At 46.2% G+C, this 144,179-nt stretch overlaps 2 protein-coding genes and 1 pseudogene across 7 annotated transcripts; all 3 read left to right on the plus strand.

The window, feature by feature from the left end:
* The first annotated feature begins 19,188 nt into the window (after positions 1-19,188).
* On the plus strand, positions 19,189-104,157 carry LOC135899686 (radical S-adenosyl methionine domain-containing protein 1, mitochondrial-like). 6 transcript variants are annotated; one of them, XM_065429012.2, is made up of 15 exons: positions 19,189-19,477; positions 19,654-19,709; positions 19,784-19,836; positions 19,900-20,006; positions 20,216-20,345; positions 24,907-24,952; positions 32,309-32,479; positions 37,070-37,162; positions 38,746-38,835; positions 43,857-43,907; positions 49,218-49,271; positions 63,397-63,460; positions 64,814-64,952; positions 77,913-77,967; positions 100,804-104,157. In XM_065429012.2, the coding sequence occupies exons 2-15, from the start codon at positions 19,656-19,658 to the stop codon at positions 101,062-101,064; spliced, it is 1,368 nt and encodes a 455-aa protein (XP_065285084.1). In that variant the 5' UTR covers positions 19,189-19,477; positions 19,654-19,655; the 3' UTR covers positions 101,065-104,157. The 6 variants fall into 6 exon arrangements, with proteins under 6 accessions (XP_065285084.1, XP_065285083.1, XP_065285082.1 ...); XM_065429011.1 differs by having other exon boundaries at positions 19,190-19,569; XM_065429013.1 differs by adding an exon at positions 79,714-79,817 and having other exon boundaries at positions 19,196-19,709; positions 100,804-101,041.
* Positions 80,462-81,402, plus strand: LOC135899621 (uncharacterized; annotated as a pseudogene).
* A 21,082-nt stretch (positions 104,158-125,239) lies between the features above and the next one.
* On the plus strand, positions 125,240-126,394 carry LOC135899633 (uncharacterized). The gene has a single exon (XM_065428935.1). It carries the CDS (start codon positions 125,240-125,242, stop codon positions 126,392-126,394), a length of 1,155 nt encoding a protein of 384 aa, XP_065285007.1.
* Positions 126,395-144,179: the final 17,785 nt, after the last annotated feature.

Here is a 144,179-nt window from a genome sequence, read left to right on the forward strand (position 1 = left end):
CGTAGATAAATGTTTATGTGTTAAATGCATAAGCATTTCTATGTCTACCCAACAAGAAATGTCTCCATCCCTCATGTAAGACGAACAATGGCTCACAACCCCCGAAACAATGGCTCATACCCCTACGCTAGGGTTCTTGTGATCGGACCATCTAGGCATATACAGCTTCACTCTAAAAAGAATGAACACCTTTCTGCTAGATACCAAGATAATCTTGTGAGGTGTACTAACAAATGAAAGTTTATTGACCATGCCGAGTAAATGCAGGTCGACAAGCAATAAATCGAATTCACACAAAAAGCAGAAGCAAGATCTGATGCGTGTCCATACAAATCCCAACAGCAAACGCATCCATCTCTGAAAGTGTAACAGCGGCCATGCTGACACAAGATTCTCCCAGTGTATTTGCATCTACAGCATCCATAATTTCTCTAGGCAGCCGATCTCCACAGAATGCTAGCTTCTTCCTCTACAATGCACTCTCCACATCTGAGCGTGCATTGTAGAGGAAGAAGCTAGCATTCTGTGCAGATCGGCTGCCTAGAGAAGTTACGGAAGCTGTAGATCTAAAAATTCTGGGTTAATCTTGTCATCACGGCCTCCGTTAGAAATGGATGCATTTCCCATCAGGAAATGCACATGAGCTTTTGCTTCTCCTTTTTGTGTATGTTCAGTCTATTGCTTGTCAGCGAGCATTTACTCGGTGTGTACATTAAACTTTTGATTCTTAGATCATCACGGTTTTCTTGTTTGTCCTATGTGCTCTTTGGTGCCATTTGCAGCCAGGCTATTTGTTCTTTTTTTTTTAGACTGCAGCAAGTCACTTTAATGGCCCTCATGATACCTTATAAAATCTTTTATTTCGCCAATGTAGCAAGAATGTACAGTGTGAAGCAGTAAGAACAGGGTATGCTAACTTCTAATTAAAAGGTTTATTGTGAAAATGCAGTGATCTATAAAGGTTACCACAAAGTAGTACAGCAATAAAACCTGATAAGGACTAGTGCTTGATGAAACCAAACATAAAAGCAGGAAAGGGGGAAAATACATATAGATATACAAGTCCAGGGAAAAAAAAACAGTGATCACTAAGTGTGCAAGTGGCTACCTTCCAGGAAACTCATTTTTTTCCCAATGGCATGGAACTGGAAGAATGTGCTTGCATTGCATAAGCAAGCTGTCAGTCTGTCTACTGGAATAACAACAGTGTTTCTTGAAAGGTGCTGGCATGCAGGATTGGCAATTGTAATTATTTTTTCCTGCACTTGGAATTTTTCTCTATTTTCTTTCTGTAGCCTTTTTATTTATGTTTGGCTGCATCAAGCACCAATTTTTATCTATCCTTCAAAGATGTCTTTCTTTTTCTGGGAAAAACTGGGGAAAGGCAGGAGATGGAAATTCAAGACGATGAGCAACATGAGAAAAAGGTGGAAGTAGGAGCCAACGTTTCCACACGTGGACCTTGAAGAAGACAAGTCCACTTGTCGAAACGTTGGCTCCTGCTTTCACCTTGTTCTCGTTTTGCTCATCACCCTTTTACAACTCGCCACATTTTTACAAATGAACCTCAGTTGAAAGTTAGTCCTCATCCATATCTAGTGTCATCCTGTTGATACTGCTTCATGCTATGCACTCTTGCAACATTTGTGTGTGTGTGTGTGTTTGTGTGTGTGCACACGCGTGGATTTGGATGCGAGATCGGGCCCTTGGGCAGAGGTATCTTTCATCTCCTGTGCAGCCTTATGAATTCATTAACTATACTGCAACAGAAATGCGATGGACAGGAACGAAGTGAACACACAGAGCGCTTCGTTCTTGTGTGTTGTCTATCTGTTGCACTTTAGTTAATAATGAATACACACAAACTCATCTAGTTTTCAGTTATTACGTCAGGCTTATAAGCCCACTTGTGTCCTGGAATATCTGCATGGCTATGTATCCTGTAATTCAATTTCTGGCCATGTGCTGGCAAGTCGCATGTTAATCTCCTGATTTTCCTGTCAATCTTGTGTGATGTGCAGGCCCAGACAGTTTCTGGTGAATCCATGCAGGGTGTTGTGCAGGGTGTAATCTGCATTACAAGTGCTGCTTTGATTGCTTTCCGTTCAGCTTTTCTAGGTGTAGGTTGACCTGGAATGGTACTCACTTATATGGGGTTTAGTTTTATGTAGTGTCATACTACCGTTACACTGCTATTGCTATTGCCAGATCAGTGTACTATATGTGCCTTATGTTTGCTTGTATCTTCATGACTAGCAACCTCCTCTGTGTGTTTGGCAGTTGCATATAGTCTCCTGGCCTAATTGTTTGCCCCCATGTTCCATGGTATGGGCCTGTTGTGTTTCAAGTTCTGGTACTCCCGAGGTTGTGTTTCTGAAGGGAGGGGTAGTCGTCTTTGCATCTCATATGCTAGCTGGCATAGTATCTTGGGATGAGGTTCTGAGCTCTTGAGACAAAGAATTTGTGCTGCAGGCTGCAACTCTACTCTGTCTAGGTGCTTGTTCGTTAGCTCTTTGAGGTCTTCAAGCATGGTACAGTTGGAAAGACCTGTTATTACTACCCGATGCCTGTATTCGATGAGTTGTCTTTTTTATGTGCTGCTGGTAATTCATACCGTACTATACCTTGGACACAAGCACAGCATCTGCGATTTTCTATAGTATCCGCTCGCCCACTGCCGTTATTTCGAGATTATTCTTTTCACCAGGTGTGGAAGTCGCGTCCAGGCATTGCATAATTGTTTCACCCACATGCTGGCTCTGCCGTCATGGGCTTACACTAGCTGAGGATTTGTGGATGTTGACTTGCGGGCATATTTGTCCAGCTATGTGGATCACAATGTGCAATCTGGGGTAGTTCTTGATTATAGTCTTTCTTTTTTTTCTGACGTCGATATGAGCTGACTTATCAGAAAGCGAGAGGCCAGACTAGCCAAGAAAGTCTGCAGTGTTGTCGAGGGCTTGTTGCATCATTCTTGATTTCTGTATAAGATAGCTTTCCCACAGACTGTAATACACCATAGGCTGTAGTGTTTCTTGTAGTATGCCCGTGTTGTTGGTGTGTGTGGGCTAAACGTACCTCCAACTCTCACCTGGAATTTTCTGTCTTTCAGAAAGTTAGTTTAAGTGCTCTACCAGAAATGTTTTTGCTCATCATTCCTCTCATTAGTGCAGCATGAGGTACTGCTGTTAACCCTTTAATGACGAGACATATAAATACCAGGAAAACATGTTTATTGTTCTATCTAAATATGCAAACCACATCAAGAGTAAACATAATCAACAAAAAGAAAAAATATTGTGCAGAAGCTTTTCAGCAATAGAGGGAAAACTCCAGGCAGGAAACTGGAAGTGGGCTTCACCCCAATGAAGCCACCTAGCTTTATTTTCAATTTGTATAGACAGCTCTTATCATATGTGAACCATAGGTGCCCATTTCATTTGCTTTACATCAGATGTGCGACACCACTGCAGCTGCATACGTTGCATTGGCCTGTCTCCTCCGAACTTGCTTGCACAAGACAGTGAGTCGCGTGCCAAACTTCTTCCTCGTCCAGTGTTCCTGCTCTAAACCAACAAATGACGCTTGCTGCCTGTCATTCACTGTTGGCCGAAGACATTTAGCTAGAAACTTCGTGCTCAATACTTAAACTCGACAACAAAAAAAATTTTCTTTTGGTGTGTTGCCTGTAGGCAACACTCGTCAATAAAGGGTTAAAAGCCTCTTCACTCTGTTCATTCTTTCATAAGCGGTATTACACAATGTCCTGCAATAAAGCTTCTGCTGCTTATGGCCCACTCATATCTGCCAGAAGGGACAACTCTTGAAAAAGGTTTTCTTTGTGCTATGTGTGCGACGTAGTATGAGCATTCATGCCTTGACATTTATACATCTGCAGAACCAGCTTCTTGACAGAGTACTTGCTATACCTGATCATGCTTACTTGTACAGTGCTGTTGAACAATACATATTGATGCAATAAATATTTACACACTTGAATTATCACGAAAGATGATTGTTTTACAATTCTGCACTTTGCTTTCTATTGGTGTTAGATTTTGCATAAGCATGCCCCCCGTGCAATAGCATTTTGAAGTGTAAGGGTTCAATAAAAGGTGATGAACTAAATCTAAGTGCAAGAGCGTTTTTTGACACCTATGACTCCCATCGAAATGCGACTTCCATGGCTGGCAAATCAATCCCTCGCCTTGTGTTAGCAGCAGAATGCTATAGCCATAGTGGCAGGTGAACAAATTGCAGAACAATATTTCTCTCTATAATTTTTTTTCTTGCCTGTATGTAAGTAAAGTTTGGAATAAGTTTGTCAGTGCAAAAAAGCCCAGTTTGTGTTCTTTTATTGAATAAACCACATATTGTGTATTGTTGAAATGCAGAAATTTGTTCTAGAATCCTCAGGTGATATATGTTCTTGCAAGTAGCATGGTATTTCATTACTTATAAAGATAGTAATCGCAGCGGATATCGTTATATGGGTTCACACACTAATATATGTGACCACAAACTTATTAGAAACTTACTAGAAACGTGTTAGGCATGAATGTTTCTGCACACTTGATCAGCTGTGAACGTGCAAGAACTGCTTGTACTGGCTGACTTCACTGCACAGTGTTGATTTACTTTTCTTCGGCGTGTCGTTTTATACTGTTTTATCCCCACAAGAACAGGCCGTTTGCCTGCTTTTCGCATTGTTGCACGAGTTCTACATAACTGCGCAGGAGGGTACGTTGTCACTGTACTTAATTAATCTACTAGCTGTACAGTTAATTACCTTGCAGAGCAAGTGTTCATACAGATGCAGTAAGGATACAAAGTCCGCAACATAGTCAATGTTTATTGGTTTCTGTGCAAGAAAAAAAAATTCTCCAGAGAAGATGTGCAACTAAACGTGCATGTAATATTTTATTCAAGCCACGGATTTAATGCTATCGCAGCAAACTCATTACGATAGCCTACACTTTTGCTCTGTCAAATTTAATAAGAGGCAAGATAAGCTTTCAAGATGCATCGGGAAATTCGTGCTTGAAAACCGACAAGAAAATGCAACTGAACGGTACCGCGTTCAGCGCAACGTTGAAACTTCGGGTACTTTGCTGTCTTGTCATTTGCCCTTGCCGAGGTTGAAATAATTCAAGCTGCTCCGTAAGCGCGATTTTTGCATGCTACCCAACAAAAGAAAATTGTGACGACCTCGTCGTCTGCTGGGGATCGAACACCTCCTAGCACTGACAACTCGCAAAGGCGTACGAAGCAAACGTGAAAATGCACTTCATTTGCTGTGTAGCGTGTCAACGAACGCATAGCAATCGGAGAATGCAATGTGCGGTACAAGTTTTTTATTCTCCCTTCGCGTACGTACCGAATTCGACGATCCACGTCTCCGCGCATTGCACTTGTCGTGCGAGGCGCCTTTTTTCCAAAACAAACCGGCGAAATAGCTCTGTTGACAGCTCTCCGCGCAATTTCGACGGAAAATCGCAGCGATCGGTGCGACGGTGCGACTGTGCGACCAACCGGTTGGTCGCAGCCGAAAATCGGGGGGTCGGCACTGCGACTGCGATTTTCATCGCAAACGACGGAAATCGCACTTCCGGTGCGACGAAAATCGCATCATGTGAAACAGGCATAGCGCGCGCGCTTCTCGTTCCGCGCGCTGTTTGTGCGCTAAAATGAAAACTTTTGCGGGATGGTGTTAACTTGTCCTGACAGCTAGAAAAAAAAAACAAGGTTTTACGTGCGAAAACCACTTTCTTTCTGACCTGGGCTTCTTTAACGTGTACCTAAATCTAAGCACACGGGTGTTTTTCGCATTTCGCCCCCATCGAAATGCGGCCGCCGCGCCTGACAACCAGAACATCGCACTCATATTGCTAGTACTTCGGCTACGTCAAAAACGGAAGCGGACCATGTATGTACATGCGAAAGCTATTCGACAAGCGCCCTCAACTCGGCGACTACCACCAGCTAGTACAGGAGCTGCGAAATGCAGCTTACCTGTGGCGAGACCACACTGCTTTCGTATAGCTTCCCACGCGTTGTTCTTGCGCTCTGTGTCGCGGTGGTCCATGCGTTTCACATCGTATACACATGGAAGGTTGCAAATCGCTTCAAGCAGGCGTCCTCACTCGCGCTGTCATCCCACACGGATGTTCAAAAAACCACAGCCGCACTGTCAGTACGCGCACCGCAGGCCGCCATTCTGCCTTCTGCTCGCTGCCGCTGCAGCGCGCAGTGCATTCTGGTCTAGCGGCAGCCGCGTGAAATAGAACACGCTCTATGTCCACTATGTCCGCGCCGGCGGCGTTGTGCTCGCCAAGCGCGCCTAAGCACGCCGGCTACGCCGGGACGCCGGACTGTAGAGTGCGCGCTTTTCACCGACGTCGCTTAACCGTGCCGCGCGTGGCCGCGCGCGCGCGTTACGCCGGACTATATCTTGCCCTTTAGGCGCGCTTGGCGAGCACAACGCCGCCGGCGCGGACATAGAGCGTGTTCTATTTCACGCGGCTGCCGCTAGACCAGAATGCACTGCGCGCTGCAGCGGCAGCGAGCAGAAGGCAGAATGGCGGCCTGCGGTGCGCGTACTGACAGTGCGGGTGGTTTTTTGAACATCCGTGTGGGATGACAGCGCGAGTGAGGACGCCTGCTTGAAGCGATTTGCAACCTTCCATGTGTATACGATGTGAAACGCATGGACCACCGCGACACAGAGCGCAAGAACAACGCGTGGGAAGCTATACGAAAGCAGTGTGGTCTCGCCACAGGTAAGCTGCATTTCGCAGCTCCTGTACTAGCTGGTGGTAGTCGCCGAGTTGAGGGCGCTTGTCGAATAGCTTTCGCATGTACATACATGGTCCGCTTCCGTTTTTGACGTAGCCGAAGTACTAGCAATATGAGTGCGATGTTCTGGCTGTCAGGCACGGCGGCCGCATTTCGATGGGGGCGAAACGCGAAAAACACCCGTGTGCTTAGATTTAGGTACACGTTAAAGAAGCCCAGGTCAGAAAGAAAGTGGTTTTCGCACGTAAAAGCTTATGTTTTTTTTTTTTCTGGCTGTCAGGACAAGTTAACGCCATCCCGCGAAAGTTTTCATTTTAGCGCACAAACAGCGCGCGGAACGAGAAGCGCGCGCGCTACCCGAACGACGCGCATGCGCCATGTAAACAGCTGTTCGCCGCGCCGAAGTTGCGCTCGCGGACGCACAGATGGCGCCAGCCTCGAGCTGCGCGCGCACACCGAACTCTAGAGGAAGCAAATTTCTTGCACCCCTGGCGTCGCTAGCGCAGCGTATCCGACTTCGCCTGCCGCGGCCTGGCGCGCCGAGAACGCCGGACTATTATCTTGGCCTTGAGTGCGACGACGACGCCAATCAGCCCGGAACATCGGCGGCGCCGCAGCCTGGCACGCCGAACTGTAGCGCTCGCAGTTAAATTTTTGCGGCGGAATACCTGATCAATAAATATTCTTTTTTTCGTAGGCAGTGCCTATTACACGGGAATCCATTTTGTATGTCTCCTAATTTTTGTTACATATTTTTTCGTAGTAGACACAATTGTGTTTTTACAAACTTTGTTAAATCTTAGCCCACAATTTATCTTGATTCTGGCAATTTATATCGTGAATGCCATAACGAATGCCATAAAATTATACATTGAAAGTGCATTCATTCTGCTTTTGTTTATGTATTACATAAAATATTCACTGCAGTAGTTTTTTTTAGTAAAGAAGATCTGGCGTAAACTACAAAAAACACCTTTATTCCCCACCGTAGGGAAAGAGTTAATGCATACTTTCGCTTTATTTCTGCAGATGCTGTCAATATGAGGACAAGCCCATTAGAAACAGCAGCGGCGGCTGCCGTATCCGTATTTTCTCACTTCGACATTGTTTTAAATTTACACTGTAAGCACTGTGCACATACACAATATATTTAAATATATACACAGCTAAAATTTCATTATATTTTTGCAAGGAAGTAGCTAGCGAATTAACAATTATTTCTAAAGATATAGATATCCTATGCCTAGATAATGATTATGTTGCGGTATGTCCATTTCGCTTTAAATTGCTTTGGTGCTTTTTTGACCCTGAAAAAAAGCCCACAGACTTCAGTGACCCCTTCGACAGAGTCTTTTATAAACGGCGTGTGAAATGCACGTGAATGATGTGTCTCAGTATTCAGTATTACTTCTCATTGCAGTAAACAATGCTAACGACTCATCAAAAAAAACATTTCTAATAATTTATAATATTTATTAGTGATGGAAACATCGTCATTCATGCAGAGGTCATAAATATATACAGGGTGTCCCAATAAAATTGAAATTGAGTTATTCATTAGAGATTACAGGCTATAAAAAATAATAATATACAGAAGGAGGTCCCTTAGTCAATGACTGTATCGGCACCTCCTGTTATTTATAAGTATGCTTTTTCTAGAGCAACGAGGAGCACCACAGTAAAATCATATATAAGTAAACATGGAAGAAAGTAAGTAATGGAGACTATAAAACAAGATATACTAGTGCAGCTAGAGTTACAATAAGTCTAACGAAAGAAACTATACAATCGCAAGGAGCAAATGCAGTAAAAGTAAATGAACTAAACCAGGCACGTACCCAGGAATTTTTTTCGGGGGGGGGGGGCCCACCACCTTCTTCATCATCATCATCGTCGTCATCATCATCAGCAGCAGCAGCAGCAGCAGCAGCAGCAGCAGCCTGTTTTAAGTCCACTGCAGAACGAAGGCCTCTCCCTGCGATCTCCAATTACCGCTGTCCTGCGCCAACCGATTCCAACTAGCGCCCGCGAATTTCCTAATTTCATCGCTCCACCTAGCCTTTTGTCATCCTCGATTGCGTTTTCCTTCTCTTGGTACCCATTCTGCAACCCTAATGGTCCTACGGTTATCTAACCAGCGCATTAAATGACCTGCCCAGCTCCATTTTTTCCTCTTGATGTCAATTAGAATATCGTCTATACCCGTTTGCTCTCTGATCCAAACTACTGTCTTTCTGTATCTTAATGTTATGCCTAGCAATCTTCGTTGCATCGCTCTTTGCGTGGTCCTTGCTCTCAAACATCTTTGTCAGTCTCCGACTCTCTGCCCCATATGTCAGCATTGACAAAATGCACTGATTGCACATCTTACTTTTCAATGATAATGGCAAGCTTCCAGTCAAGAGCTGGCAATGTCTGCCGTATGCGATCCAACCCATTTTTATTCTGTGAATTTCCTTCTCATAATCAGGGTTACCTGTGATTAATTGACCTAGGTAAGCGTGCTCCTTCACAGTCTCTAGAGGCCCACTGGTGATTCTGATCTCTTGTTCCTTTGCCCGGCTATTAATCATTATTTTTATATTCTGCATAATAATATTCAACCCCACTCTTACACTCTCTCTGTTAAGGTCTCCAATGATTTGTTGTAACTCGTCTGCATTGTTGTTGAATAGAACAATGTCATCGGCAAACCGAAGGTTGCTGAGATATTCGCCGTCGATCTTTACTCCTAAGCCTTCCCAGCTTAATAGCTTGAATTCTTCTAAGCAAGCAGTGAATAGCTTTGGAGAAATTGTGTCTCCCTGTCTGACCTCTTTCTCTATAGGTATCTCCGTGCTTTCTTGTGTAGAATTAAGGCAGCTGCAGAACCTCTGTAGATATTGTTACGCGAAAGACGAGTCAGTAAGACGAGAAACTATTTATAGGTTATATTTACGCTTGCAGTGCTGACCGGTTAGATTCACAGCGCGAGCCCAGTTCGTTCTTTCTCCTCTTTTCTGGAGTGATGGCACCCACGCGCCTCGTTTAAACAAATACCACACGCATGTAGCAATATTACTCCGCCAGTTAATCACAGAAGCAAACAAAATCATCGTCATGTGGCCTTATCAAAATGGCGTCGTGCTTGATAGCTCCGGATCGTCCGCTGTTCTTGAAGAGTTTTTCCATCGGCGGAACCAATGAGGTATGCAACAGACATGGACAAAGTGTACGGAGTCTGAGTATATTTCACTCTTCAAAAGTCTGCGGTACAGTTCTTTTCACTGCTGAGCCGGTTTACTCATGAAACTTCACTGCCAACTGAAGTGAAGCTTGACAATAAATAGTTGCAGCGAAGCAAGCATTTCAGTTCAATAAAGAATTAGGCTTCCGTCATTCCACTGTAATAGGCGAGGGAAAACGTGTAAAATTAAGCGCTAATAATTTTACTTTTTTCTGGTTACCGCCTTATTTGGGTAACAGGAAAAGTTTGAAGTACGGATTATTTGCAGCCTCGTGGAGGAACAGTGGCTGGTTGTAATGAGGGCGTGGGCGAGGCTTCATTGTAGACTTAAGTTGTCTCCGACTATAGTAGCATTTTTTGTATTAGCTCTGGAAGAATTACAGCGAAATATATATTTGCGGAACAATCACAATTCTTTTGGATTTCTCGTTTACTGCTCCAAGTGCGAAAACGACTCGTGTTGTTATTTGGGAAGTTGCGTACCGCTGTGTGGCCGCCAGACCCATACAACCGCGTAGAGCGCAGGATACTGCGATTGTAGACGTACTGCGCCCACCGCGAAAGGTTAGAAAAGCACCCACATATATAAGCGCAATAGAGAAGTGGCTACGTGAGGCGGCTTGACCGATAACTGTAGAAGCGTCATTCAAAACACGTAATTGTTCTCCGCTTCCGACGGCGCGTTTTCTCTTCTTCCTATTTAAATAAAAAGATGTTGATCCGTAAATATTTTATGAAGCAACGGTTGTATTTGTTAGATTTGTTGTTAAATTCGCTTTTCCTTGCAGTTTGGTTGTTGCCTTGGCTTTCTCCCTTAGTAGATCGCTATATTTCTGAACTCCTTGCGATTTTTGTTTCCAGTTACCAATTTTGCACGAAAAGTGCTATACAATTAAGGAAAAACCAGACGAGGTAACGGGCGACAGTCATCTTGATTATGGGTTTGAGGGTTATTGCAGGTTTTCGTGATGGACGCTGTTTCACATTATTTTATTCCCACCTTATCTAACCAATACCACGTGTATATGATTTCGGGCATCTGCCAGCGTCGCGACGAGCTGTCATTCAAGGAAATAATGAAGCAAAAGGACAAGTTAAACGCAATTGGCGTTTTCTCCGCCCGCAACTCGTTCCACGAGAGTACAGACCAGCTGACTAACAGCCGCATCCCTTTCCTGGTCCCAGGATGAGCCTAAACAAAAACGGTTGAACTAACAAAAGCAACAGCTATGCGCGTGACAGTTGAATGGATGGTGACAAATGAACGCATCTCGAGTTAATCTCGCGGGCGCCGAATCTATGAGAAAACTGGCCTTCACATCCCAAGAGATGCTGATAACTACCGCCATCCAAAAGGAGTGAAAAAGGCAGCATAATGCTGACCGATGAATAGCTGCCAAGTCTCAACATTGATCTGGTAGCGCTTTAGGAATGTGTGAGGAGTGGTGGCGAGGGTGGGGGGGGAGGGTATGACATCTGATTTCGGAGGGGGGGGGGGCCCGGGCCCCCCCGGCCCCCCCCCCCCCCTGGGTACGTGCCTGAACTAAACGGAATTGACAGTAACGGACAAAAAATTTCCCCCAAACATGCAACAATACAAACAACAAAAAAACTTTAATATAGACATGACCATTAATTCAACAATACAAACAACAAAAAACTTCAAAATATACATGACCATTAATAAAAAATAAGGGTTCAGGAACAGTCGAATATTTGAAGTAATAAGGGTGAAAAAAAGAAAAAAAGTTAATGTTAAATATTTTCTGTTAGCAGAAAATTCTTCATATGTTTTTTTTTTTAATATGTTGAGCGCGAAGACCTGGCGCGAAGCGGTATGGAATTCCAAAATGAAAAAGCTGAAAAATGAACTGATCATTTGCCACAGTTGGTGCGCACCTGAGGTGAAATGAGATTATGGTTTAAAGCAAATCTAGTAACATTAGCGTTTATCAGGCATGTTTTAGGAATTATACATGCAGGAACTGTATTATTCAATAACTTCAAAATAAGTATACCCAAATTATACAACAGCGTTTCTATGACAGAGAGAATGTCATTAGAGTGTAGCAGTGGGAGAACGATAGTATTATAGGGACTAGAGGTGACTATTCTAATGAATAAACCATCATTCATCAAGATTTTAAACAATAGCAATGTGTTACTCTAAAACATTTGGTGCATATTGTTTCCAGTACAGTGAAGCAGCTGCCAGTAATCTTTTTCGTTACTGAGATTTAACTAGGTCATTGTAATTATCTAACTCTAGACATAGTATCCTAATTACCAAAGCATTAATCAGGCATTTGTAGGCACAGCCAAGGGACATCTAACTGCGGTATCTTCAGCGACGTACTAATTGAGTACAATCTTTTTAGGACTGATAAATAAGCCCTGCGAAATATGAGGAATACCACGTGACTGCGCTCCCACCTGCATCATAATACAGTGCCCTCGAACATGCTCCCTCCGAGTTAGCCAGGAAATAAAGAAAAACATCGTGATGGTGAGGTAAATAAACATGGTCCTTGCCTTGGGAGCTACAAATGGCAACAAGAGGAAGGCCGCAAATATATATCAGTCATGGAATTGTGGTAGTAGACCAAACGCATCGACTATCACCAGAAATGATGAAAACTTGAGACAAACCGGTAGCTTCACGAAACAGCGGCAGGTGATTCCATCTTTGAGTCCTAGCCTAGGCACGGATGATGCACCATTTATGGCCTCAAACCCTCATGCTAGCGTGCGGGACGTGACCGCCAAGGTACCAATATCCAAGTCATCAGTTTGGAGGATTCTAAATGACAGCCTTTCACCCGTACCACCTTAACCAGCACCAATGCTTGGAAGACAGGGACCTGTAGAGTCACCTAGATTTCTCGAACTGGTTCGTCACAAAAGCCGATGCGTCACCGGACTTTTTGTTTTGAGCAACATCCGACTTCTGCGGCGCTCGTTCGAAATTTGTCGGACGTTCTAAACTGTGGTTTTAAGGCAATCGAAGACATCGAGGCGCATTTTGGACCACCGACGCTTGAGAAAGGACGTCAGATTTACCACTACAACCATGTATATCGTGTCAAAGAAGTAAACATCACGGACATCACAGCGATGGAGGTGCTTAAATTAAATTAGAGTGTTTCAGGTGCCAAAACCACGGTGTGATTAGGAGGCACGCCGTGGTGGGGGACTCCGGAATAATTTGGACCACCTGGGGCTCTTTAATGTGGACCTAAATCTAATTACACAGATGTTTTGGTATTTCGACCCCATCGAAATTCGGCCGCCGTGGCCGAGATTTAATACCGCGACCTCGTGCTTAGCAGCCCAACACCATAGCCACTAAGCAACCACCGCAGGTCGCGAAGTATTTGTCTCAACATAGCAAGTATGCTTACGACGTCGAACTCAAAGATAGTTAACAAATAATTGTTTTATGTCATTTAAGTGAGCAAATACGGCCGTGGACGTCTCTGAATTGTCAATTGTCGCTTCATTACTTGGAGCGTGCCTTGCACCTCACAACTGTAGAGGTTTTGGCGAATTGGCAGGTAAGTGCTTTTTTCTCCGTTGGCAAAATGCCTCGAGCATATTCTGGTATTGTCGCTCGGGCTCGAACGTGAGAGGGCATTACCGCTGAAGCATCATAGAGAGCAATCAGCTAAGACTGAACAAATATGCGCTAGCGTGCGCGAGAGAAATACTAATTTTCGAATGCTCGACGTGTGCTGCAGGGTACTCCTACCTTAGTTCTGTTGTTTTAAGCGCGAGAAAATGTCGGCACGAATGAGCTCGGTTCCAGAATTCGCCTCTGGATCTTGGCGCCGGAAGAAACACAGCGCGTATAAAGCTCCAACGCGGAGTGCTTACGAAGCTAGATTTGACACGTAACAACCACTTAGCGTTTGTTTTGGAGTAAGACGAGCTAATTAAACAACTACCTAAACTAATTTACAAGAGCGGGAATCAGTTCACGCGTTTTTATGCAGTTGACGCTTTATTGTGTGTTTTTACGGATGCCGCTGCTGGTTGTTTATTTTTCTTGTTTTTGCATTTACGTCTTAGTTCGTTTAACAGAAATTCGCAAGACCGACACGAATTGCGACGATCCACTTCAGCCGCCGGGTTGCTTCCCCCGGTTTTGAAGGGAAGCGGTACAATTTGATTCCGACATTCCCTTCGCGGTTGTTACAATCCTTAAAGGGACACTAAAGCGAAACAATAAATCAGTTTTTACTAATGAAGGATTGTTTGAGAACCCTGCAGGCAGTCATTTCAAAACAAATAGTTTGATTATTAGATGAGAAAATTAAGGTCCAAGTATCAGTATTTGAATTTCGCGCCGAAACCCCAGCGACGGTACGTCAGCGTGACGTCAGGGATTCCAAAGTATGTTTTGGCTGAGTAAAGGTTTCCGAAACTTGCCATGTTCAATATTTGCTTCCTTTAGAATACAATGTAGTCAATCTGTACCACTATATATAATTAGTAGGCCCTAGAAGTTGCCATCAAAATCCAAGACCTCACAGCCACGAGGTCCTAATGAGGTGCGGAAACTTAAGTAGGCATCGCCACCCGTATTTAGTTCTTGCGCTTCTTCTGGCTTACCAAACGTCTTATCGTTGTAAGAGGGGTGTTTTTGGTGTTGTAGAAAGGTAATTTACTAACGCAGAAGAAATATTTTTCACTTTAGTGTCCCTTTAACGTAGCAGTACCTGCGCTTGTTCTTTTTGTTCATACTTCTCACGAAGGAGCTGCCAAGAGGCCGCGATGAATTCATCGGAAAATTGGGAAAGCAGGCTTTCAGGCCGGCCTGAGCGCACCACGGACCATGGTGAAATGACGGTGAGGGCCTACCCGCGGGTGCTCACCGACGCTGCTAGGTGGCGCGACATGTACAGGCAAACTTCATTGCAGGGTGCCCATTGTCACGCTTATTTATTAACCTTTCCCTGAGACCGTCTTTAACCGGCTCAGATATGTCACCCAGCACAAGGCGCGCCTTTCTGTATCGGAGGCTTCTCGAACGTTATCGGTGGCTTTATTGTTGTTTGTGTTGTCGCGGAGCCTCGGGTAATGAGATAGCGCGCGCCAATGCACATTCTAGAACTTACGAAAGCCCCAGGGATTACGCTGGATATGATACAATGAGTCCTATAAATAGCAGACGCGTCTGATCCGCTTATCAGATTTAGACGATTGACGGGTGTGCTCGCCGCTATCAGTCTGCTGAGTCTTGCTCAGCTCCAGTGCTTCATTGTCTTGCTGGGCACAGGTTCGCGCAACGAGCAGCTAGTTTCGTGACTTGCGCTGTCCTATGGCGGTTTTCACCGTCACTGCAACGTGACACCATAAATGAACCTTTACTTACAGAAATAATACAGGCGGGCTATTTTCAAGCTCCGAAGTCAGAGTACCACTTCGCACTCTCACTAAGCGAAGAAATTGAGCTCTATTTTAATATCTTTGATTGACTGCTGCGTATATCCTCATGCTTTTTTGGATATTACACATTATTATGTCTAAGTTAAGATTGTAGCAATATTTTGACGGATTTGTAAGCAGAAAATTAATTTTTAAGGCGCACCGAAAAATTTATTAAAAATAAATTATGGGGTTTTACCTGCCAAAATCACTTTCTGATTATAAGGCACACCGTAGTGGAGGACTCCGAAAATTTTGACCATCTGGGGTTCTTTAACGTGCACCTAAATCTAAGTACACGGGTGTTCTCGCATTTCGCCTCCATCGAAATGCGGCCGCCGTGGTCGCGATTTGATCCCGCGACCTCGTGCTCAGCAGCTCAACACCATAGCCACTGAGCAACCAGGGCGAGTCACACCGAAAAATTCAAACTGACCTTGTGTGACCTTGCTTAGATCTCCTTAAATTAAATCCTAGACGTCTGGTCCATACTGCCCATATCTGCATATGGCACCTTTGAACAGCAGTGCATCTTAACTGAAATACACGCTTCGGGGTGGCAGAAAACTTGATCCATTGACTACATTTTTCTCACGAGGGCTTTGCATGAGTTCTTGAGACGGTCATGCCTTCGTCTCTATTTAGCTACCTCCAATTTGTGTGTCGATGAATAAGAATTACATCAGTCATAACGTAAATGAAAATTTAGTATTTAGCAAAGAACAATCGAAATAGTTGCGGGAGCAAAAGTTATTATCAAGGAAAGAGAGGTCATAGTCGTTATGGATAATGCACAAAATTTCTCACCAATCGGACGCTCCCCAATCACTTCATTGGATGAATGAACAGGCCCTACCGTCCATACAATGTAATAGACGTACAGGCTGTTTCAGCGAGCACTTACAAAAATTTTAAAGGTCGCCCGTGGCAATTCTAGTCGACGAGCTGGTCTGTTCGAAGAGCCGGAGATTACCTGCACAAAAAAGAAAAATGAAATGCATATTCGACTCATTAACCAAAATTCATTAATTAAGTTTTAACTACTCACCTTATTGCCCATATTACAATTTGCAAATTCTAGTAGTGTTCGCAAGGAGTATCCACTTGGAACGAATTCTCAGGATGTCATTAATTTCGAGATATTAATTCCCGAGCTTTGCGGAGAAATGCACTGGCGTTCCAGTTACTTTCATGCTTCAATGCATAAAACGACGCTTTGTGAAGAGAGTAAATGGAACTCCAATGCATTTCTCTGCAAAGTTCGGGAATTAGTATCTCGAAATTGATGACCTCCTGAGAATTAGTTCTAAGTGGATACGCCTTGCGAACACCACGGTTAGAATTGTCATGATCTAGAATTGTGTTGTCTGCCACAGGCAACCTTTAAAAAGTTTTTGAAAGTGTTTGCTGAAACACCCGGTATGTACTACTTCAGTTCGAATGAAAGCAGCGACGACATACTGTTAAATCATCTGTCATCATTAGAGATTTCTAGAATATGTGACAGAATCTGTTCCAGCGTTCCAAGCAAAATTTCTGAAGATTTTTATAGACAGTAGCTAGTTTCTCGGAATTTTAAATTTACGCTACCCTTCTAGTTTAGTTTCTTCAAGGTACAAAACTCGCGAGAATTTTTCAAACCTCTGCTACAACGGACAGGACTACATTATGTTTGCAGAATGAGATTTTGTACGGTATCCCGCAGTAAAAATGCTTGCAATGACGTTGGCAGCCCTGTGAAGCGTTTAGCGGAGCCTCCAGAGGCCTTACAGAGAAGGGATCACGACCCCTATCACAGCTAACTGCTCTTCGTACGGGCCAAAGAAAAAAAGTTACAGAAATTGGCGTATTGTGTGCGCTCAAAGGCGTTGCCGAAGAAAAGAAATCAAATTTGCGCTATGCTTCCAAGGAGCCGTATCAGTCACAGGTACACGACCATTCCAACACATTCATCCATCGCCTCTATATGCGTGATCTCTGCAGGGCTGGCTCTCTATTCATCCACACAGGTGTTGGAGGTGGCTAAATAAAAGGATTGGGTGAGGGAACAAACGCGAGTTAATGACATCTTAGTTAAAATCAAGAAAAATAAATGGGCATGGGCAGGACATGTAATGAGTAGGGAAGATGAGCGATGGTCATTAAGGGTTACGGATGGATTCCAAAGGAAGGGAAGCGTAGCAGGGGGCGGCAGAAAGTTAGGTGGGCGGATGATATTAAGAAGTTTGCAGGGACAACATGGCCTCAATCAGTACATGACCGGGGTTGTTGGAGAAGTATGGGAGAGGCTTTTGCCCTGCAGTGGGCATAACCATGCTGCTGCTGCTGCTGATGAAATAAAAGGTCGCGAACAGTTTTAAGCACTTCTGCAACGCCCTTCCCAGAAAATACGCCACCAGTACACCAAATTCCCCCACCCCGAAGCGTGTATTGCAGTGAAGCTGCGCGGCTGGTCAACAGCAATGTATGCATTAAGCATGTAGTAGGGGCCAAACTTCCAAAAAAGAAAGAACAGAAAAGTTATTTTCTCTCACAAAACGAAAAAAAAGATGTTGCAGCAACAAATTATTACAAACACGCAATCTTATATTTTTAGATGGAACTCCTCAATGCAGAATTCACAGCTGAAAACGATGACACAAATGTTATTTTAGCAAACTTGGAATATTTTTTTCTCATTATGGTTGTTGCGTGCCAAAATATTTTAGCAGATTATTTGGACCCAAGACTGCCAAGAATAGTTAGCAAAACAACTATGAATATATCGAAAGTTTTTATTAAAAAATCCCGAAAAATGCCATCAATGCGCATTATTGCCCACATAACCAATATATGAAAAATAAGCTGGTGCACATAGGAGAGTGCACAGTAAAGAGAGCACTTTGTAACAAAAAAAGTGTGCAACAGCATTTGAATAAACTTGAACTTGAACAGCTCATTTAGAGATTTGAATAAAACTATTGAAATGACTGCGGTCTAAAAGAAAGAAAGAAAATTGCGACATGTCTAAGACATTGCTTTGATTAACGAAGATTTTTTGTTTATGTGTGTTTTCTCCTTGCTCATCATGTTCTTGCTCAGCACTGGAAAGGCTGACGTTTTTTTTTTTTTCACTGAAAACATTTTGGTAAGCATTTCTTAGACCCAACAAATGTCCACAATAAAAAAAAACAAAAAAACAAACGTGCAGGGTCGAGTTTACGGCTCGTGCGTTTGTCGTAGAATGACCAAAAACTTTTTATTTATTTAGTTAGTTAAAACACCTTCAACATCAAAAGACAATATTGATAGGGGTGGTTACGTTATGGTGCTATTAATGTTTTCTCATTTCTCATTGGGCAGACGAAACCATCCGCCAAGGTGCGATCAGGAAGGCAACAGGCTCGAATCTGGCCGCGCATTGTAGAGGTTGCTTATGCAAACCTGTGTTTGAACATACCGCAATATTGTATAAAAATATGAATACAAGCAACCACGAAATTGCGGAAGCCTGCTTCATGCATGTAAACTAAGGCGCATGCGTTTGCCATACTTTGGTCGCTCTGCGGGATAAAGAAACTGAGTTTTTGAATGGCAAGATAGGCTAACACCCTTTCACCCTTGTAAGCGTCACCTTACTCGTGTTTACATTTTCTGTATATGTTAGTATCTCGGTTGAAAAATAAACGAGTTGTTAGCCTGCGCTTGTATCGTGTACTTTCTTTTGTCTTTCGTCGGGGTTGCGCGGTCCACCCCTAAGAACATGTTCTCATGAAGGCGTGAAACTATTTTTGAATCACGCGGTATATACACCATGGCTGGACGTCATGATATATCAACCAATAAGAGTTGCCCAGCTGATTCGCTGCAGCGGCTGTAGCCGGCTGAAGCGCGGGCTAGTCGGCGGACAACGTGACTGCAATGCAGCTTTGTTTGCATGTCGTTAGGTCCTCTTCATTTGATCGCAGTTGTTGAACATTTACATTACACTTTTGCACGACACTCAAGGAGCGCTGCAACAGTGCGCTCCTCTGTGCTTGCGTGCAACCGGTACGTTTGACATGCCCGTGTGGTTAAACATTTGCATGACACTCGGGGAGCGTGGCTGCAACAGTGCGCTCCGTTGTGCTTACGTGCAACAGGTACTTTTGACATACCCTTGTAGTCTCATTCGTATGTCGTTATGTTTCGAAGTGCTCTGTTAGCTAGCCGATGTCGCCTTCTAGGAATGCCAAGTCGCGCACGGCGCATTCATTCCGACTCCAGTTCATTGTATGTCCATGTGAGTACATTGTGAACTTTCTCTCTTGTACTGGTACGTGATCGGCGCCGTAACACTGTTTTTCTTCTCTGCAGTGGCCGTACTGCGAAAAACGCTGCACGTACTGCAATTTCAACAAGTACATCAGGTAATCAGACCGCGTGGATTGTTCTGCTTGAGCTTCTTAACACAGCGTACATACCGCGCGCAGCCGGAACGTTGACCACGACGTGATGACCGAGTGCCTCGTTCGGGAGCTGACGACGGTCATCCGTAGTAGCAGCATTTCTACGATCACGACGGTATTCTTCGGGGGAGGTACGCTCTGCCTCGGGACTGATGTTTTTCGGCGCTTGTTCCTTATCTCCCAGTAGTGCAAAGCGGGAACACGTACACAAGAATATACAAATTCGTACATCCAGCGTATTTGTGTCTTGCGTCTGTATTCCTGCTTGCGCTACTAGAACACATGCTTTACCAGCAATGTCACATTGCAACTCTTTGCACATTTCCCTGCATTACCTTAGGCACTCCGAGTCTGATGCGGCCTCGCGATGTGGAACGCGTCTTGCAAGCCGTCTCCCGGCTCACGGCGGCACCTGTTGCAGAGGTTACGTTGGAGTGCAACCCGAGTCCTGCTGCGAAAGACAGCCTCAGGTACGTACAAAAGTGCCTGCCCATCAGTAGGGAATGAACTGCGCTGCAGGGTTGATGTCTTACGTGACTGCCTTGCAGCTGCCTTATATGGCCAGCGTTTCACATACGTACTGGGTTATAGGTGACATGCTCTTTTTCTTGTACAAAGTCAAGGGCTTGCAGATTGATGCCGCGTGATTTAAGCCACCCCCCACCCCCCCTCTGTGAATTTATTTCTTGCATTCTGTTCGTGGTGTACACTAAACTGCATTTTTAGTGTAAAATATGCAGTGCCCACCACTCACTGAATTTCCTGAGTCTGGTGCACATGTGTGTGTCGTGTCATGCTTAATTTCTATGGTGAGCAAGGACACATACTTTGCTACCAATAAATCATCCTGCTTTTGTGCCAGGTCATTATCTTCATCTTTGGCTGACAACAAATTCCATCTGCATTGTAATGCATCATCTGTGCTTGCTTGGTAGTCGCCTGTACTGAATGAGGAGGTAGGCCAGATCAGAGCCTGACAGTTTGTGCCATGCTCATGAACTGCAGCACAAAGCGTAGCTGCTTACATCGCGAGTTTGCATGCTTTCTATTGGGGAGCCAACATATTGTGGTTCATGACATTGTGTTGTAGCATGTGAATTGGGCAGTATGGCACGTTACTGAACTTGAAGGAAAGAGCACTACAAATGGGACGGTGATGAGGGTAGACAAACACGGCGCCGTGCCCTGCTCGTCTCCTCTCATCACTGTCCTGTTTTTAGCACTGTGTCCTCCATGTTCAGCCATTGTGTTGTTTGTTTTTGTCAACAACGAGATGTTTCTCATCGCGCTGTTCCTGGACAATGGAGCTGCTTCCATCTGATGGTGTCAACGGTTGTTGCACTATCAGTGAGCAGGCATTGTAAGCAAGCCAGCTCTTGAGCCAGCTTGAGAGAGAAAAGTCTTGTTAACTGAACCTGCGGGGGTCTGGGAGCATTGCCGCACTCTCTAGCTGATGGTTCCGGAACGTTAGGTGCCAGTGTGGCGATGGTCTTGAGCTGAATACTGCTTACATGTGCAGCTTTTGAAACCTGCAGGTAGAGAGCACGACAGCGCTCTGGACTGCACATGTGTGTGTTCACATTTCTGTTTAATTTCCTTTTACAAAGGAGCATGTCACGTTCAATGACAGTCACACAAGTCGGTCAATCTTGAATGCAGTAATATCTTTGGGGCTTTGTGCTCCCATAAATGGCGAGGTCGTGCTCTGGTACTTCGTTCGTTTACAAGTACCAGTTGTCCAGTCGTGCTAATGCTGTCGAGAGTGATTGTTTCTGTGTGTCAAACAGTGACCCAATGCGTAATCAATGGTCTTTAGAGGTACACCAAAGTGAAAGATGACTACTTCTGCATCAAGAAATCACCCTTCTATAGTATGAAAAACACCACTCTTGCCATGATAAGATGCTTGGTGAGCCAGAAAAAAGTACAATAAGAAAAGACAGGTGGCAACTCCACCTTGAAGCTCCTATACCAGCTCTCTGTAATGTCATGGATTATTACAGCGTTTTCCAAGAAGGCCTAGTTATTTCATTAATGGTGAAAATAGACTACATTGCGTTCTAAAGGAGCCAAAGATTGTACATGGCTAGTTCCAAGAACTCTTGCTGAGCCAACATGAGCCAAATACAAAATATACCTTGAAATATGTGACGTGCCGGTGTTGGGGATTTCCTGGTCTGATAATCAACCTATCATTTCAAAATTAGTGACAGCATGTTTTTCAAAGGATGCTTTATCCATCTAAACTGATTTAGTGTGTTACTTTAGTGTCCCTTATAAACGACAGGCAGTGCATGTAACACTCGGCCACTCCGATGAGGGCCGAGTAGACCTCTGTAAACGCAGTTCTGAACCACAGCCTAAACACAGGAGAGTTGCCTCACAGTCTGGCTTGAGGTCAGAGTTGCTAGCAGGTATACAATCAATCAGGCATTCTTTTTTGTTTCTTACAGATACACAACAATATCTCTTTAAACAGGCAGGACCACAGTACCCTTCCAAAGTTTGTAACAGGGACCCATTTGTTAACATACATGGTTGTCAGGAAATACAAGATGAATAAAACACATATGTATTGTCAGCAATTTCTCTTGAACGTGCTTTAAAAGCAGAACAAATTATTTTTAGAGATATTCATCGCTATCATTGGAGTTATTTTTCCAAAGAAAATAGGCGGAAGTGAGCAAGCTGCTTGCACGAATAAAATGATGCGGATGATGCCATGTGGTGAGGTGTTCTGAAACTTCAGAGCAACATACTGAAATGAAAATATAATGTAGGCCGCTTATAACGTAAGTCACCAGAGTCTTGAACATGCACACTGTAAGTGGTACTGCACTATAACCAAAACAATGATTTTCAGGGCAAAACATGTAAACCAAGCAGCCGCACTTATCCGAGAATCGAAACGTGCGTCTGGGAGTTTTGCATGCATTTAAATTTACAAACATTGAAAGGGTAATGACCGAGTACCCGCAGTCTTCGCACCGAGCTGACAACGTAATAATAACTTTTACAAAGACAGAAAAATAAGATGGCGACCAAAATTTCAGGCACAGCACAGCGTCTCATCCGACTTCTCGGACTGATCGGCATATGCATGGTGTCGAAACATGGCAACCGCGGACCAAGTTGCTGCCGTTTGAGTGTTGCCCGCGCCATGACTTTCGCTATCAAGGCGCTTTCTCTGCTTTCCATGTGCCATACAGCCACTGCAATATGTTTTGTTGACTCGGTACCAAACCACAAGTTTGGTCGCTGATGAGGCACACTTGTTAGGCCTAGCCACCGGGGGTGTCAGGTGGCATGCCATCGCGGAAAGCTCGCCCTTGATGTGTTCATACTCGTAGACGCGCACACAGGGACTACGTATGCGATCATGCACATGGGCTGAACTGACAGCAACGCGTACGAAGTGGAGTTTGGTTTCTAGGGCAATCAAGCGCGGCAGCTACTACGAATGCCTACCAAGTTTGTATGTACGCACACTTACAAACGGCGAAAGTTGACAAGTGCACATAAAGCCTAATAGTAGCTCCAAACTAAATTTGCGGAACACTGCTTATTCGTTCGCTCCACGTCTCGTGCTCCTCTGCATTGCCCTCGTTGCTGTCCTCTCCCATCGGTGGGCACTTCCCGTTGAGAAGTGTGATCGTTACTGTGCTTATCAGCGGTATTTTCTCACATGGCTGCACTAAACGGTGTGTATATACGTGCAGCTCTGTGTGAGGGTAAACGGGAGTCAGAGAAGGCCGTGTTGTAGCCAATTCTGCTCTATAAACGGTTACGTTGTAAGTGGTCTAAGCTGTAATGTATAATTAGTACTTACAGGTGTTACGTATTGGGTAGGTTGTGAATATGTGAGCTTTTGATATTAAAATTCAATTGGGAGGTTTTACGTGCCAAAACCACTTTCTGATTACGAGGCGCGCTGTAGTGGAGGACTCCGGAAATTTCGACCACCTGGGGTTCTTTAACGTGCACGGAAATCTAAGTACACAGGTGTTTTCACATTTAGCCCCCATCGAAATGTGGCTGCCATGGCCGGGATTCAATCCCGTGACCTCGTGCCCAGCAGCCGAACACCATAGCCACTGAGCAACCACGGCAGGTGGCGTTTGATATACTGGCACTATTGAAGGGCATTGAATAGCATCATATAAAATTTTGCGAGGAAGTAACAAAGCATGATGATTGATACAAACTGTGATCGGTTGTGTGTTTTATACTCTGTAACCATACATGACTGAATGTTTTACTGCATTCAAAACGAAGAGGACATGCTGCTGTGCTTTGTGCTACTCTAAGGGGTTTCAACATTCTTTAGCAGGCTAAGCTACTAACTGCTAGGCAAATATATATTTGCAAATGTATAAGACTGTAGTATAACGTTGTGTTGTAAACGAATCATGGAATTATAGACACCTCAGCCTGCTGCCCGAAACACTACCAAGAAAAATATTTGACTCCAATCACAGCTGGCTGGCAGTTGTAACCAAATGTAAATTGCAATCTGTACTTTAAATAAAGCAACAAAAAACTAGGAATTCTGTCTTGAAGTGCAGCATCGAGGTATTCCAGATGAAAAGAAAACAGCATTATGAAAAGTGGGAAGATTTGCCACCTGTCTGCTTGTATTCCAGTTTACGACAAACTGCCCTAGTTTAAATTTTACACTGTGTTTGGAGCTCAATCCTCTATAGACCTTATATTTATGAGAGTCCCCAGAAATTCTCATTTAAGAAAATGAGGCTTCAGCTATTAATCATGGTCTATGACCGTCTAGTCCATATTTGTGTCCTGTGGAATTATATAAGAAAACAAAATATTTAAAGTGAAATTCATTGTAGTGGCATTCGGCCCAACTTGGTGAACTGTGAATGGGTGGCAATTTGAGCTTTGTTGTTCTCCTTTGTCATCTGCAAAGCATGTTTATGTTGCGCCAGGAAAAATGCACCAGCCTGGCCCATTTGTCATTGTGCTCTACAGACCGGTGATAGAAATAACACAGATCTTCTCTTTTCACTGCAGTGACTTCAAGGAGGCAGGGGTCACGCGACTGTCGATTGGCATGCAGGTCTGTAAGCTGCTTTATGCTCAGCGGAACTTTTGACCACATTTGTGTTGCCGTCATAGGGCTAATTCGGGAAATCAGGCCTCTTTACGCTTGCAATACATCGAAAGGGCATCAAGTTCTTATGTAAACCTGGCATGTTAAAAACCCTCTCTTTATTAAGTAATATTTCTTTAGTGATGTTTCCCACTGAGACATTTTGTCACAAATCACTAATATACAGTCGACTCTCGGTACAACGGATCCTGATAATCTGTAAAAAAAAATGTCCATTTTATCCGAAGTCCATAACATCCATAATGCCTCATTTCCGAAACTTTCCTCGTGATGTGCAAGTTTATTGCAAAGAGTGAGTGACGAACCTCCAAAGCAAAAAACACAAAAAATGTTGCAGTTTCAGCCGAAAGGCAAAGCATCGATTGCGGTAGCCAATTAAGCAAGATAAGTGGGGCAGCAGCAGTGTGTGAATTGACCTTCATGCTGTCTCTCGCTTCAGCACAAACTAAATGTTGAAATCACAGCGCATACGAAGCTACCAGCATTGGGCATACTTTGTCCACATCGCAGATCGCTTTCAAGATACGGCGCCTGCGTGGGCGACCACTTTGTCCGCATCGCAGATCACTTTCAAGATGCGGCAGCTACGCCGTAAGCAGCAGTCGCCGGAGTAGAACCCCTCTCTCTCGCCTCCCCCTCACCTCCTGTGCATTGCGCGCGAGTGAAGATGACTTGTTCCCACCCCACCTTCCTTCATGATCATCGGCTGACCCTCGTGAGTCAGTTGTCATCTCATGTCGATATAGCAAAGGTACACTTAATACTCCTGATGTGGAAAAAAATTGCCACTATTTTCGTCCGCTGCAGTCGATAGTCCATTGTAGTGCAGTCTGTCAAAGGGCCCTTCACCAAGTCTGGCCATTTTGAGCTGACAAGCACAGAGCATACAATGCGTGCCAACGATCGTGTTTACAAAGAAATCGGTACATCGCTAGGCTCCGCGGAAAGGTCTGAAATGTCAATCTGAACGCTGTTGTTCCTTCTCGCAGCCGCTGCGCTCCAAGCCGGACGGTGACGTACTCGCGTCCCTGCCACTGCGTACTTAGGTCTGCAGTGTGACATCGCTCGTGGTGACACATGACTTCGAGAATTATTCAAGGCACCATCTGTTATTTGCATGATATGTTGCTTGAATTGACGAATTGAAGTTTAGAGAAGTAATCGAACACATACGGCGAATGTCTGCGTGTTTTTTTTTTTTTTCTTCGCACCAAAGCAAAAGAGATTATGATGAGCACAATATTTCTTGTGCGGCAAGGGGAGGGGCATCTTTAGCAATTTATTAGTCTTCACTTTTTACAACAGACCTGCATACAACAGACTTTCGGATATAAAGGACCATATTTCAACCTTAGTTTGTTCTCCCTTTTTTATTAATGCAACAAAGTTAACATTTAACGGAGCGCAATACAACAAACTATCGACTACAGTGGACGAAATTAGCAGCAATTTTCATCAACATCAGGCATATAAAATGTCTTTTTGCCATGTCAACAGGGGCTGACAACATATTTGACCACGCCGGTGTCTGCGCGCTTAAGCCACGGCCAGACTAAATTGCGGCTTTCAACATTGGAAGTCTCTGGCCAAGCCCAACCTCTAGCCAAGCCAGTCTGAGGACACGTTGATTACGCGCTGTGTGTTATTGCTTGTTGATGCCATTTTGTCATTGTGTATCCGTGCTAGTCACTTGTGCCAGATTGCAAGTGGGGAGATAATGACTTCCAAAAAAAGAAAGCAAATTTCACTAAGGGAAAAGATTAAGATTGTGGATGCAGTTGCACTGGGTGGAAAGCAGGCGAACATCGCAAAAATAATAAGGCTATGAAAGCAGACCTTGAGTTTAATTACTAACAAAGCCATCGTCCGTAAGCAACGGTAAGGGGTAATCAATCTGAAGCGCTTCAGGCTCCGTGAGGCAACTCATTTGAATCTTAATTCCGCACTTTTGATGTGGCTTCGTGATGCCCGAGCTCGCGATATTCCACTGGACTACTGTTGAGAAAGCGTGCGGAACAGCTGGCCGTGGTCCTCAGACGTGACTGTGTCACTTTCAGCAACTGATGGCTGGACCGTTTCAAGGCGAGGCATGGCGTGACATTCATGCAAATCTGCGGTGAATGCAACAGAGCAAGTGTGCACGCTATCTCCAAATGGAAAGCAAATAAGCTGCCAATGCTTCTTGCCAGATACGAGAACAAGGTCATACTTAATACAGACGAAAGTAGTATGTTTTATAAGGCATAACTGAACAAAATGTAAGCAGTTTCTGGCAACCACTGTCATGGTGGTAAGCGCTCCAAGGAATGTTTGACCGTGTTGTTTTGTTGCAACGTGGATAGGACAGAAAAAGGAAAACCTCTGTGTATTGGAAAATCAAAGCAGCCTCGCGCCTTGCGGCACGTAAAGAATGTGCCAGTTGATTGGACTGCCACCATGTAGGCACGGATGACAAAAGACCTCTTCAGTGCCTGGCCGCTGCAATTCGATAGGCGAATGATCAAGGAGAAGAGGAAGGTGCTGCGTTTTTTTGGACAACTGCTCAAGCCACATGAATCCACCCAATCTTGAAGCAATTGACCCGTGTTACTTTCCCCCAAATGTTACATTGGTACTACTCCAGCCAATTGATCAAGGTGTGCATTCCGTGAAGGCTGCCTACGGGACATGCCTTGTTGAACGCCTGCTCTTCGACATGTAAAGTATTCGGGAATTGAATATAGACGTCAGATTCCCAGTCGAAGTGTTGGTGAGCATTTGGCAACAGCTGAGAACTGATATCATCAAAAACTGCTTCAGGAAGGCTGGTTTTCAGGGAAACAATGAGACTGCCTGCGAGGAGTCATCTGTCCTAGATGAACCATTGGACCCATCAGTGTGGCCTCAGGTCAGGGAGGCATTCGGAGCAGAGAAGTTGTCTGGCTTTGGTCACATTTCACAATGGTGTTGTTGACAATGAACAACTGACGGACAAGGAGGCGAGAGGCATGATTGAAGGCCATTCTGAGCAGTCATCAGACAACAGCAGCGAGCAAGAAAATGAGCTACATGCAGTCAGGCTGACTTCACAGCAAGTAATTGACTGCATCAAAGAAGTGAGAGAATACTTTCAGCACAAGCAAGACGACTGCTCCGTTCGAGTGTTGGAGCCGACTGAAATGTGGCGCAAAGTAACTGCATCCTCCCTCAAGGGAATCTCTCGTCACAGTTCTTTTTGAGCTAAATGTGAATTTAAAGTTTAGTTTGTTTTCTATTTTGGATATTCGTCACTCACTCTTTACAATAACGTGGTTAGACATTGCGCCCAAAATTTTGGAAGTGAGGTGTTTCGGTGCTCCAACTCCATGTCCCGGTCTATTCCACTGGCAAATTTGAAAAAGTCATTACTGGGAGAAGTGCCTGGTATGAATATATTGTAGCAGGTGAGGGCAGGGGCTTACTCCGAGCAGCAATCTCCGGTAGAGCCCCTCAATGCACTGAACGCAACTTTTTCTGCCGAACATGTGGAAAGTACACAAGCATGAACGGTTTCCTTTGTGGATGGTTCCTTTTTTTATATCTGACGATGTTTCGCGGCATTCCGGCAGTAGTAGAAGCATGCAGCAACTGTTCGATGATGATTTGATGTTTTGGTGGTGGCCTCCTGTTTGGATCTTGCGGACTTCGGATAAAACGGACATTTTTTGTTGGGATTCTCAGGATCCATTGTAATGAGAGTAGGCTGTATTTGGCAACGCGTGACATGTGTAGATGTGGTAACTGTGTTTATGCTATTGTGTGTTTATTGTGGTCTGTTACTGAACCTTTACCTCTATGTACTATCTGTGAGGCCTTTGCCAAGTAATCGTTATAAGTTCTGTGCTAACTCACACAAGACAGAAGTTCACAGAAAGATCGAGGCTTCAAGTGATTAACTGTGGTTGAACAAGTAATTTTACTGGAATAAACATTCGACTCGGGGACTTGTCAAAATGTTGTCTCCAATGACATTCTTTCTTTGACCACTGTTGATTAGTTGAAAACTGTCTGAATGACAGTACCTCATGGCTGTACTTTGGTCAACGTTACCCCCCCCCCCCCCTTTCTTTCTTTAGTACATATATTGCTTGGATTTTTCAGGCATTCCGCAATCCATGTATAGGTGGGGTTTGTAGAAGGTTGTGAAAAAAGTTGTTTTCAGCGCTCACACGGCCAAGCTCCAAATTAAGCCCGAGATGAGGAATGCACGGTGTTGCTTTTCAAGTTGGTGGGCCGGGCATCATTTGCCATGTCCTCACAGTATACTGTATTTACTTGAATCTGGGCTGGTCTAAGCCGATCCCTGAAAGTTGGAATCCAGAAAAAAAAAGTTACCTCAAATGTAGTCCAAACAAGAATGCCAGGACACTGTTCACAAAATGAAAGCATCATTTATTGAATGATGACCATGCTGAGCTCATTCTATGTCATCATTGCTGCTAGCGTCGTCGCTATCTTCCTTATTCCTGTGATCTTCTAACAGTAAATGCCACCCTTGCTGCGGCGCACACAAAAAACATTTCCCATTGCCCTCTACAATGCGGATGTTTTTCTCATCGATGCTGAAGTCCTACCCAGTTTGGAACATTTGACCTACCTCCGTGGCTAGCACAACTTTTCGTTTGAAAGCGGCACTATAGTGGCATCACCTGTTTGGTGCCATTACAATAATGCCACGTCACATGCCGATACCGTAGACTAAAGAACCAGATCCGATGTGGCACTGGTCAAAATGGCAATGTCATACGTGCACTTCAGTTGGACTACTGGTGTAGCTAGTAGCGGCTGCAATACTGACTTTTCTACATGGCGCTAGCTTTGCACCATATTTATCAATTTCAATTAAAAACTGGTGAGTTCTTTAAAAACTTCAAATCAAAGCCGATCCTACAGTTTGGTTGATGATTATTTGAAAAAAAACTATCGGCCTTGATTTTCATAAATACGATAACTTAAAAATGGCTACGCTTGGCTTGTGGAGGCACGGGGATTGATACGTAGTACCTCCACCAGATTTCATGTTGACACAAGTAACACCCAAAGCATAATGACAGCAGCGATCCCAGCCGTCAGTTGAAATCTCATCTTGCAGGGCAAGCCTATCCAATATACCGTATTTACTCGCATAATGATCGCACATTTTTTGTCAGAAAAGTTCACGCGAAATCAGGGGTGTGATCATTACACGGGTTAAATTTCTGGCGAAGAGAGAAAAAAATTTTTTTCGACCCGAGTTTCCTGTGGGACACCAAAACAAAAATGGCGGCCGGCGGAGCAAGCCGAATGCACCAAAAGCGATTTCTTTTTCTTTTCATGAGTACATTATGTGCATTAAAACAGTTTCTTCCGTATCTGTAATGAATAATATCGTTAATATCGGCAAGGTTGCTGTAATAATGTAGCCATGTCCACTTTGAGGGGACAGAAACAGATGGGCGCGCTTAGCTGCCAGTGACATAGAAACACATGGCCTGCATGCTGCGGAAACTGCGGCATCTGTCTTCACTACTATCCTAATACGGAATGTTTTCGCTAAGGGCTATATCTTAGCTGTGTTACAATCGTCGGCGTATGAATAAGGTACACTTTTAACGTATCAGTGTAAACGTGGCTACTATCGTTGCCGCTTGTGATTTGTTGCGTGCCCACGAGTGCAGATGAGAAGAATCGAAAGGCGCCTTTTTTGTTGTTGTTGACCACAACCGTTATAAAGCCTACACATAATAAAGCCAAGTTTGGTTGCAGCTTTCTTTTAGTCATGGAAGTGCGGAAAGTGATGAAAGTAATGAAATGAGGCATCTACTCAAGAATGTTTGGTGCGTGCAGACCGCTTGGTTTGTCTTGAAGAGTTGTTCGCGTAGCATTTGACAGATGGTAAGCGCAATCAATATTAGCTAGACTTGGCACAAGACATATCGCTGCGGCAAGTTTGGGGTGCAATCATTACACGGGAAATTTTAAAAAATTGAATTTTGACGACAAAATTGAGGGGTGCGATCATTACGCGAGTGTGATCATTATGCGAGTAAATACGGTATATATACATGTGTCACCAAACATTCCAGAATACACATTTGTGCTCACTTACACTCCAGAATATACAACAGCATTCGTGTCATGCACACAATTTGATTAGACAAGTTTCTTTCGCTACAGAATTTGCAACATCGAATCATTTTTTCACACGGCGTGCATGTCCTACACCTGGTGGCATATTGATAACAGTGACAATTTTGTGAAAAACAGTCATTATCTGAAAACAAAACAATATGCACGTGTTAACATGGTGCAAAGCACACTGTTAGAGACAGCAGTGATCACAGCCATCAGTCATCGAAATATCGTCTTGCAGGCCAACTCTATCCACTATATATATACATATATAGTGTCAGAGACACTAGACTCGGCAACAACCTAAGAATTCATCGCAAGCTCTGCCCACAAAACAGCACTGCACTTTATTTCCTTAAACACTCCACTTGGAAATATTACATATGGCGTGGCATTAAAGCAGTTGTTTAATAAACGAATATTAGGAAAGCTGCAAGGTGGGTAGGCACTTTTACCCTGAATGACGATGAATGGGTGATGGCAGCCATGTCATAGGGAAAGTGATTCCAGTCTACAGCTATGTGAGGGCAAAAAGACAAAAACTAATTGATACATGCTGCAACACAAGTGACGCTTAGTGAGTTTCCCGTGCAGAGTGATATGCTTGGTGGTGGTGAATTGTACTGTATGCATTCTAGAGCATTGTAAATACATTTGTGAAATATAGTTTGCCAATGCAGCGGCTTGCCACATGTCTAGCAAACATGTGCTCTCAAGAAGAGCAGAGATGAGTAAGCAACATTGTCTGATGCATGTTGTAGGCTACATGCTAATTGCAGTATGGTCCATTCTTAAAAGGAACACCCAGCTTATACTTAACGGTTGTGGCTGAGCTATGATGTGAAGGCTTGCTGGCCTTACTTGATTGCACAGATGTCAATCGAATGCTTTATAGAAGAGCTTCTCTATTGATAAATTTGAAGAAGTGTTGCTGTCAAGTTTGCTTTAGTTCTATTTAGGTGTTGCTTTCAGGAATGGACTATATTGCACATGAAGCTATAGCAGTATGTGTTCTGCAAGGCTTTTGTAAGGTTCATTGGCCATTACAGACAGGTCAGTAACCCACATTTTAATAGGTCAGTGACCTATTGGTGTACTTTGCAAAATTTATATTAAAGAAAGAAGGAAGGCGCCTTGAGCAATAACTCTAAAATTCTGCAATGTTTCAAACAGAGCCTGTGCAATGATGCTGAGCTCTCATCCTTGGGGCGGACACACTCGGTTGAAGAAAGCCTGCACTGTCTGGACCGTGCCATGCACCTATTTCCTGGCCAAGTGTCAGTGGACATTCTTTACGGACGGCCAAGACAGACGCTTGATGGCTGGCTACAAGAAGTGCAACAGGTACGGCTGCATTGTCATGGGTTTCAGGTGACACCACCCTCTCAGTGCCAGGTGTACTTGAAGTGCAGCAAATCTTATTTGTCTATGTACAGCCAAATCTCGGTAATTCGAACTTGAAGGGGCCTGAAAGATTGTTTGAATTAAAGGAAGCTTATTGAATGGAGGACTTTGCTGCAGTGACGCATGCGCACTAGGCTAACACATGAGTAGGAAGCTCCAGAAGATTTATTCACACATATTTACAAATTACAGTCAACGCACAATCTTTTTGACATCTGAAAAACGTCTGAAAAAATTAGGCGGTCCGAAAAAACGAACGCATGCCTTTTACTGCCCATCATCATCATCATCGACCTGGCTACGCCCACTGCAGGGCAAAGGCCTCTCCCATACTTCTCCAACTACTCCAGTCATGTGCTAATTGTGGCCATGTCCCTGCAAACTTCTTGATCTCATTCGTCCACCTAACTTTCTGCCGCCCCCTGCTACGCTTCTCTTCTCTTGAAATCCAGTCCGTAACCATTAATGACCATCATCTTCCCTCCTCATTATATGCCCTGCCCATGCCCATTTCTTTCTCTTGATTTCAACTATGATGTCATTAACTCGCATTTGTTCTCTCACCCAATCTGCTCTCTTCTTATCCCTTAACATTACACCCACCATTCTTCTTTCCATAGCTCGTTGTGACGACCTCAATTTAAGTAGAACCCTTTTCGTGAGCCTCCAGGTTTCTGCCCTGTAGGTGAGTACTGGTAAGACACAGTTGTTGTGCACTTTTCTCTTGAGGGATAATGGCAACCTGCTGTTCATGATCTGAGAATGCCTGGCAAACGCACCCCAGCCCATTCTTATTCTTCCGATTATTTCAGTATCGTGATCCGGATTCGCGGTCACTACCTGCCCTAAGTAGATGTATTCCCTTACCACTTCTAGTGCCTCGCTGCTTATCGTAAACTGGTGTTCTTTTCTGAGACTGTTAAACATTACTTTAGTTTTCTGCAGAATAATTGGGATCTTTATTGGGATTTTGTTGCTTTCCTTATGGATGACTACGGTGGCGGTAGAGCCACTATAGATGTCTTTCAATATTTGTACATACGGCTCGTCTACACCCTGATTCCGTAATGCCTGCATGACTGCTGAGGTATTCACTGAATCAAACGCTTTATCGTAATCAATTAAAGCTACATATAAGGGTTGGTTATATTCCACACATTTCTCTATCACCTGGTAGTGTGGATATGGTCTATTGTTGGGTAGCCTTTACGAAATCCTGCCTGGTCCTTTGGTTGACAGAAGTCTAAGGTGTTTCTGATTCTATTTGTGATTACCTTCGTAAATACTTTGTAGGCAGCGGACAGTAAGCTGATCGGTCTATAATTTTTCAAGTGTTTCGGGTTCCCTTTCTTATGGATTAAGGATTTGGATTTGGATTTTGTATTTCTTATGGTTCCTTCGAAGATACCGGTACGATTGAGGTCGTGAGGCATTGCGTATACAGAATGGCCAGTTTTTCTGGAACAATCTGCCCACCATCCTTCAACAAATCTGCTGTTACCTAATCCTCCCCAGCTGCCTTCCCCCTTTGCATAGCTCCCAAGGCTTTCTTTATTTCTTTGGTGTTAGGCTGCTGAGCACGAGGTCGTGGGATCGAATCCTGGCCACGGCGGCCGCATTTCGATGGGGGCAAAATGCGAAAACACCCGTGTACTTAGATTTAGGTGCACGTTAAAGAACCCCAGGTGGTCAAAATTTCCGGAGTCCCCCACTACGGCGTGCCTCATAATCAGAAAGTGCTTTTGGCACGTGAAACCCCATATATTATTATTTCTTTATTTCTTCTGGCATTATTTGTGGGATATAAATTTCTCTAGACTATGCTATCTTCCGTTATCGTCGTGGGTGCCACTGGTACTGTATAAATCTCTATAGAATTCCTCAGCCACTTGAACTATCTTATCCATATTAGTAATGACATTGCCGGCTTTGTCTCAACGCATACATGATTCTTGCCTATTCCTAGCTTCTTCTTCACAGCTTTTCGGCTTCCTCTATTCCTGAGAGCGTGCTCAATTCTATCCATATTATACTTCTTTATGTCAGCTATCTTACGCTTGTTGATTAACTTGGAACGTTCTGCCAGTTCTATTCTAGCTGTAGCGTTAGAGGCTTTCCTACATTGGCATTTCTTGATCAGATCTTTCGTCTCCTGGGATAGCTTACCGGTATCCTGTCTAACGACGTTGCCACCGACTTCTATTGCATGCTCCATAATGTTGCCTATAAGATTGTCGTTCACTGCTTCAACAATATGGTCCTCTTCCTGAGTCAAAGCCGAATACTTGTTCTGTAGCTTGATCCGAAATTCCTCTATTTTCCCTCTTACCGCTAACTCATTGGTCAGCTTATGTACCAGTTTCTTCCATTCCCTCCTCAAGTCTGGCCTAATTCGACATCTTACCATCCTATAGTCACTGCAGCGCACCTTGCCGAGCACATCCACATCTTGTATGATGACAGGTATGATCCCCTTGGGCTGTCCGAAATATCTCTGAAGGCCTGCCAATACACTAATAAGGCGTATTGGTGCTGTATAATTAAAGAAAATGTGCCATGTCCTGGACAATCGCCCCTTCTAACCTTTGGTATGCTTCACTGCCTAACGTTGCTGTATTGGGGCGAAACTGACTTTCGGCAACTGGCATTATGCAACTTCCACGCTCCCAGGCCATTAGCGAGGATTACAAAGGCTGAGCTGGTGCCATTGCTAACAGCAGCAAATTGTTCGAAGGAAAAACAGGGCACCAAACAGCAAGAAGCTTGATCGCGATTGAAGTAGCTAGGCCTAGCATTGCCACAATGTGGCTATGGCTGCCAGCGAATCTGCATGCGAAAGCGCCGGCTTGAGACGGCGAGCTCATCAAAATGGCGGTAGTGGTGGCCCTTATTGATGCTGTTTTGGACCTGTGGCCATGGCAAAAAGTCCAGAATATCGGATTGCAAAGGTATTTTACATCCGAAATTGCAGATGTTTGTATACATTGACGCTATGACGTACATGGCGGTGCCACGAAGGCATCAGAATTATTGGGTATGTCCAAAAAAATGGGGGTCCGGAAAATCGGCTGTTGACTGTACAGGACGCCTGTCGCTAACAGAAGTAATGGATGACCCGTGCCTGCACATTCCTGCACACAAATTCCTGCCACATTTTTTTTTTTTCATTGCGCACGGCATTGAGAGGTCCTTTCCAAGATCTTCCTTCGTGGCAGGATGAATGGAATGCTGAGAGCACTGCCGGGGCACAGTATGTTCGAATTAACCATCACCATTGCTTGCACGTTCAAATTACTGGGTGTCTTTGCCCACTGGAATACACATAACTTTGATGGGACCACAGTGTTAGTTCAAGTAAACTGAAAGTTCGAATGAATTGTGTTCGAATTCATGATATTGAACTGTAATACCTTACCATGGTTTAAGATTCAAAGTAACAATTTCTCAGTATGAAAATTCAAACAAGCATTAACACTTACACTCATTGGTCATTTTAATTTAGATAACTAGTGTTCTTCAGGCAGCATGGCATCAAAGTCCTCTGAATCAGAGTTCATTAGCAGTTCTTGAACTTCGCCTTACCTTATTATTTCTACATTCCATATACAACAATGAATATTTTCCCCTACGCTTTCTTGGCTTTATTATGCTTCCTTCATACTTCCGTGACTAAAAAAAAAATTATCCCTTGGTTCTGCTCTTCTCGTTCAAAAAAAACTGAAAAGTATCGCAGACGAGCTGAGTTATCCATTGGCCATTAAAACAAAAACACGCAGGCGAACTCACGTCGTCTATGGCACGGGAGGAGTTAGAAAGATAGAAAGTTGGGCGAGTTGGTACGGTAACATGATCATGAATTGGAACGCGAAGTGACACAGACAGAGACTAGAAGCAGACAGGACGAGTGAGTCCTGTCTGCTTCTAGTCTCTGTCTGTGTCACTTCGCGCTACAATTCAAGATTAGTACTGTATTTGAGAGCTATGCATAATGCATTAATTTTGTCTGCTTCAGATGTACTATTAGATGTAGTTTACAGAGTTGTAAATGTAATAGTATTGTTTTCTGAAAATTTACAGTTTTCATCAATTTATATGAAAATACTGCCAGCCTAAGTCTAAATTTCGCTTCCAACGGTCACTAGACTTTAAGGTTCTTTTTTTTTTAATTTAACAAACTGCATGAAACTTCGTGCAGTGCTTGCTGAGGAAAAAAACTTCCCTCTTCCAATGCATTCATATACTAGGCCCTGAGGCAAAGCTTTCTCTTAAGCCTGAATCCTTCACTACTACATTTGTTATAGCGCCTATATTGCTTTGGCATGTTCAGCTCCATCACTCTAACTATCGGGGGCGGTGGGCACATAAAACAGCATGTTGCGCTAATCATTCCTTGTTCTTGCATGTATCACGATAGAATTTTTCTAATTCTCGTGAATATACAGGGTCACAAGGAACATAGGGTTGTGCTCACAAGCATCAACTAGGGTATCAACTGGGAAGGATCACTAAAACCTCGCTTCCACGATGCAGGTGGTGCAGCTTGGCACCGCACATGTGTCCCTCTACGAACTTACCCTGGAGAGGGGTACCCAGCTCTTCAAGGAGGTCCAGGCGGGCTTACAGGTGCGTCCGCTTTTGCATGCCCCCTATATATGCAAAGATGTTAGTATACATTGTAGTCATGGTGGAGAGCCAAACACCACCATAGGTGTGATTAAAAATCTAACTGTTTTTGGGCAAACTTCTACTCAGCAAAGATGAACTACTCTTGAATTGCAACATTAGTGACGGCCATAGTCGTGGGTTGTTAAATCTAATCCCACGGGTTGAGTTCTTCTACTGATGCATGTGTCACTATAGATTCCAGGTTAATTACTGCTGTTCGTGTGTACAGTCAATTCCAGGTATATCAAACTCGGATCTATCGAATTATTATGCACCATATTTATTCGATTGTAAGCTCCCTCGATTGTGACACGCATCCGTTTGATGTGAACTAAAAGATGTGAACTAAAAGAAGATAGGTCCTTCGCAGTACCATGCACCTCATTCTTTTATACAGAAATATCGTATGTACTCAAATCTAGGCCGATAATTTTAAAAAAAATAGTCAGGTACCAAACTCTAGGGTCTGCTTAGATTCGAGGACATTAAAAAGCGTGCCACTTTGTAATTAAAAATGATAAATATGGTGCATAGCTAGCGCCATCTAGAAAAGTCAGTATTTGCAGCTGCTGCTAGCTGCGCCAGTACGACGAGTGATGTCGCCATTTTTACTTGTAAATAATGGCATGTGGCGTGTCGCTATCGTAATAGCACCAAACAGGCAGTGCCACAAACGAAAAGTTGTGCTAGCCGCAGAGGCATCGTCAAGCGTTCAAGACGGGCAGGATTTCAGCATCGATGAGAACATCTGTTGTTGGAGGGGACAACGGAAGACACATTTTGCATGTGCCACAATGAGGAGGTGATAGCAATGAGGAAGATAAGCTCGTGATAACAGAGAGGAGTTTTTCACTAAAATCGTGCCACATTTAGATGCATTTGAGCCGTGCCACACTGTCTGCGCATGCATGGGCACGTGGACACGAGCTTGCAAGCGTCTGCAAGCGTACGAGGCTAGCAGCGATGATGACGTAGAGTGAGCGCGGCATGTTCATATTAAATAGAGACTGTTTTCATTTGGTGAATGTTGTCATCACTTTTTGTACAACTTATATTCGAGGTAAGCTTTTAAAATTTTTTCTGGCTTCGGATATTCAGGGGTCGGCTTAGAATCAGGGCCAGCCTAGATTCAGATAAATATGGCACGTTTTTGTCTCATTTAGAAAAACGGTGATTTACTCCCAATGCACTAACGTTGCGATAAATAAAAGAAGTCACAGTTTCACCCGAAAGGCAATCAGTTGCAATAGCAAATTAGTAGACAGCTGTACTAAGTAAGGATAGTAATTATATCGGCCGTGTAAACTTTTGAACATTCGCTTACTAGCTAGATTAACAAGCATGGTGTCACGAGCGTACGAGCAAACATGAACACATCTCACTCAATGACCGCGGAAACACTTTATCAAAACGCTAGAGCGAGGAAGTGCGGTAGCAGGAGAGAGGGAATTGACCTTTGTACGGCTTCTCACTTCAAGGCTAACTAAGCAACGAGAATACAGCGCGGTGTGCCTAGATGCGCTCTCTTGCCTCCATCGCAGGTCGCTTTCAAGATAGGGGCTGCACTCGGCCGCGCCATACGTAGCAGCCACCGGTGTAGAACGCCTCTCCTGTTTGCGCCAGTCTCGCAAGCAAGTTTCGAGAACTTCGAACGCCCGTGATGCGGCCCAATTTCTGTCCGTCTCCACACACGTGATCGTTTTCCTTTAATTGCGGCATTGTGCTGAACTCGGCCTGTCTTTGCAGTCGGCACTTCCATGCTGGTGGAGCAAACGCAGAAAACAGGAAGACGGACGGTGGACTAACCTAACCACATATAGAGAGTCAAACCTCAATATATCAAACACGGATATATAAAATTATTGCGTATATTGAACACTTTCTATATCACCTGCAAAATAAATGCATTTTGAAATTTTTATTTCGAACGGTGTCGCGCTTAAAATGGATATATTAAACTCCGCCACCTCAGACCACATGCACTCTGTTGACAGGCGGTGAGCTTTCCTGCAACACCCTTGAAGATAGTGGTGGCGCAATGGGGGCTCCCGACTGCTGCGCACTATAGCTGTACAAGTCGATCGCACCGAGAGCGCCATTTGAACGTAACAGCATATGCATGCGGCGGCTTGGTTAGTTCGACAACGTCAACGACGCATTGCATTTGCTGCACTGACTATTCCTCAGGGCTGCCGGCTGCGCCTCGTGAGAACTGGCGGTTTGCATCCACAAAGACGCATGGCAGCGCACGCTCACTGGGCTCACATAGACACCTTGGCAGAAGCCACTTAATACATTGTTATTGACAGTGTTTCAAAATGCTTTGATTTACGGACCTGGAGATCGCAGCAGAAACAGCGGCCAAATGAAGACGCTGCCGAGGTTGATCCTACAAGTGCTGATGTTGCCCCGCTACCGACCTCAACTGAGGCTGTAACTGCTCTGGCCCTTCTACGCCGCTACAGCAGCGCAATAGAGGGCACCAGCCTATCGCTTCTAGATCGTTTAGACTATGTTGAGGAGTCAGTGTTTAAGCATGCAGCTGCCAATAAGAAGCAGGCTACACTGCTGCAGTACTTTCAGCCGAAAAACTTTGTGTTAAGCTTCAAGCGAGTACTTACTGCGCCACGATTAGTGCATGATCCGGGACCTTTCTTTGGAGCGTGCGTTCGGTTGTGCCTCGCGCGATTGGCCTAGGCCACGCCGACTTCACGTGGCCAGCGAAGTCGGTGCTGCCCAGGCTAATTCTGTGCGTTACAATTGACTGCGCGCTCACGGCTGACAAGGTCGGTGAGGTCTAGGCCAATTGTACGTAGCACAACAGAATGTGCGCTCCGAAAAATGATCCCCGATTGCGCCCTTGGTTCATTGAATTATTTGCAGAAGTTTTTGATGCATTTTTGACATGATTTTATATATTGAATTCTGGCTATATCGAACTCTTTCGCGATCTCCACGCTGTTCGATATATCGAGGTTTGACTGTGCTACAGCACATTGAGGAAGCTATGGCAGCTGGGCTCGAAGCTCTTAACAGGCAGCCATATTGAAATACTCATGGCAGTATGGTAACGCAGATTTAGCCTTTCACTCTATTCTAACGCGCACGCATATTCGGACCTGTTTTATTGGAAAGAAAGTGCATGCTAAATTCGAGTGAATATGGTATATAGATCCCCTTGAAAATTCCATGCAAAAATATAGTGCTGCCCTACGCATAGGTCGAAATCCCGTTCATGGCCACATTCGTTGTATCGGACGCTGTGCCACGCCACACTCCAGTTACACTCCAGTTAAGCTACACTCCAGTGCCACGCCATATCTCCAGTTGTACTTATCCCATCACAATAATTTTTTTTTTTCCGCAAGGTAGCGAATTGGCGAGTGAAATAGGCCTAAAATATGAAGAAATATTATCACAGAAAATTTCAAAAAATAATTTTTTCTGGAAGTTACTATCAGGTTTTACATAAAAAATTTTGACATGCTCCAATTTTGGTCCAAATTGGTCAAAACCATTCATTCTTGCCTGGTTGGACCCCTGTATCATCCTTGATCAATTTAGTGTTCAAGCATTTGCCTTAATCGCCATGAACATGTCGTGAAATGCTTTTTGTCGTTTACTCAAAATGACATTTCTGATGGTGATGTAGTTTTGGAGTGACAATACAGGGTCTGTTCTGAAAGTAGTAGGACTCATTCTTTTTAAAATTTAGTCATGAGAATAGTACAGACGATTAGAATTTTTCAAAGTAGCATCCTTCCACATCTACACACTGCTGCCAACGAGTTTTTCACTTTTCGTACGTCTCCAGGAACGCCTGGACCGGAATGCTGTTTAGCGTCCTTGTCACGGCCTGTTGAACCGCGTGTACCGATCTGTGATGCTTCCCCTTGAGCGTCAAGTTTATTCTCGGAAATAGTAAAAAAGTCTGGCAGGGGCAAGTCGGGGCTGTAGGGAGGCTGAGGCAGCGTTGTCACCTTGTGCTGGGCAAGATACTCCACTACGTGCAACGCTGTGTGGCTCGGCGCATTGTCATGGTGCATCCGCCAATTGTTGGCGATGGCTGGGCGGATACGAACAATGCGTTTTCGTAGTCTTTTGAGGACTTCCATATAAAAAACTGCAATAACTGTTTGTCCGGGTGGTACAAACTCTTTGTGGATGACTCCATGTTGATCAAAAAAGCAAATGAGCATGGACTTTTGCTTAAATTTACTCATTCATGCTTTCTTGGGGCATGGGGAAGAAGGGGTGTGCCATTTTGAGCTCCTGGTCATAATCAAACACCCACGTCTCATCACCGGTCACTACATTGTCTAAAAAGTCAAGGTCCTCATTCACATGAAGAAGATCCTGGCAGGTTGCTTTCCGGTTGGCCTTTTGCTGAAACTCGTGGCACAAACTTCGTGCACACTTTCCTCATGGCTAAGTTTTTGTCACAATCTCAAAAACTTGGGTTTGAGGAATGCTCAAGTCATCCGCAATCATTCTGATACTCATCCTATGATCACTGTTCAGTAAATTTATTACTCGCGACACATTTTTGTTGGTCTTGCTGGTCGAAGGGCATCCGGAGTTGTCGTCGTCTTCCACTCTTTCCCTACCTTCTCGGAACAGCTTGTGGCACTCAAGAACACCTGATCTACCCACGTCAGCATCACCGTGGGCCTCCTTAATCATGTCGCGAGTCTCTTTGTCCATTTTACCAAGCTTTACACAAAATTTAAAAACGTATCGCTGATACAGTAGTTTGCTCCATGATTCTCCATGACGACGTGTTTCGACAGGGGTTCACAGTACAAGCAACTTGCTCTTTTGAATGTTCTAGAGCCGACTGCCGATTTTTCCCACCGTTCCCAATATCCCCCTTCACCGACCCTGTGCGTGCAGACCGCCTCTTGTCCGCCCGTTCACCCAGGAAAATACCAGTCCTACTACTTTCAGAACAGACCCTGTATCTCTGTTTTTACTTATCCTATCAAAGTAATGTTTTTTTTTTGTCAGAAAGGTGGACAAATGGGAATTGAAATAGGCCTAAAATATGAACAAATATTATTGAAAAAATGTTCAGAAAGTAATGATTTGTCGAGGCTTTTACTAATGCCTTTTGCTTACAAAAGTTTGGCATGCAGTAACTTATGCCCAAATCAGTCTAGAACATTCATTCTTGTAGCACTGCAACTTGTGATCATTTAACATCATTTTGATATGCTAGTCTCCTTCATAACAACCAGCATTTTAGAGAAAACTTGCCTCTAAATTAGTCTGTACAAAAAATATGAATTGCTTATATTTTGAAAAACACTTCGTGCACAAAAACACCAATTGCGTATTTGAAATCGGCATGTCAGAATACATAAGTGATGGAAGTTTGATCAAATTTTGCTCATAGATAAAGTAAAGTAATCTAATAATAATTGAAGTCGTTTATTCCTAGCATGTAGGCAGAATCCTGTGCATTTTGCCGCACAATATCACCGCTAAGGGTGATTTTCTTGGCCCACAACTCCACAAACCAGGTGTAAACTGCCTTGTCCAAGGCCTCGTGCACAGCCTGAGTCACTTTCTTGTGCTTCGCTGATGTTCCTGAAGCTAGCACTTTGGCTATAGCATCCTTGCTCTTCAATATTTTCAAAGGAAAGCTTGCCAGAATTCCAAAGTTCTCTGCGATGACTGATTTTCTTTCTTTTCAGCTTCAGCCTAGGTGATAACTCTATCCATCTCTTCTAGCGACAAAAACTTGTGTTTCTTTGTCAGCTGCGATGTGCTTCAGCTGATGACCCAACAGCTTCGAGGGACAATGATGAAATGGAGTGCAATTGTTCGCTGTCAAGCGCGTTGCCCGAATGCCTCGTCGCACCCTGCTGGGATTTGACCTCGCAACCGCTACTTTGTATAGTGATTCGTGTTGTACACCATAGCCATTTTCACAAAACTTTGTAGAAAATGAATAATCAGAAATACTATAAAAATAAAATTATTGCATTTGTGTTATTTGTACACACACCATTTTCCTAACTAACATGACCCAAAATGTTTCCTCAGAGCTCGGATGCTCCTCCATAAGAGCGCGTTGCTTCGCCATCACCCATGTGGCATGGCGGCTTTGTTTTATTTAAATACATTGCGTCATGGCCTGAGCAGCTGTAGTTCCTGTTTTTTTTTTTTATGCTATCAATGTCGATGGCTTGTCAAGGCATGAAAAAACAGTTTTAGGGGCTTTTATGAGCAACAGTTTAAATAATTTTGCCCATGTATGCTCTGTAAAAACATTGTTGAAGTGAAAATGTGTAAATACTTCGTTGAAGTGAAAATGTGTCTGCGAAGTTGTTTGTTTTGGAAGGAAATTTTAATGCATTATGTTCTGTGGAATATTGACGGGGAATTTAAGAAATCTTCGTTGAGGCGAACATTTTATTGAAGTAGATTTCATTTTGCCGGGATTTGACTATTCAGTATTCACACACCTTTAATAGAAGCAAAGGTTGACAAAAGTTGAGGCTGGCTTTGAGGACTTGGGCCTCCTTCAGGCTGGCGTTATGCTGGCTTTTCTATGAATGGGTTAACCCACAACCTAGACCTACTCACTAACAGCATATGCTGTTTCCACATCGTCCCCCTCATACGTTGCAAATGTTCTTTGCTGCAGTCCCTGCCAGACAGTGAGACGTGCTCCCAGATGTACCTGGCCGCTGTTGAGGTAAGGAGCCAGCTGCGCAAATAACTCTCACATGCTTGGTGTGTTTGTTAGGGGAATGCAAATATTTGAAGTTTGGCTATGAGTCCAGGGGTTTTTGCTTAGTTCCTGCTGATTCAGTGAACTGGTGTTAAGATGAAAAAGCAACAGCTTCTTGATCTTGCTCATGGCTTGTTCACATTCCGCCATCCATTCTGCATACAGCTTTGAACATTATCCTTGAATGGCTTGTTCAAGGATATTTCCAGAGGTTGCAGCATTGATGTAAGACTGCCTGGGATAATGGCTAGACCAGTCTGCAGCCCCTTTACCTTCGCCCGAACGCAGTCAACAAGCTGTCGACGACGAGCAGCGATGGGTAAAGTGCAATTGACGACTGATCATTCGGACTCCGTGGGAAACGTAAATAAGTCCAAACTATCGAATGTAAAAAAAAACGTCAATGTATCCAAAAAAGAAAATTATCGCTTTATTTAGGTTGTAAAGGCGCTGTGCTAGGAAGAAGTGGTCGATTCATTGCTGCACACACTTTTGCTTACGTGCAACCAGGTGGGCCTGTATTTCTTCTTGTTTTGAGTTGTGCTGTACAGCGATACAAGGTCTGCAAAAACTTGAGTAAGATCTGCTTGTGAAGGCTCAGGAGTACACAGCGCGTCATCTTCGAGTCAGATCGCTGTTTGAGGGTGGGAGTACATGCTCAATTATTATGTGAAGCATATTAACATAGGTTTCGGGCCTTCGCGCGACACCCGGCGGTGGCCACCATTGACCCTGAAGTGGGGTCACGTGACATGACGTCACGTGATGACGTCACACAGGCTGCAGATGGGGCCTCATATCGCGCCGTCGGTCGCCTCCTGGCGGTGGCCACCATTGACCTTCAAGTGACCTTCAAGTAGGTCACGTGACATGATGTCACGTGATGACGTCACACCGGCTGCAGATGGGGCCTCATATCGCGCCGTCGGTCGCCTTCCGGCGGTGGCCACCATTGACCCTGAAGTGAGATCACATGATGTGACGTCACGTGATGACGTCACACCGGCTGCAGATGGGGCCTCATATCGCGCCGTCGGTCGCCTCCCGGCGGTGGCCACCATTGACCCTGAAGTGAGATCACATGATGTGACGTCACGTGATGACGTCACACCGGCTGCAGATGGGGCCTCATATCGCGCCGTCGGACGCCGCCCGGCGGAGGCCTCCACGCTTCGTTTCGCGCCGTCCTGCGCCACGCGGCGGCGGCGCCACCATCGCTGCATCACGTGATATGTGACGTCACGCCAGGGATGAAGCGGCGCGCGCCCGCCGTCGCGTCAGTCTCTGTGCCCGCAACCGCGCCAGCATCTTTGCGCCGGGCGTGTATGCGGTCAAGATGCCTCCAAACGCTAAGGATACGCTAAGGTTACGCCCAGTGGATGCTTCGCATCCACTGGGCTTAACCTTGATAATCCTCCAATTTTTTCGTCATCGTACAGTTCGGCACACGACGAAACCGCTCTGTCGATGTCTGCAAAGTCTTCAAATGTAACGGTGGCAAGAATCTGTACACTGGAGCCTAACAGGTCATCGGTGATGTCCGCATTTGAGCTGGTTGTGGTAGACGGCACAACGGCTGTTCAGTTACAGAGTCGGGTTCATTTGGACTGCGAGGGCACTGTTGGTGCCATTTGATGCAGCCTCACTATAACTTCAGGAGAAAAACGTCTTGAAGCCAGTACAGTGCTGTCTGGAACACAAACTAAACGAACAAGTATAGTATGGCAGAATGCTGTCAGGAAGGCAAACTCAACAAACAGAATCGCAATAGCTGGCCATGTGCGTGGGTGCCGGAATAAGATGTGATGATCGCAATGCTGATGCAACCTCCCAAATTGGGCAAAGCCTCCAAGATTGGCATTAGCATTTAAATCTTTGAGGCGTAGAGCAGCAACCAAGGCTAGGCCTCAAAGACTGCCATCTAGTGTTTAATCTCTGAGGCCCTACTTGATGTCGAGGTTGCCAGAGGAGATAATGGTGGCAGAGTTGGCACAGACTGCAGCCACGGACGGAGTCTAGATGATCAAATGTAGGGCTGGTGGTTATCCAAAATATCGGTTGTCTCTACAAATTAAGTTTGTGGGGCAATTGGTGGTGCCACAAAGCTGTCTGGATTATTGGTGTCCGATTTAGCGGTCGGCGACTGTAGTGCCCCTGGGCGACGTCCCCAAACAGTTCTGACCCAATGAACCATAAGGTCTGCGGTCATCTACCCTTTTTCTTGCACCCGAATGTGAGAAAGCCTGGAGGGAACTTTCTTTTTTGGACGCCCTTTTGCTTGAAAATTACAAAAAGTAGCACTTTTCGTCCGTCCGCTATCACAGCGAGCATGACGGTGCACCTTTGTTTTTCAGCACCTGTAGTCCTAATGTGCATACTCTGCACACCTTTTTGTTAGACTGTTGTGCTACTCAGCATGTCAAAATTTAGCAGCATTTGGTCTGCGTTGCCGATCTGCGAGAGCAGAAAGTTCTTCACCTGCTAGATCCTAATCACAAAGCGATGAAAGTCAGCGATCTTGTCTTTATACGCCGAGGGCAACGTTGTCTTGTCTTTGTCTTTATACGCTGACACAACGTTGTCCATCGCGTAAGTGACAGGCCACTTCTGTGCATAAATCTCTTGGCCCACCCATTGCTCGAGCAGAAATCTTGTGCCGGGATACCTTCCGTCCTTGCAATTATGCAGGCCTGGTTCCTGACAAATTCAATTGAAACGGCACATTCTCCTGCACGGAGGCCCTTGATGTATTCAAGGAGTGCTGCTTCAACCTGTAAATATTTCCCATGAAAGGCCCGGCGTGTCTTGGTGGCTTTTAGCTTTTTGTGCTGCCATCGTCAGTAGCGGACGCAAAACTCGTCAACACGGAAGTGCCTGCTGGCTGCCCTGTTGCCATAGTCCAGAGCATACTCAATCACTTTCAACTTGAAACCAGCCATGTAGCTTCTATATCAGCCCACAGCGAAGCAACATGAACAAAAACAATGCCCATGCCTGCTTCTCACCTGCGACCATTCGTGCTACCAAAATCTGTAGCTGTGATTTTTGGGGGTGCAGTGAATACTCGAGGAAAAAACTTAAATCTTATTTTTGATGGGCAATGTGGGCACTGTGAGCTTTATGCAAGTGCGAGAATTATGCAAGTAAATATGGTAGGGGGAGAAAACAAGTGGTGCTACATGCAAATTTGACAGGAAAAAGACGATAAGCTTCAACTGTATATTTATTTTTGTAGCTGTCCCTAATTTATAGCTGATGCACTACTTAATGTGCATGTCCGTCATCATGCACAAAGGACAAAACAAAAAACAAAAAGAAAGTGCCGTTGTCTTCTGTTATTCAACCCTGACGGGACCTACGAAATCGGTCGCCTTATCTGGTGGGCTGAATTATACAAGAGACATGAAAAAGATGAAAATACACTGTGGAGTCATTTGGGGCAGTAAAGTCGAACCCGACTATGTCAAACCCGTTTACATTGAATTATCCTGTATATAGAACAATTTCTGAACACTGTGTTGTTACAATGAGTATATATAGCCGAAGTTATGCTTACATCGAACAAAAATAGCAGCGAGTCCCGATACATAGAATCTCAAGTGGCGCAAAAGTGCCCCTAGAAGTTGGCTTTCCTTGGTGGCAGCGAGGAAACCCGGCGGCACGGCTCCATCCACCAGCTCTTCCTCCTGACTGTGCGGCGTCGTGCGATTCGTCAACACCTCCCTGCAATAATGGTCCTGGCCCACCTGCAGCGCATGCTCAGATAGCCAATCAGAGGCTCTTGTGCACTCGTAAAAGATGGTGGAAGAGTGGAAGTGCGCGTGCTCTCACTGCTTTTCTGGTTCATTGTGTTTGCGCCTTGTGGGCCTTCTCCTGCAGTGCTGCCGTGATGGCTAGTGCGAAGTGACGAAAGTTGCTTTTTGCCATGAAGCTCGAAATCGTGAATCGATTCGAACACAATGAGAAGTTAGATGTTGCCGTAGCATGTGACATTCGGAAGAGCACTCTCACCACGATCTTGAAGGAAGAATAAGGGAAAGATTAGGGCTAAAGCGGACCAACTCGTGACGTGACGCCCGTGGCGCCCGACGCTTATGCACGTCGACGTCGAGGGGGCTGTGTGCAAGTGGTTCATCCAAAATGGCTTCAGACGCGCCGGCTTCTGCGTGCCGGCTTCCGCGTGCCCAGTGGTGACTGAAAATTCTGATGAGTGCGACGAAGCCGTTGCCGATGTCGCCGAAGTTTGGAGCAAGCTGTCAGAATTTCCGGAAGCCGTTGATGGATCAATGGTTGATGAGGTCGTGAGTGCGGATGACGGTGTCGCGACCACAGGAGAGCCTGAAAATGGAAGACTACGCTGCCGACATCGTACCGAGCACAAGTGATATTGGGCACAACGAGGAAAGCAACGACGATCCTTTGCCGGCATCATCCGAGGTGATTGGTGCACTCGCATTAGTCTGGTGCTTCTGCGCGAATGTGGAAGGTTGCGACCTCAGCTGCTCTGACTCTTTAGACAGTGTGTGCGTCGCAGGCAGCGAAATTTCCCAAGCAGAAGAAAATACAGGACTATTTCATGCGAAACTAAGCTAGTTTCAACAATAAAGTGCTTTTTTAAGCGCTATGTGCTTTTATGATGCCAAATTATTTTGCAGGCTTATATCGAATTATGCCCTATATAGAACTGATAGGCATTTTCTTTTGCGAATTTGATATAACCAGGCTCGACTGTATTTGCCCTTATTTAAACACTTCACTGAATCGAATGTGCACCCACTTGTTTTCAGTTGAATGTAGAAAACTAAAGTGAAAATGGCATTTGAGCTCCTAAACGAAAAAGTCAAACATGCACCCGATATTTAGCAAGAAAAACATAGCATGCCTCTGATTCTGGTAACAAAAAAAAATGTAGCATGCTTGCAGTGCTGTCTACAAGCTGAAGATGAAACCAGCCAGCTTTATTTTTGCAGAATAGAAATATATATTGTTTACTGTAAAAAGTCGTGCATACGTATTAAAAAAAAACGCAAGAAAGAATGTACGATCTGAAGTGACAAAAAAAATTTTGACACACTCAATTGTAGTCGACATCTACATAATGCGAAGCATTGCGTGGATCATGCACATGAGGCATGTGATGTACATCAAGTCTGTACACCTTTAGCTTTGCATTTACTGCTACAGCATAACACAGTATAATGGATACATCTGAGAGTGCCAGACTATGTGCCACTTGACTTTGCCATTTAACTTTGCCGTTGAATCCTCTTTTAGGTCTTGGAGCGTGAAGGACTACTACGCTACGAGGTGTCCAACTTTGCCCACAAGGTACACATTTTTTCGTAGAACATTTGTAAAATGTTTTCTTTTTTTAAATCTTGGCAGCTGCAAACTAATTGCTATCATAGACAAATGAGACCTGAACTTTAACATTCGAATCAGAGTGACAGAAGGGAAGACTACTCTGGGGGAACACAGATGTATTGGTACACATGATTAGAACATCAATGTGCGATACGCCATTCTTCGTACTGGAGAATGGACTTGCTGTTATCACATTTTGTGAGTTAAACTCTTGAATTTTTCAGGTTAGTGTTTCAGTTGCCCTGTTTGTAAATCATTTGTCTATGAGGCTAGTACAATGACCTACATTTCATTCCAACAATTTTAAAAGAAGAGTTCTTCCTCATTGCGGCACTCTTTTTCCTCATATTATGTGGCGAAGTTGCACTTCATCATGCCTGTCATGTTTGCCATGACCAGAGGGTGCGTGCTCGGGCGATATTTGCGAGGAAAGCTCTGGCTGTTTGTTCGCTCAGTCGGGAATCAAGGCCGGCCTCTTTTTCTGCCCGAGTATACTGTAAAGTGCTGTATACATCTCAGTCCCACGTCCTCCTACACTTTTTGTCTCCACATTATTCAGTAAAACAATTGGATTTTGTGCTTGTCCTGTTCGTCCTGAGAGAAGGGATAACCACCATTGTATGGCACATGCACTTCGCCGTCTGAAGCGCGGACTGCCATGGAGACGAACCAGTTTCACTGCCTCTTGGCAACTAAGAAGTCCTACTGAACCAAGCAGACAATGATGCCAAGTACTTTATTGAAGCATACACACCAAGAAGGTCAATCTCCTGTGTTACTGGCAAACGTGACAGACAGAGAGGAGAATACAGAATTGAGAAAGCCAACTTTATTGGAGCATGGCTGCTTGTAGAAGCTACAGTGGTGGAGTGCCATATGGACATGCAGTAGAACCTCCTTATTAAGCACCCAATTAATGTACACAAATGGCTAAAACATAGTTGCAACGAATCCCTGACCTAGCCTCCTTAGAGACTAATGTATTGGCTGACCACTTAAGGGACCCTGAAACAATTTTGACGATTTTCTACAAACGTACTGAGTCGTTAGAGTAGGTCCTTCTGATCATTAATTGACACATCTAAGTGCTATGCGTAAAGCATGTAATTTATTATAAGGTTTTAAAAATGCACATCGCTGCTGATCGCAGCACGCTGCTCGGCGGAATTTTAAGCCGCCCCTACCCATATGACCAAAATCACCCATATGATGTCAGTGGGGTGACCTATCCAATTGGCTGACCAGGGCGCGTGATTGATAATTTTTCCAACTTTATGGTAAACAAATAATCTTCGTAATAGTTGGAATGTTAGTTCATTTGTTTTTATAAAAAGAAAGTAACATAAAGAGAATGCACAAGAACAATTTTTCAGTACACTTCAGCACTTCCGGCACACAGGAAGTGTCGTCTGCTTGTGTTACAACGTACAGTGAAACCTCGTTAAACCGTAGTCGGCCGGAGCTCGGAAAAAGTACGTACTAAACGGTAGTACTGTTTAAGTGATATAGCATGAGATTGCCCACTTACCTGTCGAAAACGGCACTCAGAGAGAGTGCGATGAAAGGGGAAAAAACATGCAGTATTTATTCACTTCGCGGGACGCAAGTGTTATTTTCGTTTGATGTCGTGGCGGCCTAGCACGACGACAGCGGCCTCAAACTTACTGAAGCTGCGTGCCAGCTTCTCAGCCAGCCCCCCTCCTCTCTGCAAACACTCGCACGGCAGATTCCTCGTTGGCGTTACGTATTCTCCGTGCACGCGCGCAGTAGTGCTGCATAAGTCCCGGGGCGCCTTTTTCATTGCCGGGTGCCGGAGTTCGGAAAACTTTTCGTTTGGAATAGTTACGTTATCGCGCCCCTGTTCTCCTTGCGATGATCGCATTCATGAGGCTCACGTAACGCGCAGCTTCTGCCACTGTCGGGCCTGAATAGCCCGTGCTGTTGCTTTCCGTGTCGTCCTCATCACTGTCGCTAGTTGACACTTCGGCAACAACAGCGGCAACGATGGTGAAAAGTCGAACCTCGTAGCCGACATCTCTTCGCGGTCGCAGCAGCGCTGCCGAGCAACTTTGCATTCTAAATGCCACACACTGTAGTCAACAGCAGATCCATGTTGCGGGCCAGCGCCGACTTCTTCGTGTCACCTTCGGTAGCACGGGCGGTGTCTAATTTTTCTTCTATGCTGAACACCCGCCGTCTTTTTTATCCTAGCTTCGGCATGATGCGAGTCGTCGCTCGCACAACGCCACAACGCTCTCTGGCACAGCGTCCATGCGGCGTCGAAATGATGTTGATGTTGATGCGGCTTCACGTGCAAACGCACAGGGCGCTTGGAGGCCGTTGTACCGATCTCCGAGGCTTGTTGTTCTGCCGGGCTGCCCGATGGAGACGACGCACCGCCGTGTTTGCGCGACGAAAAGTGGAAACGCTACGTTTTAACCGATGCGTACGCAGTAAGCTGGTACGGTTTATGCGAATACAAAATACATTATGTTCAGTGGCAGCTGAGTCGGGGAATTGACTTTACTACTTTTAAACCGAAACTACTGTTTAAGCGGGTACGGTTTAACGAGGTTTTACTGTACTCCATTTTGACGAGAGCTCCGCGGTCAGAGTTGGTCTCAGTCTTTTCGCGAGCACTATGATTCGACTTTGTTGGCTTGTGGACTGCAAACCTAGCGACTGGCAATATGTCAAGCTGCGACATCGTGTCCCTCTGCAAGGCAGTATACAAGCGAACTGGCTGCTGCGCATCGGACTGCCGGTATCCGATCGGCGCCAGGATTTGCGCGTTTGTGGCCGTCACTTTACACCGCAAGATTACTAACACAATAGCGTTTCGCGAGTCCGGTATTAGGGCAAATGCAAGCGAAAGGGGACAGGGTCTGGCTTCTTGACTGTGCCGGGATGAGCCACGAGATGAGCAGAAGGGCAAATGTGAATGGTCTGCACGGTGCAGCCACCTGGTGGCACAGAGCTCAACCTTACGCAGTAGCAGCAACGAAGTGTATTCTTCTTTGCTGCTGGTGTGTATTTTTCACAGGAGTGTAATCATCAACACGTTGATTTATAAATGTTTAAAACGTTTTACACTTGGTTAGATCAATATTAGCGCTTTGTTTGACTGGTTAAGCGCTGCGCCAGCAAGTGTCTGGACCGTGCAGACCGATCAGGCTTCTCACATACGTCTACGCTAAAGTTCCTTCATCAGCTTGAGTTTATGCCTCCAGTCATTTGCTGAAATGACCAGCTTGCCTGTGGTTACCGGAATACCGGACACGCTCGGCGCTACGACAGAATGCTCGCAACGCACTCTGCTTCGATAGCTCTCGGTCGACGGCCAAGCGGCTGGCGGAGAGATCTCGCGCGGGAGGGGGCGTGCTCCAAAACAACCGGAAGTGAACGATGTGACGTCGCATCGTGACGCTGAACCAGTGAAGGTGGAGCTTAGCGCCGCTCGCTTGGCAAGCGAGTTGAGGAGGAAAAGCATAGCTAGGGAGGAGGGTAACTTCTAATCGCTTGCAGCTCCATTAATGCGTAACGCTTCACTTAAATTGTGGTGCGAATGTTCTACTTAGGTAAGCTGTACCCTACGCGCCTACAAAATTTGTCCGAACCGTTTCAGGGGCCCTTTAAGCCTTAGCAACTCATCATACGATTACAGGTTGGTGTGTGCCATGATCTCTTTTTGTCGTGTAGAGGCTAACTGCGCTGCTTCGACTTGCGATAAGGCTGACAACGCACTGTGCCACAAAAGTTGTTCTGGCTTTATCTACCACTGATTCTGGCTTTGATGTGGGTGTGACAATGCGCATGCAGATAAGCATAATAAATGCACAGAGGTGTGCTGGCAACCTTGGCCAAAAAACGTGGCCGTCAACAGGCAAGCCTGCATGACTTTTTCAGGATATTGACACGTGTACTTATCTTGATCAGGCGACCACGTTTCGCCGCTTAACAAATGTAATCGCACAGTGCGGGACGCGCCTGTATGTATCCGAAGTTTCTGGAAAGTTATCGATGCTTCTACCCGGCTGTCTGTTGTCGCCGAATCTTGTGTTATCTGATTTCATCGCGTGACGCGAATGGTGTAGAACTTTGTGGAAGGCACGTGGGTCCCGACGATTAGTCTGGAACATTCGACAACTGATCTATAGCCCCGTTTACATGAATGTGACAGTGGCGCATTGCATTTCCAAGCGCATTTGGGAAAGGTGATGCGACGCCGTTTACATGTAGCGCCTTAATTCTCGCGAGAACGTAGCGCCACATGGTGCCGTATAAGGGAAGTGCAACCTACTTCCGGTGCAACTGGTTTCCGGTAGTAGGCCGAGTGCACGTTGGTGGCGGAGTGCCGAGAAACAGACAGCTTTAGTTTAGCGTACGCAACTTATAGCGTACGCTATATGCTATAGTGTAGCGGAGGCAAAGCCGCGCACGTGTTTTGCAGATTTAGTTGGACGGCGAGATCTTCGGATCTCAGAGGCCATATGCCGTCGTTGCGGCTATTTTCCGATTCTAGCGATAGGTAGCGCTGACATCTCGAATGTTTCTTTCATTAGGCTTCGACTCGTTCGAAACGAGAAGCGATCTCGAAAACACCCCAAAGGTATCCATAATACTCCGTCATCGAAGCAGCCTGAGACTAAGCGAAAGCCGTTTACACAATCATTTGCTGCGAACGAAGTGCATTTTACAAAAGCAACGCCAAATTCAATTCGAAGCGGGCAGCCGAGATCGCCGCCATGTTGATGGCTAATTCCTTCCCATCGTTCCTAATGCGACAATCCTGTGTTTACATGCTCCGCGAGAGTCGACTCGCGCCCGTTAATCTACCCTCGCCTGGCACATAATTGCGATGCGCCTTCCTAGCACATTACTGCTGTTTACATGAATGTGATGCGCTAGAAATGCGATGCGATGCGACACTGTCGCATTCATGTAAACGCAGCTTATAAAAGCCGATGCGCTTGATCCGCAGATCAGATTTTCGCCGATCGCCAACTGTGTTCGCTGCTATCGTTGTGCTTTAAGTGTAGCCTGTTTTGTGGGCACAGGTTCGCCTAATAAAAGCTAGTTTTGTCCTTCACAGTACTGCTACTGTGTTCCTTAACGTCACTACCACGTGATATCTGGTGGAGGTGTGGGATACTTGACGGCGGGCTACAGCGGCGTATGTCCTCGCTTGCGGCTGAGGTTGCGGCAATTCAGGGGCTACTCCGAGTTGATGTTGTACCATTTCACGTACGGTGTTGGCAATCAACTCCACTTGAGGCTGTGATGACGGGAACACCTTTTGCAGCTCCTCCCGCACGACCGCTCGGATAGTCGCGCGCAGGTCGTCGGTGGCCAGTGACTGAACTCCGGCGTAGTTTGTCGAGTTAGAGCGGCGGTTGAATTGCCGGTTCCGCATTTCCAGTGTCTTCTCGATGCTGGTGGCTTCGTCAAGAAGAACTTCTCACAAGTCCACGCCAACTACCTTCTTGTTGTCCCGTCAGGACTTCGTCCAGAAGTATTGCACGCCCTACATGACGATCCGACCGCTGGACACCTTGGATTTTCCCGGACACTATCGAGGATACAAGAAAAGTATTATTGGCCGCACCTGACCGCCGACGTCGCCCGTTATGTCAGAACATGCCGAGACTGTCAGCGACGCGAGACACCGCCGACAAGGCCAGCCGGATTACTACAGCCAATCGAGCCTCCTTGCCGACCATTCCAGCAGATCGGGATGGACTTGCTGGGACCCTTTCCAACGTCAACAACCGGAAATAAGTGGATCATCGTGGCGACGGACTACCTCACCCGCTTCGCTGAAACTAAAGCACCGCCGAAAGGTAGCGCAGCCGAAGTGGCGAAATTTTTTGCGAGAACATCCTGCTGCGACATGGTGCTCCAGAGGTCCTCATCATCGACAGAGGAACGGCTTTTACAGCAGAGCTCACGCAAGCCATTCTTCAATACAGCCAGACAAGTCACAGGAGGACAACTGCCTACCATCCGCAGACGAATGGTCTCACGAAGTGGCTGAACAAGACCCTCGCCGACATGCTAGCAATGTACGTCGACGTCGAGCACAAGACGTGGGATTCGGTCCTGCCGTACGTAACATTCGCTTACAACACAGCGGTGCAAGAAACAACACAGACCACGCCATTTAAGCTGGTTTACAGCAGGAACCCGACGACGACGCCATGCTGCCGCACATCACTGACGAGGAAAATCTTGACGTCGCTACCTATCTCCAGCACGCCGAAAAAGCCAGACAGCTCGCTCGCCTGCGAATCAAGAACCAGCAGAGGACCAACAGCCGACACTACAACCTCCGACGACGCTTCGTCGAGTACCAACCCAGTGACCGTGTTTGGGTTTGGACCCCTATACGCCGACGAGGACTGAGTGAGAAACAATGCGACGCTATTTCGGACCCTACAAGGTCATTCGACGTATTTGCGCACTGGACTATGAGGTATTGCCAGACGGCATTTCGCATTCACAGCGGCGCCGCGCACGATTTGAAGTGGTCCACGTGGTGCGCCTTAAACCCTTTTACGGATGCTGACGAACTTTCTTATTTTTTTTTCTGTGCTACAAGTGCTTTTGTTTATTACTTTCGTTTGTTTGCAGCATCGGGTCGATGCTTTTTAAGAGGGGGGTATTGACACGTGTACTTATCTTGATCGGGCGACCACGTTTCGCCGCTTAACAAATGTAATCGCACAGCGCGGGACGCGCCTGTATGTATGCGAAGTTTCTGGAAAGTTATCGATGCTTCTACCTGGCTGTCTGTTGTCACCGAACCTTTTGTTATCTGATTTCATCGCGTGATGTAGAACTTTGTGGAAGGCACGTGGGTCCCGACGATTAGTCTGGAACATTCGACGACTGATCTATAAAAGCTGATGCGCTTGATCCGCAGATCAGATTTTCGACGATCGCCGACTGTGTTCGCCGCTATCGTTGTGCTTTAAGTGTAGCCTGTTTTGTGGGCACAGGTTCGCCCAATAAAAGCTAGTTTTGTCCTTCACAGTACTGCTACTGTGTTCCTTAACGTCACTACCAGGTGACAATATGCACCTTCTCCAATCACTAGGCATAGCATGTAGCATTCTAAGAAGAGTACAGCATGCTTTTAATAGGCGACAAACCAACCATGCTGCTGTTCAGCCTCTTTGAGGGGGACCGATTTGAGTGTGCGTTACTTACAAAAATGAAAGCAGCCTGCAGTCTCCACAAAGGCTTAAAGGGCGACACTGCTATTGAAATAATGCTCACGTTTTTTTTTTTTCAATAATATTAATTAAACTTTCTGGTCTTAAGATTAATGTGCAGATTTCAAATATGTAATTAGTTTTGCTGGTGGGTTATGAGTTCCTATGATAATTAACATTTCACTTCCGTTGTTTAAGACCACAACAGAAAATAAATAGGACAGTTAAATTATTTCTAAGGCACAGTTTAAAAGCATAAAGAGTAAGGAATCAAGGATAGCAAGCACTTTTTTCATGTGACCCTTAACAGATACAGCCCATTGAATACAAGCCCACAAAATGTGGCAACAATTTAGCAGAAAATGAAGCAAAATAATGAATTTTCAAAGTGACATAAAAAAAAGAAAATTCTTTGCTATACTTCATAGAGGATACATTATGCTTCGTTGTGAAAAAAGAATTTCGGATCTCTCCGTTCTTGGTGTTGAGATATAGACACCTGAATATTAGGTGGAGGGCAAAATTTGTATTTTCAGAAAAGTAAAAAAACAAACAGCATTAAATATGAAAGGACATGGCATCCAGAAGAAAAATTTTTATTATTGCTGTAGACACATCAAACTTTCCGGACGCACCCAATCTTGTGTGCTGATTACAAATATGCAATAGAATTTTTTGTAAAGTAAAAAAATATTAGATGCAGTTCTTGTGCTTAAAATTTGAGATGTGACTTGCAAAAAATCTACTGCAACAAGATAAATAAAAGTAACCAGGTATTCCTGGATGTTCAAAGACTACAAATTAGCATTTGGTGTTTGTATCTGTGCTTTAGCCAAGGTTATGGAATTCTAAGGTTGCAGCTTTGCAAATGTGAATTCTTGGTGATTTCTAGAGGATTCCAAGATATGGCTGTGTCCCAAGACACTATATCATAGTTATTGTGTGCTCTCTGACTCACCAGCATTCATGGAAAAAAAAAAGAATCGCGAGAATTGAATGAGTAGAAGGAACACAGTGCCGACCCCAAAATTTGAGACGTTGAAAAAGTTATACAGATGAGGACCGATAATTCTCCACGGGGAACGAAAATAAGTCCAACTATCGAATATCTGGAAAAACAACTGCATCCAAAAAAGACTATTTTATATACGTTTTAAGGCCCGTGTGCAAGGGAAAAGTGGTCCATTCATTGCTGCTCACTTTCACTTACATGCAACCAAGTCCTTTTGTATTTCTGCCAGTTTTGTGTTGTCTCTGTACGTCGATGCAAGGACTACAAAGGCTTGAGTCAGATCAGCATGTGAAGTCTCCGGACACAACCGCCTGGATCAGCGCGCGTGGTGGGCATGCCGATCCGGAGCACACGGCACGTCATCATCCGAGTTACAGTCACAGTAACTTGCTCAATTGTTTCATAATTGCTCAGTTCGGCACACGATGCAACCGTGCTGTCGACATCTGCAAAGTCTTCAAATGTAACGGCAGCAGGAATTGGCACACCACAGCCTAGCAGGTCATCAATGATGTCCGCATTTGAGCTCATTGTGGTAGGTGGCAGTTCAGGCTCTTCAGTTGTAAAGCCCCTTAAACTTCATAATGTAGCGCCACGCTTTGAAGAATGCCACGTCCTCCTCGCGCGCTCTGGCTGAGACCAATGCCGTGCCGCTATTGGCCTAATGGCACCATTTGGGCCCTCGCGCTGGCTTCGTTTGTTTACAGTCGTTTTTCAGTTCCATTTTCGCTTGAGAAGTATCCACGGAGGGGCGAGGAGCGCATGATGTCGCCCTTGCTGTTCCGTGTTGTTTTGGTTTGCGAACGCCTTGAGCTAAGTTTTGTGGCAAGTGCGACGTTGCTTCACAGCATTTTCTATCACCATAACCTGTTGCGCCTTCCATGCCAAAATAGTTTCAGCAAAAACAAGAATTTGTTCTCGATACCGTGCGGTAAGCGCTACGGGTTAAGAAGAAAGACATGAATTCATCGAATTGGGAGGGAGAACTTCAGACCAACATTCTCTGCATGACTATAGAGGTAGCTGCGAGTCTCTCATAGTGTAGTATGTCAGGCTTGCGTAATTTGTTGCGATCATAATGTATTAAATATTGCACAGTTCACTGAGGACGTTGCCATTTGTCTTCACGCTTTAACACGATTCCTATGCGATGTGTACTTCGTTTATTTAAGCAGTACATGGTTGCGTTTGATGCGCTTAATTGTATTGTACGCCAGCAGGCTTGAATTTTCGAGCACGCGAGGCTGAGAGTGAAAACGCGATTACAAAACCTTTAGAATTCAGCATATTCTATTTGATAAAATTTGAGGCTCATCTCAGGAAAGCAACTCTCTGCATTTTGTGATTACACAGTAGCCTTCTTTAGAGCGAATAGCTTTATTCACCTTTTTTGTTCGTGTTCGTCATTGGCGGTCACTCGGTGGATTTGCGATATAAATGAAAAGTGTACGTGCTCTCCCGAAATGCGTTCCTTGCCGAATGACAGTATCATATGCCTTTGAGACGTACATGTTAATTCTTGTCAGCTTTAAAGTGTGTATAGGTTAAAATGTGGCGGTGGAGCACTTGCAGAGAAAACATGTGGTCGCTCATTCATTGGTTTGTTTAGTCGTTCGCTTACTCGTTCGTTCAACTTTTAGCTTGTTCGACCACTATGCCTCTGAGACACACGCAATAAGACAACAAATGGTGCCTCAATATAAACGACTGCATCATTTCACTTACCGCAATTTCGGCTGCGTCACAGAGCAGAAATTTTTTGCCTGGTCATCACTTCACTAAAGTCATATATACCAAATGTTATTTTAGAGTCCTCAATGCATGCAGCTTAGTGCAACTCTGTTCTCAATAAGTATGTCACTTCGTGAATGGACGAGCTAACGCATGATGAAAAGTTATTCGTGATCAGTCACTAACCTGAAAAAGTAATGCACGAGAAACATAATAGCACAAGCGCCCATCTCTGAGCCTTTGCGCATGCTTAGAAGATTGGCAAGCACGCACGTCGGTGGCACGGTAGCATGTAACACTCTTTCCAACATTCAGAGCAGCGTTCGTTTGTGCCCTTTGTCGTCTTTTGTACATCATAGCTGATACGCGCCACAAATTCACACGGTAAGGATTGCACGGATTATTTAGGCTACTGAGGGCTTGCTGGAGGTCAGTATGTTGGCACTGGATCGTACATGTGTTATTTACAACCATTTACAACAAGGTCTTGCGACACGTACTTGGCAAATGTTGCGTACCTAATTGTAGTGCACGCGATACATTCGGAGCCGTCATGGCACAGCGTTAGCACTCGTTCAGATACTTTTTTAAAGAATAGCCATCAAAACAGAAAAAAGCTGCCATCACTGATTTTGCATAACGCTTCGTTTAGAAATTCTGTGTTGTACACGAAGTTACTCGGAGCTAGAAAGTCAACGCGATTGCTTAAAGCTCACTGCCTTGGCATGCATGCATTCACTCTGCGAAAGGTTGGGTGCTATGCTTCAGCAGTGTAGGTGGTGCCACGGTCAAGGAGGGAGCATAAAAGGGTGGAGAAACGAAGAGCAGAGTGTCGCTACTTCACAAACTTTAAGGGGCTTTATTCAGTTGCGGGGCCGGGCTGATCGGGACTGCGAGGGCACCATTGGTATCATTTGGCGTGTACTTTCGATAACTTCACGAGAAAGACTTCTTGGAGCCAGCAGAGTGGTGTCTGGTAAGCATACCAAACAAACAAGCACAGAATGGCGGAAAGCTGTCCAGAAGGCAAATTCAACAAGCATGCGTGGTGGTATTGGAACGAATATGATGATCACGATGTTGATGGGACCTCATAATTCAGGCAAAGCCCCCAAGATCGGCATTTGCAGTTAAATCTTTGAGGTGTAGTGCTGTGGCCAAGGCAAAGCCTCAGGGATTGCCTTTTGGTGTATAATCTCAGGCCAACTTGATGTCTGGTTGAGGTTGCCAAAGGAGATAATGGTGGCAGGGCCGTCGTACGCTACAACCACGGACAGAGTCCGGATAATCGAATGTGGAGCTGGCGGCCATCCGAAATATTGGCCAATAGACATTGTCTGTTGATGGTGCCACAAAGCTGTCCAAATTACTGAGTGTGTCCGGGTTACTGGTGTTTGATTTATCGGTCAGCAACTATACTTGTGAAAAAAGAAAAGTGGGAAAATATAAATTTCTAGCTTCAAAGCCCAGAAATAATAATTATAAAATAATTAGACGCACTAAAATGATTATGTCAATGCTGACATCAGGCCACAGAGCAAGAAACATTTAGGAGTGGAAACTCCGCTGCTTGCGGCGACCAGAAAAGGTCACAAGCCCGCGGAGCCGTTATTCTGCTGGCGGCCTGGAAAGAAATTACCGCCGTTTACAGCGCGCCGGAGCCGCCTGCTCGGGCGCTGCATTTTTTTTTTCTTTCGCTGCGGCTTCTACGACGCGTCGCATGGTGCCGCCACTGTATACGGCCCCGTCGGCGCATACGACAGTTGTGACCTTATCTGGTCGCCCGCACTCGCTCGTGCTGACGGGAGTTTCACCTCCTAAATGTCTTACTCCGTGCATTGTCTGCAGTCTCCCAAGTAAACCTACATGAGAGGATAAAGGGCAATGATTAGCTTTGCTGCTGCATTACTGCCACTGCAATATGAGATTGCACGGCGCAGGGACTTCTTTCCGCCATGATCTTATCATCGGCTCATCTGAACCTTGGAAAAATGGCCTCCTCTTTCTTGCTATAAAAAGCAGATGGCTTGCACTTCGCTTTCCGTGGATGGATGTCCAGTTTCAAACCTTTTTTTTTTAGAGAGGGTCGATTTACTGCTTACATTTACTGCTTACTACAATATTATCGACAAAGAAACAGCGGATAAACAGTTTTTGAAGCAGGCCCACTGGCAGGCCTAGCAGATGAGTGCTGCGCTCACAGCGTTGGGGCACTAGTTGCCATACCAGCAGCCATTCGGGAGGTGCCTCTCAGTGTGCTGGCGCACCGAGTCAATAGGAGGGCCACGTGCATCGTGAGCTTCTTCAGATCGACCCATGATTGTTTTACGTTTGCGCTTTTCCTATGCGGCCATCGTTGGCGATTTTTTGGTGAACTGAAAAGCAGGACTTAAAGCTTTTGAACGGTACCAAGATGGTGGCGCTCGGTGGCAGAAAAGCTGAGAAATAGCTCCGTGAACTCCGGTGCTCCTGCACGATTTTAGGCTCCTTTCTTGCCGTTCACGCTGCCAAAATAATTTTTTGGACACTTAGGGTGCGTTATTGTGCAAATAGTTTTGATACAGTGTAGATTTGGCATTATAGATGCCAAAAGAAAGAGTTACCAAAAATCGGATTTTTTTTTTTTCAGTTGTGCCCCCCCCCCCCTTAACCCATGCCCCCCCCTTAACAAACTACTTGCCAGACCGCCGGCATGGCCAGAAATGGTGGAGGCATGAAGACACTGCACGAACACTCCCATAAAACATGCAAAAGGACAGCGTGTAGGCTCAGTAGGCAACGTGCTGCACCTAAAATACAGGGACATGCACATTTTGCTTAAAATCGATAAAGAAGTTTTTGCTTACTGCTGCCCTGTTCTTGGTAAAATTTTGATCAAAGATTGCATTTTAGGGTCTATGTCATTCATGTAACACTTCAGCTACATTTATGGAGATGCAAGCTGTTGCCAAGGCTGTGCTAGCTTAAACTTGTCACCACTTGGCAGCTGCAGAAAGTAGCTGTTCTATAAGGGTTTCCGTGTGTTTCCCACTCCTCTGGAACACGTGGCAACCCTAACATGAAGGCATCCATAGTGGGGAGGCCAAGCTAGCTGCCACTGTGCTACCTACACAGCAGGCCTAGGAGCTAACATCTGTCGCCACAGTCGCTCCACTGTTAATACAAGATGCAATTTTTTACTATGTTGCCAGTGCACATTTTCTTTTACTCATGAAATAACAAAAAAAAACTTGTATTGGTTGCGCCAGTGTGCATTGTTTTTGCATATATGTCGCGCTATTCTATAGGATGCATTGTGTAATGAAGCTGGTTTTCATTGTGATAGCAGTCGTATGGACACTTAATGACATGCTCATGCCACTGCTGCCAGGCTGTCCTGGTATTGATGGTACATGTACTGCCTGTGCACTCTGTTGTAGGCCACGTGGCCTGCTGTTGGGATTAGAGCAAGAAGTTTATGCAAGAAGGCTGCTGCTTTGTTTGATAAACATGTTAGAAGGTCTCGGGGGATGTGCGCGACATGCGGTACATTTGGCTGCAAAAGTAACAAAGCCAACTTGATGCACCATCACACTCTGCTCATACAGCTCATCAACGGAGTCAGGGTCGCACTCTGCCTTTCGCTGCTGGCAAGAGCGTTGTACGCAAGCACAGTAGTTTTCCTGCAGCTGTGTGCATACACTTGTCTGAGTTAAATGGACAGTGTACATCAAACTTGAACTATTAATCATTGGGTACTGACAGGCACCGACTGTTTTCCATTGGTCTCTTTTTTTGTTGTTGATATGTGATGTCCGTAGTGGTGCTAACCGTGCTCCATATCGTGCAAGCATTGTGAGACGCCTGGTAGCTCCCAGGACACAGTTTCTGTTGTGGAGCAGCAGTTGCTTCATGTGCCACGTCGAGCCAACGTATTGCTTCTGCATATTGTCGGAACACCATCCAAAGAGCTCGAGTGCTACGCTAAACCTTGCCACCGCTCTCAATGCTTCATCCTGCAACCAAAATTGACAAATTTTTCAATACATCGGTATGAGCAATGACTATATGTGCACATTGTACGAGAAGTGTTTGACAGGAATCCTATCATGTGTGTCAACGTGTGGTTTGAAGCCTCCTTTGACCCACGCAGGGCCATGAGTGCAAGCACAACCAGGCATGCTGGAGAGGGTTGCAGTATCTGGGCATAGGGCCAGGTAGGCAGCTTCCACTTCTAATCAGAGCTTTCTGCATCATATATTGGAATGCAATATAATGTTCGTCCGTTCCTGAGAATGATGCTTTGCTGGCTTTTACAGATTGTTTGTAGGGACCCAGCAGCAGTGCTGTTGACAGAGAGAGACTGTTTTGGTGTGGTTGGGGGTAAAGGGAAATTGTTTGAAATGTTAGGAAGCTGGGAAATTTAATTGACTGCAGTATATAGGGAGATACGGGAAATTTCTATATTCGACTTGTGAGAAACTCCCTCCCCCTCCCCCCAGAGGTTGGCAGCATTGCCTTGTGCAAAGCTTATGAACTCCTAGCGGCCTGACATTTTTCTTTTCTTTTGTTCCCCTATACAGGGCTTGAAATGTATTTGATTTATACATATGGCAGCCCACGTGGGCTATAGCAGGAGTGCGGGGAAGGGGGAAACAGATAAAACATAGATACAAGTGCCGCGAACCTAATAAGATGCTGTCATAACATGAAAAAAGTAATCGCAAGAAGTCAAAATGTGCAGAACACTAAGTAAGAGATATTCAATGATAAATGCAATAGTACAGACTGAGAGGTGGAGCATATTGTGCCAGAGCGCTGACTTACCTTATTCAGTAATGAAACAGCTGCGCCAGCTGTGCAAAATTGCTCCAAGAGTAGTCCTTTGTGCCCCCCTGCTCCAAAACGGCATTACAGCAGAGAATTGTGCCAAGCCTGTGCCAAGTCTACCATGAAAACGTAAATGAAAACCTCCTTCCATGGATGCTGCCTCAGTAGTAGAACTGAACTTAAAACCTAAAGCGGGCTGTCATCAGCTGTCGTCATCATCATCTTGTGAGTCAATAGGGGACGCATTCTGGGATGATCACTTTCGGCGATGCTGTCGCCTCGTTCATCAGGCACATGCTGATTGGCTGGTTGAGCACTACGTCACGCACAGGCGATAATATTGCCGAAAGTGATCGTCCAGGAATACATTCCCTGAATGGCTATAGCTGTGTGGATATACCCAATGCTGCTAGTTCTCCATTCACTGTTTTTGCCCTTTTGTCGCATCTCTCTTCGGTGGATGTTTCAATGTACTACTGCTGTGCGGTATCTTTGTGCCATTTGTGCCTCTTGCCAGCGTGATATGGGGCTCGCTGAATGAGGATGCCGCATCACAAAAGAGTGATTTTTCTGACTATGAGTTTTGAGCACTTGCACGCTTTCCCACTGTTTCTCGTTATGGCGAGCTCCCCTTTCTGCTTCAAGTTGGGGCTGGCTGCTTGCTTGCTGTGCTCCTCGGCATCGCGGCAACTTTGACCTTAAATGCAGCTTCGTATGCTCCAACTCTGGTTGCTGTCTAGGTGCGCACAGCCGTGTACTTGTGGGCGACGGTCACTGGGAGGCACGGGTGCAGACCCTGGAGCCCAACCCGTGGATCCGCGAGGTCTCGCAGCGAGGCCACGGGACACGCCTCACACGACCGCTGTCAAGGCAGGATCGGTGAGCCAGCGCCCAAGCCCTTCTCAGAGCTGCTGTCTTGCATGCTGCTTGTGTCCTCGGCATTGAGTACACTTCTTGTAGATGCCCAACTTGGTGATTGTCATGGAGCCAGGAGAGATTGAAATACTTTTGCTTTGTTCATTGGGAACCTGCAGCGGTGGCGCAGTGGCTACGGCGTTGTGATGCTGAGCTCAGCATCACAGGTTTTAACCTGGCCACGGTGACCACATTTCGATTGGGGTGAAGTGCACGAATGCTTGTGTGTTCCAGATTTAGAATCTGGAGCCCTCCAGTACTCACAATACCGTTTCTCTCTACCTCTCTTAGCTGCAATGTTGCTTGGGGACATTGAACCCCATAACTTGATTTGATAGTGAAAACCTGAGGATAAAAAGATTGGCAGTTTAGCCTGAAGGGATGAGCACGGAGAACAATAGCTAGGTTTAGTGTTGCACTTGAACTTCTTGGACGCTGTTTTAATTATGTGTACTAGTTGCGCCTGCACGGATGCGACATACGCGGGTGCGCCAGCATTCCTGTTGGAAGCTTTTAAGACAGGGCCTGTGATCGCACCACGCAGGTGCTACTGTACTGCTCATGGAGACCGGTGCCAGTGAAATTGCAATTGCATCACTTTCAGGTTTTGAGTACAAGAATTGTTTGTCACTTATTAGTAGTCTGAAAAGATAAAGGTGCAGTCCACTTAAAACAATATCAAAAAGAAGGAAAAATACTGTCACTATAACCGACCATCACTATATCTGGATTGTCGTAAAGAAAAAGCTCTCAAAGATACTGTGTAGCTCTGAACACAAGTTCGCCACTGTTGCTGAAGAATGGATGTTGTAGAAAATAGGTTGTGAAAAATAAAACCTTTATTATTTATGCCACTTTTAAATAATTTGTCATGTGCTAGGCCTGCTGAAATACCGTGTTTCACCCGGTATTTCACACCCGATTCAGAGTCATCAATATTGTTAAGTGCATTTGCTCGTACTTCTTTGAGTCTTCCAAAATTTGCAGCTTCGTCTTGATGCAGATTTAGACTTTGTTGGCGCGTTCAGGTGCTTCCGTGGCACATTTCTGCCATAGTCTCAGTGCTCGCTGAGAGAGAAAGAGATTGTAGAAAGGAGGGGCACCACTGTGCCACTTCGCTTTGCACTTCTTGGTTCTTTTCTCTCTCTTTCTCTGGATGCGTAAGGACCACGACTGTAAGTGACATGCAACGCGGACGTGAAGCGGCTGGTGCCACCTTGTGGCGAACTGTGCCAACTTGCGATGTTCTCCATTGCTCTCGCAGTCGGTGCATGGGCAGGACATGCTGCGCTGTAATGACGGCAGATACAAACTCATGTAGGGAAACTTATTGTCCAGTTTTTGCCTCGTTCGTTCAAGGGGTGCTTAGCAACACAAATGTCAAGCTCACTGTGCATGTAAAACACCGTCCAAAGGGCAAAATATTCATCTTTATATGTGAAATGGGTGATAACATATTTTTATACAGTCAAAACCTGCAATAACGAAATCGCCGAGGAAAGCAAAGATTTCACTTTTGCAGGAATTTTGTGAGTGCGAGAATGAGACAGAGAAAATGAGAAATTGGCTTGCAAAAAATCGACAAAAGTCAGTAAGCTTACTTTGCCGAGCCTTGCCTTGCATAAATGTGACAGCTCTTAATTCACACTGCGAAATGTGGTTTTTTGCCACGTTGGCGTCGTGCTTGCCAAAAAATGAACACATTGTGTCGAAGGCGTTTCACACATCCTGCAGATTCGTCGTATTCTCTTAATTAGGTTGTTGTTCATTGGCGTCGTCAGTTTCGCACATCTTGCTTATGATGGCCTCGTCGGACATCTCTTCGTTTCACGACAATGTCATCAGCCATGCAAATGAACTCATTGACACTGAGGCCATCTGGAACTCGCCATGTCACAGCACAAAGCTAACGGCAAGGCACGACATAAGTTTGCCGTGGCACAAAGTTCACCCCATGCGTTAGTCAATGATGGTGGTACTGCACCGTCAGCACTGTCATTGAGTGCACTTCGGGGAAATCTTTCTGCAGTGTTGCCGGAGCAGTGCATGATGCCTGTTGAGAGGAAATGAAGCTGGCATGTTTTCTGGCAATTCGAAGCATGTTTGCATGTTTGAAGCTGGCAATTCGTGATCACGGCTGGACATATTACGATTCCTGCGGCAGCCACTATCTCATGCGCTATGAACATCTCCACGTCGGTGGGATGCTTGAGCTGGAGGATCAGCAGCAGACGCTGAATCAGCCTCTGCACACTTGACACTGTGAATTACCCCTTGATCGAGTGGCTGCAGCACGGAAGTGCAATCTGGTGGGGGAAAAAAAGTGCACATTCCTGAGCTCCATGTCATCAACATGATGGGTGCTGCAATTATAAAAAAAAAAGGCAGACTGACCTGCCTGCCTTCAGCATGTCGGCATTGAAGGCCTCGCGCCAGCCGCCAAATAATTTCCAGGTCTTCCATGACTTTAGGTTCGCGGTGTATTGTATGGGCAGCCTACGATTTTCCTTAAAGCAGTCGGGCTTCTTGCTTCTCCCACATGCATGCAGGGCCCTGTTGTCTGTGCCGCCCATGTTAGTGCAGAGTGAAAGTGTTACATGCCACTTTCTGTGCTTTTCCCATGGCATTTTAGGCCTTTTAAGTCCAAGGTCTTCGATGGAAGCATCTTGTACAATAAGGCTGTCTCATGTGTTGTAAATGTCCGAGGGCTTGTACTAGTCTAGTACTTCTTTGTTCGTCAGTAGCCACGCCGACGTTGCCACAGGGTCCACCGATGCTGTCTCCCCGGAAATGCCTTTGACCACTATGTCGCCTGCCTATGCCGACAAGCCCACCACTGTGTTGTGGCGGCCTTTGAAACGGCTGAACTAGCCAGGGCTTGCCTTAAAATTATTGTGCCCAAGCATGCACGTGAAGTCCAGCGCCTTTTGCTGAAGCACTCTGCAACACAACGGCATCTCATTGGCATGCTGTTCACAAAATCCTGCAAACACCGCCTTGTCGATATCTGGGAATGCTGCAGCCATCATCGTTTTGTTCTTTGCACTCGCACCATATTCAAGCTCACCAAGAATGGAAGCCTTGTTTTTCAAGACTGTAGACATTGAGCTGGACACCATTCCAAATTCATCGGCAATTTTCATTTTCTTCCTGCCCTTTTCAACCTGGGCAATAATTACAGCCTTATCCTGTAGCATCATCAATTTCCTCCTTTTGGCTAAAGACAGCTTCTTAAACAGGCTGGCAAAGCAGACGGTCTGACCACCACAGACACAGTTGGTGCCCCCTAGCACCAATCACACACAGCTACCACACTGCACACTCATGACTGTGTGCAGCATCACACAAAGCATAAAGCGTCATCGGGGTTATCCGAGCCTTCATACAGGTGGGTGTCGATTTGGCTAGTCGGTGATTACGAGTCAGCATGCCATGCAGGCATTCCGTTCCGTGTTAGCACAGGCTGTGATGGTGCACAGGATTACAGTCGAACCTCGATATAACGAAGTCCAATTTGCAGCCGAAAATTTCGTTAAATCGTGAGTTTCATTAAGTCGAGGTTTGCATGTTTCAGCAGTCCAAATAAAGATGCAGGTTCTTGGAACACTCCTGGCATATGGCACCTTGTAGATAGCAAAATTACAAAGATGACCAATAAACCCCGGAACTAATAGCGCAACCAAGATCGCGATGCTTTATAGCCAGCGGGTACGAACGCATTTTTCTCCCATTACGCGTACGGTGAAGAGCAGGTCTGCAGCAAGCGCCGCGCCTAGTGCTCATAGCTGCCACTAGATGTGGCCATCAGTGCCATCATCATGATTTGTCGTCACTAAATAAAAAATTCCTTTCACGAAGACATGGCAACCCGTGGCGCAAAGAAAAAAAATTATGCACATACCAGAGCTATCAACTTGAATATTCTTTCGAAGAAAATTGGAAGTAGTATTAACTTGGTGCATCCATGAGGCCACCACTTACCATTAGAGCGCTTAACGCTCGCAGCCATCGGATACCGCGCTCAGTAAAGCAATGACGACGTTGATTCATGAACGCTGGAATATGTTATTTAACTTCCCGCAGAGCAATTCTATGCAACTCAGGTGGAAGCGAAGGACTCCGTCAGCTTCATCTGCCGCTTTTTAATAAGCGTCGGGGTTATAAGGCGCTCGTAGGTTGAGAGGGCTGTTAAGGCTTGCTCTTGCGAGTGCGTGCCCGCAGACGTGCCTAAGAGATCCAGTGCATCCATGACTTGCTTCGGTGTAGCTATGCTGCTTGCCAGCTGGAGTACTTTGTTCGAGTCGTCATACTGCATTTCTGTATCTGTGACGCTCTGGATTATTGCATCATCGTCCAACTCTTCAGTTGTCACAGCGCAAGCATCGCTGAAGACAGTCCTCGAGTGTCACGTCGCTTGGAGCACCTCCCTGATCGCAGAGCAGCTGCCATGAGTCAACGACATCTGTTGTGTACGCCATACTTTCGTCACCGTCATTATACTCACGGCGGAGCAGGGCCTTAAAATTAAGGCGAAGGTCTGGGCTAGTTTCATGACCATGTCACACTTCACTGACAGGGACCGATCACGCATTTCAGCGACGTACGCCGCAAGCTTAGCCTACAGCTCCGGAAGGCGTCCAGACTTCGGCACGTGGGAAGTTTCTCACTTGCCGTCACAGGGGAAAATTTTGCTTCGCTGCAGTCGCCACTGTCGCACCACTCGTTTGTGATTTGTTTCTTTGGTGTAAAGGATGGCAACTTTCTTGAACGCTGCTGTGAACGAGTGCCGAACGATTAGTGGGCCTGAGCACTCATGACTACTGGGGAAGCATAGAAGTAGTACGTAGCCGGCAGTTAAGTGGAACGCGTCAAACCAATGCCAATGCCTTTCAACAGAGAAAGAAAGCAGCGAGCGGTGTCTGCTCTTCCATGAACTACAGATACTCCCCGCAAGCGCTGCCGTTCTGAGGGTGCCGCCGCAAATGGGAACAGCGGTGCTTCCATCAACTATCGGCACCCTCCCTCCCCCCCCCCCCCCATAAGTGTTGCATGCACTGTAAAATTCTAAAAAATGTTGAAAAACCCTTCCGAAAAGCAAACAAACACGCGGGATAGCGAAAAGATATGGGTAGGGCCACAGAGCAAACATAAAATTGTAACTACGTTGTAGCTCCCATTGATCTCGCTTTTTTTGCAGGGCCATGTTTTGGTTTGATTGTAAGTCGACCCCCCAACTTCAGACTTTCAAATTAAAAAAAAAGTGGTCGACTTACAATTATGTAAATACGGTAACCAACTGAGAAAACGTGCCCAACGACCGCTGTTTGTAAACTTACTTCCGGTTGGCGCTTTCCCGTTCCAACAGGCCGGTGACGTCATAGCGTGACGTGCTCCAGAACTTCTGAAGCACTCCAGCTAGCACTACAGGAGCGCGTCCGCTGTGGGTTTCATACGTACACGATAGATTGCACAGCGGCACATTTTGCTACACGTATTGAAGCGCGCCGGGAAAATTTGAGCATTAAAGGGCGCATGCAAATCGCTGTATGCCCGTCTAAAGTTTTCATCTGCCTGTCAAGGAGGCTCCTGGTACGTGCGTGCGAAGCGCGAGGACTTCGTTAAATCGGAAGTACAGTATAAAGTGACCTCGTTAAATCGCGAAAGAAAATACATGGTTTTCAATGGGGCAGAGATTGGGAAAAATAAAAAGTGCGTTATTTCAAGAATTTCGTTAAATTGAGGTTCGGTATATCGAGGTTCGACTGGATAATAAAATGAGCCCACTGCGAGGTAGCCTCTAGCTCTTGCCTTATCTTTTTCCTTTTTTTATTTTAATGGGGGACACTGCTATATAAATAACCTTCTTTATTTTCCCGTCCATACTAATCAAACTCGGGAGTCTTATTGATATTTTTGCACTGATTTCAAAGATGTACTTAGTTTTGGTGTAGCTCAATTAGTTCTTAAGGTAATTAACATTTAAGTTTCTTTGTTTGCGACCTTAATTAAAAATAAATGGCACAATAAAAAATTATTTCCGAAGCATAGTTGTGAGGCATACAACTCTCGTCATGGTGTCGTCGTCACACAGTAGTCATGCAATCGTGACGTCAATGCCGTGATGCCACTGTGGTCGTAGTGTTGTCGTCATGCAGCCAACTGATGCAAAATAGAGGTAGATGGAATGGGATGGGCTTGCATAAATTAAGTAAAAGATAATGCAAAATGCTATATTTACCTTAATGTAACGCGCACCTTTTTTCCAAGAAATTTGGTCTGAAAATTACCTACATGTTACAATTCAATATGAAACCAAAACTGTGTATGTGACATTGTCAACGGCCTACCTTCAGAGACATCAAATGCAGCATCATCACCGTCACAAAGTGGCGACAGGGTACATTGTTGCATGGGTTTGAAGCTTTCTTTTGGTTAACTTTGTGCTTTACTACAACCTAGAGTGGTGTTCTCAGCCAATAAGTTTTGGATGTACAGTAGACTTCTGTTAATACGACTCTGGTTAACACAGTTTTTTGGTTGATTCGATTCCGACCGTAGGTTGCAGCCCGTGCCTATACATTTCTGTTGTTCGAGACCTCAATTATTTCAATTTCAGAATTACCTTTTGCCGTATAAATTGAACTTGTCAGCTTTGCTACAATACAGTTGTTTTTCGATGAAGCATACAAAAAAAAAATTTAAAGGGGCCACTGTCACAGGACATTGTAGGCACTTCTTAACCATACAGGCGCCGTCTCCAGTCACGGTACGAGATGCCTAATCAGCATACTGGCAGCCATTCGGAGCTGTTCCTGACGTAGCTTCACAGGCGATTTGAGTCCTGGTTTTGCAACCGCTATTCGTGTTTTTATGAGACGTTAACTGCTTCGTTACCACACCTATAAATATCGATCAATTTCAGTGTCAGTTTTTCTACCCATTGTTAAACATTTACATGGGAAATCTAGTAATGTCATGCATTGTTGAAATGATGACTAAATTTTAACTGTGTTGGATTTGAGAATTTTTGGCAAGTCTGGAAAATTAAAACTTTGACTGCAAGTATCATTGAAACTAGCCCTCAGTGCTCCTAGTACTTATTAAGATGCAATATTAGTGCTTGGTCGACTTGGCTTTGGAATTTTTAAATGAAAGCAATTAAAATTAACATAAATATGGGGTTTTATGTGCCAGGCAAGACTGACGCCCCCCAGACATCGGCTGTTAACCGCAAGCATTGGTTTTGCGACGACAGAGGGCTGCAAGCATCTTCTGCTGGGCTTAAAAGGGATCGCCGAATCCTTCCTCACGGCAGTTCGGCAGCGGTGCACCTGTGTTCAACGTCACTGAGATTCATATCTGCTCTTTGCAGTTCTTTCATCGCAGAAGCCGTAGAAGATTGCTATCGGCCAGCACAGACCGCACTGCTGGGATCGACGTGAAGGCAAGACTGACGCCCCCCAGACATCGGCTGTTAACCGCAAGCATTGGTTTTGCGACGACAGAGGGCTGCAAGCATCTTCTGCTGGGCTTAAAAGGGATCGCCGAATCCTTCCTCACGGCAGTTCGGCAGCGGTGCACCTGTGTTCAACGTCACTGAGATTCATATCTGCTCTTTGCAGGTAAGCATTGTCCTTTGCTATTCCAAAACAATACCAGTGCACCGCTGCCGAACGCACCTGCCGAATGTACATGTGGCCTAGTCTGCTGCTGATTTACTTGTTGTAAATCTTTGTTTACTTTTGCATCGATTTATTATGCCAGGGGAAACGGCTAAAGCGATTGAGGACTTGCGGCGGGAGCTGAGAGCTGAGCTCAGGGCAATCAAAGATAGCTTGCAAGATGTAAAGACACTGAAAGAAGACATTCAGGACCTAAGGACACTAAGAGATGACATTCATAATTTGCTTCAAGAAAATAAAGATCTTAAAGCTGACAACGCGCGACTGTCACGCCGCATCGAGGAGCTGGAGCAATACCAGAGGGGAAATAACCTCGAAATTAAGGGAGTGCCACTTGATGGCGAGCCAGTGATCATAATTAAAAAGATTGGTGCGCTTGTGGATGAAGAAATTACCGATGCCGACATTGATGCATGCCACAGAGTGCCGACTGCAAGACATGATGAGACAAATATCATCGTTCGTTTCGTCCGACGCACAAAACGCAATGCTGTCCTTCAGAAGGCCAGAAAAATCCGGATTAACACTACAAAACTGGGTTTTGAAGAATCTAAGCCAGTCTACGTGAATGAGCATCTTACCCGTCATGGTAAGCAGCTTCTCGGTGCGGCGACAAAGAAAAAGCGTGAAGTAGGCTGGAAGTTTGTGTGGACAAACGGTGGCAAAATCTTTGCTCGAAGGGACGAACAGTCTGCAACTTTGCGGATAAACGCTACGAGTGACCTGGAAAAAATGTCCCGCGAAACTAAGTGAAGTGATTAACCACATGCCAGAAATAGCAACAAGCAAGAATATGGCAGCTTTAAACTCTTCTCACTACTATACTATAAACGCCTTCAATTCTTTGGCAGAGACTACTCAGCACCAATTGCGAGTGTTCCACTTGAACGTGCGCAGTATAAGAAACAAACAAGAAGAATTACGCGACTTCTTCACTTCATTGACCGTTGAATTTAATTTGATGTTATTCACAGAAACGTGGTTAAGAGTTGAAGAACAACCCCCATTCTTTCAAAACTATGCTTATCAAGGTGCTGTTAGGTCGCATGGAAGGGGCGGTGGCGTAGCCGCGTACATCAAACGACCTATGTCTCATGAAGTTTTGCGTGATTTTTCGGTCGTTAACAATGATGTTGAGTGCCTTACCATACATGTGGAAAATAATGTAGCTGCCGTTATCTATAGGCCACCCGCAGGTAACAAAACAAATTTCTTCGAGTTCCTAGACAATCTACTGCGACACCTTACTTGTACTGGTCTGTCTTTCGTGATAATGGGTGACGTCAACATAGATATGCTATCGCATGATGCCCCTTCAAGACAACTGACAGAATTAGTCACATCTTACGCATGCGTAAACACTATCGTCGAAGCAACAAGAGTGACACCCAATACTGCAACTTTGCTTGATGTATGTATTACGAACATACACCCACCGAATTGTGCTGCTGGATTGCTGACGCTAGGAATTAGTGATCACCTTCCAGCTTTTTGTCTTATCCCCTCTTTGTGTGGTAAACGTAGTCATGTACCAAAGAAGATCATCCGCAGGATAAATGATCAGTCATTGAAACTCTTTTGCGTTCTGGTTGCTACCGTTGATTGGGCATGCGTATTAAAAGAAGACGACCCTAGTAAGGCGTACAATATTTTTCTTGATAAACTTATTGCATGCTACAATCAAGCATTTCCAACGGAACTGAGTAGGCCAAGATGTAAAAGAATACGGAAGCCCTGGATTAACAACTCCTTATTAAAGAAAATAACAAAAAAGAACCGTTTGTTCCATATGTTTTTAAAAACGCGAGGAGAAGATGCCCTAATCACTTTCAAACAGTATAGAAATAAACTGAGCAGTGAAATTAAAAAAGCTAAGGTAGAATATTATGAACAGGTTTTTGCCAAAATAGGTAAGGATCCTAGGAAAATATGGAATGAAGTAAAAAATCTAACTGGGAAGAAAGAACAATGTACCGTACTAAAAATAGTCACACCTACAGGCACACTAACCGGTCTTGAAGCGGCCACCGCCCTTAACGCCTATTTTGCCACGAGCGCAATGTACGAGCAGGAAAATGATGAAGAGCATAACTTGGTTGATAACAGCGTTACGATAGTGAACTCTATGGTTCTCGCACCAGTAACTCCTCACGAAATCAACAAACTTATCAATGGGATTAGAAATGATGTTGCTTCTGGTTCTGATGAAATTAAAGCAATGCCAATTAAACATGTGTCTGAAATCCTATCCCCCATCCTAGCAGACATAATAAATAAAATGTTTGAGACTGGAATCTTCCCTGACTCGCTCAAGATAGCCCGCATCTGTCCTATTCACAAGGGTGGTGCTGAAGGAGACATAAGCAACTATAGGCCAATCTCGGTCCTGCCTGTTCTATCGAAAGTATTTGAAGGGGCCATAAATATAAGACTAGAAAAATTCTTTGCGAAATATGGGGTAATAAGTGACATGCAGTTCGGATTTCAAAAAGGAAAATCTACCGAGGACGCACTTCTCAGTATCAAGCATGATATTATACATAACTTTGAGCACAGGCTTTACACGCTAGGACTGTTTGTAGATCTACGAAAAGCTTTTGACTCAGTGTGTCATGATGTGCTATTAATTAAACTAAAAAGATACGGTGTTCGCGGCGTCGTCCTTAAACTGATAGAGAGTTACTTAAGCAATAGGCTTCAATATGTAAGTGTCCACCAAGGAACGACTACAAAAATAGTAATTAAACAAGGTGTTCCTCAAGGCTCTATTCTTGGACCGCTATTATTCTTAGTCTATATTAATGATCTCTGTAGCATCTATAATTCCCCTAAACTAATAATGTACGCAGATGACACGAATATTTTCTTCACTGCACGTACCCTTACAGAGCTTCAGGAGATTGTTAATAAGTATATGGAGTCACTTTCTGACTGGTTACATGCCAACAGGTTACAGTTGAATACTAATAAAACCAAATATATTATATTCGCTCCGATTAACAAGCCAATGAAGAATGATATTCATATTACCTTTCGGGGCACTCCGTTAAAACAAGAGGTGAAGCAAAAATTTCTGGGAGTATGGTTCCAAGAAAATTTGTCTTGGAACACCCACATTGATAATCTTGCTTTGGAGCTCAGTAGATCGCTCGGCTGCTTGTATAGAATAAGCTCACTTATACCTTTGTGGCTTAAAGTTTCTCTTTATTATACTCTCTTTTATTCCAGACTTTCCTACTGTATTTTGGTTTGGGGTACAACCTCTAGTAGAAACTACCTCCGAATACTAAAGTTTCAGAAGCGTGTACTTCGCCTACTCGAAAGATATGCAGGACACCCACAAGACTTGCCAACAGGTCCACTGTTTGTAAAGTATTCTCTGCTAAGAGCTGATGAAATTTATTGCTTCAAGTTATTGCAGTATGTACAAAAACATAAACTACACGCATTTAGCAATCCCGCTGAAACACACACGCTCGCCCTTCGAAGGCAAGAGCGCAGAAAGCCTCGAACACGCACGAATTATGGAAAACAACATTTAAATTACCAAATTCCGGTGCTTCTAAATAAACTTCCAGATGATGTCGACCTCAACAAATCGATTAAGAAAAAAACATTCAAAACTATGGTTATCGAGAAAGAAATTCGCTACCAGTGACATCTCATTTAAAACCATATGTAGCGTTTGTCTGTAAAACAGTGCTCTTTTACTGTGTGTTGGATGTCGCCTTTTTTCTCTTTTTTCATATGTTCGCTACGATGATTGACATTTTGCATTTGCGTTCATATGTTTTTTTTCCCGTTCTGTCACATCTATGACAAGAAATCTGTTTTATATATTTGTGTGCAGTGATATGAACTAGATCCTCTATGACATAGAACTGTGTAGAGTGTAACTACAAATGTGTGTGCTGTTTTTCTCAAATCTCTTTTGTAATGTTGTCGAAACTGTATGCGGAGGGAGGGCCTCGTCAGGCTAGTAGCCTTTAGCTCTCCCTTCGCTTTTTCCTTGTATTGGAAAGAAACCAATAAACAAACAAACAAACAAACAAAACCACTTTCTGATTATGAAGCAGGCCGTAGTGGAGGACTCCAGAAATTTCGACTACCTGGGATTCTTTAACGTGCACCTAAATCTAAGCACACGGGTGTTTTCGCATTTCGCCCCCATTGGAATGCGGCCGCCGTGGCCGGGATTCGATCCCGCGACCTCGTGCTCAGCAGCCCGACACCATAGCCACTGAGCACCCACGGCGGGTTAAATGACAGCAACAGTGACGTGGAGCTTCTCTCGGGTTGTTGATTTTCCGGTCTGACATATAGGCTGTTCTGACCATTTTTCAAACAATGGTAGATGCTCATGAGTGTGTGTTATTTTGATAATTATGTTCTGCTAATATCAAGTTCAACTGTCTGCATCATGGGTTGCTTTTATCCATGAGGGCTTACACAGCGCATGTACAGATTACGGGCAGTCCTTGTCATTGTGTGGGGTTTTCACTCGCACAAGAGCACGCAGTCAGTTTCAGATCACCCTTCAACCGACGCTTGACTGGGTGTCTAATTTTTTACATTTTGAACACTGCCTATGCGAGTGTGCCTATTCATTACTGAAGAATATTGTGCAACGCTCCACATTACTGTACACCACTGTACAATACCTCAACAAAGCGTTTGGAGGCTCCACCACCTTATTGAACTACTTGACTGGCACTTTTATTTTCAAACTAGAAGCCCGGGAAATTGGGTGTGCGTTAAATTCAGGGGAATGCCGAAACTTGGTAAATACGGTACTATGACCTACCTGCTGCATCAAAGTGTTGCAGGCTTGCAATTTAGAAATTAAATAGAATGTTCATAATATATACTGAAAAAAAAATAGTATAAAAAGAGAGATGTGTCATAAAAGGTAGAACCACGGCCGAGCAGAAGGGTGGAAGTGAGCTTTATTACTGATAGTTGTGAATATAGAAGTGTGTATTGGCTGAAAGAATATGAAGACTAGCAGTAAGTATAATGAAAGGTCATTTTGTCTGCCAACATTTTTCGTCAGAACAAGTAAGGGTTTAAGTGTTTTTGCTGCAGTTGTGACAAAGAGGGGGAGTGAAAGGCTCAGTGTGTGTTGTTGCTATTTCAGCAGGCCTTCTGTGTTAGTGCGCCCGGTTGCGTAACTTGAGCTGAAAGGCTCATTGTGCGATGACTTAAACCATCCCTGTGGTATAATGAAGTCTGTGCGTTGCAGCCTGGAAGAGCTTCTGATGATGGGACTGCGTACTGCGCGTGGAATTTGTAACCAGGTAATGAGTGCTGCCTTTCTTTCAAGTCTTGTGTTTATTGTTTACCTCTTTCTGGTCCAATAATTTCTGCAGGCATCATAGTGCTCCTTAAGGCATATTCAGCATGGAGCAAGCAATAAACAAAACTAAATTTGGAAATTTCACTGCGAGAAATTAATTATATATGTCGAAAAAATGTTCAAGATTTTAAAATTTTGTGCAGTGCAGTCAACTACAGTAAAACCTCGTTAATACATACCAACTTAGTAATTCTGGTTTAAATATAGCTGTGATAAATCTACAGTCCTTTCGCCATTCAGCCTTATGTATTGGCTGACTGTTTAGCCATAGTGGCTTAATACATGCCAAACAGTTAGTGCATAGTAGTTACTTCATTTTTCTGCATGCACAAGCGTGGAATGAACGAAATGTCATGCACGTAGACCATAGATGGCAAAATGGTTATGCATAGACCTTTCCTGGACTGCAGTCGCCACTGACAGTGATGTCAAAACATAGCAGCTATGACATGTTTCCTGCTCCCACAGCTTATAATGCTTCCGTATGACCCATCCGTATCTGACCCGGCTAGTTCGTTGACCGTCATGAGCGCGTTCGCAGAGAAGTGGGGCCTGATAGAGAAACTGGCTCGTGGCCTTGCCAAGTTTGTCAATGCCATTGTCGCTGCTAGGTGGCCATGGCGGCAAGTGAAAATCGAAAATTTTTTTTGCTGCCTGCTTGCAAAAAAAACTTGCCTGTCTGTGTGTTTGAGTGAGAACACATTCTTTTGTGCCAGTAAGCCTTTAGTCGCTCATCTCCCATGGCAGGTTAATTAGTACATCGCTTAGTGCGTACTTGATCCACATTCCCATCAACCAAGTTTTACTGCAATCAAAGAATGACAAACCAAAGAAACATTTATTTCAGCATGAGTGCCAGCATTTAAGTAGGAAAGAATGCACTAAAATGTCTGAAAAGAATACACATGGGATGTGCCAACATCTGGCACCACGAAATCAATCAGCCCTTAAAATTATGGATTTCCATATTCGCCAGTCAAGTGACCAAGGGGCGAGTCGGCTATCGATTGTGTGATGGAAAGAGAGATTTCTAAGATGTTCCTAACTGTTGCAGTGAATATTGGCAATGTCTTCGGTGCCATTATCGCCTTTCGTTGTGTTGGTGACTGTGGGAGTTGTCATGCCTAATGTTTAGGGCTTCTGTAATCGCAAGAATAGCCTTGCTGCAAAAGCACTGGAAAGATTTGCATGAAGTTGAACAGTGTCAAGTGTCTTTGATAATGAGGCCAAGGTCCCACGTGATGCTTACACTACATACCCCCGCAACCTTCTTTTTTTTCTGCCAATTTCTTTTTATGATTAGTGTGTTTTCAGAGGCAGTCTTGCTCACTCCAAATTTTTCGAGTGTTCCTGAATGGTTCATGTTGCCGGCTATTTGTTATTTCTCTGCTCCAGGCAGTATGCGTATGAGAAGTTACCTCTGCTAGTGGGTAGGAGGGCTCCTGCAAGAAAGCGGGCATGCAGCATTTGTTTAAATTTTCAGTAGTTGTTGTGACATACATCAATGTTATGTATACTTTGAAGCCATGATGCTCATCATCCGTTTACAATGCTTAAACCTGGCAAGGGCCCTTTAACTTGCTCACAATCAATAGGCGAGCCAAAATAAACCTGCATCAAGTTGAAAGCAGTATCAGAGGAGCGAGGAAAGTTATAAATTATGGCTATGCCCTTTGCTTTGCATAAGGACTGGCGAGCTGTGTCCGGTGGCGTCGGCTTGCTTGACACCTTCACTGACTGTGCTGAGACAATGCAGCTGCTAGATATTGGCCTGCTGTTGCTTGATGAGAGGTGAGTCAAAGCTGCTGCTTGGCTCAAGAAAGCTGGTACAGTCAAACGTCAATACAGTGGAACCCAGTTATAATGAATTGCAATGTGGACTATAATTAGTTTGATGTATCCAATATAGTTCAATGTAGTGTAACCCGCATATGGGGGAATTTTAACAAATTTACTAGTTCACTGTACATGGAATAATTCCCACAGATGAAAAAACAAGTCAAATACAGTCCACAACCATTTATATTGGGACGCCTATAATTCAGACATGCTTGATACCGTATTTACTCGACTCTAGGTCAACTCCGATTCTAAGCCGACCCCCTAAAGTCTGAAACCAAAAAAAATATATATATACAGTCAAGCCTCGATATATCGAACACGGATATATCGAATTATTACGTATATTGAACACTTTCTATATCACGTGGAAAATCGCACGCATTTTTAATTTTTTATTTCGAACGGGGCCGAATGTAAAATGGATATATCGAACTCCGCCGCCCCAGACCAAGTGCGCTCTGTTGACAGGAGGCGAGCTTTCCCGCAACACTCTCGAAGATAGCGGCGGCGCGATGGGCGTTTCAGACTGCTGCGTACGACAGCTACCCACATCTGTTGCACTGAGGGCGCCATTTGAATGTAGCGGCGTACGCATGCGGCGGCTTGGCGTGGCCGTAGCTTGGCCAGGTTGGCTAGTTTGACAACATCAACAACACTTGCGTCTCGGTGCTGCCGTTTGTGCTACGCCAGTTGTGTGTGTGGCGTAGGCCTGTCGTGGTTGGTGTGATGGCTGCAAACGCGAAGAAGCGTACGACCCTGACATTTGCTGCGAAATCGGAAGTGATACAGCGTGTTGAAAATGGAGAAAAGAAAGCGAGCGTCGCCGAAGCTTTCAACATCCTAAGGAGTACTTTGAGCACTCTGCTAAAAATAAGAGTGACATAAAGGCCAAGGCGGAACAGAACCAGCACTCAGGCGTGCGGCGGGTGCGCAAAGCTGCCTTTGAAGACGTCGAGAAGGCGCTGTGCAAATGGTTTGTTGACGTAAGGGGCCGGAATATTCCTTTATCGGGACCAATGCTACAGCAGAAGGCCAAGAACTTTGCGTTCATTCTCGGCGCCGAGAAGTTCATTGCTTTCGGCATGCGGGTTTCGTGACCTGCATTGAAGAAGCTTCCGAGGAAGCAACCGAAGATTTGACGTTGGATGGCACAGAGGAAGAATGCCAGCTTGAAGAAACCTGGAGCCAGTTCGAGCGCGTTGTCGGTGCTGAGCCACACAGCCTGTGCATTGAGGACTTTGTTGGCGGTGACGACAGCACCGGAACAGTGGCGAAGTCAACAGACATGGAGATCGCTGCAGAAGTGACTGCTGAGCGGCCAAACGAAGACGCTGCCGAGGCTGATCCAGCAAGCGCTGATGTTGCCCCACTCCCGACTGCAACTGAGGCTGTAGCTGCTTCGGCCGTTGTACGCCGCTACTGCGGCGCAATAGAAGGGACTGGACTGTCTCTTGTGGACCATTTGGACTATGTTGAGGACGCCGTGGTCAAACATGCGGTTGCCAATATGAAGCAGGCTACGCTGCTTTAGTACTTTCAGCGAACGAAATAAATACTTTGTTTGAAGCTTCATGTGAATATCTATTGCGCCACGATTGGTTCATTGATTGATTTGTGCTAGTTTTTGACGCATTTTCTACGTGATTTTATATATCGAATTCTGGCTATATTGAACTATTTTGCGATCACCGCGCTGTTCGATATATCGAGGTTCGACTGTATATATTACCTTGAATGTAGGCCGAACAAAAAAAGCGAGGACAGCGTTCATAAAATGCAAACAGCATTTATTGAATCTGAACGTGCAGAGCTCGTTCAACGTCGTCGTCGCTACTAGACTCGTCGCTGTGTTCCTTGTCACTGTCACCTTCAAACAGTGCACTATCTTCGGTACCGTCAAGTGCATTAGATATGCTGCACTTTTGAAAGGCGCGAATGATCAAAGTACCTGGGATGTTGTCCCACGCTGCAGCTACCCAGCCCGCCAGCTGCTATAGCGATTCACGTTTGATGCAGCCCGTTGCCGTTAGCATGTGTCCTTCGATAGTCAACCAGTCGGTGTAATATTTCCGCAGATGATCCTTGAAAGGTTTGTTGATGCAGACATCAAGTGGCTGCAACTGGCCCGTCATGCTGCCCGGTATGACAGCGAGGTCCGTGTTCGCTTGGGTGAGCGCAGTCTTCACATTGTCGGTCAAGTGCCCACAGTAAGAGCCGATGACAAGGAGCGAGTTCTTTGTCAAAAGAGCGTCTGGACGCCGTCACCGCACAATCTTAACCCACTCTTCCACCATCGCACCCGTCATCCACCCGTTCTCATTTGCCCGCACAATGACATTTCTTGGGAAAGTTTCTCGAGCAGGCAGTGTCTTCCTTTTAAAGGGAAGCCGAAGCGGTTTTCAATTTCCATGAATTGCTGGGATTGGGAAGAACAGACCTAATAATTTACGGTTCCGAAATTTTTTTCTTCGTTTTGTTAATATAAGGGGCGGAAATCGCTTTCTAAATCACCCCCGCAGACACGCCCCCATCGCTTCCCGGAGCGCCGGGTGAGGAGGTTACCAGAGGAGAGAACCGGCGAGAGTGACGTCACTGGCGGGGACCGAGCTGCCGGACCGGCGTGCTGGCATGCGCTGGCATGCCTCTTTCCGTCCTGCGCTTTACTGAACGACGCTACGAGAGATTTGCCGCCGCCGACGCTCACGTTTGTTTTGCGATTTTCGTAAACTGTTCTTTCCTTCTGTGCTGCGTGAGTGCCTACAGCCAAGGGCGCCCAACATGCCCTCGTTCTGTGCAGCAATCGGCTGCGCGAACACACGCGGGCGAGACGATGTGGTGTTTCACAGGTTCCCGAAGCACAAGAAGCTTGCAGCGCAGTGCGGTGAGGAGAGATAAGTTCGTGCCGACGAAATCAACTGTGCTGTGCTCGGACCATTTCCACGATAGCCGGATAGCCTTACGACAAATGCGGAAACGCGTTGTTGCTAGCGTTGCTATACTCCGTTTCATACATCAGGTGCAATGCTGTGGAGGCTTGAGATACTTCTTGCAGTGGCTGCGTTCGCACTTAGAAAAAGTTCGGTGTTTCTTGACCCGATTTTTGAGAAAACTTTTCATATATAAGCTCAGTTCTGAATGAAAAAAAAAGAATTTACCCATAGAAACAATCCGTGTACTTATACGGCTGCTAACACGTTCTTTTAAATCAATTTTCTTTTCGGCATTCTTTAATTGCAGCCCGTCGTGGCAGCTTCACGTGCATGCTCGCGCGAGCAAATGCCGCTGGCATGCTGCGAACCATAGACGGAAACGCGCGCAGTAATAAATTTTGGTAACCGGACTTCGTGCGTAGCTTCGACAGCGTTGCACCTGAGGTATAAATTGGAGTATAGGCTTGCCTAGTGACATTCGACGTACGGTTGCAGTTATCATGTTTACCACACGGCGGTGCTAAAACTGCCTAATATCTTTATGTCAACACTAGCATGGAGCGCGCATACAGATTCTTGATCGAGCCACAATCGCAAAGTCGTCGAACCATATTCTGAATATTGCACATATAATCCCCCTGACCATCTCGATCTGGATGTGTATGATAAGCAGCTTCCATGACTGTACCTCGCAGCACTGCATGTGCGTGCTTTGAAACGCGGCACTTTTGTTCGCGATTGTGTATCAACGCTCAGAAAACCACGGGACTTCAGACAAGCAGCGGCAAGGTGCTTGACATCGCGGAATTGTACCCGTGTTTACAATCTAATGAGAAGTTAGTGCTTCGGCATTCTTCCAGCAGCAAGTTCCCAGTGACACTTTAGCGCATTTTTTCTCCCGTCATTGGAACGTGCAGCTACATGAAAAAAAAAAAGCATACGTAACAGCTAAGATTTCCAGCGCGCGAGAAGGTGTACACATCGCTCTCGCTTTTGGCACACTCAACATCGTCGTTGCCGCCGTTGCCGCCATTGTTTTCCGTATCGGCTGTCGGTTCGAACATGTACGGCGAAAATACAAGCTGTCCGAGACAGCGAGAACGTTCCATAATGCTTACAACTCAGCTATGCAGCCAGAACAGAACAGCGTGCTACGCTCTCAAATGGCGGCGCCGACCGGCGACTGCCGCCACTGACGTCACAGCGGCTCTGACCAATCACGGGCAACGGCGGCGTTCGCGCGATACCCTGAGGCGCTGGTGCACGTTTTCATGAAAAAACAGCCGCTTGCGCTTGTTTCCGCCCTTTTTGAACGAGATATTCGTGTTCAGGGGACTCAAAACTGTAGAATGCCCCAGAGAACTCATTTTTTTCGAAAAGTGTTTCAGCTTCCCTTTAAATATCATATAAGGAGGGAGGTTATGTCCATCAGCTGTGCAGCACAGCATCACAGTTGCGCGCTGCTTCTCGTAGCCCGCAGAGCTCACCTTCACCTCCTTGGCATCCTTTTCATTCATGGTGTACACCACTGGCATATCAAAATACACAGCTGCCTGGTCAGCATTGCCGATTTGCCCAAGGTTGTAGCCTGCCGCTTCTCTCTTTCGCAGCACGTATCGCTGAAATGCTATCAGCTTTTCTTCAAAATCGCTTGACAGCTTCTGGGTGATTGAAGTGTGACGTCGGAGGCTGAAGCCGAAGCGCTTCATGAATTTTTGTAGCCAGCCCCGGCTGGCTTTGAAATTCTTTGGTGTTAGGCCTCGCTCCCTCGAAAGTTCCCTAGCTTTCGCTTGGAGCACTTCTGTTGTCACTGGAAGGGCAGCTGCTCTCTGCGTCCGAACAAAGTCGGCCAAAACTGTCTCCACTTCATGGTGACAGCCTTTCTTTCGTCCGCTAAATGCCATCCTCGTTGCGGCACCCGCAAAAAGCTGCTGTCGTTGTCCCCTCCAACGACGGACGTTTTTTTTTCATCGACGCGGAAGTCTCGCCCGGCTTGAAGGTTTGACAATGCCTCTGTGGCTATCACAACGTTGCGCTTGAAAGCGGCACTGTAGTGGCATCTCCTGCTTGGTGCCATCGCGATAACACCACACCGCACACCAATACGGCCAACACGACACAGGTCAAAATGGTGACCTTGCTTGTGTACGGTTGGCTGCTGGCACGGCTACTAGTGGCTGCGATACTGACTTTTCTCGATGGCGCTAGCTATGCACCATATTTAGCAGTTTCAAGGAAAAACTGGCGCGTTATTTAAAATCCTCGAATCTAAGCTGACCCTAGGGTTTAGAATATGATTATTTGAAAAAAACTATCAGCCTAGGTTCAAATAAATACAGTAATTCGCACTTACCACGCACAAGAAAATTCCATTGATTGAAAGAAATTAGCTACTTATCTTTAAAGGTGGAAATTTTTGCTAGCATTTATTGGTTAGGTGTGTTCGTGATACAGTCGTCGATTATTTATTTAGACCTCATGGGGACTGCGGAAATGTCAGAATAAACAGGTGTCCAAAAAAGCAGATTAAGAAAAAAATGAAATCCTTTATTTCCACGCACTTATTCGGGCTCGGCAGTAGGCTTCAAGAAATAGTGAATGCGCCGTTGCACGCTGTTACGTTTACGCGCAATCAAGTGAGCCTGAATCTCGGAGAGGGTCGTATGGTCACTATAGGCGGCTGAAAGCACAGTCACTCCTTGTACACACTCCGCATGCGACGGCAGCGTAGCACATGGTGCGTTATCTTCCGACTCGGAGTCATCGTCCGGTGGTGCAGCAGAAACCTGACGAATGATCTCGCCGTCGTCGAGTTGTGCGCATGTCAGTACAGCAGTGTCAGCACCTCTGAAACTCAAATGAGACGGTGTCCGGAGTCTGAATGCAACCACTGCGCAGATCTCGGCAGAACATTTTCCGCGTTAGTAGGGAGCACATTCGAAGGCGACAAATCTTAGGCCTCCCAGCACCCGCTTGCCGGCATTCCTCAGTGCAGTCTGCGCGGCACTGTGGACGCCATTACACTTGACGCGATGTTTCCGCATGCCGCATTGGATCACCGAAACCTCGACACAGCACACCGCGCAAACACCACCGTGCCGACACCAGTCGCACAAACGAAAAACGGAAAACGTGCTCGCAGCGTCGTGCGCGAAGTAACAAATCAGCATCCGGGTTCATTATGACCAGGTTTGACTGTGTAGCAAGCATAGGTATAAACGAAGCCAATATCAGTGTGCACAAATGTATAACGATTATCAGATATAACAGTTCTTTTTTTCAGATCCAACTGCATTTTAACAACTGTAGAATTGTAAATCTATGGGACGTTTAACAGCAAGGTATAGGAGGATTCCCAGTATATACTGCAGGCACCATATGGTACCATTTGCATGGTATGTAATAATCAGGCTACTGACAAATGGTGTTGAATAATTTTGTAACACACGAAAAGTGCCCTGTGCGTTTGCACATGAAGCCACATCAACATCAACATCATTTCGGCGCCTTTCCAGAGAGCGTTGTTGCGTCGTGCAAACAAGGACTCACGTCATGCCCTAAGCTCGGATAAAAAAAAGATGCCGGGTGCTCAGCATAGAGGAAAAATTAGACATCATTCGTGCTGTCAAACGTGACACGAAGAAGCCAGCGCTGGCACGCGCCAGGGATCTACTGTTGATTACGATGTGTGGCATTTGGAAGGCGAAGTTGCTCGGCAGCGCTACTGCCACTGCCAAAAGATGTCGGCTACAAGGTTCGACTTTTCACCATCGTTGCCTCTGTTGCCAAAGTGTCGCCTAGCGACAGTGATGAGGATGACACATAAAGCGACAGCACGGGCGATTCAGGCCTGACAGTGGCGGAAGCTGCGTGTTACGCCAGCCTCATGAATGCAGTCGTCGCGATGAGAACAGCAACCCGCAATGAAAAAAGCGCCCCGCAACATCTGCAGTGTTACCGCGCTCGTGCACGGAGAATGTGCAACGTCAACGTGGAGTATGCCATGCGTGCCATACGAGTTTGGGGGCTGGCCAAAAAGAGGGGGCTGGCAAAAAGCTGGCTCGCAGCTTCAGTAAGTTTAAGGCCACCACAGCATCAAACGAAAATGACACTTTTATCGTGCGAAGTGAATATCGTATTTACTCGCATAATGATCGCACTTTTTTGTCGAAAAAATTCACACAAATTCATTAAGCAGGTTAAATTTCCCGAGAAAAAAAAAATTTTTCATCCCGCATTTGCTGCGGGAAAACAGCAGGTCAACAAATAGGCAGCTGCCGCTGTGTGTAGTGTGGGACACCAAAACAAAAATGGCGGCCGGCGGAGCAAGCTGAACGCGCCGAATGCGATTGTTTTTTCTTCTCATGAGTACATTACGTGCATTGAAACTGTTTCTTCTATATCAGTAATGAAAAATATTGTTAATATCGCCATGTTTGCGGCAATAACGTAGCCATGTCCACTTTGAGGGGACAGAAACAGATGGGCATGCTTAGCTGCCAGTGACATAGAAACACATGGCCGGCATGCTGTGGAAACTGCGGCATCCGTCTTTACTACTATCCTAATACGGTGCATTTCTGCTAAGAGTGAGCGAATATCTTAGCTGTGTTACAAGCGTCGGCGTATGAATGGGATACACTTATAGCGCATCAGTGTAAACATGGCTACTATCATTGCCGCTTGCGATTTGTTGCGTGCCCACGAGTGCAGATAAGAAGAATCGAAAGGTGCCTTTTTTTTGTTGTTGTTGACACCATCATTATAAAGCCTACACATAATAAAGACATGTTTGGTTGTACCTCTTTTTGTCATGGAAGTGCAGAAGGTGATGAAAGTAATGAAGTGGGGCATCTACTTGCTTGGAGCGTGCAGACCGCTTTGTTTGTCTTGAAGAGTCGTTTGCGTAGCATTCGACAGATAGTAAGCGCGATCATAATTAGCTAGACTTGGCACACTGCGGCAAGTTCGGGGTGCGATCATTACACGGGAATTTTAAAAAATCAAATTTTGATGACAAAATTCAAGGGTACAATCATTACGCGAATGCCATCATGCGAGTAAATACGGTAAATACTGCATGTTTTTTTTTTCCCTTTCATCACACTCTTTTTGAGTTGTGTTTTTCACAGGTAAGAGGCCATCTGATTCTATTTCGGTTAAGCAGTACTACCGTCTGCAGACGTTCTTATACATTAACTCTATAGGGTAAGTGGTGGGGCTGCAAAAGCAACTGTATTATTGGGCATGTCTGAAAAATTGGGCGTTCGGAAAATCGTTTGTTGACTGTGCGGCCCTACATATGTGTTACCAAATCACCATTCATATTCCAACATGGCCACCTCATATGCCCTTTGAGCCTAGCTGCCATAGCATCTTTAATGGGCTGTGTAGTATACGTGCTTAAGTTAGTCTACCATCTATCTTCTCATTTTCTGCGTTTGCTCTATCAGCGTGGAAGGGCTGACTATGAAGACACGCCGTGATTACACATTTCTTCGTGATGCCACATTTAAAAAGTAAGTGACCATGTGTGCAGAAACGGACGGAAATTGGATCGCATCACGGGCGTTCAGAGTTCCCGAAACTTGCGTGTTGGACTGGCACAAAAATGCGAGGTGTCCTACTCCAATGGCTGCTGCGTATGATGCGACCGCCCAGGTCCTATATTGAAAGTGATTTGTGATGGGGACTTAGCCTAAGCGTCTAGGTGCGCCGAGGGCCGATAGCTTCATGTGCACTGTGTTCTCGTTGCTGAGTTCACGTTGAAGTGAGAGGCAGCACAAAGGTCAATTCTCTCGCTCCTCCTACCGCACTTCCTCACTCCAGAGTTTTGATAAGCCCCGTTTACATGAATGCTACAGTGGCGCATCGCATTTCGAAGCGCATTTGGGAAAGGTGATGCGACGCAGTTTACATGTAGCGCCTTAACTTTCGCGAGAATGTAGCCCCACATGGTGTCGTATAAGGGAAGTGCAACCGACTTCCGGTGTAACGGGCAGCCGGGACTGCCGCCATGTTGGTGGCTAATTCCTTCCCATCATTCCTAATGCGACGATCCTGCGTTTACATGCTCCGCTGGAGTCGACTCACGTCGGTAGATCTACCCTCGCCTGGCGCATTAATGCGATGCGATGCGACACTGTCGCATTCATGTAAACGCGGCTATAGTGAGGTTGCGCGGTCATCAAGCGAGACGTGTTTATATTTGCTTGTGCACACGTGACACCATGCTTTTTAATTTAGTTATTAATGAATGGTCACAAGTTTATGCCGCTGATAAAATTGCTATCTTTACTTCGTATAGCTGTCTACTAATTTGCTATAGCCATCAGTGCTTCGCCTTTCAGACGAAACTGTGACTTTCTTTTATTCATTGCAACTTTAGAATGAAGTTGCTGCCACCACCATCACAACTTTCAGAAATTCGAAGGAAATTTTTGCTTTTCAAATGAGAGAAAGTTGTATTTCTGTATCAAAGCATGAAGTGCGCAGTACTGTGAAGGACGTTTTTTTCTTTGGTCACAGAGAATGGTTGTGCATTATGATCAAGGGTAGCTTTTTTTTTTGTGTCATGGAAAACAGGTGCGCGTTACAATTGAGGGCAGTAATTACGGTAAGTGTTGTACAATCATACGTAGCTATGTGTATGTCATGTGGTCTATGTTAAACAAGGAAGATATTTGGGCTCCGGCGAAGAGATGGTAAAACCTCACACATAATTCATGCCATCATGAAGGCAGTTCACTGTTGCACAGCTTCGAGAAGTTTTAACTGCTACGAGCAAAGCACTGGGGAATATGGGCCGATCCCAAAAGTAGTGCAGTTTAAAACAGCATCTTGGCCCTTGCTGCCATGAGCAAAGAATGTGGCAAACTAGTACCGGATAAGTATGTCGGAGATCATCACAGCCTAGTGGCTAGAGCATTACGCTGTTGTGCTAGATACAGAGGTTCAATCCCACCACTGGACACTTCTGTGTTATTGAAAGTTTCCAGAACGAGGCAAGACAGGAACCTACCAGCCTACTGCAAAGTGCTTGGAATGAGGCAGGAAATGCTTCTAATTGATGCAGGCATCTGCATATTGAATCAGGTGCCGAACATTAGTTTCTATATGTAGAAATTGGAAATTGCTGCACCACTACTAGACCACTGAGAGAGGCTTTTGTCCTGCAGTGGACATAGATTAAAGATGGTGATGATGATCAAGTGTTGCAAAGGGAAGATAGAGCAGAGTTGTAAGGAAAAGCACCTTGAGGATCCTTTCTACATTCTGTAGCACAAAGTTTCATAACCAATTGACTAATACAGCTGAGCCTCAATATAACAAACACAGATACAGTCGAATCTCAATAAGTTGAACTCGAAGGGGCCTGAAAATTTGCTCGAATTAAAAGGACTTGTTTCTGAAGCATTTGTGCATCATAGCATGATGCACAAACGGTTTGAGTCATGAGATATCGCAGCGCACAAGCGCACAGCAAGTGAGGACTGCGAAACTGTCCACATTGGCCAACGCTCACCTTCCTAATAATGGCAGAAAAATGATACTTCGAGGAGCGGGCTAAGCGGGCGCCGGGCTGGTGGGGCCGGCAGCGCCAGCTCGGAGTCTGTCAATGATGAGTGAGTTACGAGGGAGTTAGGAGGGAGGGGGAGGGGAGTGTAGTTGGGAGGAAAGCCGGAAGGGAAGTTGATTTGCTTTCCCGGCAGCTTGCTGGATGGTGCTAATTACCTTTGCCACCAAAGCAACTGTGTTGCCGAGGCTGGACTGGGCCTCTGCTGCTGCTTCCCTCTGCTTGCTCGCATGTTTTTTCCTTCGACTGCTGACAGATCGGTGCTGGGTTTACCTTCTTCGTCCTGCGTTCTTAATGCGAGTCATGTCTTATCAAGATGACCAAGTCATCACTGCTGATCATAACCGTGTTGGTGTGCTCCCTTCTGCTGCGGCATCACTGTGTTCAAAAGACAAGGAGAATGAGGTACTGGCTGCAACCTTTTCGTCCTTGTATTGAGGCTGTGTCTTGCCGTACAGAATCAGATATGGCGCACTGTCTCCAACAACCTTTCCATCGGGGTGTCTTGGTTTAGACGTCTCATTGGAAAAAAACAAGCGCGAACGAGACCAACCAATCCAACCAAAGAAGCATGGGCGAAAGCTGATGCAAGCAGATGATAGTGTGAAAGAAGCAGTCCGGCTGAAGCAGACATAGAGCAGTGGGGAAGTCTGCATGCTACCAGTTTCCCATGCATACGTCGCTGTAGGGGGCACTCTTATTGGTCTCCTCACGAAAAATCGGCACAGTACAGTACCGATCCCTCTCATGGTGCGCATTATGCGGCTACTGTGGCTGGGGCACTACAGTCAGCGCAGTAACGGCGACCTTGCTGTTTGGAAGAGGGTGAAATTTCCATTTTCTTTTTTGTTCTTTTTCGCTCACGGTGTTGAAGGATTTCTCCTAAGCCTTTCCTCTATGGCGAAGTCCGAGCAGTGCTGGTCCAAGGTGCCGCCGCATGATTTGGCATGCTACTGACGGCATTGTCAGAGCGCTGTATGTTTGAAATAACCGTCACAAATGCTTGCATGTTTGGTTTACCAGGTGTTCTTGCCCATTGGAATGCACATAACTTTCACGGGACCATGGCGTCAGTTCAAATAAACGGAAAGTTTGAATTAAGCATGTTCGAATTAATGAAATTCGACTGTATAAAAAATTGTCAGATATATTAGAAACCCGCGATAAAGAAATACTGTGAACGATTGCGAGATATTGGCTCTTTACGCCAAAATTCCGTTGCCGTCAACAGGAACCTCCGATTCACCAACTCTCAGACGAACTTAGCAAGATGATTGCAGCAGATCTTCTTCCGGCACAAGCTGCTGACCTGCGCCATCTCTTAGAAACTTAGTGAATTTTTCACCTTGACGGCCGCCCTTTAGTCCATACATCGGTGGTCACCCATCGTATTTACACCGGAGACGCCAATCCGATATGCCATCGGCCGTATCGTGTTTCATATGCTGAATGACAAGTGATACAACGAGAAGTCAATAAGATGTTAACTAAACGCATTATCCAGCCATCTTGCAATCCGTGAGCCTCCCCTATTGTCCTTGTCAAGAAGGACGGCAGCTGGTGCTTTTGTGTGGATTACAGACACTTAAAAATCACATGCGAGGATGCTTACGCCTTGCCACATATTGATGATGCTTGCACGGAGCCAAGTACTTTTCATTGATAGACCTCCGATCATGCATTCAGCCTTTGTAATGCCCCAGAAACCTTCGAAAAAATGATGGACTCCTTACTTCGCTGCTATAAATTGTGCATATCTGCATTATCTAGACGATGTCATAGTCTTTTTACCAACTTTTACGAGTCATCTAACATGTCTATCGGCTATTCTTACTGTTTTCCGACGCACCGGCCTGCGATTGCACTCATCCAAGTACCACTTTGGAAGTTGTCAAATTATCGTTCTTGGGTATCTGTCAATGCCACTAATGTTCAACCCGATCCTGACAAGATTGCGCTGCCCAGAACTTTCCTGTTCGGTCTTCCACCACTGACATAAGAAGCCTTGTTGGGCCATGCTTGTATTTCCGTCGTTTCATCAAGAATTTCGCCGAAACCACTCAGCCACTCACCGACTTACTTAAAGGGACACTAAAGGGACACAATAAATCGGTTTAGACTAATGGAGCATTGTTTGAGAACCTTGCAGGCAGTCATTTAAAAAACGTAGTTTGATTATTTGATGAGAAAATGAAGGTCCAAGTATCAGTATTTGAATTTCACGCCGAAATCCCAGCGCCGGTACGTCAGCGTGACGTCAGGGATTCCAAAGTATTGACACGTGTACTTATCTTTATCGCGCAACCACGTTTCGCCGCTTAACAACTGTAATCGCAGAGCGAGGGACGCGCCTGCATGTATCCGACGTTTCTGGAAAGTTATCGACGCTTCTATCCGCGTGTCTGTTGTCGCCGAACCTTGTGTTATCAGATTTCATCGCGTGACACGAATGGTGTAGAACTTTGTGGAAGACACGCGAGTCCCATCAGTTAATCTGGAACATTCGACAACTGATCTATAAAAGCCGACGCGCTTGACCCGCTGATCAGATTTTCGACGATCGCCGAGCGTGTTCGCCGCTTTCGTTGTGCTATAAGTGTAGCCTGTTTTGTGGGCACAGGTTCGCCCAATAAAAGCTCGTTTTGTATTCCACCGTACTGCTTCTTTCTTCACCGTCACTACCACGTGACATCTGGTGGAGGTGCTTGTGCGTTCATGTACCGAACGCCCCCGCAAAGCCGCGATCCAAGCCCAAAGCCCGAGGACAAAACTAACATCGCCGAAGACCAGCGTGCTAGCTGCAGACTGCAAGGACTGCCCCCAGAGCACGGACTTCTACCTGAGTCGACAAAGAAGATTGTGGTCAGAACAACCCCAATGGCTGCCCCAGCGTCCCCCGTTATCCTACAACAACCTCGGGACCCACCGATCTTCCATGGAGCAGCGACTGAAGACCCAGAATCCTGGTTGGAGACCTACGAACGAATCGCGACTTTTAACAACTGGGACTCCGACGACAAGCTGCGGCATGTATACTTTGCCTTAGAAGATGCCGCCAGAACGTGGTTTGAGAACCGGGAGTCGACCTTGACGACATGGGACCTCTTCCGTACCGGCTTCCTGCGCACCTTTACGAGTGTCGTGCGCAAGGAAAGGGCCGAAGCCATGCTGGACGCCCGAGTGCAGCTACCTAACGAGAACGTCGCCATCTTCACGGAAGAAATTAAACGTCTGTTCCGCCATGCCGACCCGGATATGCCTGAGGAGAAGAAAGTCCGCCTTCTCATGCGTGGTGTGAAGGAAGAACTTTTCGGCGCAATGATACGAAGCCCACCGAAGACCGTAGAAGAGTTCCTTCGCGAGGCCACCAGCATCGAGAAGACACTCGAAATGCGGAACCGGCAATACAACCGCCGTACAAGCTCTACCCACTACGCCGGAGTTCAGTCACTCGCCGCCGCCGACCTACGCGAGACCATCCGAGCTGTCGTGCGGGAGGAGCTACAAAAGCTGTTCCCATCATCACAGCCTCAAGTGGCTTCGATTGCCGACGCCGTGCGTGAGGAGCTCCAACAACTTGGAGTAGCCCCTGAATCGCCGCAGCGTGAGCCGCAAGCGATGACCTATGCCGCCGTCGCACGCCGTCAAGGACCCCCTCCGCGACCGCGCCAGGGCCCTGTCACGCCACAGTTTCGTCGTCCGCCGCCGCCGCCGCCAGCACGACCACCCGTCGCCCAGCACACCTACGCGAGGAAGACGGATATCTGGCGTGCTCCTGACCACCGCCCGCTCTGCTACCACTGCGGAGAAGCGGGTCACGTCTACCGACGATGTCCGTACCGGGAGATGGGACTGCGAGGTTTCGCCGTCAACGCGCCGCGTCCACAGCTTGACGAGCGCCCACGTGACATCGCCGATTACCTCGCCGCTACTCAGTGGAGCCCTCGACGACCGTCCTGTTCGCCATCACCAGGCCGCTACCTGTCGCCGCAGCGCCGACCATACACTGGCCCAGCCCGGGGCCGGTCAGCGAGCCCATACCCGGAAAACTAAAAGCAGCAACCGATGGAGGTGCGGTTGCTGTTCGTCGAACTGACGAAGATCCTCCGCCGCCTACGAAGACGACGAAGAAACCATCTCGACGACCTAATGACGACACACCGCCGTCCCGACGAAGTCTGGAAGCCAAAACTACACCGACGAAAGACGACTTGACGACGCGACGGTCCAACTTCATTTCAACACGACGCAGCCGTGATCCAACGCCAAGACCTAACTGCAACGCCAGACAAAGAACAACCGACCTCGACGTGCTTCTCGACGGCCACGCAGTCACTGCCTTAGTCGACACAGGGGCCGATTACTCCGTAATGAGTGGACACATCGCCGCCCAGTTGAAGAAAGTGAAGACCGCATGGGAAGGCCCTCAGATTCGCACCGCTGGAGGACACCTCATCACGCCGACTGGGATCTGCACGGCAAGAATAACCATTCATGACCGGACTTACCCTGCCACCTTCGTTATCCTCCAACAGTGTTCACGAGACGTCATTCTCGGTATGGACTTCCTGGACCAACACGGCGCAATCATCAACCTCAAGTCGAAGTCAGTAACGCTGTCGGAAGATAAAGCAATGCCGCCGGAGAGCCCTCGTAGTCACCACGCCTTGAGTGTGCTTGAAGATCAAGTGAGCATCCCGCCTCGCTGCAGCATTGTTATTTCAGTCAGCACCGAAACACCCGCTGACATAGAAGGCGTCATCGAAGGCGACCAACGTCTACTGCTAGACCGTGAAATTTGCGTCGCAAGAGGGATCGCTCGACTGCATGGAGGGAAAACTGAAGTGTTGCTGACAAACTTCAGCCAGGAGTTCAAGCACATCAACAAGGGCACGACGATCGCGTACATCGAGGAAATTCTGGAAACAAGTAATGCGTTTGTCCTATCGGATTCCGCCGCATCTACCCCGACGACCATGGTTCCCGAACCAGACTACGACATTAATCCAAATCTCCCTATGATTAAGCAACAGCAGCTGAGAAGTCTGCTCCGACGATACAAAGGCTGCTTTTCGACGTCATCGAGGATTCGACAAACACCAGTCGCCAAGCATCGCATAATCACCGAGGAATGCGCTCGACCACTCCGTCAGAGCCCTTACCGAGTTTCGGCGCGAGAACGTGAAGCTATAAGAAAACAAGTCGACGAAATGCTGCGCGACGACATAATCCAGCCATCTAAAAGCCCGTGGGCATCCCCTGTTGTTCTGGTAAAGAAAAAGGACGGAACCCTACGTTTCTGCGTCGATTATCGGCGTCTCAACAAGATCCCTAAGAAGGACGTATACCCCCTCCCACGGATAGACGACGTATTGGATCGGCTCTGCAACGCTAAATACTTCTCGTCCATGGATCTCAAGTCTGGCTATTGGCAAATAGAAGTCGACGAAAGAGATCGCGAAAAGACCGCCTTCATCACCCCAGACGGCCTCTACGAGTTCAAGGTTATGCCATTCGGACTGTGCTCGGCGCCTGCAACGTTCCAGCGCGTGATGGATACGGTTTTAGCAGGATTGAAGTGGCAGACCTGTCTCGTATACTTGGATGACGTCGTCGTCTTCGCCGAAAATTTCGACGTTCACCTTAGGCGGCTGGCAACAGTACTAGAGGCCATCAGGACATCAGGACTTACTCTGAAGCCGGAAAAGTGCCGCTTCGCTTACGAGGAGCTTCTATTTTTAGGCCACGTCATCAGCAAATCTGGAGTCCGCCCCGACCCGCAGAAGACAGCTGCCATAGCAAAGTTCCCACAGCCCATCGACAAGAAAGCAGTGCGTAGATTTCTTGGCATGTGCGCCTACTACAGGCGATTTGTCAAGAACTTTTCACGCATCGCTGAGCCGCTGACGCAGCTAACTAAATGTGACGTCGAGTTCAAGTGGGAAACGCCGCAGGCCGAGGCATTTCAAGAACTCAAACGACGCATGCAGTCGCCGCCCGTACTTGCGCACTTCGACGAGAACGCCGATGCCGAAATCCACACTGACGCCAGTAGCCTAGGCCTCGGCGCCGTCCTGGTCCAGAGAAAAGATGGACATGAACACGTGATAGCTTACGCTAGCCGGTCGTTGTCAAAAGCGGAAGGTAATTATTCTACAACCGAAAAGGAATGCCTCGCCATCGTTTGGGCTACAGCGAAATTTCGCCCTTACCTATATGGCAGGCCATTCAAAGTCATCAGCGACCATCACGCCTTGTGCTGGCTAGCGAATTTAAAGGATCCCTCAGGACGGCTAGCACGGTGGAGCCTCAGACTACAAGAATACGACATCACTGTAACATACAAGTCCGGACGAAAACACTCAGACGCCGATTGCCTATCACGCGCCCCCATTGACCCGCCGCCGCAAGATGACGAGGATGACGACGCCTTCCTTGGTATAATAAGCGCGGAAGACTTCGCCGAACAACAACGAGCAGACCCGGAACTTAAAGGCCTCGTCGATTATTTGGAGGGGCACACCGACGTTGTCCCCAGGGCATTTAAGCGCGGATTATCTTCCTTCACGCTTCAAGACAGTCTACTCGTGAAGAAGAACTTCTCACCAGTCCGCGCCAATTACCTTCTTGTTGTCCCGTCAGGACTTCGTCCAGAAGTATTGCACGCCCTACATGACGATCCGACCGCTGGACACCTCGGTTTTTCCCGGACACTATCGAGGATTCAAGAAAAGTATTATTGGCCGCGCCTGACCGCCGACGTCGCCCGTTATGTCAGAACATGCCGAGACTGTCAGCGACGCAAGACACCGCCGACAAGGCCAGCCGGATTACTACAGCCAATCGAGCCTCCTTGCCGACCATTCCAGCAGATCGGGATGGACTTGCTGGGACCCTTTCCGACGTCAACAACCGGAAATAAGTGGATCGTCGTGGCGACAGACTACCTCACCCGCTTCGCTGAAACTAAAGCACTGCCGAAAGGTAGCGCAGCCGAAGTGGCGAAATTCTTTGTCGAAAACATCCTGCTTCGACATGGCGCCCCAGAAGTCCTCATCACCGACAGAGGAACGGCCTTTACAGCGGAGCTTACCCAAGCCATTCTGAAATACAGTCATACAAGGCACAGGAGGACCACGGCCTACCACCCGCAGACGAATGGCCTTACGGAGCGGCTGAATAAGACCCTCGCCGACATGCTAGCGATGTACGTCGATGTCAAACACAAGACCTGGGATGCGGTCCTGCCGTACGTAACATTCGCTTACAACACGGCGGTGCAAGAAACAACACAGATCACGCCGTTTAAGCTGGTTTACGGCAGGAACCCGACGACGACGCTCGACGCCATGCTGCCCCACATCACTGACGAAGAGAATGTTGACGTCGCTAGCTATCTCCAGCGCGCCGAAGAAGCCCAACAGCTCGCCCTCCTACGGATCAAGACCCAGCAGCGTACCGACAGCCGACACTACAACCTCCGAAGACGCTTCGTCGAGTACCAGCCCGGCGACCGTGTTTGGGTATGGACCCCGATACGCCGGCGAGGACTCAGTGAGAAGCTGCTGCGACGATATTTCGGACCCTACAAGGTCATCCGACGTATTGGCGCACTAGACTATGAGGTCGTGCCAGACGGCATTTCGCACTCACAGCGGCGCCGCGCATGATCTGAAGTGGTCCACGTGGTGCGCATTAAACCATTTTACGGACGCTGATGAACTTCCTTAGTTTGTTGTTTTCTTTGCTACGAGTGCTTTTCTTTGTTACTTTCGTTTGTTTGCAGCATCGGGTCGATGCTTTTTAAGAGGGGGGTAATGACACGTGTACTTATCTTTATCGCGCAACCACGTTTCGCCGCTTAACAACTGTAATCGCAGAGCGAGGGACGCGCCTGCATGTATCCGACGTTTCTGGAAAGTTATCGACGCTTCTATCCGCGTGTCTGTTGTCGCCGAACCTTGTGTTATCAGATTTCATCGCGTGACACGAATGGTGTAGAACTTTGTGGAAGACACGCGGGTCCCATCAGTTAATCTGGAACATTCGACAACTGATCTATAAAAGCCGACGCGCTTGACCCGCTGATCAGATTTTCGACGATCGCCGAGCGTGTTCGCCGCTTTCGTTGTGCTATAAGTGTAGCCTGTTTTGTGGGCACAGGTTCGCCCAATAAAAGCTCGTTTTGTATTCCACCGTACTGCTTCTTTCTTCACCGTCACTACCACGTGACAGTATGCTTTTGTATTTGGGCCGCGTTGGCTGAATAAAGGTTCTCGAAACTTGCCATGTTTAATATTTGGTTCCTGCAGAACACAATGTAGTCAATCTGTACCGCTATATATAATTAGTACGTAGGCCCTAGAAGATGCCATCAAAATCCAAGATGTCACAGCCTCCAGGTGCGGGAACTCAAGTAGGCGTTGCCACCCGTATTTCATTCTTGCGCTTTTTCTGACTTACTAAACGTCTTATCGTTGTAAGAGTGGTGTTCTTGGTGTTGTAGAACGGTAATATACTGATGCAGAAGAAATCATTTTTCACTTTAGTATCCCTTTAAGAAGGACGTTGCTTTCACATGGAGCCTTGCTCAAACCAAAGCCTTCTCCACCCTCATACGCTTGCTCATGGCTATCCATCAGCTGCCACTGAATTTCACTTGGATGCCAATGGCCATGGAGTTGGGGCTGTACTTGTTCAATGGCATTGTAACGTAGACCTTGTAAGCGCATACGCCAGCTGCCTCCTGTCACCCACCGGGAGAAACTTTCCAATTACCAAACGGGAGTGCCTTGCATTAGTTTTGGCAGCTGCCAGATTTCGCCCCTACTTGTACGGCCGCACATTTTCCATGGTTACCGATCGCTGTGCCTTGTGCTGGCTCTCCTTACTTAAAGAACCCGCTGTGGTTGCTTAGTGGCTATGGTGTTGGGCTGTTAAGCACGAGGTCATGACATCAAATCCCAGCCACGGCAGCCACATTTTGATGGGGGCAAAATGGCTTGCCAGAAAAGTTGCTGGCAGGCTACACAGGGCCCTACATGATAGTACATCAGCTTGGCAATGTGAACTACGAGATCGCTCCACTGGACTCGAGTGTCCCCATAGATGTCGTGCATGTGTCCTGGCTGAAGCCTTTCTTTGCCGTGAGTTCACCTCCCTTAAAGTTAGCGCCGAGACGGTGCCTTTACAGGCGGAAGTTATGTTATGGTGCAACCAAGAGTGGCCCCAGTCAGAAGAAGACGATTTGACATGTGCAGGTGGAATCGGTCTCGACAGCCATCGTGTTTATGTATCATTGTCTCTCTTGTAAATTTTTTAAATACATCGTTTTATGTGACTTCTGCAATGTAACAATATGTGTTTTAGCCCCGAGACATCATCTTAGTTTACACTATGCAAGTAGCGCTCAAACGAAGCTAACGCTCATTTCGATATCGAAAGTTGCCATGTCAACCGGCATGAAACCGCAACCTCGGTTGCAGACTCCCTATGATGTGGTGCAGCTTAGGCCTAGGCAGTGCAGCCTGTGGAGTAGTTAGTGACCAGCCGTTGTGAGATGCTTGTCTTCAATATGTTCACACTTGTTGATCTTATAAGTGATCGAGCATGAGATCAGATGCACAGGCTTGACTGGTGGTTGTAGTAGTGGAGTATGGATCCGCATGAATATGCATTCACATTTTCTAAAAGTCTAAAAATTAGGAGCAAAGATGAGTGAAACACGAGCTGTTTCTTGAGAGGATTTTTTTTTTCTCTGTCATGCCATTTTGTGTGTGTTTTGTAGTTTTGTGACAGTTTTACACGCAGCCATAGGTGCCCATTCCTGCGTTGAGAGTGTCAGTGCGACCGAGCGAACGCGGAGCGGAGCGGGGAATGAAAGAATAATGAAGAGAGCACGGAAGGAAAAGCAGAAGAGGAGGCAACAGTGAAAGCACGAGTCAGAAAGCGGAGGAGGAGAGTATGGCGAAAGGGTGAGGAGAAAAACAGAAGACTTCGATAGCAAAGAGAGCGCAAGGAGGAAAGCGGAGGAAGCCACCTTGAAGCACCACGAGATGGCACTCAAGTCTGCGCATCCGCAACAGCGGCGGCACCAGCTGTCCGGGGGAAAGAAAAAAAAGAACCAGAAAGCTCGCCTTTGCACACAGCTTTCACCGCAAGTGTTTCCTCATAAACATTACAGTTGCATAAGCTGCAGTTGCCGGGATGTGGAAACTGTGGCCGGTCTATATATAGCGCCATGGCGCACAACTCTGGTGTTCAGTAAGGTGCGCGGTACTGAATGAAAACGCGCATAGAGTTGCGCACAAATTTCGCATTAGGGAGTATCATAATAGTCGGTGAATTTTCTACTTACGCATTTTCAAATCGCACGTCCATGAAGTGTTCAAAGCGAAGACAATAAATACTTTTGCCTCTGTTTTTCCAGCTGCCTGCGTGCCACGAAAGCTGGGATGAATGTCGCGGACAGCCTCGTCTCCTCCATGCTGCCACGGCTGAGGGAGAGGACAAGCAGGTAGACTGCCACGGTGCTTCCCCACAGAGCCACGTGATGCCTCCTCCTCTGCTCATGTGCATTGTGGGTTTCGCAGCTGCATTCGGACTGACCATGCACAACTCTGTAAGTCGGAGCAGCCATTTGCAGGTAAAAGGGTTCTGCAAGGCTTCAATAGTCAGAAGACTTCAATAGTCAGAAGCTGGTGGAGGTTCATACTTGACAAACAACAGTGCTAACATAGACGAGGACAAAGAATTAGGGTTCACAACACGCAGGGCTGACTGTCGACTAAATGTGCATTCGATTAAAGTACTTGAATATGGGATCAATTGCCAACTTGACAATGTTTAATAGCAATGCATGGGTTGCAAGAACTATGCAGGTGAAACAGAAACTGTGTCACGTAAAACATAACGTGTGTGAAGGAACCAACCAACCAAACAAAAATGCTTGAAAATGAAGAGTTCTTCCAAGAACCGGATACATTATAACGTGAAATGGGGGGATGTGGGTTCGAAAATGTTTTTGTTTATTTTTGGTTCAATCTGAATGAAACTTCACTGTTTCGTTCGGTTTTTCATGTGGATATCAAATCTATGATTAGTTTTTTGATAGCTACTCTGGTTCAGAAATTAGTAAAGTCTGAAAATGAACCTAATGGGTTGATCGAATGGGGGGTTCTTGGCAATTTCGCCTAGCTAAACATAAAAAGTAAGTGTATGACCCTAGTGCCAAAGACTTGTTTCAGCGGGTGATATTTGTTTTATGTGTTTGAAAGCATTCAGAAGGTAAGAAAGTAGACACATTTACTGTGAATATTTTTCTTATTTTCACTCATTATTATCTTTAATTGTAATTTACAAAATGATAGAGTAACAGAAATAGCATCATCCCTATATCATTTCATTACGAATAGACTGATATCAAACTTGTTACAGTAAAAGCTCGTTAATTCGAACTCGTGGGGGGCTGAAAAATTGTTCGAATTAAGCGGAGTTTGAATTAACGAGCGGGCGGCAAAAAAAAAAAAAGATGGCCATTGCATTTGGCTGCTAGGGCCGAAGCCAAAATAGCCGTATCTGGGATCGTCATCGAGGAATACGCACTACTACTCTTTGAGGTCGGCGATTGCGGGTATTAAAATCATGCGAGTCCAAACACCAAAGGAAATAAAGATATCCAATCAATTTATGCGCCTGGAACTAATGATAAATGTACCCACGTGAGCGTCAGGCCTAATGATGAAATATGACACTATTTATGCTTCAAAAACATGTTTATTAACAAAAGAATAATGATGGAAGCATATCAACATGAAAAATAATCGGTGATTTGCATTTGTTTGCGCTTTCTTCGCCGCGACTCGAGAAGCATTGTCTGCAACTTGCCCAACATCTCCAGCGCAGCATCCGAATTCTCATCGGTGGAGAAATAGCGCGCAGCCAGATCGAGTCCCGATGCTGCTTCACATGCGCTCGGAGGAGGCAACGGATCGTCCTCTTTGTCGGACTCGTCGTCGCTGTCAGGCGTGCTCGCCGCGCGTGAGTCGTGCTGCTGACTGGACGCAGCCTCGATAATCTCGGCGTCAGTTAAAGGCCCCGTTGTCTCCACGCCGTTGTCTACGTTGACAAAGCTCTCGAAGTCCACACCCTCCGATAAAACAGCGTAGGCAGGGTCCAGCACGATGGAGCCATCATCTTGATCCGCTTGAACGTCAAAGTCGGCTGTGCAGCCGACTTTGATGTTCGGCTGTGCAGCTGACTTTGATGTTTGATCTCGCCACAGCCGACAAAGTCGGCTGTGGCGAGATACATGCCACACAAACGAGCAAGCTCATGCAAAATGCGACAAGAAAAGACTACTCGTGCATTCCACCGATCGCAGCCGCCGCAGCGCAACGAAAACCTGAAACGGCTTGCTCCGGAGCATCGGCGGCGGCGGCGCCCGCGCGTCAGAGAAAACGTGCTACGGCATGCGCCGGAGAGTGGTGTGCAGCGAGCGATGAGCGAGCGCGGCTTCGGCCGCTTATCTGTTTTTTCTGCCAGCGTCCGCTGCGGCGTACGCGGTTGTTGCGACGCGCGTCTTTTCTTTCTTTCCTCTTATCTTTGAACTCTCCTCTATCTGCATGCGGCAGCGGTGATGGCTCGGCCTGAGCCAATCGGCAGGCCCGTGCACTTTCCTTTTCATCCTTCCCTCAGTCGCAACAACAACAACGCCGGAGGCTCCAGCAAGGAAATTGGCGGCTCGCCTCGTGCGTGCAAAAATGCGCGCTGGCTTATTTAGTCTCGTCGCTGTGCATATTAAAAAAAAATTCAATGCATTGTACTCGTTACGAGGCGACTTCTATTTACGAGAAGCAATGTCGGCTGCCGGCTCCTAGTTCGAATTAACCGACGTGAGTACCGGTACTTTCGAATTATCGGGCGTTCCGGCCCATTGATATACATAGGGCTTTGCAGGGACCCGGGCATCAGTTCGAATTAACCGGCGGTTCGAATTAAGCAATTTCGAATTAACGAGCTTTTACTGTATTCTCACTTGACAACATCATAGAAAAAGAAGCCCTGTAAGAATGAGTGCGGTGGGTGAATATCAAACTGAGAAAAATGCATTTGAAGTTTAGGCAGCTGTAACTTTTTCCAGACTGCAGCTACAGCAATATATCAACGACATCATTCTGTAGTTTTATTCTTCACAAGAATGGCCATACCAAAATATGACTCTCTCTATATATAATATATAACCCTCTTGGTAAACGGGAAAAGGTTGTTATAAAACCATGTGCTGCCGCTAAAATAACATGAAAAACTACATTTACCACTTCATGTGCCTATTCCAGTGTCCTGCAAGCTAAAGGAATAGAAAAGTTCATAAATTAACTTTGCCATAGGCAAATAAACTTACACTAACACACATGGAATATTTACTGAATTACCTAAATTGGTTATTGTCTTGCAAAAAATAAAAAAGGACACACACACATTTCACTCTACAGCATGCCAGGGCTTTATGCAGTGTCCTTTGCTGGCTTGTGCCGTTTTGAAAGCCTTGCCTTGGTAGCACTACTGCCCAGATGCTATTTTTGTGTCTTCCGAAGCTCTTGTCCTTCTCAAAGCTGCGGCACACTAAGCAATTCCCAGCACTGTAGCCCAGCTTCTCGGCAATTTGGGTGTTGCTCTTTGTGATCGGCCCGATAGCCTCAGCCACTGCCCTTTCAGAGCTGCGCAGTGAGGGATGCCGAGTATTTGGAACCAGGGTGTCTACCAACCGGGAAAACCGGGAAAACCGGGAATTCTCAGGGATTTTAAGTAGTCTGGAAAAACTCAGGGAAAACTCAGGGAATTTGTGCTTCTATCAGGGAAAATTAGCTGTAATTTTTTTAGAGGGTCAAAAGTCGCGGTAATGCTGGCTCGAGAAACAGACAGGACTCGTAACGAATCGTCGTCGGCTGGAGGAGTTGCCAGTGTACAGTCAACGACCGACTTTCCGGATTCCCGATAACTCGGATGGCTTCGCGGCACCACCACGTACCGCAAAGAGTCAATGTATCATAACGTCTGAAAATTCAGACGCAAAAACTCTTCGCCGTCCGATTTTCTAAACGTTTTGCGTGATCGCAGCTCCGAGACGGCATTAATGAAAACCATCACCGCTGCCATTTTGATTACCTCGCCGCCTTGAACCGGTGCTCTCGCACGCAGATGCGCTGGCAGCCGTGGCCACCGCTGCGGCAACGGTAGGCCTAGCTGCTTCGACGTTCGCTGTTAAGCTTCTTGTTGTTCGGTGCCGTGTTTCTTCATTTCTCCGCTGACAGCAATGATTTTGTCTTGGACGCTCAGAAAGCACGGCGCATTGCATAATGTTCTTTCCCGAAAGTCTGCTTCGCCTCATTACAGTCGTGTCACGCGGTGAAGCGTACAAGCGTAGGAAGGGGCAATTGTCGCGGGACACTGTATGTATTTCTTAATTTTACACGTGTGCACTCGCCCTCACCTGTCACAGTAGGAGCACCGATATACCTAATAAGTGCACTGACAGGCATTCAGAGCTTTTTCAGACGTACATGTGTCGATTTTAGCCCTTAAGGGCAGTAAAAGACATGAATTTATTTTTTCGGACTGCCTGATTTTTCGGAAGTTTTCGCGGCCCCTAGGGGGTCTGAAAAATTGGACGTTGACTGTAAATTGACCAAGAGTATTCTTCAAATGGTCCGTGGGGCGAACGCGCGGCGAAAGGAGGACGAGAACAGAAAGGATCGACGCACTGAGGAATAAACGACCACTTCTTTGAAGGAGCCTGCGCTCAAAAAACAAATTGTTGGCTGATGCTGAGATGCAGGTGTCCCTCATCCAAACCAATATAAACTCTTTAAAGCAGTGAAACACAACACTGAGGCGTCTTGTGCGAGCTGAGAGTATGTCAGGACAGTTGCATGACACTGAACATGCTATCAGTTCATGGAAATAGCTCATATTTGAAAATGTTTGCTTCTGTATGCATCTCCTTTTTATTTGTGCTAGAGAATGTCCAACTCGATTTGAAAATTTTTTCGAAGACATTTTATTTGCTGTGCATTTTAATAACCCCTCCCTTATATTTTTTTGAATAACATAAACACTACTCCTTAGTATTGTTTATGACAGGACAGTTGGATGACACTCAGGACAGTTGCATGACACTGAACATGCTATCAATTCATGGAAATAGCTCATATTTGAAAATGTTTGCTTCTGTATGCATCTCCTTTTTATTTGTGCTAGAGAATGTCCAACTCGATTTGAAAATTTTTTCGAAGACATTTTATTTGCTGTGCATTTTAATAACCCCTCCCTTATATTTTTTTGAATAACATAAACACTACTCCTTAGTATTCAAATTGGATTAGGTCGTTTTTTTTTCACATTTTTTTCATATGCTTACTAGAGAGTGACAGCATAGGGCGATATGGTTTCAGCGCGTCTTGACATAAAACATAGTTCTGCATCACTCAGGGAATTTTGCAAAAGCCCTCAGGGAAAACCTGGAAAACTCAGGGAATTTGGAAATGTCAACTTGGTAGACACCCTGGGAACCTGCTCCAAGATCATGGCGTGCAGGCTTTCATTGGAGCTTTGGGTGATTCTAACAGAGCTTCATAACTAAGACGCCTAAACACAGCCTCCAGTGCCTCACAAATAAAATCCGGCAGACTGTCCTTATGTGGTGGGGGCTCCTCGTTAGCCACAGCTCTATAGAACTTGCACCATGACTCGGGACCTTCAGGGCAGAGGTCGTGTTTGGGTGCCTTGTCCATCAAAGACATGTGCTGCATTGCTGGCACATCGTTCCTGTGGCTCCTCAAGGCATAGCCATAGTAAGAAGTGATCTTCTTGATCTTGTCTTGCGTCAGCCTTCCTTTACCACCAAGTGGCTCACCTTGAGCTTTCTTTTTCTCCACAAGTACAGTCAAACCCACTTATAACAACATTCATGTGCAACGAAAATTCCATTGTTATAACCGATAATTGTTATAACAGGGTTGCATGAAAAAATCGAAATAGGGCAGTGGCAGACCTGATATTGGAAAACTATATAGGCAGGGAGGCCAGTGCCTCTCCCCATAAATTTCGTCCGCCCAGCTGCTGATTGTGTTCACTCATTTAACTGCTTCCTGGGTGCTCCGATCGCATTAACAAGCCGCAGCTGTCGGCGTTAAAGAATGGCACTGTTATAACAACTGCAAGGAGGTGTCACAAGAGGGCAAGCGATATGCGAGCACTGCTGAAGCATCACTTTGGTGGCCCCAAAAGGGGCCTTTTAAATACAGTGGACTCTTTTTAAACAGAACCTCAAGTGACCAGGAAAATTGGTTCCATTTATCAGGAGTTCCATTTACTGAGAGACAAAGCTGAATAAAATTCCATGAATACAAATCCAACCAACCATGAAGGTGGTGTTCCGTTTAAGAGGCAGTTCCGTTTAAGCGATTTCCATTTATTGAGATTCCACTGTATTGTGAGAAGGTTGCCGTGGCAGCCTGTCAGCTTGAGAAGTCCAGAAGAAATGCTGAGGAGAGATCACCACAAGCATTTCGCCACGTGCTTCTCACTGGCTTGCATGAGAAAAGCCTGTGTCCATCAGCCATGCATGCTTTACGCGAAGCGTGCCAGCATACTTCTCCAAGGCATCCAAGTGCTCCACATAGTGCAGCGGAATGTTGCTCGCAAAAACGAAGCTCCGGAGGGACTGAATTATGCCGGGCCTCCTGCGAGGACAACGTTGAGGCAGCCTGCCCCACCGCGTCATCGCTGCTGTCGTCGCCGTCGCTATCCGATGCAAGCAGGTTCGCGACGATCGTCTCATCGGTTTGAAGCACTTAGTTTCCAAATCTATAGCCAGGCGCTTTCTTTCACGGGCATTCTGAGCCATGCCTTCGCTGAACTGCTCCAAGAGGGCTTCCTCAGCCAGCCGCTTGAAAATTGGCTCCAGAGCTTCGCACACGAAGTTGGGCAGGCTGTTTGTGTGTGCTGGAAGTTGCTCGCCCTTTGCCACAGCTTAGTTGTAGCTGCGCCAGGATTCTAACCCTTCGGGACAAAGATCATGCTTGGGGGCATCATCAGTTGACATATGGCGCAGGGTAGCCTCAACTGCCCTCTTCATGCCTGGCACGTCATTCTTGTGACTCCTCAGGGCGCAGCCATAATAATTTGTAATCTTCTTGATCCTGTCCTGGATTAGCCATCCCAATCCCTCGAGTGGCTCGCCTTGGGCCTTCTTTTTGTCAACCAGCCCTTGCAACTTCTTCGCATTACAAATACCACACACTGTAGTCAACAGCACATTCGATAGCACGGACTCGTGTCACTTTCGATAGCACGGACGATGTCTAATTTTTCTTCTATGCTGAGCACTTGTCGTCTTTTTTATCCGAGCTTCTGCATGACACGAGTCCTCGCTTGCACGATGCCACAACGCTCTCTCGTAGAATAAAAAACGCTCTCTGGCATGGGCGCCGAAATGATGTTCATGTTGATGTGGCTTCGTGCGCGAACTCACAGGGTGCTTGGAGGCCGCTGTTCCGATCTCTGAGGCTTGTTGTTCTGCCGGGGCGCCTGATGGAGATGACGCACAGCCGTGTTTGTGCGATGAAAAATGGAAACGCTACGTTTTAACCGATGCGTATGCAATAACCTGGTACGGTTTATGCGGATACGAAACACATTATGTTCAATGGCCACTGAGTCGGGCATTTGACTTTACTACTTTTAAAACAAAACTACTGTTAAAGCGGGTGCGGTTTAACGAGGTTTTACTGTACAAAACACATTATGTTCAATGGCCGCTGAGTCGGAGATTTGACTAAGGTATTCCTCAGTGCCCTCGCATTGTTCGAAAAACTGCACTAAAGTATCCAGGCAAGCGTCAGCTGCATTGGAGGTCACTTGTGCGAATTCAGGCACAACATCCATGCTGTCATCGTCAGCAGCAGTTTCTGATGGCAGGTCGAGCACCTCTTCAATTAAAGCTTTCAGTGTGTCAGCCCTACATGTTTGCACACCTTCATCAATGCTGACATATGCACTCATGTCAATGGAGACACCCTTACTGCTCAGCGTAGAAACAATGCTGCCCTCCTCCAAGTTCACAGTAGAGTCCTCACTCATAGTATCGCAGTCATTCTGCACTGAGCTGTCACTAGGTGCCATAAACCCTAAATGGTGGAAGGCATTGGCAATGGTCACTTCAGGAACCAGCCCCCAGGCACTTGTTAGTAATTGGACGGCACTTAACAGGTTCACTGTGTACTCTTTACCGCTCGCCATGCAAATTAGCGTCCTCTGCAAAAGAGAGTGATGATAGTGCCTCTTCAAGCTGCTGATTACTCCCTGGTCCATGGGCTGTAGCTTCGCAGTTGTATTTGCTGCTGGAAACTCCAGATGGATGGCAGAAAGTCCGGCCGCGTGACCGTGTCTGGGACAGTTAACAACAAAGAGAACTTTTATCTTTTCTCTCTGGAAGCGATGATCCATATCCTGAAGCCACTGCTCAAAAAGTGCTTGCGTCATCCACGCTTTCAAATTAGCCATGTACATGACCGGCAGCGTTTTTATGCTTTAAAGCAGCGTGGTGCTTTAGACTTCCCAATAACCAGCAACCTTAGTTTGTCAGTCCCAGTCATATTTGCGCCCATGAGGACCGTTACCTGAAGCTTGCTGTGCTTGCCCGCCACGCAGTTATCACCAGCAAATGCGAGCTTTTTGTTTGGAAGGAATTGGTAGAAAAGGGCAGTTTCATCCACGTTGTATATATCTTGAGGGTGATATTCTTCCATGAGGTCATTCAGTTTGTTCTGCCTCCAATCGCTGCAGGCCGTTTAGTTCACTGCTGCGGCCTCACCGACAACGCAACGAAAGGCCAGTCCATGCCTTCTGCGGAAACGGTCGAGCCACCCATCACTGCATGCAAACTCCACATTCAGCCGCAGCCACATTCAGCCTCCCTGCAGTCTGCAAGTTCGGAGAAAGCCAGCACGACGCAAACCTGCTGCAGCGATAAAGAGGAGAGATCATTGTGGGAGGTGCTGCGATGGGGGGGGAAGGGGAGTAGCACAACGCTTAAAATGCCTCGTATGAAGGGCTCATCAATCGGCGCTGTGCAGGGCAGAGGGGGAGGGTCCGGCGATGGGGAGGCAAAGAGAGAATGAACTTGAGGGCACGGCTAATTCTTGTAGCCGGGCCGGGAGGAGACAGGAGTGAGTGAGGAAGGGTGGGGGAGGAGGAGCGAAGGAGCAGCGGAACCTTCGCTGAAATACTGAGGCGGTTAGGCCTCCTCGTCTCCCCGCATCGCACAGATGATCGACGGCGCAGAAAAGCTTTCATTTTTGTCCTTTTTTTTCTTTCTTTTCCGTAAAATGCTGCCCGGATGGTCAAGTAAAGCTGCGTGGGTAAGGCACGGCCGGCCGTGAAAGTTGATCTTAACCGATTAGCGCGTGAGCAGTGTTCGTGTTAGCGGATTTTTTTTTGCATTGACTCTATGGGAAACAAACGACTTCCACTGTTCATCTTAACCGAGGATTCATCTTAAGCGAGTTCGTCTTAATGGGAGTCTACTGTAATTTATTGCACACGAGCGTGCACTTACTACAGGCAAGCCATCGCTGAGGTATGAGCTCCCGTTGTGGCCGAGTGGCTGCATCCGCGGCAAGTGCTAATCGTCCTTACCGATATCACACATGGAGGAACTGGAATCAAACACATAAATGATTTTATTGCCTTCCATTTTCATGGTGATGGCAAAAAATAATCGGTTATGCTTCGCTGCTGTATCTTCCTTAAGGGGGGACACTAGTCAGAGACCTATTTTCTTTACTGACAGTCCAAATATAATGAAACTAGGCACATATATTAAGTTCTTTCTACTGATTTTAAATATGCAACTGTTTTTCTTGTAGATCAATTAGTTCCTGAGATATTAGAAAATTATTGCTATTGTCTGCCCAAACAATAGAAAAAAAAATTACTCATCAGAAATTCAAATTTAACATATGGGTAGATACTACAATGTTTAAGGAGTGCAACGCTGAAAGCAGTTTTCAAATTGGGCTAACATTAGAGATTTAGCAGCCCACTGAACTTTGTGCTCCCAACATGGTGACTGGACAAGAAAAACAATGCAGAAAAAAATTCCTAGAGATAAAAATAAAAAATCTGCTTCCAGCGCTGCATCCTTTATAGTTTCAGCTTCACATTGCAAAAAGAATTATAGTTCTAGCTGCTCTAGGTGCTGAGATATCTCTTGGGCAAACTTGCAACCAGACACAAAACAAAGTTTTGAGAAAAAGGCAAAAAACAAACAAAACTAAGTTTATCAAGTACAAGCAAAAAATAATTACATGTTTACATCTCCAAAGAGTTAATAAGCCCCAGGCATGTAATCAGTCTGTTTTTTTTCACCAACGTGGCGATTTTTCAAGACCTGCTGCATATTTTCTCTACTTGCACGCTTGCATACTGATGCTCGGCTTCTGCGCAGGTCTTTTTCGAGCATGCGCTTTTCGCTTTGGGCACTTGCGTTGAGGCTCAGCTCAGTGAGGATGGCTGCTGAGGTTCTTGCATTCCCGCTGTTGAATTTCATTACGGCTTCGGCCACAGCAGCCTCCACCGTAAACAATGAGGCATGCGACCGCTTGGGAGAAAGTGCCCATATCATTGAATGTAGACTCTCGTTGTTATTTTGAGTCTTCCCACGCAAGCATCGTTCCAGGAGTTTCTTCTCTGAAAGGCGCTCAAATATGGGCAGCAAGGCCTCACCGACATGTGGAGGCAGATTGCGGGGGTGCCTTGGGGCAGGCTCACCTCTGGCTTTTGCCGCATTCTGTTTGCACCACGAGCTAGGCCCTGGTGGGCAAAATGAGTGGTTGGCCTTGGTGTCGTTGGCAGTGATATGATAGAATGTGGCCATCACTGCCCTGTTCATTGCATCCACGTCTTTGTGGGTTTTCAGTGCCCACCCATAATATGAGCTGATTCTGTTGATCAGCTCTCCCGTAAGTTTGCCCCGTCCACCGAGGCTGTTGGAGCCAGAGCCCTTATGCTTGGCTACTGCGTTTCTTAGTGCTGTGCCCATGCGCTTCTCGACATGGTTCACGCAGTCCTCTTTTTCAATGGGTATGTATCCATACACCTTTTCTTCCACTAAAGCAAGGTAAGTCCTGCTGTCGCCGTCGCAGAGAACAGTGGTGTAGCGCATGTTGTGGCGCTCAAGCGACCTCTTGAAGAGAATCAGCGCGGCCTCCACCTCCATCTCACCTGCCTTCTTCGTCGTATTTTTTTGACAGACATGGCTGGCTGCCCATGTTTCGTAAGAAGGGTCACCCTCCTTCGGGCCCGACTCGCATCCGGCACAGTAGTAGTTGCTTAGGACAACATAGTCCAGCACCAAACCGCTGAAAAGTTTGATAACCGTGCCGACGCCAACATGCGATGAATGTCCGCGCGTCATCCAGGATCCATCGTAGGAAACTGCGATGTTTCCCGGATTGCTTACGTGCAGTTCGGCGTAGAGGTCGCGAACCGACTGCGCGCACTTGCTGACGAGCTTTTGGGCCGCGCGATTGGCAGCAGGCGTCAGCTTTGTTTTCACATATGCCTGCCACGTTTTTGTGTGCAGGCCTCAATGGCTCACATTCATTGCCGCGAACACGTCGTTCAAAGCCGTTTGGCGATTGCCAGTGGCCTGCATGGCACGCGCGGCGAGGACATTCACAATAAACGGATTCACTTTCTGAGTGCCGTCGACGCGCGGCGAGCTCCATGCCAACGACGTCTTATCGCAATTATCGCACACAAGGTGCAACTTCACCGCAAGTCCATATTCCCGTTCGTCTCTCACTACTTTGACGCCACCACTGCACGTTTTGCATTTCGCGGACTCTTGTAAAGCGTTCACCGCATCCAAGCACAGAATGGTGAATGGAGTTCCGCCGAGTGGTTGGGCGTCGGCGCTGTCAGCGAGAAGTTCTTTTTTTCGTTCTGTTGCTGCAGTCGATCCAAGTTTCTCCGTTTTGTCTGCCGCTTTTCTTCGCTGCTCTTCTGCTTCCGAGGGCTGCAGAAAGGTCGTGTCGTGGCGTACCCGGCTCCTGTCGTTGCCGCCGGTGCCGCTTTCGGACGTCGGACAAGTTAGGCCTATCGTGGTGGCTTCGACGACGCCGTCATCGGACGCTTGAAGTTCGACGTCTTGAGTATCCCGTGGTGTTGTGGTGCCCTTTTTGAAGTTCTCGCTGAGCGAACGCTTCACCGCCTTCCCGAAAAGATGTTTGGAGCGAAATTTCACAGCTCGTCGATGCATCGCGTGTACCGCTCCGCTGTCAACACAAGAACAAAATGGCGCTCGCTTGCGCACTGCAGCTCCGGCCAACGCCTCCTTTAAAAAGAAGCCTGCCGCGTGCGCCGAAAACCTGCTGTCCTTACCTTTCCCTCCTTCCTCCGTTCCGCGTGAGGCGGTAGCGAGCGATCCTTGCGGTGGTCGCTTGCAACACATGCGCGCATGCACACATCACCGCATGGCAGCGCGGCCGGCGCGGCCGCCGCTACCGCCGCGACACCACACCGCCCTAAGGTCCCTCTATAATTTTAAGGCTAGCACCATCTGCCGCGCGCGCCACCTAGGAAGTTCCTGTAGCAGACGGCGCCCACGCTAAACCGCATCGCTCCGGCATTCATGAGGTGAAAAAATATCTGCATACGCGCGGAAATAAAACCTGCTGGTGCCTGACTGTGGAGAAAAACGAAAGAGGGACCCGAACTGCTAAATTTAGTCCTTTAAATTCAAATGAGCGCTGAATGAAAAACGCTCAATAGAGTGCAATGAGCGGTCAATCGCCTCGATGCCCCATGTTTACATTTCGTTCGTTTGCGCTCTTATAATATTACATTTTCACAGCATAAATTATCTGCATATAATTAAGAAGAGCGTGAACTGCTCATTTACTTTCATTTCATAAAATATTCAAAGTACTTGATGGGGAACAACACGGAGTCGGAGCCGAAGACAACGCGAGACGTGTTTCGTATGTGTTTCGTGTCTATCCGCGCGAGCCTTGGTGATTGCTTTCGCTTAATTCCGTTTGCTATGCGACTTCTTTTGTTTCTAAGTGTGCTGCGTACACATAGCGGTTACTTTGAACGAAGAATGCGTGTAAAAAGGGAGGCTGACAGTTGCTTGGACCGAAACTTCCGACATAACGTCGCTGAAACATGCGATCCTCACGGCGACTGAACAACATCCTGTGTGTGAGTGGAAACGAGTGCGCCAGCAGTCTTCGTGCCGCTGAGTGTGTCTGTCGTGTAGCGATTACTCGGCGACTGTTGTGCTTTCTGGTTCAGTGTTACGAGACAGTGCAACAGTCGTGACATTCTAAAGCGGCGGCATGGATCGTGTCAGCGAGTCTCATCGATCGCGTTCGGGCTGCCAGCGCGATCTAATCTCGCGGCACGCCAACATCGAGCGTAGTGTGTGCGCGTGTGTGAATGCGGTTGACTGTTCTTGTGAACCGTGCGACGTCGCCAAGTAAAGTTGAATCATGACGGGGATTTTTGTGTTATACCTTTTCGGCTTGCCTTTACACTTCCGTGCACGGCTAAAGCCCCTTGAGAATTAGAGGGACCTTACATGATACGCACGTGAATTGGCCTAGCTATCACTGCATTTTGTTTTGCTGGCAATCTGTGTATCACTTCTGACGTATTTATTATGTTAATTTGCAGTAGCGCGTTTTTCATCAGTAAAATGGCATCGCCGATTACTGAAACGTCTTTGAGTGTAAGGGAAACTTGAACGAACCAGCTCATAGATGTATGTAATGTACTTTTTTATGTTGTAGTATACTTTATTTTTTGATGGCCAGTAGCAGTGGCTATGCAGTATTTGTCTTTAAAAGCAGAGGAATGCAGGCACTTAGGAATATATTTATTCACATATGCAATGCACAAAATATGATTAGGATATACTTCCAAGTGAACAAAAAAATACGAAATGATGCTGACACAGAACAGTAAGGCTGATTAAAATAAGTATTACAATGCAAAAACAAAGAACAGCCAGACGGTTACAGCATTAAATAAAAGGCCATATATTTTACACATCAGACTTTCTAATTCCAAATATAGTGAAGAAATGGGGAGGGGGGTGGATTACCTAATGCAATTTGCAGCAACATGCATTCCAATGCTTCGGCTGCCACATTTCTGTGAGCTTTGCATTTTTGTCAGAAGGAGATGGTTTTTCTTGTTCACGAGAATTGAGATTCTAGTTCTTAAAAATGTGGCAAGGAGTGTGTCTTAAATGCAGTGGCATGTAGGAAAGCAGTTACCTAAGTGCAGTGCACTTTGAATGGTGCTTTGAAGCTTAGATGCCGACACCCTGTTTGTAATCAGGCCATCCTCATTCAAGCGCACGTAACTTTGTGCAGTCTCTAATAACTGCAAGACAGCTGGTGATGGAAATGTTAGTGCCGGCTTCTCTTTGTTGTAGCACTTCAGCATAGTGAGCTTGTTGCGCTCAGCTGAGCTTGTGATTGCTTCAGTGCAGGCTTGGCAGGAATTTGCCTTCTTCACTTGCGCGACAACATAACCAGCAAGATACTCCAAGGATTCATGTTCTAAAACTTCAATATCAAGGAGGTCAGATGGGCGAACAACATACATTTTGCTTTCATCCGATTTGTTGTCGGCCATACCAGTTAAGAGAAAGCAGTCCTCTTCGGTGTAGCTGCCATCCTTACTTGGCCGCAGAAACTGTGCCATCGTTGCAGCACGAAGTGAACACTTGAATTCAAGTACACGGGGCACAGGGTTCTTGCACCTTAGTGTCGAGAAAAGATTCTCTAGGGCATCTTGGCCAAGCCTGCTCAGGAGCAGGAACTTGAAGTTGTACTTTTCAGGAAACAGCGCCTGCAGTAACAGCACAGATGTTGTCGCTAGTATGACACCAGTCTGCAGTGGCTTCCAGACGGCTCTTTTTCCATCACCAATGGAAATTTGACCAAAAAGTGTTATTGTTTCTTCAAGAAAATGAAGGGCCTTTCCGTACTCAACGTCATCAAAATGGCTCAAAGCAAGTTTTGTTGTTCTGGAAGTCATGAGTCGGAACCATCGAAACATCATCTCCAGAAACCATGCAGTTGTTAAGGCTGATTTATCTAATGTTCCATTATGTACAAGCAAGCGTAATGCAGCAGCAGTGTCACTGTTGATAAGGCTGAAGGCAGGCCCCACCTTCATTTTGTCATAATGACTGGGGTCAATTGAAGAAGGCTTCAGATGGGGCGCTAACTCTGCATTGTTGTCGATCTCAACCAGCTTCTTGATGGGCTCGATGGATACCGTATTTACTCGCGTAATGAACCCACCTTTTTTCCAGATAAGTTGACATAAATTTGGGGGGAGGGTTCATTACGCGGGGAAAAAAAATTTAGATATTTTTTAGGTCGAAATTTCATGTCACAATGAAGATAGGAAAATCGCAATCCCAACCTTACCTTTATAGTAAAAACACGTACGCGATGAATGTGAATTAAAAATTCATTTTTATTTTCATGCTGCTGGCTGCTTATGGTCTGTCTCACTCGGGCTCGCTATCTGAATCCACGCTTCCACTCATATCGCTTGCGACTTCGTCGGCGTCGTCGTCTTCCCACAGCGCGTCGTCTTCACTGCCGTCGAGGCTGTTGGAGATGCCAGTCTTTTTGAAGCTGCGGACGACCATCTCGCTGGGAATCACACTCCATGCTTCTAGAATCCATCGACAGAGCATGTCGATGGTGGGCCTTCTAATCTTACCTGCGGGAGTCAGGTCGTGGTTTCCCGCGGCCATCCACTCTGTATAGAGCCGGCGCACGTTGTCCTTAAAGGGCTTATTAATGGAAACATCAAGGGGCTGCAGCACTGATGTCAAGCCACCTGGGATGATAGCGAGGTCCGTGCGTAACTCGCTCATTCGGCAGCGGACATTTTTTTCCAGATGGCCGCGGAAGCTGTCCATAACAAGCAGCGATGGCAGGAGAAGAGCCCCGGGCCGCCGTCCCCAGACTGTTTTCAGCCAGTCGGACACCAGCTCGGCCGACATCCACCCTTTCTCCTGGGCGCGAATGTGGATACCGGCAGGAAGAGTTCCCTTTGGCAGAGTCTTTCTTTTGAAGACGACGAACGGCGGCAGCTTCCTGCCGTCCGCTGTTACAGCTAACATCACGGTGCACCGCTGCTTCTCGGCGCCCGTCGTCTTAACCTGCACACTTTTCGCACCTTTCATATCGACAGTGCTGTTTCTTGGCATGTCAAAGTTTATAGGCGTCTGGTCCGCGTTCCCGATTTGCGACAGCAGGAACTTTTTGTCCTCACGGATCCGAATGACAAAGCAGTGGAAATCACGCACTTTGTCCCCACAGTCTGCCGGCAGCCGCTGGCATAACGTAGTACGCCTTCTGAGGCACAACACGTTCCGGCGCATGAAACGAGTCGTCCAACCACTGCTCGCCTTAAATTCACTCGCGGCAATGCCGTGACTTCTTGCAGTGGCCCGCGCGTGATTCTGTATCAGCTCGTGGGATACAGCACATCCTTCGTTGCGGAGCCTCTTCACATAGCTCAGAACTTCTTCCTCGACGCGAGGAAACTTGCCCTGCTTCGGCCCGCGAAAGGCCCGGCGATCTTTCTTCGTCGCTCTGAGTTCCTCTTGTTGATTCCTCCAGTAGCGCACACGCACGGGGTCTACACTAAAATGCCGTCCAGCCGCGCGATTGCCATGCTCCAAAGCATGCTCCACGACTTTGAGCTTAAAACCGGCCGTGTAGCTAGCGTTACGCCCCATCGCACAACGCGCAGAAAATGCACAGCACGCACGAAATAATGCAAAGGTCGTAGCGAAGCACTTAAACAGCAACAAAATAGGACTGGCGAAATGGCGACCGACGCTGTCCAAGTGCGTTGTCTTTACTTCGTTCTGCCGCCGCCGCGCATGCATGGCGCTATAAGCAGAGGTTTGCTTTGCATTTAATAGATGGCACTCGGCAACCTGCATCATCATCATCATCATTGTAAAAAAAAAAGAATCTAGAGAAGTTTGACAAATTGGTTCGAGAAATACAAAGAAAATAGCCGAGCGTGGTGGAAACTGCCGTCACCCCATTTCAAAGAGGACGCCCCAGTAAAGCCCTTTGCGCATCCACCAACGAATCATGCAAGGTCAATGAACGATCAACGAAAGCGTGCAGTCGACGCCCGCGTCACCCGCGTTCGCGTCGCCGGTGTTCAGCATCGTTGGCTTCAAATGATGTTTATTTTATCACTGCGCGATCAGACAATTTTATGATCGTCGACAGTCGACAGCGCCGGCCAATTGAGCCGAGATAACGCGAACATGCTGAACACCGACCCTGCGGGCGGGTGCGCGTTATTTACGCGACGTAAAAAAAAAAAATTCAATTTTCGACGACAAAAGTGGGGGGTGGGTTCATTACGCGAGTAAATACGGTACTTCATTTCCTGGCAGGTTGTGTTTTTGCACCACTTCTTCGGACAGATATATCTTCTGGCCCCTGGTTAAGTGACTCCTCAAGTTCTTAAGGAGATGAGGAACGTCAGCCATGAAAAAAAGCTGCCTGGATGCATCACATGGGTGGGGACAACAGGTTTTAGGTTTGCTGTGCTTGCCTACAACTATACCAAACAATTTCCAGATGGCTTGGTTCCCCCCTCCCATGTCTGTCACTACGACATCTACTTTCAGAGAAATTGCCTCACATGCTTTTATGATGATAATGATTATATCCTTAACTGTTTTGGCATGGAATGAGTTCCCAGTTAAATGGTAAGCAACTGTCTGCTTCCAGCGGGTTGTTATGCCACCGAGCATAAATACCAGTCCATGGGTGGCCAAACAGTCAAGTGGCAGTGTTGCGTCTGCAAGCGGTATAGTTGGGGCTCCAAGCACTGTACCTGAAGATGAGCTGTATACTAATCCTGGTGAAAGCTGCATCTCATCGAGCATTAAAGTGGCGTGCCGCTCTTCAGGTGACATGAGGCTGACCTGTGCAGAGGAAAGGTTTAGTTAGGTGATGCAAACAGCGCTGCTGTGTTAACAAGACAAGCCATTGGGTTCGGGCATCTGCCTATGTACTTACCTTTAGTGCGAGGGACTCCATGATCTCCGGCAGCAAACCTGGTGCAAACTTGTACCCTTCCAAGTGGCGATGTAGGGTTCGTTCTGATGGCAAAGGTTGTCCAAGCTCCTTGACTGCGTCATAGCCACGTGCTCCACAGGAAAGTCTCACTTTCAACGCCGTTACAATGGTCTTCTTCGTCCATCTAGTTCCCTTCATTGTTGTCATCTTCAGGCATTTAACTTGGTCTTCGTTCAAGAACCTTTTCAGGCCTGATACAAGGCGCTTATTTGCAGTTCGCGCCTGTAGCTGCTGCTTTTGAGCAAGTCGAAGCTTCCGTTGTGTTGCCTGAAGTTTAGCTTCAAGCTGTGTTATCCTCTCCTGTAGAGCTGCTTGTATCGATTTGCCTGTAAGAGTGCACCGAGATTTGGTCCAAAGCAGTTGTAAATGTTAAAAAGGCAAAAACAGGGGCTAGTTTGTGTTTTATAGTGGACATGTGACACTAACTGATACAGAGAACACTTGTACAGAATAGTCTGCTTGCTGTTCCGTGTATGTGTTTTCTGTATCAGTTAGCACCATGTCTCCGCTAGTTGTAAATAGCATTTTTAAAAATGCATTGTTGACAGCAAATGGACTACTGAAAGAAGACAGGTTGAACACAGGAACATCTCGAACAAACACAGGGAGATGTAACATTCATGAATGTTTCTTCTCCCTTGCTTTCTTCATGCAGTTAATTTGTTTTCATTTTGCACCAATTGTCTGCAAATCAATGCTGTTAAGATGTATTGCTATTTGCAAAAAAGGGTACTCAACCCATATATGGCATGGACACTTGCCGTAGAAAGGTTGTGTAAGCTTGCACAGGTGCATACAAAAGAAGCACTGGCTGCTGACACACTACAAAAATGAAACAAACAGGTTTAACTCAGCAGCTTCTGTATTTTCTGGCTGGAATGTGACAGCCATCTGCGAACTTGATTGCACGTTGGGAAAATCTGTGTGGAAAACATGGCAACATGACAACCCGCATTGCAGAGAAGCATTATTCTCGCACATAGAGACCATACACATAGGCTGCTACATGCTTTGGCCCATACAAAATCTCTGCCTGTGAGCTTGAATAAGCTATATATGTACATCTTCATGAAACATGCGGAAGCAAGTTGGACCCATACATGGGGACAAAAAAATATTTACAAGTACAATACATAAAACTTACTTATCTCTGTGCTGCCTGTGCCACATGTCTCGTCTGCATCTGTGCTGCCTGTGCCACATGTCTCGTCTGCATGTGAACACACAAAGAGCATGAAGACACTAAGTACAAGCAGGTCGAGAGGAAGGAGTTCAAAGACGAGAGAAACTTACCATTGTCAGTGTCCACTGGCTCAGGTACGACATCCACCGTTATGTTTTTCTTGACTATGGGGGCATCTGTGCAGGATACATGAACATCATGACAAGTGATAACTGAAGCATGGTCTTCATTGCCATAATCTAATTTGGCTAGCAGGCTGTGAATCCCATTCAAAAACATTTCTTCTAATGAGCACTATGAACATACCGGTAGTGTCTTCTGTATTTCTTTTAAAGGGTGGCTTTCGTGGCTTTGCGACAGCTTGATGCAAAAAGATGCTTGGCGTTGCAAACGGCCTTAGCTTTTTTTCACCAGTATTCTTGAGAATAATTGGCTCGAACTGGTCTTCCGTGAAGTGGTCCTGCAGCAGAGTTAGAAATTACATTAGGCATATTGTAAAGCGCAGTTAACAACGCGCGCACAAACACAGGAAAGGCTAAAAGCAGAATTCGCTGATGAAATTTATTAATTTTTATCGCCCGTACCGCAATGCGGATATTTGTCAGCGAGTTAATGCGCTTCTGCCCTGCTATTGTATGCTAAGTCAACAGGTTCATAATGCACTGAAATCAATAATCTCCACAAACTTCGGCCGTCAATACTCATGCTCGCGAGTGAAATATTATCACAGCTCAACACACGCACGTGTATACTTTCTATCGCACCTTCGTATCGTTCTAGGTTGCTTTCCTCGCATAGTCATGCACTTACCAACGGTTCAAAGACTTTGCGTTCAATTCTATGCAACCACATTTATCTTCTTGTTTGGTTCTGTTTGCCGCGTGGGATGCAAAATAATTTCTTGCCGCCCTTTGTCGGATCTCGGCACCCGCCCGTACAGGAACACGGTATCCAGGCCTTCGCATGCAAGGTCATACAGAGCTATTCAGCGGGCTCATGACGAACTAAAATGAATAATCTCCACAAACTCCGGCGATCAACATTCATGCGTGCGAGTGGAATACTATCACAGCTCAACACACGCACGTGTATACTTTCTATCGCACCTTCGTATCGTTCTAGGTTGCTTTCCTCGCATAGTCATGCACTTACCGACGGTTCAAAGGCTTTGCGTCCAATTCTATGCAACCACATTTATCTTCTTGTTTGGTTCCGTTTGCCGCGAGGGATGCAAAATAACTTCTTGCCGCCCTTTGTCTGATCTCGGCACCCGCCCGTACAGGAACACGGTATTCAAGCCCTTCGCATGCAAGGTCATACTGAGCTATTCAGCGGGCTCTTGACGAACTAAAATGAATAATCTCCACAAACTCCGGCGATCAACATTCATGCGCGCGAGTGGAATACTATCAGAGCTCAACACACGCACGTGTATACTTTCTATCGCACCTTCGTATCGTTCTAGGTTACTTACCTCGCATAGTCGTGCAGTTACCAACGGTTCGAAGTCCTTCCGTCCAATTCTGTGTAGCCACACTTTTCTTCTTGTTTGGTTCTGTTTGCCGCGCGGGATGCAAAATAATTTCTTGCCGTCCTCCGTCCGGTTTCGGCACCCAACCGCGCAGCAACAAGGCATTTCGGCCCTCCCGCAACGAAACTATCGCAGCAATGTGCATAGCGCAACAGGCGAAACACGCCCTCTGTACGCGGCACGCAGGAACTTTCATGGCGGCAAAGGGGCGGAGCAAGGTCACATGTCACCGATCAGCCTATCGCTGGCGTCGTCGGCTGGATCAAAGCCTGTCTGTACCTTGGAATCATTGAGGGGCTTTACACCGCCCCAGTCCCCTTGGAGGAGATAGGGACGTAAGTGGCGCCATCTCTTGACAACTGACCGCAACTCAAGGCGCGACGGCTACAATTAGTCTCTTCGATTTGGCTTGCACTGGCTGCACTAGTTCTGAAAAGTGCCGCAGTATAGGGGTGTATTCGGTTACAGAAACGCACCTTAGAGACTCAGAAGAGCCGCCAGTTATTGAGAATTATGTATGGGAAGGGTGCAACAGAACTAAGTCGGAAAGAAAGGGAGGGGGAGTCGGAATGCTCATCCATCAGGGAGCCAAATGGAAAAGAGTAAATTCACAGTGTCAAGAGCATCTTTGGTCATCAGGTACAATGAGTGGGAAAGAAACTTGGCTTGGAGTTACGTATTTGTGGACCGGAATAAATTGCACAGAGAAGAATAAAGAGTTAGTGGAATGTATAAGCGCTGATATTAGGGGTTTCGGGAATGGTGCTGAGATAGTCCTATTAGGTGACATGAATGCCCACATACAGGATTTAGATGGCTATACCGACAATAACGGGAAGTCAATGCTAGACCTTTGCGAGCAACATAACCTCGTGATCGTGAATACAGGGCCTAAGTGTGAAGGACAGATCACGTGGGAAGTGGGAAACCGGCAATCGACCATTGATTACTGTCTGATGACAGAAGGAATTCATGATAAGTTGAGAGAAATGGTCATCGATGAGGAAGGGTTTAGCAGCATAGGGAGTGACCATAAACGCATCATTTTGAAAATGGGATATGTAGTTGGGAAAGAGAGCAACGAAAGCAAAATGGCCAGTTCAAATTTGAACGCTGAACAAATAGCAAATATAGTCACTAGAGTGGAGGAAGAAATTGGCAAGTCGCCAAGTAAGGGGTGGGAATATGGTGAGCTTCTAAGTGTAGTAACGACAGAAATACGGAAAGAGAAACAACATGTTCATTGGAAAGGAAAAAAGAAACCGAAAAGCTGGTGGAACAAGGAGATACGAGAAGCGATCGCCGAACGACAGAAAGCATCTCGAGAGCACAGGCAGGCAAAGAAGGTGCAGTTGCCACAGGATGAAGTAACCAGTAAATGGGAAATATACCGGGAGAAAAAGTCTATGGTTCAAATACTGGTGCAAGCAAAATTAAAAGGTGAAAGTGAAAGTTGGTTGTCAGAAATACGTGAGAAAAAGAAGGCTGCACCTAGAATATTTTGGAATCACATAAAATTATTAAGCAGGAAGTCAACAACAATACAACAACATATCCTAGACGAAGATGAAAACAGACTGGAAGGAGAAGCAGCAATAAATTACATCCAAAAAGTAACAGCCGAATCTTTCCAAGGCAAGGACGAGGTTGTATTTGAAGAAAAAAAGAGCATGAAAGAGACCCAAGGGGGAAAGGAGCTAGTGCTTACAAATTTAAACTGGAAGAAAGCGGAAGAGAAAATTCCTAAGCGCACAGCCACAGGGCTAGACGAGGTTCCCGTTAGGCTGATAAATGAACTGGGACCAAAAAGTAAGGAAGCTCTCGTGAAAGCAGTTGAAAAAACTTTAAAAGATAGACGAATACCAGACAGTTGGCGACAAAGTAGAATGAATTTAATTTCTAAAGGTAAGGGGGAGAAAGACAGAATTCACTCGTATAGACCGTTGACCATTACATCGGTAATATACAGGCTAGCAATGCAGGCAATCAAATTAAAGCTTCAAGCATGGGCAGAAAATAATGGCATCTTGGGAGAGCTTCAGAATGGCTTTAGAATAGGTAGGCGTTTGGATGATAACTTGTTTGTTCTTACTCAGTGTATTGAAATATCAAAAGCAGAAAGCAGACCGTTGTATGTGCCCTTTTTAGATATTACAGGAGCATACGACAACGTAGACCGCAGCATTTTGTGGGATATTCTGGAAGGGGAAGGCTTAGGTAACGATTGTATACAGCTTTTGAGAGAGATTTACCTAGAAAATACTGTTTGCGTTGAATGGGAAGGGAAGAGGAGCGCGGAGAAAGTTCATATCAACAAGGGACTGAGGCAGGGGTGCCCTTTATCCCCGCTGCTGTTTATGATGTACATGGTGAGGATGGAGAGGGCGCTAGAAGGAAGTAATATCAGGTTTAATCTCTCATACAAACAGGCAGGTACAGTAATAGAGCAGCAACTCCCAGGTTTATTTTATGCGGACGACATTGTGTTGCTCGCAAACAAGCAAAGTGATTTGCAACGTCTGGCTAATATCTGTGGACAGGAAGGCAACAATTTAGGTTTGAAATTTAGTGTTATAAAATCAGGTGTTATTGTATTCAATGAAAACAGTGAACAGACAGTGGAGATACAGGGCCAAGAAATACCTCGGGTAACAGAATATAAATACCTTGGTATATGGATAAACGAAGGCAACGGATATATGGAGACACAGGAAAAAACCATAACAGTCGAGGGGAAGAGAAATGCAGCCATAATGAAGCACAGAGCGCTATGGGGAGACAATAGGTACGAGTTCCTCCGAGGTATGTGGAAAGGGGTAATGGTTGCAGGACTTACTTTTGGAAATGCGGTTGTTTGCTTTAAATCAGGGGTACAATCAGGACTCGACGGGAACCAAAGGTGAGTGGGTTGCCTCGCATTGGGCGCTCACGGGAAGACTACAAATGAAGCTGTGCAAGGGGATATGGGCTGGACTAGTTTTGAAGTGAGGGAAGCTCGCAGTAAAATTGAATATGAAGAACGGCTGAGGAATATGGAGGAAAGTAAATGGGCTGGGAGAGTGTTCAGGTATCTGTACAGGCAAAACATTGATTCACAGTGGAGGAAAAGAACTAGGAAGCTTACCAGCAAGTATGCGGCCTGTGGGGTGGGCAACACAGCAACAAAGAAGGTCAAGCAGAAAGTCAGAGAGGCTGAATTAATCTCATGGGTGGCGGCAATGGAAAAGAAACCTGCCATGAGTAACTACTTAAGGGGAAAAAACGAAATTAGGAAAGAAACCATTTATGATAACTCAAAGGGTAGCTCATTACTTTTCGAAGCGAGATCAGGATGCCTTAGAACACGCACCTATAAAGCGAGATATAAGAAGGAAGAAGAAGCATGTGCTTGCTGCGGTAAAGCTAGGGAAACGACGGAGCATATTTTATTAGAATGTGAAGACGTCTATCCAGCGGTCGATTTAGGCACCACTGGCCTCCTTGAAGCCCTTGGGTTCAGCGGGAGCAGTGGTAAAGCAAACAGGTCCGCAATAGACATCAGTAAGAGGCGATTGGAGGATTGGTGGAAGAAAAGTAGGGAAACGACAAAGGACGGAGACGTACAAAAGCACAGTTCGCAATAGGGTATCAGAAAATTTTGACGTGGTAGTTCATAGTGTTTTTTTTTTTTCATTGGTTAACCTAGGTAGGATATTAGGCAGCATAGTAGCAAGAGCTTGGTGGCGCAAGCCACCGCCCCGTTCCAAAAGGGACGCTCATAACATCCATCCATCCCTCCGGGTGCAGCACCTGCAGCGCCGGTTCAGCAAGTGCAGCTGGAGCCGCACTAGCGCACGACTGCAAAACGAGGACGGAAATGCAGGCCTAGCAGAGGCATAGCTTTGTTTACGTGTTTTACGTGCATGTTGTGTATCGCTGGCGCCGCTTGCCACGTAAAATGGCCCTCTTTGAAATTGCCATGGAGCTAATGGACTCGGAAAGCGACGATGACTGCGACTACAGTGACATCCACGTTGACTCCGACGACGAGTTCGACGATGTGTGTGTTTCGGTAGCCTGTGCGTTGGTAAGAAGAGATGCAAATCGTGTGCCGGGGTACGAGAACGTGATAACCAGGTATCATGAGCATGAGTTTAAAAGATTGTTCAGGCTCTCTAGAGAAACATTTGACTGGCTAAGTGGTCAATTCAGAGCTTCGACCTTCTACCCAAACGCGCTTCAAGGGCGTCAAAAAATATCCGCTGAAAAGACATGCCTAATTGCTCTTGTGTATGTCGGCTCGCAAATGTCGATGTACGCCATAGGAGACAAGTTTGACGTGGCAGAGTCGTCAGTGCATGCATGCGTGACGCGGTTCGTCCACTTTTTGCACTCACTTAGCAGTGATGTTATATGCTGGCCCAGCAGTGCAGAAATGAATCGCATCAAGGCAGGTTTCCTCGCCAAGAGTGGAGGCAAAGGCCCACGGAATGCCATCGGCTGCATCGACGGTTCGCACATCCAGATCCTGACTCCAAGCGAATCGACGCAGTCGTATTTCAATCGCAAGAAGTGGCCATCTATTATTTTACAAGGGATCTGCGATGATAGGAATCGCTTTCTGAATGTTTTCATTGGGTTCCCTGGATCTGTCCACGATGCCCGCGTTTTGAAGGAGAGCCCATTCTTCGCACGTGCGCCATTGGAATGTGGTGAAAACTACATTCTGGGGGATAGTGCGTATCCTCTGATGCCTTGGCTGATGACTCCATTCAGGGACAATGAAGCCTCATTTCCGTCTTGGAAAAAACAGTTTAATAAGCGACACAGCCAGCAGAGGGTGTCCATCGAGAACACCTTCGGCATGCTTAAACAGCATTTCAGCAGGTTGTACCTTGTGGATGCCAAAACTGTTGTGCAGTCCTGCTATATAGTCATGGCAGCGTGTGTGCTCCACAACCTGTGCAACAACGAGAGGGACTTCTTCCAGGAGCTGACATCTTTACCACAAGAGGAAGATGTGGGTAATGACGACACTGAAGGGGATTTTGACTGCAGCCTGCCAGGCTACAGTCAGTCCCTGCGAGAGTTCATTGCAAAGGAGCAGTGCTAGGAACATGTCGCATCTCTGTGAATGCCATGCCAATGTGGAAAAGTGTTTTGTAAAATTATTTGTCTCATATATGAGGAATGTTTTCATTTGAAATAAATTGAACATGCAGTGGTAGTGCAAGACAACTTTATTCGCCCTGTTGTGACCCTTGTTGCTTTGCAATCAAGTCTAGCAGGCGATCAAATCTCTCCGTGCGGTCTGCATGCCGCTTCGCCCGCTCTTCCTCCCACTTTTTTCTTTCTTTTTGTTCCTCAGCTCTCGCTTCGGCTTGCTTCTCTCTTGCTTGCCCCATTTTTTCCAGCACCTCCAAAAGGGGAGTAAGCTGTGACTTGCTGTGGCGTTTCCTTTTAGAGGCCGGGCTGTCCTCAACTGTTGCAGAGAGTCTGTCCTCGACTGGCACAGGCAAAAGCTCGGCGGATGCTTCTGTGGTGCTTGTCCTGTAGAAAATATACACACAGATGCCACACCAATTCCAGGTTTGCCACAAAAACTGTCGTTCGCTTACCCTGAGCATCCGCTGGGGAGGATTGCCTTTCCAGGCTCCAAAAGCACTCTTGGGTTGATACTGTGTTGCTTTTCAAGTATCTCCGACAGTTCTCTGTGTAATGCGTGATGCACAAATGAAAAACCCATTGAATACCATAGTAAATAAGCACACTTACTCTTCATATTCGCAGGTCACGCGGTGGTGACCAGATGAACTGTTCTCCTTTTTGCTCCTCTTATATGCTCGGTCAAGTGACTTCCACTTATTTTCAATCTGTGTGCTGGTCATGTTGCACAAAAATTCCTTGTTGATCAGCTCGGTGAGTCTCACCCACAGAAGCTTCCTTGTGCTAAAATAAAAGCATACCATAGTTAAATACAAAACACACTGCTACATGTGACTGAAATTTTGCGGTACCTTTAGTACTTAATTAAGTGTGGTGCTTTCTGGTACTCTGAAATCATAATATTTGCATACTGGCTGCCACACATTTCAAACACTCTTGAGATGAGAATTGATGTACTAAGCTTAAACAAATCCTGCGAAGTATGCATGAAAACATTCCATTAACATTGTTGGAAGTATAAATTTGAGAAACGACAGTACACTTCATTGTTGCTCATAATATTGGTGGCAACATAAAATGAAACGTAAAAGGCAACGTACCGGAGTTCTCTGCTCTTTCCAACTAAGTCCTTCATCTCCGTGTACTTGGAGATGAAGAACTTGGTTTTGCGAGTACTCCATATGTCCGCTGCTTCTTCAGCGGACGCGGATGCCGTTGGACAGGCGCCTGGCCCCACTTCATCGAAGCCGTCACTGGCGCAGGCCGGTGTCGGTGGTCGTGTTACAGGAGGAATATTTTCAACCTGTGAATCTTGGGCCACGAACCTGAGTGTCACGCGCTGCCCGTCTGCGAAGACATAACATAATATTTGGAATGTGCACACAGCACAGCACGATATCTCAGAAATGCTAAATGGATCTAAATCAATGCCGCAATTAGACGGGGACCTATGCGTTGATCGTGGCCAACCGCTACACGTGGCCACGAGTACGAATAAAGCACAAACTGCCCGCTAACCACGCTTTCATCGAAAACATGCAGCAACACTTGCCTGATGCCTCGTATATATATCCATTTGCGTTTGCGTCCTCCAGTGGTGAGCCGTCGGGTTTGTAGACAAGCCTAACTTCTTTCTGGACGCCGTGGACTACAACATGCAGCGTCGTCTGCTCTTGGCTGGGCGGCAAGTACGCCATGCTGCACTTTTCTCTGCACTTGCTCTGGAGCGCGTGCAAGCCGGCCGAGAACTCGTGCAGCACTTGGCCAGCACCTTGACAAAACGAGGAGAAAAGTGTAGAGGGCGCACGCTGCACCAGAAAAACGAGGATGGCGGTACTGCACCCACTGAACTAGTGCAGCCGGTGCAGCCAAGTCGAAGAGACCTAATGGGTAAGCGAGTGACGCCGCAGGCATCTTTCTAGAGGAGGCGTTGCTCCGGCCGAGCGCGTCGAGCAGACGACGAAGGCGGCTTCAGCCAACCGTGTAGCGCCCTCGCGTCACGTGCCTCGAGTAACAAATAGGAGTGCGCGTCGGGACCTTTTTTGGCGCGTTTTTTTTTCTCTGGCCAACGAACGGGCGGAGACATGAATGGCGGGAATTTGAAGAGGGAAAGCTGCTCTTTCAAGAGAGACCAAGATGGCTCCGATAGCCCGAGTGGTACAGGAGCTGCGCGTCACAGTAAACTGCCATTTTTGGCATCCATTACCGCTGAAATTTGGTGAACAGTGACAATATAAATTGATATTGCGCGTAAAATACTTAATTTAGAAGCGTGAAACCTTGCAGACAGGTGAAGAACTGGCAGCAGGTTTTGAAAATAACATTTTCAAAAAATCGATTTTTCGACGATTTTTCGGATTCTAAGACCCGTGTTCCCCCTTAAGGGGGGACGTGGCTTTGGTAATCAACTTCCTTATTTTTTCATGGATCTTGATGAAAATTGGCACACATATTTAGAATGTCTCCCTGATGCTTCCATAAAAGTTTCAGTGATACCTTGAGAACATTTTATTAAATTTGATTCAGCAGAATTCTTCAAAACGGTGTCAGAATAGGCCAAACGGTAACAAAGAAATCAGCTCCAGAAATTGAGCAGAAAGGCAAAAACATAGTTTTGAGAAAAAGGCCTTCAATGTTTTTCCTTGCCTCCACTCTTCTAAAATGCACCAGGATTGTATTCCTTGGTGTGCCTAGCACAGTGGGGCTTCTTAGGCATGTGGCCTTTCATCTGATGCTTTTCGATGCCTTTTTTTTCATAAGGCATCCTTTTCTGCAGCTCTTTGAAGGGAATGCTTTCCTGGCTTCAAGCCAAGTGAGGCACAAATCTGTCTAAATGCACGAAGTGTTCTGGCGTTGTACTTGCAGACTGCCTCATTGACAGCTGTCTCCGTTGCGATCAATGAAGCATTTTGCTCTTTTGGTAGAATTGACTAAATGACAGAATGGAGACTCTCGGCTGCATTCTGAGTCATCTTGCCTTGGCAATGGCTGAGTAGCTGAGGATTCCAGGGGCGTTGATACACAGGCAGCAACGCAGATGAAAAATGTGTTGCCAATTTGTACTTTTGTTCTGGCAGAGCTTTACCTTCAGCTTCTGCAGCCCGGTGTCTGCACCAGCTCAGGGGTCCTGGAGAGCAGAGCTCATGATGAGTCTTTATCTGTTGAAGTAATATGATAGAAGGTTGCCATTATGGCCCTTTGCATATCATCTACTTCACTATTGTTACATATGGCCATGCCATAATAATTGGTGAACTTTTTGATTAGGTCTTGGGTCAGGCCACCCTTCTCTTCAATTGGTTTACTTCTGCTTTTTGAGACAAGTGTTCGCAGGGCTGTCCCCATCCTCTTTTTCACATGATTGATACAGTCCTCTTTGTTGAATGTAATGAAGCCATAAGCCTTGTCTTCACAAAGGGCCTGGAAAGTACGGCTATCCCCATCACAAACAATAAATGTGTTGCGGAGGTCATTCCTTTCCAGTGACCTTCTGAACAAGATCAACGCTGCCTTGGCCTCCATTCGGCCTTTTCTTTCTTTTCTTTCTTTATTGATACTGTCAGCCCTTTCTTTAGGGCCATTACAGGAGTGGAGAAAAAATAATAAAACAAGCAATGTCAATACATCTGATTCAGGCAAGGGCGTACGATACATCTGAATACAATGTACAAAAAACAAATTGCATTGCATATGCATTGTAATAGAGCAAGCAGAAAAAAAAACAATCAGTGTAACTTGAGGCATGTAAAATAAGAACATACACAGGCAATAACAAAATCATAAAATCAGATGATTCAGAAAGTCAGAAAGGCTTGAGTTTGCATCGGTGTTCTTTTGGCATAAGTGATTCTCTCTCCATTCACTGTAGCCTTCATCAGTTTCTTCCAGCCCAAGTGTGCATCCATGGCATCTGTTCGAGAGCACAATGCAGTCAAGCACCAGACCAGTGTAAAGTTCAGTTATTGTGCCCACACCAATATGAGATGCCTGACCACGTGTCATCCATGTCCCGTCGTAGACTGCGGTCACTTTTTTTGTGAATGCCAGGTCCATTTCGCTGTAAACTTTCCGCATGACTGCCACAGCATCAGAAGAGAGACTTGCTGCAGCCATCTCACCAGCAGGCCTGAATTCAGATTTCAGATGTGTTTGGAATGTCTTATAGTGCAAGCCTCTGTGTGAAACGTTCATTACTGACCAAAAGTCAGTCAGTGCAGTTGCCCCCTCTGCCGGTGGTTTTAATTGCTTGCATTGCACGCATATTCACGTCAAAAGCCTTGCCACCCTTTACTCGCGGCGATGACCATTCACTTGCAACAATGTCTGCAACAATTCTGCTGGCATTGTAGCCAAATGAACAGTCAGTCCCAGCTGAGAGCATTCTTGGCACAAAGCATTCAATGCTGTGACCTGCACAACCAAAAACTCATCCATCAGCTCCACATCGGCACATCTTCCACTCTCACCTGTGAGCTTCATTTTTCTCTCGGTCGCCGAAACAGAACTGAGTGATGCTTGCACTGTCTCAGCTCACCCACGATACGCTTCTATCGATATGTAGTGTGGTTCCAAGTGACCCTGAATTGTACTACCGAATCTCGACTGCATTTCATCCAAGCGTGAGGTGCTTGGTCGCGAGCCCGAGACGTGTCGGCGTGCGAGGTGCTTGGTCGCATATCGTCTTTCATGTACTGCTTGTAGTAGTCTAGTGGAAAGAAATCACATCTGTCTTCTGAAACAATACAGCTAGTCTCTGGATCAGGCACAGTATTCTCTGGAGCTGTACTCGCTGCTCTTCACAAGACACGTCGCTGTGAAGTTTGAGCAGTTGATTCTTCGCTGTCACTATCCGATGAGGCATCACTGTACTCCTCGCTGTCACAGTTGTATGCATCATCTTCTCCTTCACTTTCAGAGTCTGATATGTCGGAGCTATCGCGATCACTTATTGAAGTCAGTATTTCCTCGGCCTTGCTAAGGGATAGGCCTGAAATAAACAAGAATACTTATTGATTTTTTAGCTTTCGGGCGTGTACTCAAAAGATCTTAGTACACGAAACCAATCAAGAACTGTCAGCACTGAGACCCAGCATCTCTGTACAGGGACATTTCATTCAGTGTGCGGCACGGGACAGAAAACAATGTATTTTCGCAAGGAACACCACTGAAATGTTCTCTCAACCATAACAATTCTAAAAACATAGCTTAGGACTTCCACAAAATTTGTTATCAATGATCAAAATGCTCTTACCTTGCCGTCGTGAGTAAAATGTGCTCGTGCTGATTGCAGCCATGTCTTCTCGACAAAGCAAACAAACTCTCCCCGCTCTTCACAGATGGCGCCACAATGCTTGTCCTCCTGCAGGCACATCGGTTCTCTGTTTTATAAAAGCTCAGTCTGAAGTCAAAACCTGAGAACCATCGTCCCCATACAGGGACATGGGGTCTGAAGAGGGTATCCTCTTCAGTCCTGAGACGTCAGTTCTTGAACAATTTTGATAAAACTTTTTTATTGAACACAAAATACAGCAAAACAACCGATAAAAAATGTTGGGGGGGAAAAATCTAAATGAAAGGTAGGTTGTTTGTTGGTACCCTAGTGGGTACTCTGGGACTTAGGCCGTATGAAACTCCAGGAAACAGTTCCTACTTTGCAGGCAAAGAAACACGTTACATTTACGACATTTTACTCGCGACTTCCCTTTGCACTGCTGGTTCCGACACATCATCTAGAACTTAGCTTTTAATGTTCTGTAAAATGTCCAGTCCTGTTGTAGCGCACCTCGTCTGGCGGTAGAGGAATCACCTTGACTCTCTTGGGAGGTGCAGACTCTTGATCGCCTTCTGTGCCGAAATTAGTCTGCTGTGAATTCCGAAGGTCTGCATTTAATAGCACACGAGCAATGTTTCTTTTGAAGCCCAGCAAATCTAGCCAATCCCTCTTTGGAAGCATGGCCTTTTCGCAGCCCCTCATGTACCGTATTTACTCGCATAATGATCGCACTTTTTTGTCAGAAAAATTGACGCAAATTCAGGGGTGCGATCATTACGCGGGTTCAATTTCCCGCGAAAAAAAAAATTTTTTTTCATCCCGCATTTGCTGCAGGATTGCGGGTGCGGGACACCAAAACAAAAATAACGGCCGGCGGAGCAAGCCGAACGCGATTTTTTTTTCTTCTCGCGCGTACATTACGAGCATTGAAACAGTTTCTTCCGTATCAGTGATGAATAATATTGTTCATATCGGCAAGTTTGCGGCAATAATGTAGCCATGTCCACTTTGAGGGGACAGAAACAGGTGGGCGCGCTTAGCTGCCAGTGACAAGAAATGCATGGCCGACGTGCTGCGGAAACTGCGGCATCTGTCTTCACTACTATCCTAATACGACACGTTTCCGCTAAGGGTGGGCGAATATCTTATCTGTGTTACAAGCGTCGGCGTATGAATAGGGTACACCTTTAACGTATCAGAGTAAACGTGGCTACTATCATTGCCGCGCGCGATTTGTTGCGTGCTCTCGAGTGCAGATGAAAAGAATCGAAATGCGCCTTTATTGTTTTTGTTGACATCAACCATTATAAAGCAACCCATAATAAAGGCAAGCTTGGTTGTACCTCTTTTTGTCATGGAAGTGTGGAAAGTGATGAAAGTAATGAAATCAGGCATCTACCTAAGAATGTTTGGTGCGTGCAGGCCGCTTGGCGTGTCTTGAAGAGTCGTTCGCGTAGCATTTGACAGATGGTAAGCACGATCCTTATTAGCTAGACTTAGCACACGACATATCGCTGCGGCAAGTTCGGGGTGCGATCATTACACGGGACATTAAAAAAAAATCAAATTTTGACGACAAAATTTAGGGGTGCGATCATTACGCGAGTGCGATCATTATGCGAGTAAATACGGTACTACGCCCAACTGTTGCAGCAGGCCGTGTCCAAAATATGGGTGAAAATGCGCACAGTCCACTTCTTACCGTGCACCATGACCCTATAACACGGAGTAAGACATATAGGAGGTGAAACTCCCGTCAGCGCGAGCGAGCGTGGGCGACCAGATAAAGTCACAATTGTTGCATGCGCCGACGCTACCCTATGCAGTGGCGGCACCATGCGGCGCTTCGTAGAAGCAGCAGCGGAAAAAAAAAAAGCAGCGCCCGACGCTCACTCCGGCGGCACCCGCTCAAAGCAGACGACAAGCAGACGACACGGGTGTTTGCTTCAGCGGGCACGCCGTAACCGAACTGCGTAGGTGCGCGCACTCAAGAAAACTGTTTTGTTGTGTGCCCATCAAAAAAAGCAACACGTGTGGCAAACTTCCACTAATCTTCCTCTTATCGCCAAGCAGCTAGGGCAACTAGTTTTCGCGAGTCTTATAAAAAAGAAAAGGAACGGAAACACATGCACGGCGGCATCCTTCCTAAGCGCACCCCTGTGAGCACTAGAGCGAGAAAGAAGCGGTCGCCCTTTGAGCGATTAGGAACGAGATAGCCATCAGTTTCGCAAGCGCAAAAAGCCGAAAACCGCCCGCCACGGAGCAAGATAGCCCTGGCTACAACCAGAAGCTACGTATCATCTTATAGCTGTCATGGAAAACGCGTTTTATTTTTTACTGTGCTCAAATGGCTGAAGCGTAGCAGCAGTTGCTTTTCGGGCTACAAGCGGTAAAGAAGCGCGCGAGAGTGCCCTCAGTAGAAGTCAGGCGCGCGCGGCCGAACGGGAGCAACACTCGACCGGTTGCCCTGGCAACCGAAACAGCGGTAATTTCTTCCCATGCCGCCAGGTGCCGCCAGCATGAAAATATATCCGCGGGCTTGTGACCTTTTCTGGTCGCCGCAAACAGCGGAGTTTCCACTCCTTTATTTCTTGCTCCGTGCCCTATAATAAGCTACATACCTGTTGATCAGGTCTACACCACCCATGTGCTCATTATACTTCTCTACAATGTCGCGTTGAGTGATATCGACTCTTTTCTTTTCTTCTTTTGACCATCTTCGGCGCTTGCCTTCTGGCTCAGTCCCAAAGGCAGATGACAACAATATGACTGACTTGTTGTCTTTCCATTTTAATATATACAGCTTGTCGTCACTGCATACTCTGCAGTGAGATTCTCCACATTTCATGTTCTTGTTGTTCGGCATTTGTGCTGCCTGGCCACCGGTGCGGTTTGCCATGATGGTCCCAGTAAGGTATATGTTCTTCCTGAGCAAGAAGTCAGCAAGCTTCATTCCCATGAAATATCTATCCGTGAAGAGAAAAGTTGCATCGTCTCGATTGACTGTATTCACAAGTTTCCTTACAACGGCTCCCCCAAGGCCCAGTTCCTTCAAGTCTTCATCAGGAACAGTTCCTTTTCCGACGTAAATGGCAAAATTCCAAAACCAAGCTGTCCGATGCTGCCAACACAAAATTCTTCAGCCCGACAGGGTTTGGTTTGCTTGGGACACACTGTCGCATTGGGCACCTTTCGGTGAATGGGATCATTTGTTCGTCCATACAGAGCTCTGCTGAACGGGGAAGCTCTAGGCATGCTTTTCTGAAAAACTCGATAACTGCTTTTATGAGGAAAAGCTTGTTTTCTGATTTTTCTTGATCAGTTACAGACAGCCTGTCAACAAAATGTAGGTGGCTGCGAAGTTCAAAGAACCTGTCTCGCTGCATTGCATTTGTGATTGCCTCTACACTGAGCTGGCTCAACCAGTACAGTGAAACTTCGTTAAACCGTAGTTGGCCGGAGTTCGGAAAAGGTACGTACTAAACGGTAGTACTGCTTAACCGAAATCGCTTGAGATCGCCCACTTACCTGTCAAAAACGGAACTCGGAGAGAATGCAATGAAAGGGCAAAAAACGTACACTATTTATTCATTTCAGGCGACAAAAGTCTGTGATCTTTGTTTGATGGCGCGGCGGCCTGGCAGCGACGGCAGCCGCCTCAAACTCACTTAAGCCGCGAGCCAGCTTTTCCACTAGCCCCCTCTTCTCAGCAAACACCCGCATGAGGCTGACATAACGCGCAGCTTCTGCCACTGTCGGGCCTGGATTGTCCGTGCTGTTGCTGTCGCTGTCGTCCTCATCGCTGTCGTTACGCGACACTTCGGCAACAGAGGCAACTATAGCTTCGTCGGACATATCCGGAGAAGTCTGAACATCGCTATCGATGTCCCTGAAGTCGGTGAAAGAAATGCCTTGGGTAATACTGTGCCGCTCCAGCACTTCGGCGAGCAGTGTTTCGCAAGCTTGGTTGACGGCGTCAGAAGACTGGTCGACGGCGTCAGAAGACAGGTGGACGGCATCGCTAGCATCCTCGGCGTCACCCGCACACACCGTGAAGCCAGCGCGCTTGAAGCAGTTCTGCACAGTCGCCGATTTAACATGGCTCTACGAGTATTCGAGCAGGTGAATTGCGCCCAGCAGATCAATTGAAAAAATCTTGGCACACTCAAAGGCCACAAGAATTCTGCACAGCAGATTCTTTTTGTAAAGCTGTTTCACAGCCCGAATGACACCTTGGTCCAAGGGTTGTGCAATCGCTGTGGTGTTAGGAGGCAGAAACACCAAATTTACAGCCGCAAGGTTATCAAGTGCGACATGCGCTGAGGCATTATCCAAGATAACAACAACTTTTCTGTTTTTCGCCGCGAAACGGCGGTCGATGAGGTGCATGTACTTTTCAAAAAGTTTCGACGTCATCCACGCTTTCGTGTTGATGCGGTAGACAACTCCGGAGAGCAGTCGGGCGCCTTTAAAACATCTCGGCTTAGCCGACTTCCCAATCACGAGAAGTGTAAGTTTTTCAGTTGCCGACATGTTTACACCGAACGCAACCGAAATCCGGTCCTTGGCACGCTTGCCGCCGGTGCACGTCTCACCTTTACACGCAAGCGTCCTGTTTGGCAGAAGCTTGAAGAATAGCGCCGACTCATCTATATTGAAGATATCGTCGGGCGCGTAGTCGGTCAGGATGTGCCTCAGCTGACCATTTTGCCATTGTTCTGCCCCATCCACGTCGCCAGCGGCACCATCTCCTGAAACGACTCTTGTGTTTACGCCAGGCCTTGCCTTGAACCTCGCCAGCCAGCCATTGCTGCATACAATGTCATCGTGGTTCAGCTGCGAAGCGAAAACCAGGGCCTTCTCCACAAGTAGGGGTCCACTGACAGGCAAGTTCTTCGACCGCGCTGCTTTTAACCAGTTCACCAGCGCCTCGTCCACGTCAGGAAAAGTCGAACCTCGTATACGACATTTTTTCGCGGTCGCAGCAGCACTGCCGAACAACTTTTCCTTTGCATTCCATATGCCACACACGGTAGTTAAAGGTAAATCCCTTTCGTGTGCCAGCGCAGACTTCTTCATGCCACGTTCAACGGCACGAACGATGTCCATTTTTTCCTGAATGCTTCAAGCCTTTTTTGTAAATAAACTTTCAAGTTTACCTTTCAAATTCGTTTTTCTCAAAATGCAATTTTTGGCAACTTTTTTACTGTGCCCATCATGTTTTATGCACTTCTGGTGCTCGGATCTGGATGAAATTTTGCCCACATTTTCTTCAGGGTGTAAGGAGTGCCATTATCTCATTTAAACTTGAATACTGTTTTTAGCCTCCTCATTCCGTAGGCTGATCCGCAAATTCTCATCTTTGCAATCAATCTTTGCCAGGAGACGCCTTACTAAGAGTCCTTTGAAATGATGCTTCACATTCCGAATTAATCCCGCGTCCAGTGGCTGCAAATGGCTGGTAGTGTTGGCAGGCAGAAACCTTACGGTGACGTTAAATGTCGTTTCCTTTGGGTGGGCCGAACACTGATCTAAGAAAAGCAAGATTTTTCGGTTTTTTGCAGCCATTTTTTCGATCCAGGATCGTGAGGAACTCGTGGAATAATTCTGTGGTCATCCACACTTTCCTGCTCCTTTTATACTAACAAGGTAAACGTTCTGCCGATCAAAAGCACTTCAGCTGTTTGGACTTACCTATGACGGTAAGCTGCATTTTCTCCGAGCCATCGGCATTCACGCAAATAAGCACGGTGATTCTCTCCTTACTTTTTGGGCCGCCAAGCCTGACCCTTCACACACAAGCTCCTCTCTGGTTGCAAATTAAAAAAGAGGCCCGCCTCGTCAGCATTAACTACGTCGCGCGGTGCATTGTCCAAAATCAGCGCCGGCAGCGTGTTCAGGCAGTCGCTGACTGCTGACTGGTCCACTTTTTTTCCTTAACCGCAAACGACTCTGTAGACAAGTCCATGTCTCTCTTTAAAACAATGCAGTCATCTCCCGGAAGCTTGGAAATTTTCAATTCCCAGGGAAAACGCAATGTTGCCCGCCTTCTCGCGTAGCACCTTTCCGTCCACGTTGACGCCGGCCGCTGTAACTTTGCCAAACCATGTCAGCAGGACCTCTTCCAGCTTCACGTGTGTAGCTGTCTTCGCCTGTTTCACGTTCATGCCAAAGTGCTGGGCATTCTTTATCACAATGTCTTGCTGGCCAACAATGGTGCACAGTGTCGATGGTGCTATGCCTAGCTCCTTTGCCAACTCGACACGTTTCTTCTTCGGGTTGTCATCGACCTTCTTGAGTATTTCAATTGTCTCCTTAAACGAAAGGGCCTTCCATTTCCGCGACATGTCGAACAGCGAATGCTTCGGTCTTTCCGCACTAACTTCAGTCCGTCACGTTCAGGTAGTCCACGTTGCAGCGCTGTTACAGTTACCCAAAACGCACAGTGCAGCAGCAGCTGCGAACACTGAACAGACGCATGCAGCAGCATGCAGCAGCAGCAGTACCAGTAACAACTAGAATATTTTCCAGTGGCGCGACTGCACCTCTCAGCCTGATGCACGCCGTGACCCCTGCAGCCGCGGCGCTGCGATCAACCACTCTTGAACGCTCGGCTCGACTCCGCAGCATGCGATGCCAGCACACGAGACTGGAAAGCATGCTTCGTTATGTAGCTGCATATTTAACGTAGTTTTGTTTCGCGCTTGCTATTTATCTTTAATATTTGAAGATATTTGGCGTGCGCGGATGTTTACTGAATTGAGTGCACAATGTCGATCCCACCATAGCAAGCAATAACAGACGAAGGCTGTTGAGCACACTGTAAACGTTTTTTTTTTTTTAGCTAAGTATTACCAACTGTCGCAGTTCCGACATATTTTGAGACACTAAATTTCGCAAAGTAACAGATATTCTGCGAACCATTTCTCACAGGATATACACGAATAAAATATATATATATATATATATATACCGTTTTCATTATCAACCAAGACACAAATTCACAAATATTAGGTGTGTAAAACTAATGATTCCATGCTGATATGAGAATGCACTTCTGTCAACACATATGGTATACACCATAAAAGCGATTGACGCAAAAAACAGTCGAAAAACTGCTTTATACGGTTTTAATGCAGGTGTTTGTAATTTTCACTCAAATCAACTTGAAAGCTCCAATGTGCGAAGCAAACAGTGTACAAATATAGCTAATTCAATCTGCTTAGCTTGAGGTGCTGTGCTGCCTTTCGCTTCGACAGCATGTTTGACTTGTTCAGTCCTTTCATAAAAAAATGAAGCCGCGTAGTAACATAAAAACTCACTATGCAAGGAGTGATACTCTCGTCATGTGCATTGCATCCTACATTTAAAGGAGCAGCACGATGGATCATGTGTAAGATGTCCATGACACCTTCAGAATGAACTTTGCGCGCACTAAAGCAATTAGTAAAAATGTCCTCCAGCCTGGTGATGAAACGGAACAGTTCAACCGAGAAGTAGAGTAAGCCTCCTTCGTCAATATGCTTAACAAATTCTGCACCATGCATGCGGCGTTCTTGCTCTGCTTGCAATAAGAGGCAACCAATACATGCAGGACATTTGGTCAGTAGCACATACTTTTTTGCCATGTAACCAGAGATGTGATAGATCAACCTTGAGTCACTTCTTTGGATGTTATAGTCATGTTGCATAGCTGCACTGCCCCCACATGAAGCCAACGGTCCCTCTTTTTCAGAGCAAACCTTCACTTTCTCCATCAGTTGCTGCTTTGCAGTTTCCTCTCTGTCCCCCGCGTCAAGAAGAGAACTTAATATGTCGCTCTCTACATTTCCACTTGCAACGCTGTGTGCCAAGTTGTAATAAGAGAGGCAGTGGACAGTGATAACAAACTGTTGTGGTGTTGGATGGGAGTTGCAGCCAGATGAAAGCCTTACCAGTCCAAAGTTTTACACTTTGTCCTGGCTCAGTCGTGAGGTCAACAGGTAGCTGTAGCCAGCTTGGTCGTGCAAGTACTGAAGGAGCTCAAGAGTACTTGTTAGCGTGACTCTTAGGCCTTCCGCGGTAGATTTGCTCAGAAATTTTTTTATCAGTGTGGTGCTCCTAGGTGTCGAGGAAACCTAGGGTTTCCTTTAAAACTTCACACCATCAGAAGCAGTCCTGAGGGCTTCAGCTGTACACATGCCAGTCATCACAGCAATCAAGGACTTCATTCTTATGAAAAACTTTTCTATAGCTTCAAGTTTACCGCAGCTCTACTCTAGCTGAGTGCAGTAAAGAAAAAAAGGCTCGCAAAGGTACATGCCCGAACAATGGGAAGGCATAACTTGCCTGCATTTTTTCGAAATTGTTGGGGCAGATGTGCACGGTAGTTACGCCAGGCATTGCCTTCATTGTTACAGCATTTCTGTCTAGTTAGAAAGCTTTTCGAGCAAATTGCATTGAAACCGTTCCATCGGGGGTGTCAAAAGTTGTGACAAGAAGCTTGTTTCGAATATTTTTGGCAAGATGTGGGAAATCTGAAAAAAGATATAAGAAACAGCTGCTGTCAACAGGATGCGGTTTCTTGCAGACCACTTCTTTCAAGGAAGCTCGAATATTAAACATGCGCCACATTTTCCTGTTTCAGGCCGCTGCATCACATGTGACGTTGTCCACTAAGAGGCCAGCCCTTTCTGCAAGAACTGTGGACTCGATTAAAATTTTGGCCAGCAGGTCACCTTTCACGTTTTCGTTACTCCCGAAAACACCAAGAACTTGTGTCCAGCTGCCAACGAGTGGCACAAACATCACAAGACCATGATTGCATGGCAATGTTTTTTTCTTTTTCGGGCGTATACGGGCCAAGGTCAACAAAGCCTTCTATCTTCGCACCTGTTGTCACTGATAAGTGTTCTGCTAGCTTCATTTCATCTATTATTATTCCACCGTGTCAGTGGAACACATCAAGGTGGGCAACCTTCTTTTTCAACACATTCAGCATTTATTCATTAAATCCGTAGCCGCTCCTGTACTGGACAGTGTATTTACGCAGCGTTGTTTCACTTGGGAGTGTCAAGATGTTCTGCCTCCTCATATACCAGTACAGTTTAGGGCCCCTCATTTTAAGCAATATGCATTCAAGCATCCATTCCTTATCGTATTTCATGCCCCATGGGCTTTTTTCTCTTAGATGCTTCGAAGCACTGCCTTATAGCCAGCTGCTGCTTTGGTGATAAGGTGCTTATCTTCTGAGAAAGCATTTCCTCGGCTGTTGCAGTGCACTTAGTTTTCATTTCCTGAAGATCCACTGTGAGCTTGTCTAGCTTTGATAAAAGCCGTTTGTTTTTTGGGAACACGCTTGAAGCTTCTTGGCAACGAGACCGCGGCATCGTGAACCAGTATTTTGGCTGTTCGTTCCTTGACGCCTTTTCAGGCGTGACTGCAGCTTAAAAAGTGCTTTCCTTAAGTACAGTGGAACCCCGTTCATATGTTTTTCACCGGACCGCGAAAAAAAACTGTGACAGCCAGGAAAACGCAACAGTGAGGAAAGGTTCGAAAATTAATGAAAACAGTGCAGCTTTGCCTTGAAACAATTTATTTCGACATCAAGTGAGCTTAGGTCTTAAAAAAAATCGAGAATGGTCGATTGCCGTTTTTTCCGCTCGCTGGAAAACACCACGCGTTTCTCGATGGCCTGGAAAGCCGCATTGCTCTCAGCATCGCTTTGAGGTGCGACGTACCTACGAAGGAGGTCCAGAGCCGCGATGGCTTCTCCAAAGCTCAGGTCTGCCAACTCCCCGGAATCATGCGGCTCGTGCTCCTCGTCGTCACCACAGTCCTAGGCTTCACTCGCGACCGAGTCTGCAACGATCTCGGCGATACTCTGACACTCGGACGTCACGACAGCAGCATCCACGGCGACATAGTCGTCGTACGTGACTCCCGTGGCACCCAGCGCATTCAAAGCTTCACTCAGCTCTTGATCATGAGAGGCTGCTTCCGTCTCTTCAGCTTCCGTGGCAGTTTCCTCTCCACCATCCATGCGAAAGCCACATCACGCGAAGCAGTGCTGTGCAGTTGACGCGCTCACTGCAGTCCACGCTGAAGCGACGTAGTGCATAGCGTCCAGTATTGAAACGATCGTAGGCTGCTGTCCATGATTAATACGCGCCAGACAGCGCTTTACGATAAACTTCCTGTACGAGTGCTTTCAGTTCTTTATGATGCCGGCATCTAACAGCTGCAAGTGGCTTGTAGTGTTTGCAGGAAAAAAAACAAGCTTAATGTTCCGAAGAAACGACCGGTCTCTCGGGTGGGCAGCACAATTGTCCAGAAAAAGGACAACACTCCTGCACTGAGAGCCCATCTTGTTGTCAAAGTAACCAAGAAATTCTTCGAACAAAGAACCCGTCATCCATGCACGACTGTTGCTTCTGTAGTGACATGGCAGCAGGTGAATGTTCTTTAAGCAACGTGGGTTTCGGTATTTTTCGATTACCCATGGCTTCAGCTTGTCCAAGCCATCCATGTTGCAGCAAAGGAGCACCATCAATCGTTCTTTGCTGCATTTGCTTCCGTGGCATGCTTCACCTTTCAGGCTTAACGACTTGGATGGCTGCACCCGAAAGAAAAGACCCGTTTCGTCGGCATTGTAAATGTCATGAGGCTCATACCCCTCAATTATGGCAGATAGTGTGGCCTTCCAATCGTCGACTGTTTCCAAGTTTACACTTGCTGCTTCCCCGGATACCGTCTTATATGCGATGCCGTGCCTCTTCCGGAAACGGTCGATCCAGCCATTTGACGCCGCAAGGTCACTGATGCCCAGTCAGTCAGCTATTTCCATCGCCTTCTCGCGCAAAATGCTGCAAACTTTCGAAGTCAGCATCGCCTGTATTGACATCATAATCTATGCAGTATGGTAAATTAATGTACTATGCATCAATTGTAACCATGGAAACGTAGGTGCAAAGTTGTAACCATGCCGTAGCGTCTCTGATTTCACATTTCTCTTGCTGTTACTAGTGGTTCACCGTTTGGTTTCGATTCTAAGTCGACCCCTCAACATTGGATTGTCAAATTTGAAAAAAAAAAATATGGGTCGACCTACAGTCGTGTATATATGGCATGTAGCCATAGACTACATCTTCTGTCAGGGCATGAAATGTTCAGCTATCACCATCTGAGAGCATAGTCGTGTAGCGAAGCTTATGCTTCTCTAATGACTGCTGGAACAAGCACAGAGCAACTTCTACTTCCATCTGGGCAGCCTTACAATTGGTGTTCTTCTGGCACAGTGGAGCACGCTGGATGAGCCAGGCAGCATGTCCTTCCTCATTTTGTTCTTGCCTGCTGGTGCAGCCTAGGCAAAAGTTTGACAAAACATGGTCTATTACAAGACCACTGTATATTTCGATTATAGATCCTCCACAGATGTAGGAGCTATGTCCGCGAGTCAGCCAGCTGCCATTGTAGATAATGTTGACGTTTCCTGGTAGGTTATCCATGTACAATTCTTTTTTTTTGTTTTTTTGGCGCAAGCAACGCTAGCGGCCTCGCACTCGGTAGCGGTCGCATTGCCATAACCTTCATGTGGCCCTGGTAAGTCTTGTGGTGCAAGCCACGATGCGAAACGTTTGTAGCAGTGAAAAAGTCAGAGACATTTTTCCCTTGCTGATACTGTTGATGGCCTTCATTGCACACAAGATCACATCGAAAGGCTTTCATTTGGTACCTGCTTCGCCGGCTACTCTCGCAGACGAGAACTGCTCTTCATGCAAGTCGCAACTGCGGCAAGAGAGCACAAGCTTCGAACACAGCCCAAAGTCGTTACTGTCGGCCTTTGCCGAGGTCGTGCTTTTTGTGTCGCACTCAGGGCAAAGTGCAATCCCAAACAATGTGTTTATCATGGCTAAATCCACAATGTCAAATTCGGTTCCATTTTCCTTGTCACTCACCAGTTCAACAGGTCGCGTCAAGCTGAATCTTGCTGCACGGAACAAATTTGGCCGATATCAATGGGTTGCACACGTCCAAGGGATTAACCTTTAAGCAGTTTGATGGGATGCGCTTGTTCCATTCGAAATGAGGCAGAAGTGGCTTCAGGAGGTGTGATGGCTCAAAGGATGCAGCTTCATCACACATGCTGTTGCAGAACACGGGGAGCAAAATGGCTTCCGGCAGCAGAATTCCTGTGTCTGCTGTTATGACTAGTTTGCGGCTTGATGAGTGGGGTTGTAGGACTGGTCACACAATGCGAAGAGCTCAAGTTTAGATCTGGCACAATCAATAATGGCGTGATTATACGATAGAAAGTCCCAGCCAAGTATGATGTCGTGCGAGCAGGATGAAAGGACGATAAACTCAACAATGTAGTGCTCTTTAGCGATAATAAGTCGAGCACTGCAGGCAGCTATAGGCTGAACAGGGTCTTCATTCGCTGTATGTAAGGGCATCATCTCAAGAGGCGGGGTCACCTTTT

Source organism: Dermacentor albipictus, chromosome 7 (assembly GCF_038994185.2).
Source record: "Dermacentor albipictus isolate Rhodes 1998 colony chromosome 7, USDA_Dalb.pri_finalv2, whole genome shotgun sequence".
In the NCBI taxonomy this organism is placed as follows: Eukaryota; Metazoa; Arthropoda; class Arachnida; order Ixodida; family Ixodidae; genus Dermacentor; species Dermacentor albipictus.

Excerpts from the sequence above, each read along its gene's own strand:
- LOC135899633 (XM_065428935.1), top strand. The coding sequence starts at position 125,240 with ATGGCCCTCTTTGAAATTGCCATGGAGCTAATGGACTCGGAAAGCGAC.
- LOC135899686 (XM_065429010.2), top strand. The coding sequence starts at position 19,611 with ATGTTTCGAAGTGCTCTGTTAGCTAGCCGATGTCGCCTTCTAGGAATG. Across the intron at positions 20,346-24,906 it reads GCTGCGAAAGACAGCCTCAG|TGACTTCAAGGAGGCAGGGG; the intron begins GTACGTACAAAA and ends TTTTCACTGCAG. Across the intron at positions 37,163-38,745 it reads AGGTCCAGGCGGGCTTACAG|GTCGCTTTCAAGATAGGGGC; the intron begins GTGCGTCCGCTT and ends CCTCCATCGCAG.